This window comes from Varanus komodoensis, unplaced genomic scaffold (assembly GCF_004798865.1).
Source record: "Varanus komodoensis strain SLA01 unplaced genomic scaffold, ASM479886v1 scaffold74, whole genome shotgun sequence".
Classification (NCBI taxonomy): Eukaryota; Metazoa; Chordata; class Lepidosauria; order Squamata; family Varanidae; genus Varanus; species Varanus komodoensis.
The window spans coordinates 3021717-3162653 of NW_025336401.1; the positions used below are offsets into that span (position 1 = coordinate 3021717).

Here is a 140937-nt window from a genome sequence, read left to right on the forward strand (position 1 = left end):
CCTTTTAACAAGTGAAACTTGGCAAGAACATAAAAACGGGTGACACAAGAACATAAGAAGTGAAACTTACAAGAACATAACTGCAGGCAAGGCGGCATTTATTGGAGAGCCCTGAGTGTGCACTTGCAAAAGACTGACAGTAATTGCAAAGAATTACAAAGACATTCACGCAATTTTGTGTGACTAATTTTTTTTTCAGGGGTGGCAAACAAGCAACTGTCCCCCCAACGTTTTGGTGTCAGTGGAGGAGCAGTCCCCATGGAAGGAGGTGGCATGGGTGAAATTGCTAAAGCAGTTGGTTTGGTTAGCTTCTCTTGCGAAGTGTCTCTGTATTGAATCTCAGCAGCCCACGATAAAATGGCTCTCCTGGGTTGGGACAAGACAACCCATCGTGGGTTCATGAGCCCACGGTCCGCAAGGCTGGCATGTCTCCAGGATTCCGCTCCGCTGTGGAAAGCCCAGGGCTAGGAAATCTGCCGCTGCTGGCTGCCCAAGCTGAGTTGCCACCTTGCCTGTCTTTGTGCCTCCAGCTTTCTGCCATTGCTGGCACAAATTCTTTTTTAAAACGATAAACCTATGAGAATTGTGAAGTGTGTGTTAATGAGACACAACCCGAGTCGCAAAACTTAGGTCTCCAATTAATACTGAAAAGTCCTTTAAAGAGAAGTTGCTTAAAGGCCCTTCGGCTTGTGGTGGACTTGGAACAGGTGAGGAAGTTGAGGTGGGGCTGTGCAGAGCATTCCATTCTTCGTGGGTTGGGTGCTGGCTTTTATTGATAACAAAGAGAACTTTTGGGCTATTCTTGGTAACCAATGGGACGTGTGTGTTTTCATTTTGTATACACTTTGACACAGACCTGGGACAGAGGAGCATCTGTCTGCATGACCTGTGTTTAAAAATCCGTGGATTCAGTGTGTAAAATAAGCCTATCTGAGAGCACATCTTGAATTTATTGCATTGATATATAAACTAACAAGAAGGGCATGGACTTGATGTAATGTGCCATTAAACACTGGGCAGAAAACAGCTTTTTGAGGGCACATTACCTTGAGCATCTTCTTGGGAATAAGTGCTTCAGGCGTGCATTTGTACAAGTGATACAAAAACACTGAACTTTTGGGGGGTAAAAAACCAGTGATCTTTAAGCCTCCAAAGCCTCACTAAGAAAACTGTCTTTGCAACAAATCTATGAATTAAAGAGTTATTCGTCTGTTTGGGGAGTCTTGCTTTTTCCTAAGAAAGTCACTAAATGATACAGTGAAAAGCTGTTACGGCATCATGGTGTGAGCTGTGAAGTGGGAAACTTCTGGTTCGAATCTTTGCAGCCAGAAACACAGTGGATGGCCAGAGCTACTGTGGAGTCATGCTGGTATTAAGCAAACCTGGGTTCAAATCACCATGTTTTCTGCAGATGTATATGAGCAAGATAGTTAATGGAGATAAAGTTGGGAGGCGGAAGGGTGGAGTATGGATGCAGTGTCTCCATGCCTGCAATGCTGATACAGTAATACTGGCCTCTCTACCTTGCAGTGTTGTTGCAAAGATCGCTGAGATAATGTGTGTGAATTAGGTATATGATGGAGGTGGGGAAGCTGGAAAACGAGAGGAAAGGAAGGTTCTCTTGTGAAATGTAGGTCAGCTGTCTTGTAATGTGGCTAACAGCACAGAATCCGAGTAGGAGGGGCTTTATTTTTTGAGCCACCTTCTAAACCTTCCTTGGCTCTTCTTGTTTCTCTTGCCCAGTGACTGTGCTCGCCATCTTCCATGAGCTCCAGGTCGATGTTGAACTCTATGCCCTCCTTTTTGGGGAAAGCGTCCTCAACGACGCCATTGCCATCGTTCTGTCCTCGTAAGTGAGCTGCCTTTCCTCCCAGCCCTGCCCAGGAACCCCTTAAATCCGGATCTAGCCAGAAACATCCAGTCCATACATGCCTGTGCCAGGAGGGAGCCTGGGAAAATAACCCATTTGCACAAGGCCATCCGTGGCAGGTTCTGAGTCAGGGAACCTTCCTGGCCTGCAGCAAATTGTCCTGAGAATCCTCACCTACCTTCCGCCTGCCCCACTCACTATGTAAGTCGCCATTTGCTCTTAATAAGTGGCGGGGAGCCACCCACCACCGGATGAGGAGCAGGGAATATGCCCCCCGGTGGACTGAGGGGCGAGTCAGTGCCGCCCTAACACCCTGTAGCAGGATGCAGCGCACGGTGGGCAGTCCTGGTGGAAGCCGCCCACCACTAAAGCCAAGAAATCAGGGCATGCCGCTTTGCCGGTCGCATTGCTGTACCCGGAGGACTCCGCGCATGCCTGTCTGGTCTGTGGTCCCATCCCTCCTTGTGGGGGCAGGTTTAGCACATGCAGGGCCATGCATGCTGACATGCTTAGCAGGCTTATTACAAAATGTGTTTCCCCAGATCCATTGTAGCTTACCAGCCAGCAGGAGACAACAGTCACACCTTTGACGTCACAGCCATGTTCAAATCCATTGGGATATTCCTGGGGATATTTAGTGGCTCATTCGCCATGGGAGCTGCGACGGGAGTCGTCACTGCTTTGATATCCTTGATGTGGCATTTAGCATGTTCTGTGTCCCTGGAAGCGTTGAACCTTGCCACTTTTACTTCCTGCAAGAGGAAGAAATCTTCGTGGTAAGGAATGGTTCGACGCACCACACAAGTTTTGAAGCTGCCCTTGAAAACCTTTTATAAAGTGCAGCAGCAAAAACTGATGTTTAAAGCGAGAGTGCAAGACTCGGTATTTGATTGACTAAAATGTCTGTATGTTCTTTCCAACAACAAAGCAGAGCTCAAAGCAGTTTAGAACGATAACAAAGCATCACAAACTGGCAACATTTTCTATCATTTGGCCTGTATTACCATAAAATCAGAAGCCCAGTATCAATAATGAAGGCATAAATAATTCAAGTAAAGAGATAAACCGGTCCAAAGATAATCCAAAAACAGCGTGTCACAACAATCAATAACATTTAATAAGCCTCAAAGCAGCAGTGCAACAATTGGGCAAATCTCAAAGCAAAAGTATTAAGCTGAGTTTCTGCAACCTGCTATAAAGAGTTTAGTTTGCCAGGTTTTCCTTTGCTTCATAGAGAAAGATGTCCTTGCAGTTTGAAAGATCATAATAATTGATGTGAGGAATTACTCATTTCGTTTTCTTTTTGGCTAAATGTTTTGATTCACATTGGAGTCTGCCTGTTTTCTTTCTTAACCATCCTGCCACGTTACCAAATTCACCAAACTCCGTGAGTTCCAACTGCTGGAAACTGGTCTATTTTTTTTGATGTCGTGGAGTACTTTTCTGCTGGCTGAAGCATGTGGTTTTACAGGTAGGCTGCATTATTTGTTGTTTAATCAACTTATATCCCCCAATTAACTTATCCAAGGACTCTCCATAGTGCCTCTGACTGTGTGTGTTGTACTTTGTGATGTTACATGGAATGTAGCATTTACTGACTACTTCAAGCCCTCAGTTTGGGTTTAGTGTGGGTGGCTGTTGAAACATGGATTATCATATAGTCTGATTCCAGCCAAGTTAACAAACCATGATGGACAACCAACCAGTAACAACCCATGAACAAACCATGGCTTGTTAGTGCAGCTGGGTTCAGACGACCTCATAACTCAACAATTCAACCACCTATGGTTCAACAACAGCCCACACTCAACCTTTGAGTGTGTTGTATGAACCCAGTTGGTGTGCTTGTGCGGACTAAGGGACCAAGGCCCAAAAATGGCTGATCAGTTTGAATCCATATGTGAGATGGAACCTTATATCTCACTGGTATCTTTAGGTTGCCACGCTGCAATGCTGGGTAGCCACCAAACAGCACGTAGTTGCCAGCGCAGTGGCAGATAGGTGTGAGTTACCAACACTATTTTTATGCATTTATTTTTTTAAATCCTAATGTCAGCTTTAGTGGTCTGTTGCCTCCCTTTTGCCTGCTTGCTGATACCCATTCCAATTCTATATGATGAAGAGTTCTGTGTAACTGAAAAGCTTGCATGTTTCAGTGTGGTTCTACATGTTGTTTGTAGAGAAACAGGCTGGGAGATTGCCTGAAACCTGTAGCTGGGTGTTGGGGTCTGCATGCCAGGGTTGTTTATTATTAGTATCATCAGTATCTTTCCCTTTTCCCAGGTGTCGTAGCAGTGTTGTTCTGTGGGATCACGCAAGCTCACTATACCTACAACAACTTATCTGTAGAATCTCAGCACAGAACCAAACAGGTGAGTTTTCTGTTCAGAAAGTTTACGTGTGACAACTTCGCCCTTCCCCAGGAGCCTCAAACAACCTTTTGCTTTGAGGAGGTCTGGCTAGTATTTTATCTCTGCAGTCACCATTTTCATGGATCCTTCAAAATACCAAGCACCCCAATTCTCAGGTGCATCAAGTAGATTTGTGCTTTTATTTTGCTGGAATCAGGGCAGAGGGGCTTAAAAATCCTTGCTTTATAAGATCTTTTAAAAAATGTATTTTAAAAACTTACCTGATCTATTATAATGTGAGTTATTGATTATTTTAAAAATTTGGTGATATCAGCTATGTGTTTGGTATTTCCAGAACGTGATGCACCAGTAACTGCAAACCAACTTTTTTCCCTGTTTGTGCTGGGAGAAATTCTGTGCCCACTTGTATTGTTTACGGACATATTTGGCAATTCCTGGAGAATTTGTAACAACTGTCAGAAACATCACTTTTTCCCTTTCCATCTGTTTTCCCTTACAGCTGTTTGAGCTGCTTAATTTCTTGGCTGAAAACTTCATCTTCTCCTACATGGGTCTTACACTGTTCACCTTCCAGAACCATGTATTCAATCTGACGTTTGTGGTGGGGGCTTTTGTATCCTTTGGCGCTGGCTCATGAGAGGAAGCCGTGCAACGCAGTCCTTTGATGCCGGTGGAAAAACAGCCTTAGCTATAAAAGATTCTTGCCTGTGCTCTTTGGGAGGACAGGTTGGAACAGCGGGGAAGAGATGAGGGACTTGAGTCTGAGAGAGACCCTGCATCCCGGTAGCAAGTCATTTCCCCTGAAGAAAGGGATTATTTCTTTTAGGGCTGCCGTGTCCTGCACAGTGAGGAAAGGTCTCTCAGTGTGGGGGCTGAGCCTGAATGTACGCACAGTTCCTTAAAAGTCTTCTTCGATTCTTTAGGGATTTTCACAACTAAGAATCCCAAGGAAAGCACAAGTATTTCTAAAATTGCTTCCCACCCACCTGTGTGCCAAGTATTAATGCTTGATGTACTACAGCAAGTCTTGCAAGCCGTTTGTGGCGTATGAAGGGCCCCAGTGCGCTGTTGAAAATGCTGGGAAGGAAATCTGGGGGAGAGCTGTGCAGGGTTGTTGTGTCACCTGTTTGGTCACCTGTTGAAGATGCTCCCCCCCCCCATTCGACCAGACACAATTTACTAGCCTAATCCAATTTAAAAAAAATAGTTATACCATTTTATTCTTTTAAAAATTATTATTCACAGCTTGAGAAACTGGTCAGTAGAGAGGAGGGTATGAACCTTGCAAATGAGTGGTGCAGTGGTTAAGAGTGTGGGACCGGGACTCAGGCGCCCTGGGTTCTAGTCCCCGCTCAGCCATGGAGCCAACTGGGTGTCTTTTGGCCAGTCGCAGACTCTCAGTCCAGCCTACCTCACAGGGTTGTTGTGGGGATAAGGTTAAGAGCAGCAGGAGAAGAATATAATGACAAAAGTGGGATATAAATCTAATAAATAAACAACAGAGCAGCTGTTTTGCTGCAGAATGGGGATAATGAAATTGTTAGTCTAGGATGTTCTAAATATGCTTCATTCTGCCATCCTACGTTTTGTGACTGGGATCAGTAAGACTTCCCCTCAACTGCACAAATATAGCTGCAGCTGCTGGGTGTCAGATCCTGATTCATGCGCATCTGTGGCAAGAGATAAAAGTCCTCAATGTCCCCTGATCCAGCTGGCGGTGTTCCTGGGCAGAGCTGCAAACATTTACCCGCTCTCTTTCCTGCTTAATTTGGGGAGAAGAAACAAGATTGGGACAAATTTTCAACACATGATGATGTTTGCTGGTGAGTAAGCATCAGCTGGTGCATCTCATGCTCAGCCTTCATGAAGGCTTTTCATAAGCACTTGCTACTTTCCTGGGAATGAAATGCAGCTGCATGAACGAAGGGACCCTGGCTGCGCGGGTGCTCTGTCAAGCGAACCTAAGACGCCTCAAGGACTTGAAGGCGGGGCAAGCGTGCCGGCCATTTAAGGATGACTGACAGAGTGTGTGTGAAACGTGCCAACGCTTTAAACTCTGTATCAGGGCCAAGTATTAATAACTGAAGTGATAAAATTAGCATTTGACCCTGTTTGGGGATTTCCCAGGTACTCTTGCAGTAAGTGCCTGTGGCGTTACAGGGCATGGGTTGCTCTTCAGCAGGTAGGGTATTTTAAACAGTCTGAGCGGTGCTGCCACAAATGGCAGAGCAGATGTGAGCACCTCTTAGAGAGAGGCCTCACCGGGTAGGGCTCGGTGGCCAGCCCGCACCTGCTGCAGGGGCAGAAACACAGCCTAGTCTGGCCTGATGCTGTCCTCTTTGGTCACATGGATCATGTCCCCAGGCTTCCGCCACTGAGGGCACAGGCTGGTGGCTGCCAGTTAGGCCGGGGTTCAGTGGCAGCACAGAGGGGAGGATGGAAGCCCTGCTGGGATTTGAGGAGGCCGGTGGCTCTGCAGCCCCTTCCCCTCGCTGTGCCTGCGCTTTCCCGTCCCTGATTGGACGGTTGGCTGCAGTTCTGCAAGTTCGGAGGGTCCTGGCAACTACCTCAGGTGGCTTGTTCACTGTTTGCTTTGTGGAATCAAATATGTGCCTGGGACAGAACATGTCTCCGTAATTTGTTGGTTTTGCCAGTGGCATCTGCCTACGTATGGTGTTTATACAAACGGGCAACTAGGACATGAAGCATGAAGGGGCATGACTGCCTCTCCAGGGCTGACTCCTACATTGCACAGGTTTGAGGACGGCGGCTTTATGCTGTGAAAGCTCCAGCCCCACAGCATTTGCTAGTCCTTAAGGTGCCACAAGATTCTCTGTTGTATTTGCGGCAGGTCTGTCCCTCTGCAGGTGCAACCTTGAAGAGTTGCTTCCAGTCCACAAACCTCCATGTGGCAAAATGCATGTGCAACAAGGCCGTTTTCAAAGTAGTTTGTAATATCATCTGGGAATGAAGGGCAGGGTGGTGTTGCCACATCGGAAGGAACAGAAAGAACACACACCGCTTGGGTCTTGTGCGTCCCGATCGAGTGAGTGGTTAAAGCGTGGTTCCCCTTCAGAACTCTCACTTCTCCAAGGTTTTCATTGCAGTTCACGCATCAAAAAGGTGCACAGAAATGTTTCTGCTATGGGCAACTGTGTAAAAAATGCGTACATACATGCATGAAAATAACTTACACAAATACATTATTTTATTTATTTATTTTATTTAAAACTTTTCTATACCATCCCATCACAGATGTCTCGGGATGGTTTTACAGCAACATTAATAGAATAAAAATAGAAGAAAAAGTAAGAGGCACAGCATCCAGTGCTCAGTGTAAAATCACAAATTAAAACAATTTAACAATTAAAATATTGGGCGAATAAAAAGGTTTTCACCTTTACAGTACATTATAGAACACAGGTGAAATTGCCGGCAAAGAGGCATATAGGAGAAATGAGAATGCATGCAGACCTTCGTATTGACATTAATGAAGTGCAGACAGACAGGGAAAGAGGATGGAGCACACTTAAAGATGGGGAATGGGACAGGCAGAAAGGAGCCGTCACTGGCGGATTCATGCACGTCCTGAGCTGTTGAGAGAACTGAAGTAGAACTTGGCCGGGACCACGAGCACAGGCCAGTGTTCCCACATGCCTTTCTCCCCAGGCCTTCGAGGAGCCATGGCCTTTGCCCTGGCCATTCGGGACACGGCCACCTACGCGCGGCAGATGATGTTCAGCACCACGCTTCTGATCGTGTTTTTCACCGTCTGGGTGTTCGGCGGAGGCACCACTGCCATGCTCTCGTGCCTGCACATCAGGTGGGTGAGGCAGTCTCCCTCTTCTTCATTCCGGAAGTGCGGTGTGCCGTGTGTCGCTCTGCAGGTGGGAAAGGAGGTCGCACCCGCGCCTGTGGGGTCCTCAGCAGCGCTGTTGCTGCTGCAAGCCACTTCCAAGAGCCACAGCCCTCCCTCAGTGACCACCTGTCCTTGGGGGATCCCTTCTGGGCTCCCCCTCTCCTGTGCTGCGCCTCTTTCCCCCACTCAGCGGTTGGCACTGACTGATGAGGTTCAGCGCCAGAAGCACTAGCAGAGGTCAGGATGCTTCTCCAGATGTTCTCAGCTGCAGCCTCCAAGGGGCAGGAAACAGGGTTGTGGAGGTTGTTCCACAGAGCTGTCAGCCCTTTTTATTTGCTTGTTAACGCTTTTCTATACTGTCCTCTACCAAAGGGTCTCAGGACGGTCTTACAGTTTACAGGCTTTTAGACCAGGTTCCAGGCTTTAAATCTTAAAACCGCACCACCAGTGGCAGGCTGGGCCCCAGTAAGTCCGCTGGGATGGTCGCCATGTACGAGAGTCCCTACAGGCGGGCTAGAAAGCGAAGCAGAGGAGCCCAATCTTCTTCCTCTACTCTTGCATTTGTGTCCGTTCATGACTGCGAAACGCACGGCACTTTTTTGGAGAAGGGCGATAATGCACGATCTGGCCAGGACGTCCTCTGCTGGTGAGATGCAGCCGCTTTGCCACTGGGGGTCACCTCAGCCGTATGCCTGGAGGACTGGAATAAAAACAGCAGCTGAACAGAATGAGGACTGGAGAAACTTAAACATGCTCGGTTTGAATCCCATATGCATTGACCTGGAGATCCGTCCTGTCCGTGCCAGGAGAACCAAACTGCATCCACTTCCAAGGGGGATGTCAGAATTTCCTTTCCGGTTTTCCTTTTTACGTGGAAGGTCAGCCCCCGTGTAAGCAAACGCACACACACATGCACACACACGTGCAATATTAGTGTGATACTTTGCTTGTGGTTTCCCCCCAGCTGCAAATTGGGCAGTGGAGGGAGAGGCTGAGATCCACAAGGCAGCTTGAATAAAAATTGATATGTGCTTTTGTCTGCAGGGTTGGTGTGGATGCCGACCAGGAGAACGTGGTAGGTCTCACCATTTTTCTTCTTCACTTGTGTGTTCTCTGTCCCTCTGCCTCACACGCACACACCCCTCTCCAGCCTTGGCATGGCATCCCCACACTTTTGTCAGTAAATTTAATCACTGCTTAATTTCTTACCCCTCTGCAGGCCTGGCACTGGAGAGGACTTACCTCATCTTGCATCTTGTAATGTTGCCGCTGCCCTGAGGCCGTGCATTGAGCCCCGTGGTTATGGAGGGACCTAAACACTGCCATGCATGCCCCTCCTGGTGTGCCAAAAATGGGGGCAAGCCAGCCCTCAGCAGGCCTCGGGGGTCTGGTGGATTGCCCCTGTGCCTCTGTTATCAGGTTGGAAAACTAAAACTAAATTGGGACGTCTTGGCCTCTAAAGCAGCCTTACTCAGCCTAGGGCCCTCTGGCAAAAGCAGACCAGAGGACAGCCCTCTGTTCCAAGTGAGGGTGAGCGGATCACCCTCTGCCCTCTGCTCTGTTCAGCTGAAGTGTTTCATGGCCTGAGACGAGAGGGGAACTGGCCCGTGTCACATTCAATTTCTATTTGCTGTTCATTAGGACAGAACTCAGCATCGACCTCAAGGGAGGGTGGCAAAACTCCAAGACTTCCACCCCGTGGCTGCTTCACGCACGTGCCGTGGTGTCTGCATTTCTCCTCTGGATATATGACTTCCTGCTGGCTGCTTTTGTCACCTGCTAGGTGCTAATTAAAAGCAGTTATGCATTCGTGTGCATGCTGCATTTTCAAAACTGAAATTTAAAGGCTTGCTAAAAAGAAAGGAAAGCATGGCAAAGATGAAAGCTTTCTCTTTTGAAAAGGAGCTGTGCATGTCATCGGAAAAATGAGCAATCCTTGCAACTTAATATTGAAGCAGATGCCACTGATGCCGGGCTTTGCCGCCAGCCCAATGCCTGGCAAACTGAGGCGAAAGCAAACAGAACAGTCATTGCGTTTTGTTCATTTCTTTCAGGGTGTGCCGGAAAATGAAAGGAGAAGCACCAAAGCTGAGAGTGCGTGGCTGTTTCGGCTGTGGTACAACTTCGACCACAAGTATCCTTAATGACATGCCTTCCGGCTGGCTGCCCTTGGCATGTCTGAGATTCCCGGCCCCTGGCCTGTGTGCCAGGCGCGTTTCAGCTGTGTTCCTTCTTGGTGGCCGGATTGCATTCTGCTTCCCAGATGCCTCTGCCGTTCAGCTGTGGATTCCTGTCTCTCTTGCCACCAGAGACACGCACAAGGAGCCGAGAAGTACAGTGATATGTGCCTTGTATTTGCGGTTGCTCAGGGGAACAGCCTGTTATTCCAGCTTCCTGGAAGCAGATGTATTCTCCAAGAGTACCATTTGCCACCCTGGCCAGTTTTCTCTCAGGAGGTCTGGCTGTGGAATAAAACTGACCCTTAGCAGTAGATATTTCAGAGCGGTAGAGCGAAAGCTGATAGAGAAACATTTTATTCAAGGGCAAAATCATCTTTTCCTCCTCCACCATGCCAGGAACTTTTGGAAAAGAAATTCCTTAAAGTGAGCGCAGGCAAAATGGCTTGCCATGCTTCATGGAAGTGTTTTTGCCACGCTGGTATGGGCCCGGTAAAAGTAGGGGCCTAGGAATCTGCCTCGCCTGGGATCACATCACGGCCGGCGTAGTGTTGGCTGCCAGTGTCTGGTGGGGACAACCCTGGTCAGAGTTTCAGACTGAATGTTTCCGAGCCCTGCTTGACGCCTGCACCCGGGACCTTCCGCACGCAGCGTGCCAGAGCCTGTGAGACTCCCGACTTGCTTCGCTCCCCCCAGACTCCTGTTTCCGTGGGCTTTTTGTTTGCAATATGCTGTCTGCCTGCCCACAGATTTAATAGAACATTTTTTTGCCTTGTTGCTAGTTTTTTAGTGTTCCTCTTATATGCGCGTTTGTTACTGCTTTCAGAATGCTTCCGTGATATTTTTATGACTCCATCGCATGCTTTTGTGTCAGGTTGGGTAAAGGTGGGATGGTGTAACTCAGTGACCTGCAAAAGCAGGGGGTTGCACCCATGGCCTTCACGGCCCCTTCCAACTCTACTCTTCTATGATTCCAGGTTGCATACCATTCCATTGGAAGAATGCAGTGTAAGCATTTTACTGTCCACAGATTTAACCAAAGGTCTGGGGCTTCTGTAAAAGCTCTGCTCAGAAAGTTTCATTCCTTAGCAAGCACCTCCCCCAGCTACCTGAAGCCTCTCCTAACTCACAGCGGCCCTCCTCTCACGACCACCCTCCCAAGCTGCTGTGGGCCCATCGCAAGGTGCTTGACAAGCCCCCAGGCGTACGAGGTGAGTGCCGCCCACTGTGGCAGTGGCCCCCCCAGCCCCCCTCGCAGCAACCCACTGTGAGTCGGTTGTCACGAGACCAGCCCACAGAGCTCCTTTCGGGGTCCCCAGGAGCCGCCAAGCCTGTGCCTCCCAGGAGCTGCTTGCTTCCCCACACCTTTCTCTGCTCCTTCTTGCCACTGTTTTTCTGAGGGGTGCTTTCTGCAGCCTTTGCTCACTGGTGCCACCCCCATAGCGGGATGGTCTTCTGGGTTTGGAGGACCAGCCAACCCACCATGGGTGGAACAAGCCCTACTACAGACCATGGTTTTTCAGCATGACTTGTTGACCAAACAAAGCAAAGAAACCACCCTGCCTGGGTTCAGACAACGCAACTATCAAGCTTGCTGACCCTGGTGGATTGTTGTCTCATGCTAATTATGTTTTTGCAGCTACTGAGGTTGGTCTTGAAAAGCTCTTGCAGTTAATTGAGGGGCTGAATCTCTTTAAACCAAGGGCCGGATTCTGTTTCTGAGAAGCTCTTGGGGGCTCATTCAAGTTCCAGGCAGGGCTGCAGACAAACACAATAGAGGTAGAATACCAGCAGATCTGCTGGGAGAGGTCATCTGGAGGTTTGGGAAGTCCGGAATCTTAGTGGGAAGTCCATCTGTCCAACTGGGGAATTTTCAACCTGTCCTGGATAGGGTTTGCAGCCTTAGAGAGCTCCTAGATCCCAAGCTGTTCCTCATGTCTTGAATTGCCCCTTTGTTTTATATTTTTACATTTTTATTATGCACTGTTTCAATTGAATTGTTTTATCTGTGGTTGCATAATGCATTATGTGTTACATAATGTATGTATGGCTAAGGGGGACAGTATACAAGTGTCATGAATAAATATGTATTCCAGCCTGCAGCCCTTACCACCGGTAGCGATGCCTCCCGGGAAGGGTTTCAAGCTTTTCAAATGGGAGCGCTGAATAGGCACCGGGAAGCACCTACTGCAGGCGGCCTGGTTGAAGATTCAGGGGTGACCTTCCAAATCGCACTGCGAGGTTGGAGCTGAACCGGCTGCTCTGTACCAGGACTGGAGGAACTACTCCTTTGGCTTTCCAGATCAGGGGTGGCTTTCAGTTGAAAGAGAACTCCTTACCAGGACCTAGTCAGTTGTATAACCGGTTGCTAAGTCACTTCCAAGAACGTCGGGACGACCTGGCTGGTTTGGTCAAAACTCTGTTTGATCTAGTCTTCTGTTTCCAACAGGGGTCAGTCAAGCTATCGTGCGAGGCTGATATGATGGGGATGGCCATGTCCCTGTTGATTATCCCCAGCATCTGATACTGCTTGTGGACAAGGAATCTCCATTTAGTGGTAGCTAAGAACTGAGAGATCAATTCTCCATGGATGTTTTATATTCCCTAGGATTCCCCAGCCTCCAGATTATTCCTTCAGTCCTGCTGTGCCTGGCCTTGCAGTCAGGAAACACCTGAGGGTGCCAGGTTGAGGAGGGCTAGTGGACAATAATTTTGTTAGCATTGTGTGTCCTTAAATCCTATGCATCTTTGCAAAAACTTGCAAACAAGGCCTTTAGGTCCACTTTGCAGGCGTGGGCATGACAGGGAAGAGAGCTGGTCTTGATGAAGACCACTTGGCGACTTTGTGGTGCTGGAACCTAGGCATCCTGGCCCAGATCTCACGGGACACGGAAAGTCTTGGACCAGTGATGCCACAAATTGCGCCTCGCTGCTTGGTCCTCTGGAGGAACTGCTGACATCTTTTCCGTGTACTCGTGAATCAGTAAAATGGCTCTTCCTTTCTCTTCAGAATCAGGAGCAGCTGAACGACGACGATTCAGACCTTATTCTGAACGATGGAGACATCATTTTGACGTATGGAGATTCCACCGTGAACACGGATTCTTTGACATCTGGTGCCTCCAGAAGGGTGGCAGGAAATGGTTCTGAGGACGCCTTGGACCAAGAACTTGGCTTTGGAGACCATGAACTTGTCATACGGGGTACGCGCCTCGTTCTCCCCATGGATGACTCAGAACCTCCCTCAAATGTCGTGGACAATGCCCGACATGGTCCAGCATAAGATCCGTAGCTTGATTTGGCCGATCGTCAAAATTCAATCCAGTCCACATATGATCATGAAGAAAAATGTACTACCTACAACAAAAACCTACTGCATGTCTCAGAATGTCTAAGCTGTATAAATATTTATTTATTTATATGGTGTCAGGAGAATATAACTATCTGTACGAGACAATTTGTAGAGAGCAAGCTCTTAATTGCATCTGTTTAAAAACAAGACACAAACTCATGGATTGCACTGCATAGCAGTGGAACTGTTGAGAACAAATTCTGCTATGCTGAGGAGTGCGGGAGGAGAAGAGAAAGGAATGGCAGGAAACAATGGCTTTTCTGTTGGTTTTGATAGGTCGGCAGAAAAGAGGGAGAGGAGAAGATGGGTTACTTTCCTATGTCTGTTCCAGCTTTAGCTAGCCCATCATTCAGCTGCCCAAGAGGGCGCCTGTAGAACGTGACTAGTTTAGAATCTTGAAGTTTTAGTTTGAAGCACATCCATAAAATTTGATATTAGAGATCTGGACAAAATTAATCTCCTGGTCTCTGATTTTGCTTTAGGCTTCCCAAGCAGCCGTCTTCACTTAGGATGGGTTGCTAAGATGCTTTCATGGAAATGCAGTGCTTAAATCCAGTCGTCACTTGGCTAATTGTTGGTGGTTTGTTGGCATTTGCCATTTGCAACTCCATTTGCATGGAAAGGTCACATTATAAGCCAGAGGTGATTCTTACAAAGTCACTTCCTTTGAATTTGTATGTACTTTGAGGGTGAGTTTGTTTGGTTTTGATTTCTCATGCCTTAGTCAGGTTTTGTGTTATGGTGCAGTCAAAGCCGGTAGAGTTTGCTTTCTCATATAGAGGATTAAACAGTGTTTTTAGACAGGCCGGGAGAATATGAAGAGGTTTCTGGGCTCCTCTTTAGCTTCTAGTTGAGCTTCTGTACCTTTCTGGTACGTAAATTTTTCTTCTGGCAGCATAGCTGCTAAGAAGACCAGTTGAAGTTAATTGTTGGGTGCAGTTCCATGCTACATCAGGGAGTCCACACAGTGTGAAGTGTTCATGCAGAGTTTTGAGACTCTGTGCAGGTTTTAAAAGAGACATTTTAGAATATTAGGTGGTACTGAAAGGGAGTTGTCTGTCCGTCCATCTTGTATAGTTGCACTTTTGTTTGGTAACTTCTTCGCATGCTTTGTGTGTCTATAAAGAAAGAAGAAACCTTTGGGTTTTGTTCTGGCATCTGTTTACAGTTAAATGAGAAATATTTTGTACCCTTTTGCCATGGTTTCTTGACTTATTTTTGCCCAAGGACGAGCACTGAACAATTTGCTGATTGTACACCCAGTGTATTCACCTTGACTTTGCAGTGGGGATCTTCGTTTGATGGTGCAGTGGGTGGTTTGGAGAAGCAAAGAATTCTGATTGTTATGTTTTCTTCAGAGAAAACAGATGCTGTTCGAAACCTTTCCATGTACAGTTCTTACTTTCCTTTCAAAGTAATCATTCATAGATTTTCTCACAGTTCCTGTAGGGCTGTTATTAATGCAACCCAATGCTTTGGTCCCCCTAGAGGATGGAGAAGCCCAGACTGGATTGGTGGAACATCATCTTTAGGAAAGATTGAAGGGACCTCAGTGATCGTCTTTCAGATTTTGGGGTTGTTCATCATTACTTTTCCAGGGGGAAATTTCAACCCAGAATGTGTGCTTGGCCTGTACACAGATTGGGTGGCCATGGATCTGTGTCTCAAATAAATGAGCTCTTGTCCAGTTCACTTGCTATTTTCTCCATTTGGCAGGAGTTTACATCTTGCTCCAAGGTCAGGTTTCTCCTTAGAAAATAGAAAGCGAACAGACCTAGCACTTTTCACCTTTGCAAGAATAGGGCCATCACTTCATTTAGGGCTTTTGTCAGAGAATGATTGTCCCAGCCTTTCCTGCACTTAGTGGGATTAGAGAAACACGGGGAGGTGTAATATATACGTAACAGCCAAGAGAAGAAATCACGTTTCCTTTTTCTTTAAAAGGTCTTATGTTTTCAGGTCAAAATTACATGCCTTAAGTATACTTCAGTGCAATTTTCTGGGACCACAAGATCATAGGCTCCTTCCTCCTAAGAATTCAGGATTCCGGCCAAGGGTGGCTGGTTTGCGAGCGCCCTCCCATTGAAGGGGAATCCCTCAAGAACAACCCCAGATGGTCTGTTTTACTTGGGAGAAGCAGGGCTGCCAGTGCATCCAGGAAACGTCAGCTTCTTTTGTTGTGGTTGCGGTTGTTGCAGGATTATTTTCTTTTTAGTACCATTGTGTCTTTTGTTTTTCCTGCTATGCAGGAATTCCATGGAGTGCGTATGTGCGTATGTGTGTTTTATATGATGTCTGTATCTTAATGTCAGATGTTAGAACAATAATAATAATTATAAGAATAATAATAGGAAAATATTTACGAAGGTTTTTACACCATTTGTGTACATTTGATTTCTCTTGTTTAAAGCTTTTCCAAACAAGAAAGAATGATGCCCCTCCTTCCTGTTTTCTTTTTTCTTTACATGTTGTGCAACCTGATGGCTGGTAGCCAGGGTTGCAAAAGGTCCCCACCCCATCCCGGGGAGTGCCATCAGGTGACAAGTCCCATCCCCCCATTGATGGAAGCTTGCTTATTCTGCGAAGGGGTGTGGCACCAGGTGCGATGATGGTTGGGCCTCGCTCATGCAAGTTTTTCTGTCCCCGACAGGTGGGAGCAGCAGCTCCTGGGCTCCCACTGGCCTCCCGCCCTTCTCAGAGCAGAAGCTAGAAGGACCCAGGATGGGGCCACATCCCATTCCTGACTTTTCTTGGCATGTTGCCCATCATGGATCAAAGTTGCCCAGGTGCATCTAGTACAGTGTTGAGTTGCAGGTTGCTGTCTGAGGAAGGGGAGGCTGAGGAGTGTTCACCAGGCCAAGGATGCCCTCGTTTCATCAGGGCACAAAAGTGTCCCTGGTGGTTCCTGCCTTTGTTTCCAGGGCAAAGCTCAGTGGCCCTCGTGAGGTGCAAATGTCACCTGCTGGCTATTGTGCAGCTCTTGGGGATGAAAATTCCCTGTACAAGGAGCAGCATCCTCATGCTAGGAATAGCTTTGTGCCTACAAAAGGCAGGCAGGCAGGCAGGCAGGCGTGTCCCTAGAATGCAAAAGAGTAGTCAGTCATATTGTTCCTTCAGAGGCATTTCCCCACATGATGGCAGTTGAATGTACGGCATTCCCCTCGGAGCATTCCTCGCCCTGGCCCAGAATCTGAGCAAATCCGCACTGCGTCTGTCACTGAATTCTGAAAAACAGTTCTGGACTTGCGCTCGGAACCTTCTCGGTTCACTCCCGACCTGCTCCTTTCTACAGACTGAGCAGCTGTGCGTAACCAAAATCCTGCCGCTCAGTGGACCCTCTTCTTGCACAGTTGTACCCGCCCCGCGTCTGCTGTGGCACATTGCAGTCGACATGCGGTTGTTATTCCGACCTCTGATGCCAAGCGTTGTTCTAACTGCTTATTGAATTCATATTCTGTTTGTCAGGGTGGTTGTTTTGATCTTACACTTTAATGCATGTGAATAACAAAGGAAGATTTTTAACATGGGAACTAACATCTAACAATCACCCAAGACTCATCCCTGCTTTGCCAGAAATAACTAACTAGGAATTGTTTACTAATTGCTTCGATGTTACGGAAGAGCATCTGCTGTGCTTCATTTCTCCAAAGGGTCTTTTACACCCACGGTTCTTAATGACCTCAAATGCAAGGGTGGAAATTTATTACCTCCCAAGTCTGGGCATAGGCCCTGAAAGATTGAGTCTGTATATGAGTTATAGACTTGATAAAAGTTCAGGAGAACTCTTCCCTTGAAATACTCTGCTCCGTAAATAGAGCAGCCAACTTTTTCTGCACCAAATGGCACTGCAGGTCAAGTTCTGGTTCACTCTACTTAACCGTTGGAATTGTCTGTTTTTATGGTATTAACTGCTGTAGTTGTGATGTTATTGTAATTATATACTTAAGCATAATTGCACCTTTTTTGGTTTCTGATGACTAAATCTTTTATTGTTACATGCACTGTGAAAAAAAAAGAATCATGGGCCTATAAAAACAAGTTTGTTTCTTTGAATTTTGTGTGTCTTTGTGTTTCTTTAATTGGCAAGAAAACGTGTGTTTCAAAATCATTTCAGGGTGCAATCCAGGGAGGGAGATGAGGTGTGACCAGGATCCATCAGATCTCAGCCGTTCTCAGTACCCTAAACCCCGTCTCCGGGGCTGCACTTAAACTGCATGGAAGCGGCCAGTTCTGAGCTTTTCCACATGTGCAGCTGAGTCCTTCACATTGCAGCTGTTAATGGCACAGGAACTTTGCTAGAGCAGCCTTGGGGAGGCCGTGCAAATTCACACGGTTTGCTAGAAGCATGCTTTTGGCTCTCGCACCACGGCTCGGCTTGGCGCATGGCTGTTTGAACCGTGCGTTTGAACGCGGGTTCCCAGGCGTCTCTTGTGGGACTGGGCATGGCACTGACCCTTTGTTACTCAGCGTACAGGGCCTGTGGCTATGCACACCCTTGCCTCTTGAAAAAGCGTCCAACACTCACGTGCAAAAAGAGTTTCCTGGCCTGCTGGCAGAGCAGACGTGGTGAGCTGTATTGTCTGTCACTCTCCATCCAAGTGTTTCTCCCATTGCGAGGAGCCCAACGTGGCTTCTGTGGGCCACCTCTGCTCCATTGGCTTTTCATATCAGCCAGTCTAAGCAGCAGTGGTTAGGCCGAAGTCACCCAGGGAGCTTCATGGTTGATGGGGGACTAGAACCTGGATTTCTCCAGCCCCAGTCTAAGTCTAACCACTCTACCTCACAGCCTGTCAATGCTGGCTGTGGAGAAGGAGGCCTATCTCTTCCTTGCTCGGGTTCTGTGCCAGGTTCTGAGCAGAAACAACTCACCTGCTTGTTTGCATGCAATTCTTGGCCACTTCTGACTATTTAAAAAGCTTCTATCAGGCCCTTTCCCACCAGCCACACGCAAATCCGCTCACAAGAGACGTGTCTTAAAAATCAGCGGCATATCAAAAGTGTTCGTTTAAATGTACCGTGTAAAATACACAGGAAAACAGTTTAGCAAGTGCATAAGGGGATCGGTTCAATGCACATCCAACAAGAAATCCACCGAAAGCCTTTCAAACAGCCACATTTAGGCCCCCAATGGAATATCATGCTGGGTGGGGGCGAAGCTCTCTTGGGGGCGCCGTTCCATACAGAGGCTGTCACTGCCGCAAATCTTTTGTTCACATAGTTGGACTAGTCCTTAGGGCAGTGAGAACACCGGGATTAGAGAAACAGCTGCCTGGGTTAAGTAATCCCACCCTGTGAAGGATCCATGTCTGGCGGTTCTGAAACCGTTTCCGGTCGGGGGTCGTTCTCCCCCAAGAGCTACTGTGGCCCACAGATCCAGACTGGACCTCGGAACAAGGGCTCTAGCAGGGCCCACCGCACAAGAGTGAAAGCAGCTCTCCAGATGTTTTGGGCTTTCCGCTTCCAGCCTTCCTGGTCCCTAGCCTTGCTGGCAAGGGCTTCTGGGAGTTGAAGTTCAGAATCCCTGCAGATCCACCTTCTGTCCACCCCAGCATAAACGAGGAATGGCTTGATGGGACTCTGAAAACAAATGCAGCATTGTTGTTGTTGTTGTTTTAATAAAGGTGGAGTGTGTGCATCCCAGTTCTGAAAGGCTGCCAGCCTCTGCTGCTTCTAATAATCAGAGCCAAAGCACTTCTATGGATCAGGCCTTTTCCTTCCGTAAGGAGAGCTTTTAAATTCTTGGCCAAATATTTAGACAGACACATCTATAAACAAGAGTTTTTGTCTCCAGCCACGCTTTTTCCAAGAAATTCCAAACCAGTTTCTCCACTCGATGCCGTCAGAGGTGCCAAGCTGTTTTGCAAAATGGGCAGCTGCTGCCGCCAATTAGAAGTCTCCATATATGGTCACAGTCTCCTAACTTGGTCTAGTCCACCAAAAAGCAGTGTGCCGTGCTCACTTTTAAGGTGATGCGTGTGGATTTCTGCCACTTCCCCTTTTGCCTCAGTGCCTGGGAATGCAGAGAGCAAAATGCTATAGCTCATGCGTCAGCTTTCTGTCGGCTGGACATGCTGGCTTTGTTGGTGGCAGCAGCCCATCTCCCGCCTGCCCCTGCAGAGCCTCAAGCAGTGAGAAGCTGTAGCCCAGGCCAAAAGCAGCTCTTGGATCTATAAGCATCTCCAGGAAGCCGTGGGGAGGCCAGAGTTGCACCCAGAGCAGTTCTTTCCTTTCCGTCCTCTCCCTGGATCCGCCGTTCACTGAGCTTTAATTTGTGTAGCAAGACTGGGCAACCTTCCAGATGTTTTGGACAACCATGTCCCATAATTGCTTTCTGTTGGCTGTGCTGGCCGAGCTGATGGGTGGCTTAGTCTGAAACATCTGGAGGGGACCAGGTGGCAGGCCTTTGGTGGCGAGCATGGCCAGTGTTGTTCGTGGTCTGTTCTTTCAGCTTGGACTCTGTTCTGGGGAAGCATGTTCCGTTTCTTGATCCCCACCAGGAGAATGCTGGCCGCGGGACATAAGAAGTCCGCAAGCCAGCCACCCGTCTGTGTGCCTTTCCAGCGTCTGGGTCTGAAGCACTGACACTGTGCCTCCTGGTTGCCCCGCAAGTGCCTGCAGGAGCAGGAGCAGCAGCACACCTGTAGGGACCTGCAGCATTTGAACCTTGCAGTCCTGAGGCTCAGCTGGGAGCAAGGGCAGGGCCCATAAAAGGACTCCTGTGCTGCTCAGGTTTGCCGGAGCCTGGTGGGTCTCTATGGCAGCTACTGTGTGCTTCTGATCCTGGTTCCCCTTGACTTGCACCTGCTCTTGCATCTGGCCTGAGGTTGCCAGGTTGCTGACCCTCACCTGCCTTTGATTCTGGATCTGCCATGCCTCCTTGGCACCTCATCCTTGTTAGCTCCTGAGCCCTGGACTTCCCATGCCTTGTTGGTATCGGATCCTAGTCTAATCCTGGCCATCTTTTCTTCTGGTCCAGTTGTGCCTTACCTGTATCTGACTCTGGTTTGCACCTTGGCCTCCACCATCCCTGGTGCTCCAGCTGCAGGTACCTGCTGCCTGTGTCCTGGACCTGAAATAGAAAGAATTCTATTGGGAGAATTGATCCTTCGGGCGTCAGTGATGGAGACACTCCACCGCCGGTGGCAGAACACTCAGCTTAGGACCGAGAGTTTCTCATTTTGCTCCTGGCCTCTCAAGTCTCAAACAGAACTTGAGCTGCCAGACTCCTGGAGAACAGAGTTCAGCACTGGAGTTCCACATCGAAAAGACCTTCGCCTGCCTCATTTTAGATGGCAGCATGAAAGATCTTCCTGTAAAGCAGGAGTGGAGACCTCACGCAGTCCTCTTGGACTCCAGCTTCCAGCATCCCCAGTGACTGGCCTGCTGGTTCTGACTGATGGGAGCTGGAGACCATCAACTTCCCATCCCTGGCATAAGGGCAAATTAAGTGCAGGAGAAGACGTTCCTGTGATTTTCCACATTCCGGTCTGTGGGGCTTTTAAAAGGGCTTGGAAAATGACTGGGAGCCAGCAGGGTCCTTTGGGCATTGGTGAGATCTTCTCCAGGGTGTGGACCTCAGCCCCGTCCCTGCATTTGGGAGGCATCAAAGTTTTCGGGCAGCCCCAAAGACAAGATGTTGCCATCCTCCAGGCATATTGGAGCACTGTGGACTGAGAGGGGGACTCATCCATGCCTCCCCTTTCTCTCACTGCCCTTCCCTTCCTTCGCTTCTTTGCACCCATCTCGGTCTTTCTCAGCATGTGTTCAGCCAGCGAGCGACTCCGTGGGCCCTTCTGACCTTTCTTGTGTGGGTGCAGCATGACAATCAACAATCGCGAGTGGGAAAGTGCAGGGACGGGCTTGGCGGAAAAGGTGACTTTGCACGGTCCCTCTTTTTAACTGCACTGCCATAAAAACTTGAGCATTTCCTTGCCTTCATTCCTCCAGGGAGCTGACTTAAGGCAGGGCTGGGCAAAAGGTAGATCCCCCTTCCCAGATCAGGCAAGCTTTCCTGAGCCAAATAGGAGCCACTGAAAAGCTTTCCTAGCCCCCGGGCACTGGCCAAGGGCCCCTCCTCTTCACTACCTCAAGTTGCCACTGCTCCTTGCTCTGGCCCAGACAGCAGAAGGACCGGGAGGGAGGACTGGGGAGCCAGCCGATGGGCGGAGAAAGCGACCAGGAGCAAATTCAGCCAGTGTTTGTGGCAGGGAGAGAGCAGGTGCCCTGAGGGAGGGGAACCGGGCAGTTTGCCACTAACAGCCCGAAAAACCTGGACCTGGCATGGCAAGCGACTGCAGAAGAACCGGACGCGAGAGGATAGCCAGGAGGGTGTGTCTGTTTCTTGCCTGGAAGGACCACCGAGTTTTGTTCTGGCACTAATCACAAATCCCTGGCCTGGGCAGATGCTTAATTCTTAGCATGAATTTATCGGTTAATTCTACTCCCATCCTGCTTTTCTGCCTGCCAAGGATGCTAAGGTGGCTCACGACCCCCGCTCCTCTCCATTTTTTCCACACAACAACCCTGTATGTGTTTTAGGTTAGGTTAGGCTGTGGGTTAGGCTGAAAGTCAGGGCTGGGCCACAGTTTTGCTTGTTTGAGTGGTGGACCTCTGGTAACTGAGGAAGGAAGCAAGGAAGGAAGGAAGGAAGCAAGATCAGCAACCCTGAAGTCTCCCAGCGCTTAATCTAAAGCACCTACTGGGTTAGCTGTCAGGGCTGGCGAATGCTCGGTTATTGCTCTCTGATCCTGTTCTAAGCCCAGCAGCTCTGCGTGGTTTTTTTTTTTGGAGGGGGGGCTGAAAAGAGGTGAGGTCAATCAGGGACCGAATTACTCCACTCAGACTTCATGCAAACTCTTATAAGGTAGCTTCCTACGTTCTTCAGACGGATGGAGTCAGATCCCCTCGGCGAACTGTGCCTTTGCCAGTTTTAAAGGGCTGGCTCCTAGCAAATGCCACACATTTAGCAAAGAAGGCAGGACGTGAGTCCATCTGGAAGAAAAACTGGTTAGAGGCAAGCGACATCCAGCAGGGTGCTCAGACTGCTTTGTTGCAGCAAAAACAATGACCGCTATTATGCCACCTTAAAAGCCAACACACTGAGGATGGTTCTAGTCCAGCGGAGGTCACAGCACAAGAAGCAGCCTGCTTGTGCTCTGGGTCTGCCAGAGTCTTTGTTCGGTGAGCGCATCAACCGTTTGCCCCAATGGTTTGGTGTCGGGTCTGCAAGCAAGCACGCAGGTTCCCGGGTGCTGCTCTCACTCTGGGCACGGCTTCAGCTGCTGCGGTGCCTGCCCCGCAGCTTTCCCAAGGCCCCTTGTGAAGAAAGGAGTGGTTCCCAGGACGAAGGAAGGAAGGAAGGAAGGAAGGAAGGAAGGAAGGAAGGAAGGAAGGAAGGAGCTGCCCTCTGGCTGGGAAGGGAAAGACCGGGACCGGGACGGGACCTCCGTGCCCTGGAACTGCCCTGCCCCCTCCTGCTTTGCCCCCTGCTGTGCCTACGAGAGATCAGACGGTGTGATTATCCCTGCCTGTGACTGATAGAGTGTGACGTGTGCTGTGGAAGCAGCACAGTTGTGTCCAGTGTGAACTTTGCTTTGGGAGCGCTGATGGTTCTCGTGGAAGCGACACTTCTTAGCACTGGGCCCTTGCGAGAAAGTTTCAAGGTGAAAATCGTCACTTTCTTCTGCACTCATGTGGCAGAAAATCAACTTTCACCCTCCCTCCCTTTTCAACATTTCCAAATAAAGCCTTTTCCCTCGCAAGCTGCTTCTTCAGTGACTAATGCAGTGGGATTCACTCCTGAGGCCCTGTGCTTATACTCTGCTCTTGTTTGGATAACAGGCCAGCTTTTCATTTGTCTTCATTTTCATTATGCCTGCCAGGAACGAATATACACAATATTAAAAAGTCACTATATTTCTCTCTGGGCGGCAGCAACAGCAGGACCCAACACCCTCGCAGCAGATGCAAAGTGATACAACATTCCCCAAAGCCAACAGATTCCTGTCTGGAATTCACATAACCATTAAAAATGGGCGGGGGAGTTACTTTGCTCACACATCTGTTGCTAGGAAAACATTTTGATGCGTAATGAAAAGCCCGTGCTCTTCTGAGAGGTTATAATCATAGGGCAGTCGTTCCCAACCAGGTGCCCTCCACATGCTTTGGATCAACTCCCATCAGCCCCAGCCAGCACAGCCAGTGGTCAGGAACATGGGGGCTGTAGTCCCACGCATCTGGAAGGCACCAGTCTGGGGAAGGCTGCCTTGTGTACTTCCAGATGCCCATATTGCACTGTTTGTGCGCAGAATGTTAACAGGAGGTGCAGGAGTCGGAAACACTCCGGTTTCTCCAGCGGCCTTTTTCTCTTTCCAGAGGGGAAAAAGTTACAACAAAGCAACCCTCGGCTCACACTTCTCTGAGGCATGCATCTTCTGAATTAATCTTGGAGTGATGTTCCACTCTTATGCCCACTAAGGTTTGGCTGCAAAAAGGCAGGGCCACAGATTGGGGGTGCTGTCAGTGCTTTGCACAGAGCGGGCCCCAAGTTTGGTTCCCGGAGACTGCATCAGGAGTCATGGAAAGGAGCAGGGGGTGGGGGTCCTTGGTCCCTCTTGGAGAGAGAGCAGACTGTGCGGACAGACAGGTGGGCAGCCTGCCGTGCAGGTGTGTTCCTTGGGCTGGCAGTGGCTACCAGTCCTGGAGGCGGCAGAGGCAGGGGGCATGAGCCCCTGGACACATGGCCCTGGGTGCAGCAGCGAGGCAGGCCTGCCGCCCTTGTGCTGAGCTCCGGGGCTGAGGACTCAGCCCGTCCCTTCTTGCCCCTCGGCTCCAAAACACCAGGCAGTCCTCTTGCAATGCAGAGCTTTACTGCCATTTGTAGCTGCAAGACCAAGTACCTCTAGCAGTCCTCTAGGGAGCTCGAAGATAAACCTCTGCTCATGCAACAAGTGTGGAACCCAAACTGGGAACTTCTCCCCAGAATCCGTGGAGTCCACGCTCAGGGTGACTCCTGCAAGCAACTGGGTAACTTGTCTCACCTGAGGCCTCATAATGGAGCCAGGGACTGGGGAAGGCACTGGATCTCCCTGCTCCCGACTGGTCTCTTCCAAAACATCCCCACCCTCCTTGTCAGCCTGGAAAGCTGTGCGAAGCTGCCGTGCTCTCGCTGAGTTTCCAACACGCCCGTTGCCATTTTCAAGGTTCTCGTCTTCATAATCTGGGATGTGATGGAGGATTGGGAACTAGGAATGGGCGCCTAGTTCCTGCACTACAAACTGGCTGCCACAGCGGGAAACAGGCAGTTGGTCCACTTGCCGTGGTCCTGCTGCAGTGGAGGCTGAGGAAGGTGCCCAGGCATGACTTGGGTGCCCCCGAGAGGAGAAGCGACTCCAGAGGGCTTTTCCTGCACTTCTGCTGCAACGTGGGCACTTGGCAGGGGCCCAACCGCCCCTCCGTCCGCCTGACACCGTCTTGCTCGCACCGTAAAAGGCAGGCGGGTGAGGGAGAAGGTTGCCAGCAGCAACTGCAAGGCCTCAAAGATCTGCCCTCTCTCACATTCAGTGGAGGGGACCCCCCCGCCCCATTCAAACATTCAGCGGCTCCCTCACCCAGCACTAAAAATTCCTTCTTGCTCATGTCATTTCCCTCTTGTGCACTTATCTAAATTGTATATAAGCCGGGAGTAGATTATTTTGAATCGTGACAATGGAAAAAACAGAGCGAGTGCAGGCGAGACCCGAGAAGCTGAGGTCCCTGGATGTGTTTTCGGGAGGTGTTTGCTGACACTTGGAGAGGGGACCCAGGCCTCCTCCTGCCCCGTTTGCAGCTCCTTTTAGGGGGCCAAAACTAGGACCGTGAGCTTTCCTGCTTTTCCTGTCACCTCCCTCCCGTCTGAGGGGGACTGGGGTTTAGATTTCCTAGTGAGGAGGAGTGTTTCTGGAATGGTTCCTGGGGAAACTGCTCCATGGAAAGTCAGAGGGCAGCAGGTTTTTTCCCATTAATATTCCATCTGTACCTGGGGTAGTTAATTATTTGCCAAAGGTGGCAAGCAGCAAACAGTTAAAGCAACATTTGTAAAACAGGCACAAGGCGTGGAACAGGTGCCAGCTGCAAATCCTGCCTGAGCCCAGTAAGACCCTGATGCATCCGGGCAAAGCCACGGCCCACTCCTCTTGCGTCCGCCGTCGGCCCAGGGCCAGCAAGATGCCTCTGCAGGAGCCTGGGAGCAGGGCGTGGGCGAGACTGCCCCCTGCGCCAGCGCTCGGCCTGTTCAGAGCTGTGGATGGCCTCTCTCCAGGGTGGGTGTGCTTCCAACCATCATGGCTAAAAGGACTGTCCGAATATCCCCCTGCAGCAAACCAGTTCTAGAAGTGGGGAACTGTTTTGTCTCCAGAGCTGCATCCCTTGGGGTAACCCATCAGAGGTGACAAGCTCCCCCCTTCTCTCTCTCTCTCTCTGTCACCCTTTCTTTGCCACTGCCCATTTTCCTGCCACCTTCCTCTTCCTCTCTGTCTCTGTCTCTCCTGCCACTTCCCCTCTTCTCCCCCTTGCCCTGCAGGTTGCCAGGGAGCCGACAAAGCCCTCTTTCCAGATGCTTGAGACGGTTTCTAGTGGAAGGCCCCAGCCATTGGCCCCAGCTCCCCATCCCTGGTCCAGCCTGCCTTCCACAGGGAGGCACCTGATGCTTAGTCTCCCAAGCATGGCTTGAAGGCAGGAGCCATTTGGAGGTGAACGGCTTCCCATTCCCAACTCGGAGGCCCCACTGAGTTCTCTAATGAATAGCGGTTGTCTCTTTAATTAGCAAAGGCATCAGAAAAGGCAGTAGTTTTGATACCACACCGTAAGATGTCATCCCCAAGAGAACCTTCCTGGGAAAGCTGCAGCAGGGAAGTTCTTGCTTCCAAGAAGACCCGGCATGCAGCGCGCGCGCGCGCGCGCGCACACACACACACACACACACACACAGCAAGTGGCAACATACTGTACATGTGCTGTAAGCATCCCTGTGTGTCTTGAAAGAACCCTGTCTCCTAGGAATGCTCCAGTGTGTGGACACTATGCATGGCCAGGGTGGGGAGGGTATTTGACCTGGGGAGGGGGGACTTCCTGCAGAAAGATCCACTGGGGGGCATCAAATAGGGTAGCACATCCAGCTAATCCCCGGAAAAAAGATACAAGAGAGATCAGTGGGTGCCCCGTGCCTTTGTTTCAGCCCAAGGACAGCAGGATAATGGTGCCCATGGCCTCCCAGGGATTTGAAGCATTCAGGGCTTCAGCCCCCTAAGACTGCCTCTGGGAGGCTGAGTCCAAATCGGAGTGCCACCACAGAGAAGCCCCTGTCTGCAGTCACCATCTGCCTCAAGTTCTTGTGGTGGGAGCCCCGAACCAAGCTCTTGATGGCCACCCGAGTGGCTGGGCCAGCTTATTGTCCGGGAGGAAGCTGTGTTAACCACAGCCTCCCTTAGTGTCCTGCCTCTGGCTTTGGCTTTCTCCCTGCTTGGCGGAGATTTGGTAGGCAAAACTTTTCTGTGCCAGGTAGAAAAGCTTCACCTACTTAGTTTCTGTGTGTTAAAGAAAGAGAAGGGCAAACAAACAAACAAACAAAATTTAAGCCAGCAGCACCGCATTGCCAGGAAATCATTTTAGTGAAGTGCATGAAATATCTGCGGGGAGGACCTGCATGAACTCTGTATGTGATCCAAAGTATTCCTCCTTCCTGTATTAAAAAATCCTGGAGTTAAGCCACCCTCTGAAAACGTAGCTGTACAATTCAGCGGATTTCTTGGTGTCCCCACCGCCCTTCCACAGAACGCTCTGCAGGGTGACTCACGAAAAAGAGGAAAAGGGAAAAGTCTGGGCTGCACCCCCTGAAGCCTGGCAATTCTTTCACCATCTTTTTGGAGGCTGCAAAAAGAGGGGCCCGTGTCTTCCACCATCTGGTTGTCCACAGGGATTAACCTCTTGGGAAATCTGGCACTTCTCCATCCGGCAGCAGCGTCCTGCCTAGGAGGGACCTCGCGGGCTTGCCTCTTTCCTCCTCCCCTGCCTCCAGCCCCAGCACTCTGCCGAGCCGCAGCCCTTCTGCTTCAGCTCTTGGCTACTCCCCGGCTGCCTTGTAAACAGTGTCAGCAGCTGCCTTGGATCTTTTCTGGGTATCCTGGTGGCCGGTCAGAGGATCTTCCTGCGTGAGTATGTCTCTTTCCTCTCCTGCATCTGCAGCATCTCTCCAAGGGACATCTTTCGGCGAGAGAATCTGGGGTATTCGGTGGCTTGCAACTTCGGTGTGGGGGAAAGAACATTTTACAGGGCTGGTGCTGGTCCTCGCAGCTGCAGCTGAAGTAGGAATGGCATCAGGGAGTGAGGCTGGAGCAGCAGAACAATCGTTCTTTCCCCAACTTTATAATTTTTGGAGGGTCTTGGTTTCTCATACTTTTCCTTTCCAACTAGTCACTAACTTAACACAGACGTATTCTAGCAAGAGGCCTTGGTGCTGAGTGTGAGTTGCTGGCAAATGGATTTGCAACTTCTCTTTCACTTTCTTGTTTGCATTTCCTCCTCGTGAAAGCTGAAATTGCTCTGCGGGGGGATGGCAAGCGTGGCACAAGCTCCCGCGGGGCTGGATAGCCTGGTGCTTCGCCTGGGGTGGTTCTGCTCTTTCAACTCGGCCCAGCATGCATGGGTTGGTCTCTGCTTTGAACTCTTGAACTGGATGAGGCTTGTCTCCCAGCAGCAATGGCTGTCTTTTGTTCCTGTCTAATTCGAAGCAAATCAGCATGAAAAAGGCTCCAGCCCAATGTCTGTTATTTTCCTTGAGCATCTTGCAAAGAGCATTCTGTGAATCACTTGGTACCCGCTTCCCTCTCAGCTTTCTAAACCTCGCTTTTCCATTACCCGGTTATGTGTTACTCTTGCCATAACAATTTCAGCTTGAGTGTCAACCTGGTCAAGAGGTCCTTGCGGTTTATGGGGCCATACAACCGGCGAGCAGCGGCCGCGTTTACCGACGTGCGCCCTTATGTTACATATTGCCAAGGAGCTTCAGTTGTGAGCTGCCAAGCCCCCCAGTCGAATTGTGTCGCTTGTGCCACGAACATGCCCCTCTCTAGCTCAGGGCACCTTCCCCCACCACCCGCAGCCTCCATAGCAGGGAAGGGAAAACGGCCGAATCTGACTTGACCAGGAGACGCAAAATTAGGATCTCTGCTTTTTTTTAAAAATGTACAGCAGCGAGAGTGGGTGCGCTGGTTGTTCTTGGGGTCTCTTGCTTGTGGTAGTTTGTAGACCTCCAAGGTCTCCCCCGTTCTTTCCAGGCATTTGTGGTTTCTTTGTAAAGGAAGGAAAGTGTAGTATTCTCGGAAAATACAGCACAGCTCCGCTATGCCTCTGTGGGAGCTGCATCACCGAAGATATAGAAAGATAGAGTAAGGAAAACAAAACAAAACAAAACAACAACACCCAAAGGAGAAAACACATAAGGAAGTTAATCTTAATTGTGCAAAGAATCCAGAAGAAGCAGCAGCCTTGGTGAAGTGGCAGGGTAAATGTTTAACCTGGAGAAGCCCTGGATGCATGGATGATTGGCAGTAGACCGGCAAGTGTTTCTAATTCTTAACAGTTTAACAATAGCAGGTGCAATAGAGTCTCTTCTGTAGCCTTGCACTAACTGCTGAGCCTCAGTCTTCCTCACTTGTAAAATGGGTGTATGAATCAGCTGCTTTGACCCCATTTCTATGGACCTCTTTGAAAGTTTTGTGCTGGAATTCCTGATCTATAGTAACTTAGGGGTGGGTTGGAATTTGTATATAGAGTGTGTCATGGTCTCCACTTCCCCTGCCCAGCAATCTGCACCTGGACCATGGGGTCTGATTGGGGAAAAAACAGGCCCCACCAGCCTAAAAGCTGCCCGTCTCTGGTGTAGCAGAGACAGTACGGGAAGAGGGTCAAACGGGGTGGTCACTGGTGGCAAAGGAGAAATGTTTCTTCCCGCCACAAAGAGCTGGAACTCTCTCCGGCGAGGCCTGCCAACGGCTCCCTGGGGGGCGCAGTCCTATGGCCGCCTGGCATGGTCCGGGGGCCACAGAATTCCTCGGGGTCCCTGCTGTGTGTGCCACTGATCTTGGAGCAGAGGCTGCAGGCCAAGCCCCCCCCCCCCGCCAAGGAACAGAGCCAGCTGCCCTCTGCAGGGTGGGCAAAAACAAGCATGCCCAGGGTGGGGAGCAGAGAGGTGGGGGCCATGGGCTCACAGGGGTCCTCTCTGCTCCCGCAGCCCTTGAGCTCAGCAGCAGGTGGAGCCACCTTGCTGGAAGGCAGGGCGCAGAGGGTGGCAGCAGCCAGCACCCCTGACTGTTCTCTCTGATGCTCTGAGGATGGAAGCATAGGACATGACCCTTCAAATCCACGGCACAGGGCAGCCGTCGACGGCTCAAGTGCAGCCTCCGTGTTCCACAGCAGCCGTGCCCTTCTAATGGGCCCGTCCTTGCCAGGGGCAGGCAACACTGGCTGGACTGCCTCCGCCACCCCACATGCCCAGTGGGAACAGGATGGCTGTGTTTGCACGTACCATTAAACAAGGTTTATGTTGACCACGGTTTGTTGCTTTAGCCATTATTGTCCTGCAGGCATGCAAACAGGCTTGTTTTCCTTATTTCTGGATTGTTTCTCTCCCTCCCACTTCGCCCACCTTTGGTACACACTCAGTTTCAGGTCAGACAGCAGCACAAACAAGCTTGGAATGAGCCAAGCTTCTGTGCTCAGGCATCACCAACTCATGACTTGGTCAGCCCGCAACAAGCCATGGGTTCTGTTCGTGCCCTGTAGCTGGTTAATAAGCCATGGATTGTTCACAGAGATGGGTTCAGACATAATTCCAATCCAAATTTCAACAAGCCATACCTTGTGTTAGCATAACATGCAGACCAGGTCTCTGCTAGTCTTACTGGATGTTAAATTCAGCAAGGAGGCATTTATGTTCTTTTTAAAGCAACGCTTTCAACAGAAAGCCCTCCTTTTTATACATCAACATTTCCTGTTCTTTCCTTCTTTCTCTCTCTGCCCCTCACTCTCTTTTGTGCAAGCCCATGTAAGATGTGAAAGGACCCTTTGGAAATCGACACAGTGACTTTTTAATGTGCTAAATTAACTATTTTCATTTATTAAAAATTAGGGAACTGCAACCGTATGTTAAAAAATGGTCTGCTATTAGTTCTGTTTATTTCGCTTTCTGTTTGGAGAGGAATGAGTAGACATGGCACAGAAAATGGTGCTTTTTTTCCGAGAGGAGGAAAAACCCCACTCAGATAGTTTAGGCATGATTTGGACAAACCACCTGAATGTAAATAGTGGCGTTTCGGCTGATGTAACCAAATATGGCCTGAAAGAGTCTGGGGTTGGGCCTGGAAGAAAAGTAAATTCTGTTTAGCGGGGTTGGTACTCCTGGAGATGAAAAACTTTCTGTTAAATTTCATCCCTAGAAAAATGCAATGCAGTGTAGTAGTGAAAACGTCGGACTGGGGCTCAGGTGATGTGGGTTGTAGTCCCCACTCAGCTACAAAAGCACTGGGTGATTTTAAGCCCATTGATGGCTTTGAGCCTAACCTACCTTGCAGGGCTGTTGTTGCAAGGATAAAATGTGGGGGAGAACCTCGTGAACTGCCCTGGGTTCCTTGCAAGAGGAAGAAAGGCAGACTGTAAATGCACTGCTAGAATAATTATAAAATGTGTGTGTAAGAATTGCTATACAAACCAAGTGTTGTCGGACTGAGAGTGCAGTCTTGTGTGTCTTTACTCAGAAGTAAGCCCCACTGAGTTCAATGGCACTGCATGCTAAGTATGTGTGTAGATAGTTGCAGCCCATTGAACTCAATAGGACTTGCCTCTGACTAAACATACAGAGTGCTTTACAGGTTTTGAGTCATGGTCACAGGAACAGGGCAGATGATGAAGAAATAATGGGAACATAGTCAAAAAGATTGCAAGAGATCTGCAGAGGGGACTTAATACAGCAAATGTCAGTGATTACAGGATATTGACATGACATTCAGGAAGACACAGGTCTTGGGTGTGGGTTTGAACATGCAAATGAGAGTGATTGCAATGCTGCTAGAAAAACTAATCTGGCAGCTTTTATCAGCTTTGCTGCAGTTAGCAGAACAATAGACATGGATTAACTTTCCTTGGGAGCCCCTTTCTCCAAAGGCTTTTGCAACCAAATGTAGCAACCACCTCAGGCAGTAAAGTGCTCCAGCCTTGACAATGCGATGCAGCCGCCAAAAGGGCAAATGCTATTTGGGGATGCATTAACAGAAGTATTACTTCTAAATCATGAGACACAGTAATTTTCCTATTCTCCTCACTAGTCAAGACCTCACCTGGAATAATGTGTCCAAGATTTAAGAATGACACAGAAATATTAGAGAAGGTCCAGAGGAGGGCAACAAAAATGATCCAGGGTTTGGAAACACTGCCCTGTGAGGAGAGACTGGGAGAACTGGGCATGTTCATCCTGGAGAAGAGAAGGCTGCAGGGGGACATGGTATCCCTCTATAACAGGGGGTCCTCAAACTTTTCCACCTGGGGGCCAGCTGAAAGCTGCCGATACTGGACACGTTGCCGATGTGCCAGGGCAGGGGCGGGCGTGTGGGCGCGCACCCTGAGGTGGAGCACAAGGCAAGATGAGGTGAGGTGGGGGCAGGCGCGCACAGTGAGAGGAAGCGAGGTGTAGGCGGGGGTGGGCATGCTCCGCGAGGTGGGCGCATGAGGCAGTGGCTTGCTTGCTTGGAGACCGTTTTCTCTGAGTGAGCAAACCGCTGCTTCCTTGTGCACAGGATGAGGGGGGTGGCAGCGTGCGCGTACGTATGCACAGGCGTGCGCACGGCCGGTCCAAATGGGCATGGCGGCTGGATCCGGCCCCCAGGCCATAGTTTGAGGACACATGCTCTATAAAAACCTGAAAGGCTGTCACAAAGAGGAAAGTCAACATAGAAACAGAGCAAGTCAGAATGGGCCTCCTGGGTCATATAGTCTGATCCTCGGCTCCAGCCGGATCTGCTCACGACATGCCAAGATCTCTTCTGGCTGATGCCAGAGTGTAGGACATGGAATAATCAGCTCAAGTTGCAACAACCCAGGTTCAGGCTGGGCATCAGGAAACGCTTCCTCACGGTCAGAGCAACACGGCAGTGGAACCAGCTGCCTGGAGAGGTGGGGGGCGCTCCCGCACTGGAGTGAAACTGGACAGCCCTGAGTGGGATAGTGTGCACTGGTGTCCTGCAACAGCAGGGGGTTGGACTCGATGGCCTTCGTGGCCCCTTCCAACTCTTCTATGATTCTTAAAGGAACAGGTCACTGACAGCATTTCAGGGAATCAAAGGACATCTGGCTTGGAATTCTGGTTCTTTCTGGGCAAAAGGAGAAGGGATACTGCGGTTCTGATTGTATGTCACAAAGACACGTATAAGCAACCTTCTCTATACAGATCTATCTGGGTTTTCCCAATACCTGCTTGGCTTTTATCCCTCCCTGATTCTAAGGGGTTCAGGAATGTTTACAGCAGACCCCATCTGGCTTTCGCAATGACCATGTGAGGCTGGCTGGAAAGAGAGATAAGAGGGACGGGATTCTGTCCCTTTCGGTTTCTTCTGCCTTTTCATTATCCCAGACTTAAATTCATCTCATCATGTTTCTATATTAGTTTTGTGGTTTTTAAAAAATGTCTGCACAAAAATGCCAGCTACGAGTAAGTCGAACAACGAATTAAAACAGAACATTAAATGAATGGAAAATCCCCATCAAGGGTCTTGTAACCCACCCTACCAGGTTACTGTAAGAGTAAAGGGTGTGAGGAACCGTGTGGACCACCCTGAGTTCTCTGTTCATGGGTTCACATTCCCAAAAGACAGGACACACAAGGAAAAGGGGATGGGAAGGGAAGAGGAAAACGCAGGCATTCGGCTGAGCTGCTGGAATAGCTATGCTGGTTCTCCCATCTCTGTAGAGCCTGCAGGTACTTCCCATGGGGCAAATTGCAGCTCTGGCAGAGAGGGCAGCGAGGACTGGGAAAACGACAGGGGGGAAGTGCCCCCCAGGCCATACTCCTATGCAGTGCTGCAGCCTCAGTCCTAATCCTGTATCTCCCCCGCCCCTCCCCGGTGGCTGCATTTGCCATGTTTTGGTTTTGGAAGAGACCACACTTTTCTTGACATTAACCTCCAGCTCTCCACCCAGCTTTATATAGGTGGAAAGAACGAGGTTTGTTTTAGTTAGTTCTCGCCAGCCTGGTGCGTTTGGATGACAGCTCCCATTGTCCCCCACCAGTATGCCCTGGACCCCGGAGCCCAGCACATCCAATGCAAGTGGCTGCGGGAAGTCCGGTGCCAGGGCGAGGCACAACACGGAGGGCGGCTTCCGCCCCGAGTCACCTTCAGGCGTGGGAAGCAGCTCCGCTTGGCTGGCCTCTTGCTGATCCTCGCCTTGCCTTCACTTCTGCCTGTTCCAGCTGCGTTCTCTGCCGTCTGCAGTGGAGAAAGGGAAATGGAGGCTTCCTCCTCGTCCGGCAGCAGGCAGGCAGGCGTGCCCAAATCTAACTTTTCCTGGCAGCTGGAGGTGTTCAAAAAGACGATCTGTCTCTTGTGTGACCGGAGCCATATAAAAACTAGGATCTTTGGAGAACGTGTGCATGCACTGTTTCCCCTTCTGCTCAGCATTGCGTGTGGGTTAGGCTTTGGCCCAGTAGACTTTTGCTCTGCCTGGTCATGCCCAAGCGCAAGAGCAAACACGGTTGTGCCCCTGGCAAGGGTCCACACCACGGTGCGCTGCCCTTCCTTCTCACAGTGGCAGGCTGCTTGTTCCCTTGCCTTGGCGGCCTTCTCTACATGAGGGGTTTAACCCGCTGCAGAATGGGGGCTGCTTCTTCCGGTTTTTTGTTGCAAGAGAGAAGTGCATCTGTATGACATACCTGACTGGCCGGCACTGGGCAGCAGCTGGCTCGTCCCATCCCAAACACACACACAGCAAGAGAGAACCTACAGCACAGTTACAAAATAACAGAGAATGTCACTGGCCAGAGATTGTACAATCTCCTGCCCAAAAGCCTGCGCCTCAGCTCCCAGGTAGACTTGCCCTGCAGGTGTGTGCAGCGATCACACGGATTTGAATGTGCCAGCCAGGAATCCCGGCAGGAATTTCAGCCCAATAAGCAGCTGTTCCGCTGCCTGGCCATACTGGGCAGAAAAGGGGGCTCCGCAGTGCTCCTGAGGTCGATTGCCGTTGTCTTGATGGCGGCCTCGATGGGAGCCGCAATAGGGATGCCCAGGCGCAGTCGGGAACGACCCCCTTCGCCTTGAACCCCAGCAGTTTATTGAAAGATCTCCCAGGCCCCCCGCAGCTGCTCACGACAGCATGCGACCGGGCCGGGTTCCCACCCCCAACTCCACGCTTTTGGAACACACACAGAGTGTTTCATAGGTTCCGAGCCACGTGGGCCCAGCAGCCGGGCAGGTCATGAGGACGGTCACAGTCAGAAGAAGGAGAGAGGCTGCAGAGGGGGCATTTGATTGCAGGAGATTAACATTAGGGCCACTGAGGCACAGGGATTCCTGCGGGTCTTGGCATGCGGATGAGGGAGATTAGCCAGGCAGCCTTATCAGCTCTTAGCAATCAGCAAAGCAACAGCCCTGGCAGCCCCAAGGCAAACTATCAGTTCCCAGTCTTAAGCTAACAGCAAATGCCAAACAGTAACCTGGCTTGGTGCTTTCTGAGAAAGGGGTGCAGATTTGATTGGATAACACAAAGGCACATATACACAACCCTTTTCTGCCAGGATTTATCTGAATTTTCCCAACAATTAAGCCCTTGCTGTGCTTAATTGGACCTAACACGCCACGGTCTGGACCCGTGGGTCCAACACATCTCCCACACGTTTCCTCCCCCCTGGAGCACGTGCTTCTCTTCCTTTGCATAGATCCTGCTCACCAAACACAAGATGCCACAGGGCAGGTTTACCCCTTTTGGCGAGGTTTCAGTTTTGGCTCACTGCCATTTAGGAGCAGCCTCCCCTTGCTCTGAAAACAAAGCAAGCAACCAGCCCAAGAGAACGAGCAAAAGGGACTGGAAGGTGTGGGAAAGCTGGTGAGGTGAACAGGCCCGGAAAAACCGTATGGAGGGGGGTTGCCCAGAGGGGCTTGTGTTGCCAGGGCACACAACAGGCAAGTGGGGGAAGGCAGGCTGGTGGAAAAGCGTCTGCGGAGCAAAGGCAGCCTGTGGCCTTAGTGGGAAGAAGATGGGCTTGTGCAGCACGGAGGCAGGCTGTCCAGAGACACACACAAACCTGCACCCCGCACAGCCTTCCCCACCTCTTCCGCAGAATCTGGGCTGCCGAAGCCCTGCCTTGTGGTTTCTGAGCCACCGCTTGCTTGCGTGCTGCTCCCCATCGCTCCTTCCGGGACGTCCAGAGTCAAGGAATAAATCCGTTCTAAACAAATGAGTCACTATCGTTATTATTTTTGGGGGCAGGTGGGGCGACTGCCAAGTGCTAATTTAAACCACAAATCCATCCCATGTGTGATTGAGTTAACCAGCAGCCCGATAACGAGAAAGACAACTGGCTGGCAGCGAGGGCTGCCACGTGATCTCACGATGCTCCTGAAAGTGTGCCGGATGTTGAGCTGGAGTTTTTACTCTTCGCGGGGACCGGCTTTGGAAAAGACTGAGGTGCCTCCACTTGTTGCGACTCTTTCCCAATGCAAGAGCTGGCAAAGACAGCGGCGTCCCTCCCCCCTCCAGCCCAGAAGTGTTTTGGCATGCATGGAAGCAAAGTTTTTAACAGATAAAATCTAGGATTCTTTAGTCACCCAAACAAAAAGGATGCCAGAAGAGCAAATACCGATGTATCAACTGAACGGAATGGAAGTCTTTTAAGGGGAACCAAACAGACTTGTGAAGTGGAAGTTTTCTGGAGTTTGCTTTTCTAGTTAAAAGCATATTTACAAACCATTATTTTAACATAAAATGTTTAGGGAAACTAGTGGGGCTTTGTTATTGTGTGTGTGTGTGTGTGGAGCATGAAATTAAAATACTGGAGTTTAAAAAAAGAAACTATGGATTTAGGATGCCTCTTTGGACCCTGTTACTCTGCTGAATCCACTCCATGTGAATGAAAACGGAGGCTGGCTTTCTCAAAAGCCTAATCAAAAGCAAACCTTTTTGTGAAATGCCAAGTCCCATGTACGAACCTTGTTTCCCTGCAAACTAACTTTTCCTTGTGATTTTTGTTCAGTTTCCAGCTGGCCTTGAGATTCGTGTTCTGCCCTGAAAGTGGTATTAAATTTCCTGCACATACCCTGAGTCGTGCAAGGTAAGTTTCTCTGGGTGAGTTTGCACATCTGGCAACCCACCCTGCCAAGAGTGGGGTTCGGTGCCAAGGTGGAAAGAACCCTTCCCTACAGCAGCATGGCCAGATAAAGATCAGAATCAGGTTATCCCCAGAACACACCCCACGAGGGTCCGTCTGGGCCAGTGTTCTGCTCACATGGTGAAGGCTGTGCAGAGCTCCTGAATAAACAAACATGGAAAACACACATTTTTGCATGACCTTTACACGTGCTGATTTATAAGTCCACTCCATAGTTAGAAATGATGCCTACATTTTAAATAGCAATGCAATGCACTTCTCCATAGTGTGACCCAGCACTGTTCAGGAGATAGCTACTGATTGAAGTTGATGGGTAACTGGCTTCAAGGTCCCTGCTTTCCCTTCTTAACTGTTCTTCATCTTTAAACCCAGCTTGGACGGGGCAGCCCTTCATAGAGAAGGCACCTTCACACTGAGGACTGCCCTCTGGCAGCCCTTCAGGTGTCCATCGTGTCATTTTCATCAGCAGGCCCCTCCTCTTGGAAGCCTGGTATGAGCGCGGAATCCAGTTGGCCATTGCTAGGCAACCCACTATGCGCCCTAGCAACGGCAACATCTCTTCCTCTCCATCACTAAGAAGTAACCCCTCAGGGAGAGGCTGGAGAACGGAGGCATCTGCTCGCCCAGATGAATGGTGAAGATGCAAGTGAAAGCACTGAGGATGAAGGCAAATTTCAGGGGGATAGTCGTGGATAAGTGTCTTCAGATGAAATATGGGGCCTCCGAAAATGGCGTGGCTATTAATTGACTTGCTCTGTCCAGTAGATACTTGTGTGTTCTTCTGACCCACCCTCCTGCAGACACACTCAAAACACAGAGGTTTAATTCATCATAAAATTAATTAGGAATTAGGAACCCAAAACTAGGGCAACTGACTTTCCCTGTATATTTTGATAAACTACCATATAAGGGGAAGTTGTATAAGGGCTCTCCACTGGCATGGTGAACCAGGACTGCACGTTCATGGTTGGACGAGTGGCATGCAAACTGTGCATGGGGACCTTTTGAAAGGCCTCTGTCCCTGGCATCCAGCCCTGTTTCTGCCCCGGCTGCATAGAAGGCCAGCCAAAGGAGTGCATTAAATATAAAATGTGATTTATTGCAGAACCATTCACTGCGTCAAGCTGCCATATTCCATGGTACACAAATAAAGCAACAGCAACTACTATCAACATAACTGTTTTGATTTGATATTAAATTAAATACTTTTAATTTGATATTAAATATTTTAATTTGATATTTAAAAGCTGGGCTTGGCCTTCAGTAAAACCTGATGCCATAATGACTTTGCCCTCATTTTCCAACTCATCCCTTCTCAGAAGTATCACTCTCATATTTGCCCTTCTGGAGATGAAGCAGCTCCTGTACCTATTTGAATAATTTCTTATTTATATATCTGGCCCCCTCCCACCCCGTTGGAAAAGCGACCCTAAAAGAACTGTTCCGGAGCTCATAAGACGGGTGATGAGTCTTTGCCAAATGCTGGGCATCTGTGAAGAGACAGACCCTTTGCCTAAAGCTTCCAGCCAATGGGGACTGCAAATAATGCATTTACAGTGGGGGCGAGGGGTTCGTCCTATAATCAGCTGCACTAATGTATATTAACTCTGCAAAGGATTCTTTAATGTTTGTTGTGAGACTGCTCTTTGGAGTTCATCTCCCCAGAGTTGTTTGGAGACTCCTAATTTTGTAAATATCAGACAAGCAGAAATTTGGCCTGGAAATTCTCCCTGGAAAACCTCCCTTCAGGTTCCAGGGAATGGTGGATGCTATATATTTTGGGCTATATATTTTACTGGTATTCTATCCAAATGCAAATCTCGGCCTCTCTGACGTACAGATTCTGCTTGCACAGACCTCTGGGCTGACCTATCTCGCTGTGCAGTTTGCACAAAATTTCATCGATGGGCTGCTTTTTTTCTTTTTGTCACAAGAGAAGGATGAATTATACTAACTAGAGACTCACCGCTCTATTTTGAGTAGCACTAATGTTAGGACGGGCAAACATTTGATCTCATGTCCCCCTTCTGTGTGTGCTGAGTTGCCATCCAAACACCATGGAAATTAAGCCCCTGGGCTGGGTGAGTGACAAAGAGATTAAGGTACTCCTTCAAGCTGGAATGACATTTTTTCATGCCCTGGGGGCAGAGCTGCTGGATTAAGACCTGACACTTATTTTAGGATACCATTTGCTTGTGTATGATGCCGAAGATGCCAGCTCTCATCCAGACTATTGGCAGGGGAACCTTTGCACTTAATCCTTTCCACAGGATCTCGCAGTTCAGGGTTTTTGCAAAGCTTTGCAGCTTTGCAGATCTTTGTAAAGAATGGCAGGTGTGTTGTGACAATTGGCAGGAGCACCACCAAGGTATTCTTGCTAGTCAATTCCCTGGGGCCAAAAAAAGTCAGGGAGGCAAACATTGTTCCCTCCCTTGTTGTCTGATATCCATACAGACAGCTGGTTTTCTCCAAGGGCCAAAGGTTGGCCAATTTACTTCCTTGTGTATTGCAGAACTTGTGCATTGCAAACTGAAGAGGTCCAGTGCAGGAGATGAAACATGGAGACTCAGCACTGAGCTTAGAATTCCCTTTAGTCTTACTTCCATTGCTACCTGTAAGAATTTAATTCAAAGCCACCTTTCTGAGAGCAAACTCTATTCATGCCTCTTTGTTATATAAATATTGGACTTTACACTCAGCTGGCATGCATAATTTTCTTTTTACTTCTTCACTGTCCTCTGAACATTTTTGATGACGTCCTTTTGTTTTCCTTTAATAATTTTCCCTGACAAAGATGTTCAATGCAAATGCCAGTGTTGGCAAACAAACCTAAGGTCCCGTGGAGCCCTGCAAAAGGTTCAGGAACTCTGCTGCAAACTGAACCTGCCAGTCCTCTTTGCTGAACTGGCTTTGTGTTTATTTTCGGTTTAATTGCAGCATTTCCAAGGAACTCGACCTTTTCAACCATCTGGTGGGGTAGAGTAGGCCAACAGGTGGGGCATTTTGCATGATGCATTTTTGTGTGTGCTGGGGATCCCTCACTCAGGGAAGTGTGTGGGTCCTGAACATACCCTGTCCTCCCAGGGACTCTCCCATATTCTCCGGCCATTGCTGTGGCTTCGTTTTGGAGTGCGGATAATGCAGTATTTTGCTGGATGACTCTATCATTGGCTGCCAAAGCCCCTTGAAAAGCTTGAATCCTGCTCTGCACCAGAGTGCCATCTTGTGTTGTGCAGTGGAATTTAGAGGAACATAAGGGAAGGCAGAGAGAGGAGTCCCCCACCAGGGGTGGGGGGAGTCTTGTGCAAAAGGCTTTCTTCCTGCAATAAAATGGAAGAGGTAGTCTTGGAGAGGCCCAGGTAAAGGAGGCTGTGAAGAATCCCCTGGTCGCTTGGTGGATGTCATCACTAAGCGGAGATTTGGAAGGATACGGAGAAAGGATAGAGCGAGTGAAGCACATGGTCTCCTTATGGTCTTCTGTAGGTTGGAGTGTACATTCGGGGGCTTTCCCCAGGGCCCAATGGAAAGATTCTAGTTTCTTCTGCACATGTCACCTCCTGCCCACCACGAACCCTGTAACCCACGACTCTGCTTGGCTTTCGCTAACTCCACCTGTTGCTGAAATTAAGCGTCACCAAGTACTTGTTGAGAGGTGCTTGGCAGAGAGATTTTGGTGGGCAGGCCAGAAACGAGGAGCATCAAACAGGAGGAGCTTTGACTCTCCCAGTTGCCTTTTCCTCCTCCAGAGTCTCTGTTTTGCTTGCCTTCATATTGATTTGGGCCAAAGCTGGAATGCTCCAGGGGGAAGCAGGCATGGGAAACACTGGTGGGGACTAAACCATGCACGGGGGCATTTCCAAGTTCTTTTGGTTGGTTGCTCTGTCCCTGGTCTCCTTGCCCAGTACTCCCGTGTCCACCTCTCCCTCTTTTGCCTCGGGCCCCGGCCAAGCCCTTCCCAGTGGTATTTTGGCACTGGGAAGCGAGCTGTTCACCCGGCTTGCTGCAGGCACTTGCTCATGATGGCTGGTCCTCAAGGGGCCATGACTTGGACTGAGCCAGAAGGGGTGGCTGCCTTGTTTCCTACATTGCTTGTATGGGAGTTCCAGACTGAAAACATATGCCTGGGGCTGGGTGACGCCCAGAAGAACTCGGGGGCATAAGGCAAGCTGGTGCAGGCCACTGGTCCAGTCGGTAAAACCTGGGCTGAATTCCCCAGATGCTACCTTGAAGCTTATTCCCACTTTTTCCATGTCGGTTGGCTAGATTTGCTTTCTTCTCATGCAAAAACCAGTGCGTATTTTTTTCAAATGTATGCATCAGTTGTACACATCTTTAAGATGTATGCACTTTCTACCATTGATTAAAGCATATTTGTGCACATTTCATGCACATTTGTCCAATGTACGCATACCATTGAATGCATTTGTTGGGCTCTGTGAACCAGGCTGCAAGTTCAGGAATACATGTGGATGCAGACTGGGGCCAAATTGGGTTCAGTCCACAAGGTACAAACTGGGTTTTCTTGGTCAAAAACCAACTGAACCAAATTTCTCATGCATCCTTAGGCATGCCTGGGGATGTTCAAACTGTAGCCCAACATATCTGGAGACCTCAGCCTGGGAAAGGCTGAGCTAACCTGTTACTTAATGCAACGAACATTCTGCCCAGGGTTTCCCAAGAACTTCTCCCTGCTTTTGAGTGATTCACTCCTGTAAAGTTTACTGAGTCCATGAGAAGAATCCCTGTCCTGAGGAGCTTGCAAGCTGACAGAGGGGCAAATGTTTGCACCCAGCTTTTTATCCCAGGGGAAGCTCAAATAACAACAGTGTACATTTCGGGAGGATGTACATGGAGGATTCATGAAACGTAGAATTATATCCATGTTGGCTTACCGATCCTTGAACCAGGCTGCTTGCTGTGGAAGGAATTTCGATGCAGCCCGAATGTGAAATATTACTCCAAATATACAGAGCGGATGCCCTTCTCACTCCGTGTTTACCGCTGCCGAGTTTCTCTGTTTGGCCACAATGACTAACGGCTCATCCATGCCTGGCCGTGTTTGAAGGCGGTGAGTGACGGGGGAAACATGAGCAGTCCACCCGCCCCCTCCTTTTTATGGCAAGATTGTTTAGGCTGAGAAAGTGCTTAGGAAAACCCGCATTTGCTCAAGGAGGACATCCTATGTCCTGAGGGAAAACAAGTCACCTGTGAGCAAAAGAAGCAGTGAAGGAAAGATGTGAACTGAAGCAGGTTTATCCATCTTTTCCCCACCCAGGTGCTTGCCTGATGGCCATGTTGATGGGGGATGACGGGAGTTGTAGTCCAACGCATCTGGAAAGCACTGGGTTGGTTTAATTCATTCAGTAGATTGATCCATTAAAGCACTGGTTCTCATTCCTGAGGCGCCCCACAAGCTTCTTGTTTCTCCAGTGGGTCAGGCTGCATGGGTGAAGGAGCTCCTGGGAAAGATGGCTTGCATGGCCAGTAACTTCAGGGGTCTGTTGGCTGAGGTTTGAGGCATGCCGGGAGGCAGCAACTGCAGCAGCATCCCAAACCAGGGATTGCCAGTTCAGTTGCAGCTTGGTTTGCAAACCAGCTTTCAATCCTGGTTTCAGATCCTGGTTTGGCAGCTACTTGCAAACCATGGTTTGTCAGATGGCTGCTTCACACATTGTAACAAACCATGTTATGGCATTCGTGTACAAATAGTGGCCATTTTATCAGAATTTCTCGCAACAAAATTTCTCTCCTATTAAATGTGAATGTCTAAGGTAATCAACTGATGATTTAGTGGCATGTTTGCTTCTAGGTAGGTAGGAATTTATATTCTGTCCATTTGCATTATTTGCAACTGTAAGTAAGAAAAATTGAACAAGTATTGAGAAGCAAATATCAGTGGAAGGTGTAAAGTAAAGTAAGCAAAGCAATTCCTGGAAGTTTTAGTGAAGGATATATTTTAGTCAAGGTTTTCTGTTCAATAAGGCCCAATTACCATACTTAATATCTATTTTAATATTTATACTGTTCACAATGTTGAAATTGTGTTGTGTGCACTCTCACGAAATGGCAGCCTGGCTGGTTCTGGAACACTCATTTTCTGGAAGGCAAAGTGGTGAGATAACAGGAGGGTACCTGGCCCAAGAATCGGAAAGTACAAGGAGGGGCTTCAAGCTGAGCTCCAAAACTGCTCTGTTGAGCTCCAAGAAAGATGGTGGAACTTTGCCTGGTGTCGTACCAGCCTCCCAATTATTTTTTTAAATACATACAATAAAAGTCATTAGGGCCTGGGGGTGCCAGCAGGGATCAGGTTGGAGGTCCAGGCCTTTGGCCACTTGGGGCACAAAGTGTCTCTAACTCTTGCTGCCCTGAGGCTGGGCTTCAGCGTCTCCTCCTGAGATGGAGGCATCCGCATCTCCCTTGTAAAACCAGCCAGCACTCCGGGCAGCTTCCCTCTTGGGAGTGCAGCAGAAATGAGGGATAAGCTGGGACGAGGCCTCCGCCCCACCTGCTCCAGCGGCAGGGTGCCTCGTCTTTTTCCTCGGCTAAACCCCTTGCGCTCCTAAGGGGCTGAGCACAAACTGTGTTTCTAGTCCAGGCTGGTTTGTGCTCCAGTGGGAAGGCTCAAGTTCCTCGAAAGGCTGCCCAGTATTTGGACAGATTTGGAGGCTGAAGTAGTTGTCCAGGTATTTATATGTGGTTGGTGATGCATTCCCTCTGTCCTATTCTTCTCCCCTGAGATCACCTAAAATGGTAAGATGCTTTGAGCAGGATTAGGTCCATGAGTCCTGGGGAAGGGGGGTGGGCATCTGTGGGTAGCCCTCCCCCGTATTAATAGCCTCCCTTAACTATATGCTGGTGATCAAAGAGGGACGTGGTCGTGTCAGCAGAGCTCTCTTGGTTGTGAATTTGCTCCTGCAAGATGGCTTACCACCGGCACTCAGGTAAACAGGCGCAAGGGACTGCAGTTGGGGACGATGGACAGAGAAGGCTTTGCAGTTTTATGCAATGCAGGTTTTTTGCAATGTTTCTCCAGCAGGTTTTTTTTTTAAATCATGCAAAGGGTTCTTTATTTAATGCACCCTTAAGAGATCATTGAAAGCTTCTCAGCCAGGTACTGAACCTTTAGAGAGGCTGTGTGAGCAATGCTTTCAGAAGGAGCTACTTATGACTAGTGATTTGTTGATTGCTTTTGGAAGATTGTTTATCACCCCCCCCACAGAGTTTTCTTTTTTATTAGTATGTAAGAATGCTTATCTTATGTAATTATGTATTGCATTTCTGACATGCTCCAGAAGCACTTGAATAACCCTTACAGAAGCCCTTCAAGGCTGCCTGGGGAAATAGTACTGACCTGTGTTGCTCTCCTGATATTACGGTGCCCATTTCACAGATTTGGGAAACTGCGGTTGTGTCTGTGTGTGTGTGTGTGTGTGTGTGTGTGTGTGTGTGTGTGTGTGAGAGAGAGAGAGAGAGAGAGAGAGAGAGAGAGAGAGAGAGAGAGAGAGAGGAATTTGGTGAAGGCGACTGGATGGGTTTGCAGCTGAGCTGATTTGAACGGGGGGGGGGGTCACCTCTTGGTTCTACCTCTCCCCCCTGCATTTGCAGAGTCCATTACAGCCCCCACTGTGGGAGAGACACTTTTCCATCACAACAAAGGCCCGGTTTGTCCGTTGATGGATGCATCACTGGTTCTGAACCCCTGAAGGAATTCAGCACTTTCTGTGCAGGTTGGTAGGAAAATATTCAGGATTACGATTTAGTGCAGTGATCTGCACACTTAAGGTGCAACCCAGAGCAGATTTAGCCAGAAAAAGCCCATGATTCCCAGGACTGCCTGCCAGGTCATGCTATGCATTGTGAGCCTTTTCCTGTCTTAGGTTGCATGCCTTGCCGGGTATAAAACTCTGTGCACCCTTTACCTTTCCGCTTAGGTGGCAGATTGCATTTCCTGGCTTCTCTCCTTCCTCTCCTCTCAGACAGGCAAACCTAAAATTAAATCAGCGTGGAAATACAGGAGGACAATTGAGGATTACTTGAGCATATAATCAAATCAACATTTCTTTGGAAGCCCAGAGTGGAAAGCCAACCCGCTGCCCCCGTGGGAGTGGGAGGGGAAAGCATTGCCATGGACAGGAGGAAGGCTGGAGTTCTGCGACCGTCTCCTGGCCGCAGCTTGGGCAAATGGGGGCTGTCTGCAGCCAGTGTAAATTAAGGCCATCATTTATGGAAATTGAGAATATTTGCATGTTGCACGCCTAGGCCAACGGAAAGTCCTCCTGGGCCACAAGCTCCCAAGTTCTGCGAGCTCACTAAGCCGGAGCTCTCAGCCTTAAGGAGCAGAAGTTTGTTTGTATTCTGTTCTCACAGTTTCTTTTTTCAGAGTTACGTCTCATGTGCTTCTTCACTTGTGCAGAATCACCCCACCCACCCAACCACACAGCGCTGTGGTCCAAGGATTCAGGCTGTAGTCCGGCATGTAAAACATTCCTCGGATCTCTTGGGGCTACGATCCCTTGTGGTTCTGGAACAAAGCCCGGCCATCCGCTCTCTGGGGATGCGGCATGCCTGCAGCTCTCTTGCGCTGTGTGTAAACAGAGGCCTGTGCTTGTGTTGCCAGTTGTCGGTTCTCATCAAGCTGAAGCCTGGCTGGGTCCATTCAGAAGGATCGTCATCTTTGGGCAAGGGATGTTGAGGGAAGGCCCAGAGCACTGTTCCAAGGCCACGGGTGGGACCCAAGCAGTCGAGGAGGCGCAGCCCAGCACGTGCTCATTCACCTGGGCTGGGAGTCTTTAAAAGGCCCTTTCTCCTGAAGATGCCGTTTTGGTCAAACAGAGAGGAGGGCATTCGATCTGAGGGGGGAAACCTCAGGCAAAAAGATCCAAGGAGGGTGCTGCACTTGGGGGCATTATAGTAAGTGCCCCAGATAGGTTAGGGCGGGGGGCAAGCAGGTGGCCTCCCAGAAGTCTGGGGCTCCAAATGGCAAGTTTGGAGCACCGGCCCTGGTTAGGCACCACCTAACTCCACTTCTGTTGGGGCGCCCCTCTCTCCAGCACCCGTTTTCTGGCAAGGCGGGCTGTGCGAGTTGCAGCCTTGGTTGTGGGGCAGAAAGGCTTGTGTGCTGTTTGTGTTCTTCGCATCCAAGCACCCAGCAGCTGCTTGCGCTTGGAGATGTTTGCTGTTGTATGTACCTCTGGAGCATTCACGGCACTGGCTATGCGGCGAAGGAAGGTCTTAGGGCGTAAGAAGCTGGCTTCTGCCAAGCCAACCAGCAGCTTTCCTAAATTCTACCTGGAAATACTTTGGATCAAACTTGGGATAACACCCCCTCGCTAACAAAGGCCATAGTAAATAATATATAATAGTTAATAAGATGATGATGATGATGTTGTTTAGGAATGTTTTTATAGTATTGATTTGATTGACACGCTGCCTTCCACAAGGAATTGATGCTCAAAGTTCCTGACAACCAAAAACTTAAATAGCAACTTAGTTAAAATGAACATAAGCCAACATGTTACAAATGAAAGTTAAAAAAACACAGAAGCAAAGTGAGTGTGAAGGGGTCTTCCGGGCCATCTAGTCTGACCCCAGCTCCAGCTGGCTATGCTTGTGTAATCCCCAACAAGTGGACGTCCAGTCTTTGCTTGAACACCCTCCCCTGCAAGCCCATTCCACACCCTCGGGCCCTAACCTTCCGGATGTAAGTCCTGGCATTCCGTGATGAAGGAATAAAAGTGGCACCGGACTCAACAGACTGGGTTGCATGCTGCAAGCCAGCCTGAGTAACCCCCTTGCCTGCTGGTGGCAGGACTGTGGGGAGGGTGCCAACCTGGTCGCCTCTCAGCAGGGAGCTGCATGGCCTGGGGGCAGCCACAGAGAAGGCCCTGTCTCACTTTCCCAGCAATCATGACCCAGTTAGCCCAGTGGGTTTGCTGCTTTGACTGGCATCCATTTTCCCAGTGTCTTCCCCAGTGCTTTTCCTGTTTTTTAATGGGGGATGCCAGGGCTTCTGCATGTTTTGGCCCTGCAGATTTTTCAGAATGTACCCTTGGCTGCACTGTGAATTTGGAGAAACTTGTCGTGATTTTAGGCTTCTAGTAACTTGGGCTGCATCTTCCATTGCTAGTTAGCGGGTGTTCAGTACTGGGAACATGCACAAATACGTCCGGGCTGGGAACCCTGCCAGCTCTAAATGGAACCCTGAATGTGGAGTAAGAGCTCTGTGTGAACAGACATGGATTCAGATCAGCTGCCTTTTAGAGTCTCTGCATGCATCTGGACTGCTGAGGACCAGAAAAATGCCCACCAGACACTTTTTAACCGATGTAGAAGTTCGTAGGGTGCAGTTCTTTCAATATGAGAAACAGTATATAAATTTACCTTTGACTTCTCTGTCCCCTGCCACCCCTTCTCTTGTTGTGGGTTTATCGCCTCTCCACAAACCTCTCCTGAGGTTAAAACACATCCTGTGCTCCAGTCCTCTGCTTATCAGTTTCGCCTCTTACATTTGTTGCATTCTGCAAACTGTTGCCATGATACCATATACTTTATATAGCAGGACCAAATTCCGAGTAAAGGGCGAGTGAGTCAGGAAAACAATGGGGTAATGTGTGTATATTTAGACTGGGCGGAGAGAACATTGCAGAAATGGGTTAGCAATTAGCACATTTGTTTTTCTTAGCTCTCCCTGGTCCGGCATGGATGTCTGCCTGCAGCAGCATTCCTTGCTAGATGCTCTGGGGTTTCGTTAGTGCGGCCCTATAATTTTGGCTGCTTCAGGCAGGCACGGTGATTGGCAAGCCGTGGGCCAGATCCGGCGCTCAGGACTGAAAGCTCCCTTATCTTAAAAAAGAAAAAGGGAATCAGCAGCAAAAAGTAGCTCCTGCTCTCAGAAGTGGTCCCCAGACCCTCCCATGACGGATGGATGGCGGGCGGGCGCCCAGACAAATGGGAGACAGGCGGAGGCCAACGAAGCTGGAGAGTCTGAAAGGAGGAGGGAGGTGGTGTCCTACGGGGAAAGCAATGCATTGCTACCGGAATGAACAACAGAAACAGCCCTTCCGCTCTGCTGTGGAATGTGGGCACATCCTGACTCCAGGAAGAGCCGAGATGTGTCTGCTTCCTCCAGACGCCCACTTGGTTGCGAGGCTGAGCCTGGGGCCATAGATTCTGGGGCCGAGAACCGACTTTGCTCCTTTGCAGAGGGCAACTGGGCAACGACGAGGTGGAGTCTCAGTTCTCCCTCTGGGGACATTCTGGTCTCCCCTGGCTCCACAGCCCATGAGCGACTTGAGCTGGGAAGGTGCTGCTTAGGTTCAGAGCTTCTGCAGGGAGATTTGGAATGTGCAGGACTGGAAGGGGAGTTGGGCGTCACTGAATCTTGTGCTCCGTCGCTGGGCCTGCAACGGCAGCCTCTTGGGCAGGCAGGAGGGTCTCCAAGCATTGCTGAGAAGCCTCTGGCGAAGAGGAGCCTGTGCCCTCCGGAGGCAGCCCGCTGAGGGTAGAACAGCTCCTGCCGCCCGGAGGCGTCTTCTGATATTTAGGTGGAACAGGCATCCTTGCAGTTTCCACCTGCCAATTCCAGCCCTGCTCCTGCGAGCAGCAGAGATTGTGCCTGCTCCATCTTCTTCTCCACAAGAGCCGTTCAGACACGCGAAGTGTGCTGCCGAGGCTTCCCTTAACCTCAGTCCCCCGCTTGGCAGTTCAGCCCCTGGTGAGCATGCCGAGGGTCCCAGGTCTGATTCCCGGCATCTCCAGAATTCCTGCCTGGAACCCTGGAGAGCTGCGGCCAGCCATGGCTGGGAAAATTGGGCTGGATGGGTGACGGAGCTCACTAGGGAACTGCTTGTTGTAATTTGCACGTGCTCTAAGCCTGGAAGGAATGTATTCTCTACGGCCAGCCGTATTTGTAAAAAGCAACTCATGGAGCGGGTTTTTGATTTCAGAGAAAAAACTCAGACAGAAAAGCTCATGGGCCATGAGCTTGCTCGCCCAGGGCAATCAGGTGCAACAAAGCCCCTCAGGCCCTATGCTTTTATGTGCCTCTGGTGGGGGGCAGACAAGGCCTCCGCAAGATTTGGGGATCCAGCCATACTGGGCCATCCCTTAACCACACCTCTGACTCTAACTCATGGTAGGGCAACTTCCTGCATTCCTGGTTTGCTTTTATCCAGTCCAAGCACCCAGCTCCCTTTCATACAAGATTTGGGTCTCCCACGTCAGCCTCCTCTGCAAAGGTGTAAAATGCAGCTCAGAAGTTTCTGGCTTCCACCTTGAATAGAATTGGCCCATTAAGCTCCTTTCTTTCATCAAGGCATGAGATCAGTGCTCTGTTTCTCTTTCTTACATGGTGCATTAAGCGCCATTGCCGGGTTGTCCCTCTGGGTTGGGCCTTAAAATTGAAGAGCATCACGTGATCTGAAGTAAGTGTCTTTGGATCCTGGACAATCAGCGGGCCTTAAAAACAGAGGAAATGGCTACAGACAAACAAACCCTTTGAGTTTACAAAGCAACACATAATTGGCCCTTTGGTGGCATTTTTTAGATATTTCAAGCCTGTTTACTTCTTTGGGAAAAGAGGACTCTTCACTGGATTTGATGCAGCTTGTCTTGGCCAGGGTAATCTTTCAACTTGGCTCCACAGCGCTAACCTTTGAAGTTGATGTCAACAATCATCTTGCAAAACATGAATGTTTGGGGTCTTTGATGTGCCCAAGTACATGGAGTCCGTGTGACTCCTGGATGCTTTTGCTGTAGCGTTTATTTTATGTTGCCTGTTCATTTATTTCCCAAGCCGCCCATGGTTTCCCGGTTCTTAGTCAGCACTTGAGGCAAATTCATACTCTTGTCAAGGTACTGCTCCAAACCAGCTGACTGTCAGAAAGGTGCAAGGCAGCTTGGGAATTTAGTGAGCCAAGCCGGAGATGCCACATTGCACCAAAGTTTCCCCGCCTCTCATGTGAGCACTTGGGGGATGGCAGGTGGCCAGGGGAACAGAAGCAAATGTCATCTGATTCCCATAGCCATGATGAAGGCACACTTTGAGTGAGTAAAAAATGCACACTGCACATGCTCAGAGTCTCTGCTGTAGGTTTCTTCAGAATCACAGAAGTGGCTGCATTTGAGCAAATGGAGAATGTAGGAGAATTTGTATTGCTCAGGGGTGAAGGGCAAAAGGGAATGTTGCTTGTGCACAGCTATCCAGACCTGGTTAACATCAGACCATGAATTTGGGGTCTAGAACTGTGTAACTACAGAGGTGGACCAGGAGATACCTGGGAAGATATTGTAAGGCCCCTGTTGCTTCACCGAATTTCTGAGAAAAGGAAGGCAAAGATGCTTGTCTTTCCCACGAGGTCGGAACAGGCATGTTCTAGGATGTCTTTTTCTGTCCCCGTGTCTGCCTTCCCACCTGTGCAACCTATTATTTATTTACAACTTTTGTAGACTGTCCCATTACCCAAGTCTTGGGACGGTTTAACAATACAAAATGTAAAAAACAAACACGCCCCCCCCCGCCCCACACAGTGTCCTAACATTTAGTTAATAATAAAACCCCAGTTAAAACAGTCAGGTCTTAAAACAGTAGGAAAATAAAATGGCTTCGGCCAGGTGCTGAAAAGAATAAAGGAACAGTGCCAGGTGAACCTCTCTGGGGAGCGAATTCTACAGTCGGGGCGCCACCACAGAGAAGGCCCTTCTCTGGGTAGTCACTCTCCTAAACTCCTTCAGGGAGGGCTCCTGGAGAAGGGCCTCTGCCCCAGATCTTAAGGGGCAGGCAGGCACATATAGAAGGAGGCACTCCTTCAGGTGACCCATACCGTGCCTTTTAACTTAGTGATGCCACAGGGCTGAGTGGCAAATAGTGACCAGTGCTGGATTTTAATTTGAGCTGGGCATCGGTGGCTCTTACTCAGTGCCATGTGAGCAGAACACTTGATTGGATGGTCCCCTTTACACTGCTAATGCTGACAAAAATTCCAGAGGGGGCAACAGCCCTGTCATGTTTCTGGCACTCATGAAGTTCCCTGCTCTCTGTTCCCTTATCATTCCTGGCACAGAGAGGAAAGAGATTTTTGGGTGCCACCTTGTACTGTCCAGCTTACTTGGGGTGGGGTGATGCTGCTTGTCTCTGAGGCTCTCATTGCCGACCGCTCCCCGGTGCGGTTGTTTGCAGGAGGCTAAGCCTGGTCCCGCGGTCCCACCCTAGCTGCACCCTGGCACCTTTTCGGAAAGGGCAGCCCGCTATTCATGATCATGCTCAAATTTAGCCGGGTGATGCCGGCCTAGCTATTTAATCTGCGTTTTGCATCTGTTGGTTTCCTGTGGGCCATGAAAGTTTCTTAGACCCCTTGCTCCTGCAAGGGGAAAAATGCCACCTAACTATTGCTTTCCTGAAGGCCAGGCTCCGTGTCAGTTTGCAGCACTGCACTTCGATGTTCCACGTGATACCGCGGCTCTGGCTAGACCTGTTGCCCCAGTCTGCCCAGAACTCCTTTAGGTGGACCAGAATGGACGCTGAAGCCTAAGATAAACCCCACCCTAAACCAAGCGAGGGAGCGAGCTGGCCTTCACCGAAGTAGCACCCAGTGGATAAAAATGAGCCCGAAAGTGTTTCGGAAGTGCCGTTTACTGAATGGAGCTAATAAAGCGATTATTTCCCCAAAACTAGTGAACTCGCAGATCTGCAGCTACATAGCGACTGCCTGAGCTCAGGCTTGGCAAGTGGTTGTGAGAAGAAGCTCTGGGCTGAGGCTGACTGAAAGCGAGCCCACGTCCTCGTGGCCTTCAACGGGCCGTCATGCGCCGGCGCCATAATTCCCTGCTTTGTTTTGCCCCCCTTTCCCCAAAGGGCCCAGCAGTTACACAGTGGGCACCATGTCGGAGCGCTTCGACTGCCACTACTGCCGTGATCCGCTTCACGGCAAGAAGTATGTGCAGAAGGAAGGCCGCCACTGCTGCGTCAAGTGCTTTGAGAAGTTCTGTGCCAACACCTGTGCAGAGTGCCGGAAGCCGATCGGGGCCGACTCCAAGGTAGGGGACGCTCAGCGCCTGTGTGAGAAACAGCTGGGGCTTGAGGGCCCGAGTGACAGTGATTTAGCAGTGTTCATGCTGTGCTAGGTGCTGTACAAGCCACGGCAGGGACTCAATACCTACGACTTGCAGGCAAATCTAGGAGGGTGGCAGGGCATGAACAAAGAGCAAACAGGCAAAGGAAGACATAGCATAATTGTTGAAGAAAATGCCTTTAGCAGATGACAGAAGGGAAGTCAGAGTAACATTTAATTGCTGGATGCATCTTTTGGCTGGGATATTCGTAAATTAATAAATGTACCCTGCTCACATGAGATCCCTCTGTAAGCACCTCAAGGGCAGTCACAAAGAGGGTGGTCAAGAGCTCCTCTTGCTGATGCCAGAGTGCGGGATGCGGAATAATCAGCTCAAGTTGCCACAACCCAGATCCAGGCTGGACATCAGGAAAGGCTTCCATACGGTCAGAGCAAAAGGAAGCTGCCTGGAGAGGTGGGGGCTCCCCCGCACTGGAGACATTCAGGAAGAAGCTGGGCAGCCTCTGCGTGGGATGGTGTGACCTGGTGTCCTGCAAGAGGAGTGGGGTGGACCCGGTGGGTGTGATGTTTTGGGTGTGATGGGGCATTAGATGTAATGGTGCCTCTTCCCTGGAGTGGCAGTGAAAACTGGATGGTGAGGGTTGTCCAGAGTGGTAACGCAGCACTGAAATGCAGCTCTGAAGAGCATTTTGAGCTGTCTCTAAAACCAGTGTGGGGCAAAGACCATCTTTAGCAGTTGCTCGACCCAGCCAGCAGTGTGTGTGATGAACAGAAGTAGATTGTGCCTCACGGCTTGCAGGTGCCACCTGATAGTTTGGGCTACAACTGCCAGCAGCCCCTAACCACTAGGACAGAAAGTTGGACTAGGGACCTGGGAGACCCTAGTTCTAGTCCTCACTGGGCCACGGAGCTCCCTGCGTGTCCTTGGGCCAGCCACTCGCTCTCATTGCAGGTGGCTGTTGTGAGGATAAAATGGAGCCATGTAAGCCACCTTAGCTTCCTCACCAGAGAAAGAAAGGTGGGATATAAATGCAGTGCAATAATATCAATATCAGTATCAATACACTAATAGCCAGTGGCTGACCTACAAGCTGCCTGCTTCCTTGAAGCATTGTGGTCTTTCCTTTCCTGGGCTCTGACCCTGCGGAGGTTGTGGACCGCGTGGCTCTGGCAAAGACCTTGCCGGGGAGGCAGAGCCAGGTCCAGGTCCTGCTTCTGCTGCCCCTCGGAAGGCCCTGCGGTCACGGCTGCTCTTCCCCCCCGCAGGAGCTGCACTTCAAGAACCGCTACTGGCATGAGAACTGCTTCCGGTGCTTCAAGTGCTACACCTCCCTGGTGAACGAGCCTTTCATGCTGAAGGAGAACAACAAGGTGTGGTGCAACAAGTGCACCGCTGCCGACGGGGCGCCGCACTGCAAGGGCTGCCTGAAGCCCATCGTGGCAGGTAGGGGCCTGGCGGGCCGCCCTCGCCCGCAGGGGGTGCTGTCTCCTGGGCACACTGGCAAGCGCTTGGCCTGGCAGCACATTTTCTCTTGCGATGCGGGCAAAACGTAGGGCTGGTTTCCATGTGCAGCAACACACGCACACAGATGGCCCAGTCCTCTGTGGACTGCGCCACTTCCGCATGCAGGTGGTGATGCTATGGATGGGGCTAGATATTTATATGCTCTCCGCATCAAGATCTCCCAACCTGTGTGAAGCCAGCATGTCAAGGAGAAAGGCTCTGGCAGGTTCGTCATCTTCAGTGTTCGCAACGTGCAAACCTACACGGACCCCTCTATCAAGACGCTGAGGTGGCCCAGTCCGAGGTGACCATACCACACGTTCCAGTTCTCCCAGATGCATCTTGCCACCTTGGTGTCTTCCAAAACAAATGGCTTCCAGGCCTGAGTGTGGGCCCCATCCCCTCCTCTTGTGTGTTTGCAGGTGATCAGAATGTGGAGTATAAGAAGACCATCTGGCACAAGGAGTGCTTCACCTGCAGCCAGTGCAAGCAGGTGATTGGCACAGCCAGCTTCTTTCCCAAGGGTGATGAGATCTACTGTGTCACCTGCCACGAGCATAAATTTGCCAAGACCTGCGTGAAGTGCAAGAATGTAAGTACTGCAGATGGTCGTGACTCTTCCAGTATCTTCCCATTAGAATAAAATGATGCTCTTAGGCTTTCTGTGCATCCAGAAAGGCAGATTGGTGCTCCGTTTCCCATTGTTCTCCTGCTCCGTATTAGCAATGATATCAGAGCTCATGCAGCTATAGCTAAACAGACCCATTTTACAGATGGGAAAATGATGGCCGCATTAGTTAGAACGTGGACCTGCCGGTCTTTCTAACCCCAACCCTTATTAACCAGATTACGTGCTGGCCCTGAAATGAGGTTTAAGTAGTGGAAACAAACCCTTCCTGGATGACCTGCAGGCCGTTTTGGGTGGGAGTCGTGTGTCCAGGAGTGCCGGAGTGCCGTGTTCTGACAGTTGGGCGACTCCTCTGTGCTAGGCGATCACCTCCGGAGGAGTGTCCTACCAGGATCAGCCCTACCACTCCGAGTGCTTCGTGTGCGCCACCTGCACGAAGAAGCTGGGAGGACAGCGCTTCACGGCCGTGGAGGATCAGTTCTACTGTGTGGATTGCTACAAGTCCTTCGTTGCCAAGAAGTGCAACGGCTGCAAGAACCCCATTACAGGTGGGCCGGCCAGATTGCACAAGGCAGCGCTTGGTGGGAGCAAGCGCCTGTCCCATCTGGCTCTGCCACACAGCGTATGGCATCCGGGCATCTGGATGTGCAGCCAGACAGCCTGGAAATATCCTCTGCTGGAAGGCACTGGCCCCGTCCAGAGAAGGCTTAGCCATGCCTACGAACTGTTTGAAATCTGTGGGACCAGTTCATTGACACGAACGAGCCCCATTTATTTCAAACAGGAGTTAAACAGGATTGACTTTTTTGTGTTAGCGATGGCTGTATTTCAGGTGGGCTGGGGCTGATAGGAGTTGGATTTACTGACATCTGGAAGGTCACTTTCTCCACTCTTGGCCTTTTTTCTGTCTTGAATCGACTGCCAATGACTCCATTCCCAGTAGCACTAGGGGGAAGGAGATACCCCTTCCACATCATGCTATAAATGTCGATGCTATTCCGGCTCATCATTTTGTTTTTCTACACTAAGCAGCCTTGAATTGCATCCATTGAAGGGGTGCAGATGCCACTGCATTAGGGCTGTGCATAGAAGGTACATCAAACGCCCCTCAATTGCACGTTGCAAGTGCTGCTGGCTGAGTTCATGGGGTTTGAATCTGGGCCTCCTCAAGTGGAGTCTACTGGGTTACAGCAGCGTTTCTACAGTTTCTAACACCCTGGAAAGGGTCTTGCTTTTGTAGCTTGGCTTAGATCGTAAGAGACAGGAGAAACGGCTGCTAACCAGCTCCGTGATCTCCTTGCCTTTTTCAATTCCCTTTTATCAACAGGCTTTGGCAAAGGCACCAATGTGGTCAGCCATGAAGGCCACTCCTGGCACGAATATTGCTTCAACTGCAAGAAGTGCTCAATTCCTCTGGCGAACAAGCCTTTTGTCTACCACGTCGAGCAAATTTATTGCCCGAGCTGCGCTAAGAAGCTGTAAGGGAGAGGACAGCAGACACCGGCTAGCCCCGTGCGATGGAGCAAATGTCGACCCTTGCGCTTGGATTCCAGCTGCCTGACTGTAGGATTTCGCATTTTAAGGTCTCACTCCCACTTGCTTTCTTAACAAACGTAAGGTCCTTTTCTCACTCTGTAAGTGATGTCAAAATAAAAGCCCATAGACATTTAGGGCACAGCTTTGCACATCCAAATATATCTACTGTCTATTCTGCACATTTTGATGATAACTGAGCACAGGTAAAAGCAAGCAGCTGATTAGGTTGCTGTCTCCTAGAAATGCAGTACAACAACGATGATTTCCCATGATTGCTTTTAATGGGAGCTCTCTGCTCTCCTTTTGTGGTGCTGTTCCCATGAACAAAACCTTGGGAACGAGTTAAGGCCTGCTTTAAGCATTCATCAGGAACACCATATTTTAAATCAAACTTTTAAGGAAAGCGATGCCATCTTTGATTCCCCTTTTTGTGACTGTCTTTTAGTTGCGAGAGCCCCCTTGTGGTACCCACCAAAATGTAAAACATTTCTTTCCAGATAAGTGCATGACTACCTGTGCGCCCGATTTTCAAACACTCCTGTTCCACCAAGGATGGAACAGTCTCTCCCCTTTCTAAGTTAGAATTGTCCTGCTTTTTCAGCAATGATCCCAGTTTTCCAGAAACAGCCCCTCCTTTCCAGCTGTTTACAGACACTGGGTTATGCCTACATAACTTCATTTTACAGTGTTTGCCTTGCAAATACATTCAACCGTCTTTTCCCATGGCTTTAAAAGAGCAGGTTTGTGTGTAGCTTCTGATCGTTGGGGGAGCAAGGGACAGGAGCAGCCCTGTGGTAGGCAAAGCACTGAAGACTCACTCAATGCAAGCAAACATTTTGTAGAGCAGAATGCCCAAAATTCCAGTGCAGCCTGGAATTGTATGTACATCTCTGATCTTACCAAGGAGCAATGTTACAGGGGATTAAAAAAAAAAAAAAAAAGGCCGTCTGACTTGTCTCCCCATGGTTTTTGATTTAAGGTTTGGATGCAAAGTAATCTATATACAGGTACTAGCAACATTACACTTGTTTTCTTAATCTGCTATTAAAGAAATACTGCAGCAAATGTATAATATATAGCTTCTTTTAATCTGTCTTTGAGGTCACTGCTGACCCTAGAATAAGCCACCCTTAAGTACATTTAGGAAACAACCATCATCCTTTGACTTTTTGGATTGCAGAAGCAGTTTGCTTGACTACTAGCTTTTATACTTCACTACTGAAATATGCTTTTAATGTAGAATTTCATCATTTTTGCACGTTTGCTTGTGAAGCCTGGGCATTAGAAAATGCCATATATGCAAATTGAATTAAGGGGGAGCATGGTTGTAAGTCCTATATGATATTACAAAAGCATTTTCTCTAATAAATAGGAAACCACTGCTTGTTTGCATTCAATATTGTGTTTTTATTGCGATACCTTTCCAACACCAGAGGCATTGACACTATTCATCATCCCTCAAAGTCTACCCATGCCTGGCTCATCTTAGTTATTTTCAACTGTTTCTGGAATCAGGACCGACCTTTAAGACACCATGACCCACTTCTATTTTTAACCATGTTCTGTGTTTGCCCCGCCTTGCTTTCACTGCTCCTCCCTACAAAGAGGTGGAGGGCTGCGTGACCCACTCACTGTTGACTTTGGCAATTCTCACCGCTGACAGGTGGGTTTTGATAGATACCAAGGAATGCACCCCCAGTGAATGAAAGCTTGCCTAGCCCTCGTTTGGGCTAGCAGAGGGGCTTCAGGGTCTCTTTGCATTCCCTTTAAAAATGATGCAGTTGTTCAGGCAACTTCTTAAAGCAGGGGAGACTGGGGGGTGGAGGGGAGGGTTTACCTAATAACCTATCACAGCCAGACAGCTTTCAGTTGCAAAGTTTATTTCACAGTGCATATGTATTTACATACAGTGGTAACAAAGCATCCAACAGGCATCAGTTTGCACAGAAAAATTATCAGCATCGTCATGCTTGTTAGAATGATTGTCTCTGCCAGAATGAGCGAGCGCTATTGTACAAAAATACATCGTTTGTTGAACTAAGGCACTACTCTAACTGTTCTAAACACCTGGAAACAGCAAGCACTCTGGGGAGCATGGAAGACGAGGACCACAATGAAAAGGGAAGCCGCTCGGTTTTCTAATGCAACCGGGATGGCAATGAACAGGGGAGGGATGCAGCACAAGTACCTACACTGGGGAGCTGATGTTGTCCATCCTTTCTGGATTGCACATCCATGATTTGTGGCCACTTGCCATAAGCCATGCTGGCTGAGGCGAGTGGGAGCTGTAGTCCAGGCCAGGTGGGGTGCATGGGGGAGAAGTGCTCTATATTAGAAAAAAATGGGGGGGGGGCAGCTGCAAGGACAAATTAACCGGGCTGCTGGCGGCTGCAGCCATCTCTTGAGAAAGCAATTCCTCCAAGACGGCCGTCAAGCTGTGAGCACAGGGCAAGGAACACAAGGCCACCACCCCAGCAGGGCAGAAGTGGTCTGTGCTCATTTCTTCATGCTGCACGAAGTCTGGGTAGCGGACTGGGACAATGAGGCTGCTCGGTGCAGACCATGCCTTCAGTGCAGAGGGCCGGGGCAAGCAGCACGACGAAGCCCGGGATGAACATGCGGAATAATGAGCATGGACAGAAAATAAACACACAACTTCATGGGTCTAATACTGGTTTTATGTACACAAAAATAATACTTACATATATGAAGAGCAACTTAAATACAGGTAATGTCTTTTTAGAAAACCATCTGAAACACACAACTAAGGACAACGGCGCAAGGGAAACAATCTGCCAGGGGCTGTCCCTGTGGCTGCCACTAGCTTCATCTGGAGTACACATGAGACCCGTAAAACAGAACGGAAGCTACATGGCAGCCCGGTGTGGTGGACTGGATGCAACTGGTTTCTATTTTCTCTAAGCTTTATCAAGACGTTGTCTAAGGCCATCCATCGAGAGGCTGAGATGACATAAAAGGGGCTAAGATGAAGAGGGGTGATGCACTCAGTTGGTCTCCCTCTAAAGCATGTGACCTTGGGAGCTGCTCAGCCATGCTGGCCTTCATTCCAGAACCTTTGAACATTTACTCTTAACCGGATCTTACCTCGTGCCTTCACACCACACTACACCTGTGTGCACAGGAGTTGTTGGGGGGGATTATCACAGTGGCCATACTCCCTATAACACACACACATCCACACCGCAATGCTGAGGGGGCGAGCTTCAGCACCGCCAGTCCCAATGGCCACCCCCCTGCACCCTGCTGCATTTAAGGGCAGCATTAAGATGGAGCAGTCTGGCATCGTGGGTCACCGTGTTTAACTCTCCACTTGTCTGGAGTGAGTGCTTGTTTTTAAGTGCTGGTAGGAGTCTCGCTTAATCTCAGTATTTTTTTTTTTTAAGTTAGGAACAACTGGACAAAAAAAATGAAGCCTGAAGAGGTGGGCTGCATTTTCCATTATTTAAGTTCATCTCTCTGTTGTGACGAGCATATGAATGAGGCTAATGCTAGTAACACATGACAAAGATGGGTTTGGTTTTAATGAGCATTAGATTATCACATTTTATTTTGCTTATTGTGCTCCAAAGTGTGTAGGAATAGTTGATTAAGTCTGTAGTACAAGCCTCAGTATTATCACACTAACAGCAAGATTAAAGACCCACAGGCAAATTTAGTGAACAGTTCATCAAAAGGAGAACAGGCATTATTTTAAAAAGGAAACCTTGTTAGAGATCCAGTAACAAAATCTGAGAAAGAAATAGCGTCTCCCTGAAAAGATTTCAAGGTGCTGAATCAGGCAGGGTAGGTGCTTTTGTTTTTTGCACAAAACTTGGAAGTGGACAAAAGGTTCACAAGCAGCTTTTTACTGTTTGTTTTGTTTTCAAAACAAGGCCTTCATTACTTGATGAAACCCTGCATTCCTAGAGCACCGTCAGGAGTGTTCTGGGCTTCTAGCGTTCACAGTTCTGCTCAGAAGTGAGAGAGAACTTCTTAGTCCCCTCCACACTAAGGGCTGGATGCATGGATTTAGTTTGAGGGCTCAGCACCAGTTTGGCAGGAGCGTTGGGGTGTGAGTGCCACACTGGGGAAAGGCTTCTGTGCAGGAAAATCTACATGGAACTAGTAGTGCACACAAGTCTATTTCATTCCATTCGGTGAACTGGGCATGCACGCTCCCCACAGAGAAACACGGGTGTGCAACACAGTCCTATGTAGGACTCTCTCACACATACGTAATCATAAGATTGCTGAGGGAGCAAGTCTACCCTAAGAGTGAGCTGAGTCACTCTCCACCAAGAAGGCCACTGCGCTCAAATCTTACAGTTCCCGCTAATGAAAAGGTTAATTCACTGAACAGTATGTGGAAAGGGGGGTGGGAGACATGCACTGTTTCTGGGTTGCAGCAAGATGCGGGGAGGGGTGGTGGTGTGACAACCCACCAATAATTCCCCTGCCCCCAATTTCCCTCCTATCTCAGGCCACCCTTCATTTCCCCAAGACTTTCATTTTTCTGTGAACCTTGTTCTGGAAAACAGAATTCAATGCAGCTCTGCCAAGTTTAAGCTGAGAGTATTTGGTTTGCTGGACACAGAAATGCTGTTAATTTTGCTTCCACTTGACGTGAGAGACAGCCGTCAAAGTGCATTACCTGAAGCAGCCTCTATTGGTTTGGTCAAGGAATTCATGGCACTTTCCTCCTCAAATGCCAGCTTGGGACTTGAGGGCACTGCAGCAGCATCGTTAAAGTTTTGGGCTGATAGATCAGCAGCAAGGCTATCTGAACTTCGCTTGCTTGACTTGGGGTGCAAGCCAAGGTCAATGATCTCTTCAAAATTCCATGCTGAAGATTTTCCATTCAGGTTAGAGATAAATCCAATGGGGTGATTGGCTTCATTAACATGCAAGATTTCAGAGTTCCCCATAAATGTTTCTTTTGCTGGAGGGCTGGAAAGAAAGCAGTAAAGAAAGTGTGTGCCCTGCACCTATTCTTAACTTTTCTTAATGCACTGAGGCAGTATTTCTGACATAACTAGTTGGACCTTTGCATTTCTTTCTCAGACTATTTGGGAACAAAATGTAACTATGTTATCCTTCACTTCCTTCAGCCAGTAGGGAGCCAAAAGGATTGTACAGTTATCCAAGAATCACTATTCTGAAAGGCACTGCACCTTTCCTTTAAAACTTTTAAAAGGCCAAATCTTCAAGACCTGCTGTATTGATGTCTTATTCCGCTTTGGGATAAGCAGGGTATTTCTCATTCTTTTTTAGATGCAGAACGACTCACAAATATTTCATGATGCTGACAGAATTCAAAGCTTGCTTCAAACTGCCGGTCGGCCCAGTTTGGCACAAGGAAACTGTTAAGCGCATTTCCCATTCAAGTAGTGCTAGGTTTGTCCCAAGCTTCTGTTCTGCAAAAGAAGACGCGGCGGCTCCCACTGACCAAATCCCAACGTTTATCCATGAACCGAGTGCAACCCAGTTTGGGAATGGCTTTGGCTGCAATTAATTTAGCCATTAAGCTTGTGCTGCTCTGCATACTTACAGCACATAATTCCTTTGACAGGCGTGTGCCAACTTATTATGTATGAAAGCTACAAGACTGGACACGCTCTGATAGCAATGATTAGCCATCATACTAAATGGGCCCTTGCACTCAGGGGCAGTGGACCTCTGGCCACCATACAGGTGCCTTTAAATCTTGCTTTTCAGGTACCCAGAGGCACCTGGAAGACTACTACGGGAAGCAGCATGCTGGGTTACATAGACCATTAATCTGACCCAACAGAACTCTCCCAATATCCAGGTATTTTGGACACATAGTACCTACCTGTCTTCTATTGTCTGAGCAAAACTGTTGTTGCTCTGATCAGCCTCCTCTTGCTCATTGCCATTCACAAAGACATCATCTGCCTCCATTTTTGACTCATCTTCTAATAAGTCAAAATTGCAAACCATCTTTGGACCATCTTCTAAGGAGCAGTCATCATACTTTGCCTTTTCTGTAATTAAGAAATAGAGCTGCTTGCTAAAATTGGAGATACCGGATTGGCAAAAAGGAGTATGACTATGAGGCACAAGATCGGAGGATTATGGAGAATTAATGCAAGCATATTCTGTACAGGTGGAAATCAAACAGGTGCTTAGTTTGCTTTCCATCAGTTAGTCTCCGACTTGACATAGCAAACTAGGGCCTCTGATCTTGCCAAGTCTTGGTGGGAATTATCTCTGCAGGAACTACTTGGGCTTCGGTACTTAACTGCTGGCCAAAGAGTTGCCTCTTACCAGGTTGATCTTGCTTTTCGAGACCCAGCTCCTCATCTTCTTCAGCACCTTCATCCTCGTCATTTGACTTGTCTTCATTCTGTATTGAAAGACGTGGAAGGAGTTAGTGGCAAGAAATGGGCAAACACCACATCAGCCACAGACTGTGATGGTTCCCTACCTCGGGGTGCCTCTCCGGTGGCAAGAAATGCTGTATCAGGAGTTGGAAGATGCTTACCTTGGCTTCATTCTGCTCTGCCTTCCGGGTCCTCTTCATTATTTCTTCAATTCTCTGTGTGAATGATGGTATTGTCACTTGGGTAGCACCAATATTCAGTTCTGGCTTTTTCACCCCCTGCTTCCGCCTTGTTTGCAGAAACCTGGTGTGGAACTGTGGGTGGCCTTCCCCACTGTGGGGGCTCCAGATGTACTGGGACTTGCAGACCAGTTCCCTGGAGGGCACCAACTTGAAGAAGACAGGCAGAGCTTAATTGGGGGGAGCTGGGTTTGAACCTCGGCTCAGCTTCAGGAGCAAACGGGAATGCCCTTGGCCATCCCTCCCCTAGCATACCTCACAAGGCCTTTGTAAGAATAAAACGGTGGAGGGCAACCAGGTATGTTTCTCTATCCTCCTTGGAGGAAATGCCAGAAAAACACGTAATAAATTAGATCAAACGGAGCAGAACTGTTAAAGGTTTCCTTTGGGATACAGCACAAAGAGAACAGTATATTTAAAAGAGCGCAAATCCTAGCCTCACAACCAGGGTTGTAGTCATGCAGTGGCATACTCCGTTTTTCCCCACAGCACCTTCAGGCCTTGTCTGGAATGGGAGGATGAGAACAGAGGGCGGGTACCTTTTTCCTTTCCATCCGTTCTTGCATGTTCTGCTGCATAATCCGCTCTCGCTCCTGCCGCTGCCTCTCAGCCTCTTCTAGAGCTTTCATTTCAGCCTCCTCTCGCTTAAACGAGAAAGAGAACCTTCCATCAGAAAGCCCTGGTGCCAAAATGAAAATGCCCACTGCAGGAGGGGCCTGCAACAAAGTTATTAAAGATCACATCCAACCATAGATATATTTATAACAAGTAACACTGCCTGCTGGGTCGATGTGTTAAAGGAGGAGCGTAACGTAAAAGTTCAACAGAAGACCGACCTAAAGGAGCGCAGAAGCACGGAGCAAGGAGCTCCCTGTCCGGAGCCTCCCTATCTGCTGGACTCTAGACAGGGAGCCAACTCTCATTGGCTGGCAATCATGGGAGCTGTCGTCCAGCAAGACCAGGACGCCCCAGTGTGGGAAAGGCTGCTGGTGCTGAATTAGAATCCAAAAGAAAGCCTTTGCAGATTGCTAGAATTCTTGGAATGCAGATTTTTAAAATATCTGGCTTCTCTGCATCCATTTCTCTAGTCTTGCCTGATTCAGAGACCAAACCTGTAACTGAAGCTCAGCCAGTTTCTCTTGTTCCTCCTGCTCCTTCCGAACTCGTTCCTTCGCTGCCAGTTTTTGCTGTTCTTCCTCTTCCGCTCTCCTTTCTTCTTCCAGTTCTTGGAGCGCTGCTTTCATCTGAGCCTGCTCCTCAAGAGCTCTCTTGGCCATTTCTTCTTTTCTGATTCTAAGGGTTCCAAATTAAAACACAACCACAAATCAGCTCCTTTCTTTTACACTCTGGCACTCAAGCATATTCAAGAAGAAAGTTCTCAGGTGCCAGTTACTTTATTTCCAGCGTGCAGTCATGTCCTTGCCATCAAATTAGATCAAAAGAAAGTAGGAAAACTCAAATCAAAGCCATAGGAGATTCTAAATTGTGCTAAAAATCCCTTCTTCGTGCTGTTGCTACTTTTAGGTGGCCAGATGGAATAAAACTATCCCTCTAAAGAAAGCAACAGTGGCTCCAGGCAGACTTTTCTTAAGAGGCTATTTCAAACTTGGGTACCACAAATGAAAGTTCCTCCCCTAGGGAAAAAACCCGCTGTATTTTTTTGTAGTATGCAGGCAGAGGGACCTGAAACAAAGAGAAGGTGAAGCTGTCAGGCAGCCTCTTCTGGAGGAAAGCAATTCACTTAGAGCCTTAATTAGCTTACTGCCCTTTTCTTGCTATGGCAAGGCAATGGATTTAAGTCCAACAGTAAAAAATTTAAGTTCAGCCCTTGCATCTCAGAGCCTCCTTATGCAGAATTGTCTGGGGCATGCTGGGAATTAGAGAACTTTTTCTGTCTAAAATTGCACAGGATGCACCTTTAATTATATAAGTACTGTGTGCCTGTTCTGAATCTACTGCTAGTTAATTACAGGCACAACCCCATGTGCATTTAGGCAAAAATAACATAAAAATAAAAAAAGCCTCCAACTCCCAGCATACCCCAGCCTAATGGAGGATTTTCTTCAGTTTGCACTAGCAAAGGATCATAGTGTACCCTTCCCACCTTATGAGAAGAAAGTTCTGAAACACATATGTGAGCTTAACTATATTATCAACCTTAAGAGAGACTGCCCCGATTGGTTTACCTTTCCTCTTCTTCTCTTTGAACTCTTTCTTGGCCTTCACGTTCTCGCTGCTCTCTTGCAAGACGCCGTTTCTCTGCCAAGATTTTTGCTGCTTCTTCAGCTGTTGTGGTCCCCGGAACAGTCTTGCTACTAGCATCTGGAAAAAGGGTTTTTGGAAGAATTAGCGGAAGACAGACAAGAGTATGTACTTCTTCATTCAACTCCTTTCAGCCACTGGAACCTGTACTCTTCTATTAGTCCAGATTTATACAATATGGGCTATATGGGAAATTCTTATGGTATAAGGGCTCCGTAACAGCTTGCCAGTTATGTTGGCCCAAATGTGTGTACTAGTGCATTTCAGGCACTGTCGAAACTCCAAGGTAGCATGCAATTATGTCCAGGTTCATGAAAAACTTTCCATATCCTCTGCAAAGTCAGTTCTTACTCTTACAAACAGGGACAACCTCATGGTGAGCTTGACAGTGATTGTGTTCTGATAATCCAACAACCCACACTCAAGGGGTGGTGTTGAAACATAGGTTATCATGCTGTTTGAAGCCACCTGTGCTAACAAGCCATGGCTTGCTAACCCTGGCTTTTTCACCATGAACAATGCTTGAAGAGAACTCATTGCTGTCGGGTTGTGAACTGTTGGTTCTTCTCCAACAGTTTGCACCCTCTCAGCTGTGTTCAGATAACATGAAAACCCATATTTCAACAAGAACCCACACTGAGCCCTTGCGTGTAGGTTACTGTGCTGTCTGAACCCCGGTCAGCATCAAAATTGAGCATCAAAGTAGTTGTGCTTTTAGTTCATAGTTCCTAACAATATTTTGCTTTCAAGACTCAAATTCAGTCACTCCTTTCTTATGGAATGGATTTCAGAATAAGAAATTCACAGAATAAATGCTGCAACTAAGGATACCCTGACAACTGCCATATTTGTGAAAATCAGAGGCAAATTGTTGCATTGCATGAAGCAGGATGTCGATTAGTTGCAGCCCACCAGGTCAGCATATTGTTTGACATGACACCACGCTGGACTAGAACAGCACAGCAGTCTCGGAGAAAGGATTCAGATCTAACACAAAATGCACATGAACTGATGCCACCAACTTGCACTGGACTTGTGTTCAGAAGTGAGCTAAACATCCATTTTTTAAACTATATATGCAAGCCAGATATATTAGAGCAACACTTGTAACAGTTTTCGGTCTGTCCTCTTCCTTGAAACTTCACTGCAAACATGGCATATACATATTGCAAACCTAATTTCTTTTTAATACCCCTTTAACCTGCTACTTTTGAGTAGTACATCTTGCAGTGTCAATGGTCTGGTATGGCATTCAAACCAAGCAACTCCATGGCATTAAAGACTCCACGAAGATGATTTTAGAAATATACAACACCTCATGTGAACAAAATTGCATTCTTCCCACAGAAAAAGGTCAAAACTCAAAAATGTACATGTGGAACAGCAAGAGTAATGGACTGGATTTTCAGAGGTGAGGCATAGTCTAGATGCACAACATTGCTCCGACAGCAATAGCACAAAAAAGTGTGTTTTCTGTAGTGACACACCTCAAAACAGTGCTGATGGTACCTCTAAGACTTAGAGTGCAAGGTCACAGGATGTGCCAAGACTTCAGGATGTTCAGTACTCACACATATCAACTCAGCGTGCAAAAACGGTGAAAGAGTTGGCATTTCACTCAGACACTTACTCTAATGTGATCACAGTGGTAATTGGATTTTGAAGAGAGTTAACACTGAATACAGCCTATCCAGCTCTGTTTGCTTATACGTGGAATTTAGAACAGCGAACTACTGTTACTTCAATTGTGCTATGAATTGACTTCTCTTGAAAGGTCATATATGTTAATAAGATTTACATTTCTCTGCTGCCACACCATGGGCATGGCAGAAGAAAGAAGTATGAATATTCTGAGAGGCAGAGCCTTTGAAACTGCTCTTTCTTAAATGAGAGATAGAATTCAGTTTTGCTTGGAGCAGTACCTGCGGCCATAATTTTGGTTTACCTGAGCAGCAGTTTTAGGTAGTCTATTCAAGCAAAAGCTTTGCTTTGTGCATCTTTTTTGTTGGCATTCTCATGAAAATGTGTGCTGAAAGCTAATTTTGTTTGTGTACTGCATCTTGAAAAAACCCCAGGCTGGGATGCTTCCCAGCCAATGCGTCTTCTGGACTTGGGTGGAAGACAGAGCGAGAGGCCAGAATCTGTTCAGGCAAAACCTTTCAAATATTCTTGCATTAGACAGTTTATCCTGTTACGACTGTCAGCCAAGGGTTTTCTGACCTCATCTGTCTCAGTCAGGAGGGACATCAGTCACATATCCCCTGCACCCATTACATTAATAGGCAAAATAAGATAACCTGAGCCAACTACCTCCAAAAGGTAGCATTTACCAACGCATAAATGCAAGTGGTGGGGTGTCTATGAATGCGGGTAACTATTAATGAGCAGGATTAAGCAGTGGTGCAAACCTTGCAGTGCCAGGTTTTAGGAAGGGAACTTTTCTGATTTAAACTTTTTGGGAGGAGGAAGAAAGGGGTTCTTATCTCTTGGAAATACTCCTTGACTTTGCATCACTTCTCTTTTTCACTACTTCAGTTCCTTGCACACTACAGTTGTCTCTGATACCCAAGAATACATGCATTGCTCTTCATTAAACTGCCCTTCCCATTCTTCGGGTATTTGAGGCAGTGAAGTAACTTGTTGCATTACTATGGAAGCCTGGGGCTTCTTGTCCTTCTTGGACTGATGGCCTATACAGATAATTAAAAAGGCACAAATAATGATCCTATACAAGGCATTAAACAATATGCAAGCTGAATTCCACTCATGCAGGGCTAACATTCAGATAACATTCAGGATTTTGCCTGAAACAAAGGAACACTACTGCAATTATCTTACTATTTAAGACACTTGGATGCAATCCAATGGAACACCCGCACCCTCCAAATTCAAAGAGCTGCAGGCATCCTATGCAGGGCAGGAGGAGCACATGGGTGAGGTTGCCTCTGGGCATCTCCTATGCTGCAAACCAGCTGATACTGGCAGTCTTCTCTGACATGCAGGTGCAGGAAGGGAGGCGGCTGAGGTGCCACCAGGACTGTACATCTTGGCCACATGCGCCTCCTCCTTTCCTCGCCCCTGAAGCATCTCTGAAACACCTGCTCCGAGGCTGTTTGGAGATACAGCCAGTGCGGTTCTTTCTGCGCTGGCTGCAAGGCATGAGAGGGTGTGCTGAGCATGGAGACCCAGCTGCCCGCCGCTGATTCTCCAGAAAAGCCTATGGCCCCCAGATACCCTGCACTGATGCATGGCTGCCCCTACTAAATAATGACAGTTCGCTATATTTGAAAAGATGTATTTATTGCCAAAGGCTTGAGACTTTTATTTAAATGAAAAAAGTGAGTCACACACTTTGAAAAAAAAAAAGATAATTTATGCTTTTCTTAAAATGCTCCAGCAATGCAGAGATTCAGGTCTATTAAGACCAGCCCTCCTATTAATACGAGAAACCAAGCATTCCCCTGTATGAGGGAGCTGCTGCGGCCTCTATTATCATCTCCCTTCTGCTCGCCTGGTGTGAAGCAGCCTGGCAAGTGGAGTACCTCATCAATAAACCAGGCAGCTTGCTCTCCAAAGAGATGCCAGGTGTAGACAGGTCCACGCATTTACTCTAACCTGGAAAGGAGGAGGCTGTGCACCTGAACTACTGCAGTTCTGCCTGCCTCCTCAGTAGGAATACCATGGGCCATCTTGCTGCAGGCGAGAGAGATAGCCAAGAGGGGACAGAGTGCTAAAGTGGCGCGAGAGATCGGCTAGGTGGGTGTTCAGCACTCTCAGCTCCTGGCTTATGTTGTCAACACTGCACCTCATGGCTTGGAAGGTGTGAAGCAACTTATCCAGGACAAAGGGATCTGCCATCATCGCCATGGGCTGATTATTTGACAGCCGTCCACTGTAAGAGAAATGAGACGCATGCACAGAGCCTGGGCCAGTCCTCTGAGGTGATGGAAAGCTAAAGCACCGGAGCGGGATGGCGCCTTGTCCGTCACCCTGCCTGGCAGCCTCCACAGGAAAGTTAGGTGGAAAGCTGCTCCTGGTTCCCCTCCCAGCATTCTGCAGACTAGGGCGAGATGGAGGCATGCTTGGGGAGGAAGCCCGGCCCAGGAGGTCAGTGTGGAAAGGGATAGGAGAGCCAGAGGGAGAGGAAGCACCCAGACGAGACATCGGATCATATCCGAAAAGTATCTTTCTTGCAACAGAGGAGGCTGGCTGAAAATCCTGAGAGCAGAAAGGTGAGGCAGCACAAGGCGAGGGGTTCAAGATGGAGGATGGCAGCTCAGGTAGAAATGTGGAGGATACCGGTGACTCTGTAAAGGAAAACATGCGGGACTGAAGCCACAGGCACGTATGTGCAGAATGCAACATGCTGTCAAATTCAGCTAGCCGCCATTTTAACACTGAGCATGCTCTACACTAGGGGTGGGCAGACTTCAGGTTCGCCACATCCAATCTGCTTCTTTACTTGAGCACTGCGTAGAGCCAAATGCAAAACAATGGGCTGAGTGAGCAGACATATGCTATGGATTTACAAGTGGATGTGCAGCCAAGAAATCTGCGATCAGTATCAGAACCAAGTTCACTAATCCTTTTGCACACAAATCCAGACTTGATTTTCCCCCAGTGTTCTTTTTCAGTGACCTGATTTTGGGGCAGGTACGTGTGGGATGCTAGGGTGGGGAGACTTTTTATTCGGGAGTCAAAAATCCTTGCTTATCTACTTGAACTTGTCTTGAGATCTAGCAGTAGGTCTGTCTACCTTCTGCCCACCCCCGTTCTACTCAAGATCTAAGATGCACTAACAGGTGAGTAACAGGAACATCTGTTGTGCCTTAGAGGGACTAGTCACATGCCAACCAGTTGAAAGTATTAACAGGGAAGCGACTTGCTTTGCCAGGCTTCCTCACATGCACTTTACATCTAATGTACTAACCAAGCAACCCACTTACCTGTGGCTGCGTGCTGAAAGATTCCTCCACCAGGTGCCTGGGTCAAAGCTCTTTTTCTGCTAAGGTTTCCCCTATGTCCTTCTCCAGAGAGAGAAGTGCGCAGGGCACTTCCTCTGAAATGTCTCTTTTCCGGAGATGACAAGAGGGTGTCCATCCTGCTCAGAGCGATAGAGGGTGTGCTCATTGTGTGCAGGGGCAAGGAGGGGAGATGATGGATGCATTCAACCTGCGACACCTTAGTTTTTTCCGTGGTAACTGAAAGGTTACTATTCACTCCCTGTGCAACTACACACACAGCAAAACTAGCATGCCTCTGAAACAGTCTCCTCCTTATCTCCAGTATTAATGAAACCATGCATTTATTTTTACAGAAGCATCTATCGGCACACTTCTACAGGTACCTGACATGGGAAACCAAAATTCCAACAAAATCTAACAAATGCAAACCTGTCAGTTCTTCTATCTTTTCAACACAATAAACTCTTTCTTTCTGGATGAACTATATTTTTTGTATACCAGTGTTTTTATTGCCAGAGGTTTGATAGGTCTCTTTGTCACTACACAATGTAATACATGTCTTGTAATGCAGCTATCTGGAACCAACTATTTCTGAGCTACCAAGTTTAGTGCTTGAAGAGTCGCTGGAAAAGTTTTTTCTAATACATATTTTAACCACCAATGGAATTTAGAGTTCAAAACTAATTTAATGACAATCAAGGCTGAAAATAAATATCAAAAGCCATAATTTTGTCCACTGCTCACACAAATACCTGAACAGGCAAGTCATATGAAGTCAAAGTATATTTATGTTTAATCAGTCACTCTGATGATGCATCAACCATTTTATGCATCAGCCATTATGCTTAATGTGAAAGTTATTAAGTATCTGTATTCATTTTTGTTTATAGACTGAAACTGACATTTGCTGATAAAATAAATGAAACCGTAATAGCATAATACATATTTAATGGCTTATCCAGGAGAATTCCCAGAAGTTCAACCATCACAACAGAAATCATCTCAAAAGTGCCTTGAGTACAGGTGCTGCTCACACATCAGCCAAGCCACCCTGGTTTGCAGAGACACCCTGTGGGCTGCCTGTAATACTCCAGTTGCACCCACCCCAATTAGGTAAAGCTTTGAGTTCATTATGACAGAAATGGGGAGGGAGGGAGGGTGACACTCACGCAGATCTCCTGTCAAGCAAGCTCTCTTACCTTCTTTGGTCTTTGCAGAGGCTGCTGCAGTTTCTCTCTCCGATGCAGCCCCAGGCTCCGGCCTTGCTGGGTCACCAGCCTTCTCCTTTGGTCGGCACTCCATCTCTGTTTTCTTTTTGGTAACGTTAAGGACATTCGGGGTGAGCGATGGGCGCTGTATTGGTGCTGGTTTAGAAACTGTAATAGGAGATGGTGGCCGTTGCCTTAAGACATTTGGTGAAGTTTGGCGAGGCTTTTGTCTGTCGAAAAAGGGGTGTCTATTAGGTCTGTGCTGCAAGACCGAAGCATGCAATGGACTATTTCTGGCTATACCCATCTTTTTAAGTTCCCCACAACAAAGAGATTGCAAGTGTGACTATATTCAGGTGAATGGCAGAGCTCACTTACCAGAATTATCTTTGCTCAGAACTAGCTGCGCTTTAGGTTTCATCAAATTACGGTATGGCAGCACTGAGTGGATTTTCCAGACAGAAAGGCTCACATTCCAATATTCCAATGCATACCCTCTCTTTTTGTTCTACCAGACCCCACCCATTGCAATCCAGCCAAAATTTCCATGTTAGCCCCTCCACTATCACATACTCACTGTTCCCAATTTAAAGTCTGTCCTATTGCCTCTCAACAGCCTCAACCTCTCCTAAATATGCTTCCTCTTTCCTCCCTGCTCCTAATTCTTTCCTTAAGGTACCCAAATGTTCTCTAATAACCTTAAGCGCCATTCAACAATAGGAGCCCAGGAGGTAAACCCATGCACACAATAGACTGGCTGTACGAAGGAAGTGGGAACTACCTCTCATTCAGTTCCCTGGCCAAGTTTTTTTTTTCTCCTTTGTAAGAGGGAGAAAGGGGAAGAGAAGTGACAGAAATCATTCCTCTGTCTGGGTTCAAGGCTAGCAACAGAGAAAACCTATTTTGAGTACAATTAAGAAACAGCAAAGATTTGGGCTGGATAAAAACCTTATTGCTGCTGGAGATGGAGGGCGTTTTCCCACGTGGGCGGGAGAGGGTGAGCGCCTGGGAGCCGACAATGATGGGGAAGGAGCACGTCGCCCTGCACAAGAAGGGGACTGCTTTGCGTTCTCGGATTTCTGGGAAAGAACACACACATGCTCATTAGGTCACAATTAAGGTATACAAGACCCCAGCAATAGAAGGCAGGTGGTCAGAACGTACAGTTGCACTGCAATCGTGGCTATGAAAAATGCATACATTCCTGACAAAAGCAACTGGATTAGCTTTGTCAAAATCTCTGTTTAAAAAGGAAGCCTGAGCTGTGGCAGCTGAGGAGAGGTGGTGATACACAAGCCGTCCCTTTCACGAACAAAGATCCTCACAGCTTTCCCTTGCAGATCCCCATCTGACACCTGGGGAATTAGAAGCAAAAAAGCAATCTGGCCATGGAGGGGGCTTCCTGTACCTCATGGGAGACTTGATCTAAGGCACCGATGAAGGAAGGCTGCACACTGGGGATGGTTGGAGTGGTGGACCTGTGCACCACAAAGAACATTGGAACACATACAGGTGAGCCAGTGATAGCGTCTCCAAAGTGCCACTTGGGCACTTTGAAAGGGCTGTCACTGGAAACAGCAAAAAGTGGCCTCCAGCAGGGAAAAGGGTAAGAAAAGCTACAGTGACTGAGCAAGTGGTCATGATCACAGTAGCAGTGGGAAAGGTTGTCCAACGCAGTCCTCAGTTTGACCCTCAAGCTGCTTCACAAAGGACTTTGGCTTATTCACAGGCTGGGCTGCCCTGTCATGCTAATTCACCCTATTATTTTTTAACAGGACTCATCTGTCTGGATCACAGCTGAGTCAACCAACCTGTGCAGATTCCAGAGAAACATTTTCTGATGAAGAGGTAGCCGGCTTCAATCTGTCGATGCTGCGACTGCGCATGGGCACTTTGGGAGCATGGACTGGGGAACTGATGGAACTGCTGGAAGCTGAACGAGGACAGAGGGGAGATTCTATAAAGTTAGGAATTTGACAAGACAAACCGATCACCAAGGGCGTGGTGTGGAAAAAGGGGAAAATGGGTGGGGAGAAAAGACAAAGAAAAGAAGGAAAGAAGAGACAGCATTTGTTAGGAATCAAACCAAAGAGCAACCTGGGAGGTTTACACTGCAAGGGATCATGGAGATGGCCACCACAAGAATAATAAGACCGTGAAAGAAGCAGGCTGCTAAAGCTAAAAATGAACTATTTCCCCTGCAAACCCTTTTCATCCTAGGATAAACATAAACAAAAAAAGGCAACATTTATGGCAAATTCTACAGGCATAATGAATGTACACTTTGGGTAATATAGCTTTTCTTCATATCTTTTATGAAAAAGATGCACTGCATGATGATGTCCAAGTATTGTAAGCCAGGAGGCAGGGGCTCTCCTTAATTTACTGAACTGGGCTTTTGTTCTGAAAGCTCTTGAGAAGAAAAATATTTTGAACATTTTATTAGGGCTGCTTTAAATATCTCTGTTGTGCATGGTTCAGGTGACTAAGAAACCACTGTGTGCAAATGCAAACATGTGTCATAATTGAACAAAGCAAAAACAACAGTGAGGAAATTCTGTCAAAAGAACTGATGGACCAATTGCCGGTGGGGTTTTGTTTAAAAAAATGGCACAGTAACCGAAGTTGGGATGCAATACAACAAGCAAAAAACATGACAGGAAGGGGGCTCCAGCTAAGAGTTTCCTATGGCACCAAAGCTATCTACCACCATGTAGGCATGGCAAGCTACATGGGTCTTACTAGCACGTATCAAAAATTCCATTCCTGGGTGATTTAACAAGGGTTAAATCCAGGCACAGGTTATGGAAAAAGCATAGTACTCTCATCTTTGATTGGCACTAATGTGTCTTGCCTGCAGCCTCCTGCAGTGTGAAGGCAACAGAGCAGGGGTTAAGAATGCTGGGCTGGGACTCAGGAGATCTGGGCTCTACTCCCCACTCAGCCCCAAAGCTCCCTGGGTGACCTCAGGCCAGGCACTGGCCCTCAGCCCAACCGCCACACAGGATGGTCCTTGTGCTGACAGATGGGAGGAGAACCTTGTGAGTCACCTTGGGTTCCTTGCAAGAGGAAGGAGGCGGTACACACATGCAGTGCAATAATATGATCAAGTCCAAGCATCTGGTGACATAAGAAATCTTAGAACCAAGCTGTGGAAAGAAGAGCTGGACTGTTTCTACAACACATTCTAACAGGTGCCCTGGGGTCAATGAGGGCAGGACCTGAAAGGTATGGACGCACTCTGTTTACCTTGGTTAGTATTACCAGTACCGTTGTGCACTTAGTGAAGTGGCCCACCCGGTAGTGCTGTCCCGAAGAGGGAACCCCTGCCTGTCGTGCTTGCGCTTCTACTGCAGGCCTGTTACCTGAGGGATCTTTGCCATCAGCCGACAGTGTGGCAGCACTTTTACTCCTAGCTAGGGAGGCCTGGGTGGGGGCCAGCAGGCGACTGATCACGTTACTGTCCAACGGGTTGAACTGGGAGCGACGAGCTGAATGATGAGAACAAACCAAAAAGGATACAAAATAAAGACCAAGAATGAAACAAGCAGCTTAGCAGAAGGAAGGAAGGACGGACGGATGGACGAAAGGAGAGCTGGGCCGTAACAAGCAATACCAGATTCATAAGGAAGGGCACTGGCATGGAGAGAGAGCATGGTACAAGCCACACAGCTTGCGCTGCACAAGTTCACAGAATGACCACCTGCTTATAGCAGAGAAAGCTCCATTTGAAAGCTCCCACTGCTCTGCATGACTGCAATGTTCTGGCCACTGTGCACATCACCTAAAGCAATTCTGTACTTGCACCAATAAGTCTGGTTATAAAGAGAAGACCACATTATTAGTGCAAGGCAAAAACAATGCAATCCCACCAATTTGCATTGTTTGGCTTTAGCAAGCAACATGCAGATAGAAAACATGAAAAATGCTGAGATGGCAGCTGGAATAGAGATTCCACGATAGCTTAGTGGCAGTTCTCTCCTAGAAATGCATGTCATTTAAGAGCAGTAAGTCATGTACATCAACACAGACCTTGCAATTTTAAGTGGTTAGTCAAAAGTCAAGTCTTTCTTGACAACACGGAAGTGATCAAATAAATTTTACACCAGATTCATGTAAAAACATAATGATGAATATTCTGACATGCTACAAACTGCTAAGAAGGGTGCCATTTTATTAGAAAGGTAGAAGTGTAAGAAACAGAGAGATGTGTATCTGCCAGTTTCATCCTACTAAAATCATGGTTTGATAAATGAAGCCACTTTGCCTTTAACAGAGCAGTAGAGAAAATGACATTGATGAACAGAACCTAATCCATCAGAAGGACTAGATTCGCTTAAATTAGAGGGATTACCATGTCATGGCATGATATACCTGTAAAGTTCTATGCATAGAGCAAGACTCTGGCATAGAAGAAATCAACAGATTTATACTGATTTAGACCCAAACGATTCTGTCACTAGTATGTTATTGAATTTCAAGGGCAGTATTGGATATTTCAACAAGCAAATCATTGCAATTTCTCTAAATATGAAAAAGAACCTTAGCCCAAATTTCTCTCTCTGCATATTACTTAGAAAGGGTACTGGAGGGAGTTAATAATTATCCACCTGTTTTTTCTTCATTGTGCACACTTTCTAATTCAGGAGAAGACTGGGGTTTACTGCTCATTCTATTCAAGGATGAGCTCCTCTTCTTTTCTGTTTCTCCTAGATATCAAACACAATGATTTATTTTCAAAATGTGCATACTTTGCCCAGATTATTTATTTACTATTTATACATGTATTCATAGACCACCTATAACTGCAGAGGCCTTCCTAGGTGGCTAAGGAAATTGTATGATAAGTCATACAATAATTGTATGATATTGTATGATATGTCATACAATTTCAGGGAGTTATCAGAAGCATCTTTAATTAGGAATATTTAATCAAGGCAACATTCCTTGCTTTAATACATTTCTTTTATTTTCCAGATGGAAGAAAACAGGTCAATTTAAATTACTAATTTAAAGAGTTTCCAACTTGATAAATTTTACTTCCTGAATATGAAGACCAATTTTGGGGTGCTATATCAAACAAAACATCTAAGAATAGCTAAACAGAAACATCTTGTCATGCAGTCTATAGGCCTCTTACACTAGAAAATGCATACTTGCCTAAGGGAACAAATATAAAACTAATTTGCTTGGCATCTCTACATGTTAAAGACACTGAGCAAAATCACTTATCTGATGTTTCCAGAACTTACAAAGCTTTAAACACCTCCTGTAAACGTACTTCTTTACACAAGCCTTCCTGGAGTTAAACTAGGCTATGACACATCTCTGCTTTATCTCTGTTGTAATAATTTTAATTAAATGAGTTCCAAAATTTGTTTGAATTGTTTTAAAACTATTAGATGAACCGTGTGCCACATAAGAGTCGCAGGATATTAAGCTGTGTGAAAGTTAAAAAAGCAAGAAAATGCAGTGTTTATAGGCTCTTTGCTTGATAAGGGATAAATATTCCTAGTTTGCACAATAATGCATTCTACAACCTGGTTCACACATAGCAACCCATCAATTAAAAAAACTGATCAGTTGTTGGAGGAGCATGGCCATGCTGCCTACAACAGACCTTCTTTAGCTTTCGCTGCATAGCCAATGACCAGCTCTTTTGCAGGTTGCTCAGTATGACATGTGAACCCAGCATGCCAGGTTGCTCAGGAACTGAAAAGGTTAGCCGCTAACTCAGCAACAAATCACACTGGGTGTGCCACAGGCAGCGTGCCTCACTTCCCTGGCAACTCATTGGCTTGCAAAGTTGTGGTTGTGTGTGAACAGCCCCATTTATTGATCTCCAGTGCAACCTCATGTATGTGTCTACCCGGACCACAGTCCCACTTTCTTCAGTGGGCCTACTTCTAGGTATACGAGTGTAGGACTGCAGTCCTACTGTGTTATACCTAGAGAGCGCCAGTGTGGTATAGCGGTTCAGTGAGCAGGACTGGGATTCAGGTGCTTTGGGTTCTAATCCCCATTCAGTCATGGAGCCAAGTGGGTGACTTTGGGCCAGTCAGACTCTCAGCCCAACCTACCTCAAAGGGTTGTTGTTGTGGGGATAAGACTGAGAGGAGGAGGAGGAGGAGGCTGTAAACTGCCTAGAGAACCTCTGGGCTATGCGACAGCATAGGAGTTAAATAAATATTCTTGACCTCAGCTGTCACATTTTTGCCCCTCTGGTTTGCATGCAGAAATGCAGACTAACTAAACAAGTTTGGGAGGGTTTATTGTTGCAAAGGTTATTTTTTTTTCTGTTAAACTCTCACAGAGCATTGAAAAATGGACAGTTGGTTTTGGGGGATTGAATATATAGGCTGCATTTGTTTAAAATTCCCTTAGCAACTTTGCTTACTTTATTTTACTTTGCTCTGTTTATTTTAGGTTGTTCTGTTTTATATTCTTTTTATGTATTGATATACGTTAAGAAAATAAAAAAATCAAAAAATAAACAAGTTAGGGAGGGGGAATGAATTCAGTTTTAAAATACTGTAGACTTTAATATGTATGTTTAAATTACATGCAGGAATCATTTAAACCAGATTGTTTTTAAGGAATGCTCAATGCACCTGAGTTTTTTCCAATAAAATACAGTTGAAATAAAAACAGTTTTTTAAAAAGTTATTTTAAAATCCACCCCATAGAGTTGGTTCACAGCTGACAAATGTGCAAACATTGGGGCTCTGGGCACAATCCTTCTGCATGAGCCACCGCACTGAAATCTTCATGCAGAGTTCCTGTTCATCTCAATGCAGCCTGTGAAGACAAACATGGGTGGATTGTGTCCTATATGTAGCCATGAGCAGGTACCCTGAACAGCTTAAAATTCTTGTAATGAAAACCCGAGTTTATGGGGAAAAAAGTTTTCATTAGCAATATTCCCAATTTTCTGGTGTTCTGAAAAATTGTGTTTGCTGCACCTTTCTGCTCCACCTGTAAACCTTTGGCCACCGGCTGCTCAGAATTCAGAGGAACTTTGTTACTCAGTCTGTTTAATGAAGCACTTCTTTTAGCTGAGCCTGAAAGGAAAAATGCATGCCTTGATCAGCTGCCACAGAGCAACATGTGCATCAGTCAAAGCTGGTTCTTAAGATTTAACTTGACCAAAATAAAATAATCATTGTGCTCAATATGAATTACAGTCCATACGAAATTGCATGTGGATGAAAATGGGGGGGGGCACATTCCCAATTAATCAAGAGAGAAGATTTCAATTACAGCTGTGTAAATTACTTTCCACAATTGCACATTCACAAAGTGCACTTCTGCGTGAGCACCAGCACTACAGGCGGGCAATCTTTTCTTTTTTGCAAAGGCAGGCCTATGGCATGGCAATGGCCCCGTGAAACAGCACACACTTTCTGTGCACAGCAGCAGTGCACAGATGTTTGGCTCTGTGGCCACACGTGTGCACATGCTCAGAATGTATCTGATTGCTTGCTGATGTTCTGCAGCGAGAGGCGAAGGTACAGCTTTGGCATCTGAAAGGATGCATTTGATCTTATTTAAGGGGACAGTGGGCTGATTCTCACAGACAACAAATGATGTGGTACGCCTATGTCTGGGGTGGACCGCTTCAGACCACATGCGAGGGCTTACACAAGCATGAGCACAGAAGTTTTCAAGCACATGAGTTCCAAGCTGTAATCTGATATGCTAAAGCCCAGATGCAACCAAATCTGCTATTTGTGACAGCTAGACAAGGGCCAGGACATAGAAGGTTCATAAAATTGCAAGTCTGAAGCTGCCTTTCCATCTTTCTAATCCCAAAGGTGATTTCGCTGTAAAAAGTTGATGGAATCTGTCTCTTTAGAAAACACATTTTATGCATACATCATGGCACAATTCACATAATTATAAACATATTCATACCACTCCAATGTAACTGGGGAGCAGGAGGAGGAGGAGGAGGAAAGAACCACACCTTGTGTTCAAGGCATGATGAAATGCACAGCCCAACCCAAATAAGCAACAAGAACTCAGAAAAGATCACCACCGCTTTTCAGAAAGCTGCCTTATTTAGTTTTGAATTAAAGTGAAGCTGGTGCGATTGAAGGCATGCAAATCCTGAGGAGTTAGTACAAAAGGGTATACAGTAAAATCATGAATCAATGATTTTGCTTTCTGAATTTCAGAACCAGATGGAGGGGCTGTGAAACATTTACCGTGACTCTTCTGTCCTAACAGCAGCCACTGAGTTGGAGATGAGCACAGTCCACTGGATTAACAAAATGGGTAAAATACATTTAAGACCGGACATCACAGAGGAGCTATAAAGGAAGGATCGCACTTCTTTGCAAACGCAAGCTTACCCTTGCTGGGAGAATTAAGAAGTGCTGCTGAAGACGAAAGGCGCTTACTGATGACCGTTTCAGCTTGTTTGAGGTTTGCTGCAGATGGAGAACGCTTGCTAGCTGAAAACAAAATTTCAATTTTAGCATTTGCCTTTCTTTCCAGCTACTCTAATTTTTATTGTATTTGTGCAATGTTTACACGTGTCCACAGCACCCTGAGTGCTGTAATTACAGTGGAAGGAGAGCACGTATATTTACTTAATAATGAACAAATGCTTCCTTAGAGTTCTTCCTGAAAGTTTCAGTGTTATGTTCAAAATGTTATTCTTTGACACTGTAGACTGAACATTTAACATGTGGGGGATATGGAAAATATCGGACAAATATCTGAACATGAATTACTTTGCAGTTAGCATCTAAGGACGCAATCCAAGGCAGGTTTAGAAGGAATAAAGGCCTACAGCTCTCAGCACTCTCTAGTCAGCATAAGATTTTTTTTTGCTGTCTGAACAGGTTTAGGATTGCACTCTGAAATGCTACACTACTTCCAGCTTACAATATTTTTCTGATGTTGCACTGGCAGCCCAATATCAAACCTGATCTTCTTTTGTTCAAGTATCGAAACAGCCACTCAAGGATTTCAATACATATCCTAAAGGAAGTTTACAAAACAGCTGTGATGCAAGTACTCTCTTTTTTATAGGGTGGTAATCTGAAGTTGCAGTTAGGCAACGGCCGTGATGGGTGGAAAGTATGCAGTGGCAGTGCGAACAGATCTTGATGGTCTTCCAGCCGAGATTGCTGAAAAGTGTTTCATGTAGGAATGCTCTTGAAAAGAGCTTGTACACCTGGTACAAAATATTCTTCCTATAATGTTTAAAATTGTTTTAAATACTCTGTTGACACCTGTTCTGGACAAGCTCAAGGCAAAAAAAATATTTTCCCCATCAGCTGTATGGTAAGGAAGAGTAAGTGACTGTCCCTTACCTTGTCACCCTCCAAACCATCATCCACTGGGTGAAAATTCAGACACATGAATAGAGGAGCTTTAGATTTTGAAAGCTTCTTTCCCCGTCCTGGAAGATACTGACCCTGGCATGGTCTCAAATGTAATACCACCTGAATATCAAGAGGGTGTGCACAGAACACCTACATCTATGAAAGCATCTTTTAGTCAGAAGAAAATAGCTTGGCGTGCTGCAGGCACCGCAAAGCAATGAAAAAGAAATGTGAAATTCTGCACAATCTGACTGTTAACGCACATCACTGGCACTGTGAAAGTGCCAACAAAGCTGTCAACGCAGTAAAGATAGCCACACAGACCAGGCAGCTAAAAGGGCTTCCCAATGGACCATATTTGCTATAGAACCGTCCTCTAAAGGTAGCAAGTGCAAAGTTTTGTCATACAGCAGGTTTAGATGACAGACTGGACAAGCTGGCCACGAGGACTGCTGCAGGCCGCCCCACCAGTGTGTTCACCCATGTAGTGAAAGGAGAACAAACTGGAGATGGACAGAAGCAGCAAATCAAGCACCGCACCACCTTTAAAAAAACGCTTTTGAGCTTCCACAGCACAACTGAGGAAGCATTATGTGGATTCTTTTTGATATTAAAAAGGAACTGCTTCCACTTCTGAGGAACCTGCATGTACCTCATTTTAAATCTCTTGAGTTCATTCTGAAAAGGATGCTGGACTAGAAAGCATTCTAGGAGTACCCTCTGGAATTGGCATGTTTTAGGCAGGGCAAGGCAAAATGTCCTAAAAGGGACCAGTTACTTCTGTTGACATCCCTTGGTCCGCAGCCCTGGTAAAACTGCAGGAAACAGCTCACAGGAGTGCCAGCCTTTGGAGCTGATATGAAGCAAGGTTATAGAGAAGAGTCAGAACACAGTAATTTTCCAGGGACTGTACATAATGCATGAATCATGTGGAAGGTCTATGCCAGCATTAGTAGCCTTGCAGTATATTGGCCATGCAGATTATTGGCAAACACATCATTCAGGCATGAGAAAGATAAATAAGAAAAGTATCTCACTGGAGTACAAGGAGAAGGCTAATATTCTTGGCAACGTGACTGCCAGGAATGGGAGAACTGCTATTGCATCTAAAAGGAAGTTTTTATGGCATCTGCCATAAATTTTCCTTGGTTTTTCTTTTAGAGCAAAATTATATTGCCTGCTGTTTGTTCCATTCATGCAACAAAGGGTATGACTAAAAACTAATGCTTCTCCCAGTGATGTGTGAGAGTAGACATACCAAACAAAGCACTCTGTGCTAATCTGACAGTCAAAAGTACTGGAGTTATCAAGAAACCTATCAATAAGCAAGAGCACTGCTCAACCGATTCCAGTTCTTAAGATCATGCTGAGCGATAGACTCCAGTTCACCCACAACTCTGTGGTCTGCATTCCCTGGGTGTCTGCAGAATATTTGTTGACACTGTCTACAATACAGGCAAGCCTGAAAGACATCAATGTTTAAGGAACTCACAGAGAGTTAATGACAAAATGTTGTATGATTTAAAGATATGATACAGCTTTCCCAAACACACTTCTAGCCATATTGGGTAGTACAGTTCACACATACTGGGCAACTCCACATGACATGGAAGCCCTGTGGGAATATGCCATGCAAATGTGGGCTGCTTGAGGAACCACCACAATTAGCCTGACAAAAGATCAGGCTTGCCGTGGGTTAGTCTTCCTTTCCTTTCCCTTTCCCTTCCCTTCCCTCCCATCTTCCAGTCAGTAGCCCTGGTCCTGCATGGCAGACTTGTCTCCTGCTCTCTGCTCTGATTGTGAAACAATTTTTATTTATGGCCGGTTCTTTCCCTGGTGCTTCAGGTATCCACTGTACCCACTCTACCAGTGCTGATGCAGCTCTCTAGAGCAACCACTGCCAGCTTGTTACCCTTTCTTCTTTCCTGGAGCAGGGGGTGGAAGAAAGGTATACAATGGAGAGCATTTTTCTGATCCTTTGCAGGTACGCATTTATCCCCACCTGAAATGCAGAGTCTTGTTTGGCCAATGTGGAGTCCTGACAACTGTTATAATAATCACCCATTCCATCTCATCTCATCTCATCTCATCTCATCTCATCTCATCTCATCTCATAAGGGGACTTAGAAAGGCCTTAAGAATAAAATAGCATGCAAAGAATTGGCTAGCTGAAAGGAGCATAGCTTTGTACAGACATCGAAGCAATGCAGTTCCGTACAAGGACAACACTGTTTAGATCCAACTAGCAAAAATGCCAGTACAGGTGGGTTAGTTAAAATAAGAGCAGGCAGGCAGATAAATCCTACTGGACCCACCTTCAGCTGTGGTTGGTGGCTCTGTGGAAGGAATGTATAGGAACTAAAATCACAGTGATAAAAATATGACAGAATTCAGAAGAAATGCATTAAGGAACAAGGAGTAATGAATGCTTAGTTTTATACATCACTGACAACTGGGAGTCAGTCAACTGTTCTGTTCTTGTTTTTAAGGAAATGCTTCTCATGCATGCTGTGCTATGTATTCACATCAGAATGACCGACCAATATTGCAGCCTGTATTCATCCAAACAAACCTTTCGGTCACAAATTGATCAAGATATAGATAAGGGGCTCAATCGGATGGTTGCTAATCAACCATCTCTGCTCCTTGCATAGCAGCAAGTGAGCAAGGCCCAAAACAAACAGAAAGGGGGCAGGTCAATGGAGATTTCTTATGTAAGCTTCACTGCTCTGCCCTGCCCAGAAACAAACATTTCCATTGGTTTTGAGTCACTGCAGGGATTCTAGGTAGAAACAGGAGTTTGTGCTGCAAAATCAGCAGGCCAGACTGGGCCAGGTGCAGATGGTCACCACTGGACACTGCCTTGTGTAAAAACATGAATATAGGCAGTCCCTGGATTACGAACGTCTGTGTTACACACTACCTATACTTATGAACAAACTGCCATAAAGCCTATTAATTTAGAAAATTACTGTGGAAAATCTTCACCACTGTAGAGAAAGAGAGGAAGCAAAAGGGGAGAGGAGGAGGCCTCCAGAGCAGGCCTTCTTGCCCTGCCTACCTGGAGAGATAAATCCCTTGGCATTTCCTTGGTGCAAAGAGGAACTGCTGGTGAGTTGGGGTGGGGGGGTGCAAAGATATTTTGCCAATCCAGGTGAGGCAGTGGCTATACTGAACCGGTGCCTGGGCGAGGTAATGGGCTGGATGAGGGCCAATAAACTGAAGCTCAATCCAGACAAGATGGAGGTCCTGTTGGTGGGTGGTTTGGGCTTCGGGGTGGGGGACTTGGGCCTTGTCCTAAATGGGGTTGCACTCCCTCTGAGGGACAGGGTTCACAGCTTGGGAATGCTCCTTGACCCTGAGCTGTCGTTAGAAGCTCAGGTGACGGTGGTGGCGAGGAGCGCCTTCCTTCAGCTCTGGCTGATCCATCAACTGCGTCCCTATCTGGAGAAGAACTGCCTGGTGACAGTGACCCACGCGTTGGTAACTTCCCAACTAGATTTCTGTAACGTGCTCTACGTGGGGCTACCCTTGAAGACGGTCTGGATACTTCAGATGGTGCAAAACAGAGCTGCCAGGTTGCTGACAGGGAATAGACATTGTTCGCATATAACCCCAATTCTCTGTCAGCTTCACTGGTTCCCTATTGAAGTCCGGGCCCAATTCAAGGTGTTGGTTATGACCTATAAAGCCCTTAACGGCTTGGGACCTGGTTATCTAAAGGAACGTCTGTGTCCATATATGCCTGCCCGCCCCCTACAATCGGCAGCGGATGCCCTTCTCCAGGAACCCTCTGTGAAGGATATTAGGAGGGTGAGTACCCGGAGGAGGGCCTTTTCTGCGGTGGCGCCCCACCTATGGAATGCACTCCCCAGAGAAGTCCGCCTGGCGCCGTCATTATTTGCTTTTCGGCGCCAGGTGAAGACCTTTTTATTTAAAAGTTATTTTAACTGTTAATTTATTATGATTGTATTTATAGATTTTAATATATAGCAGAGATGGTACCAGTTTTTAAATTATTGATTGTATTTTATGTATGTTGTGAGCCGCCCCGAGGCTTTGTTGCGATGGGGGCGGCATAGAAATGCTTTAAATAAATAAATAAATAAATAAATATTGGTTTTGCCACTTTTGCAGGGTTGAATGTGAATCTGACTTACAAATTTGACTTAAAGACCAATTTCTGTTTTCTCAGGAATGCAACTCATTTGTAACCTGGGGGTTGCCTGTAGACACTGAACTATTTTTGTTGTTGTTAGCTGCGAAGTCGTGTCCGACCCATCGCAACCCCATGGACAACATTCTTCCAGGCCCTCCTGTCCTCCACCATCCCCCGGAGTCCACCCAAGCTCACACCAACTGCTTCAGTGACTCCATCCAGTCACCTCATCCTCTGCCGTCCCCTTCTTCTTTTGCCATCAAACCGAACTATTTATCTTTAAATAGTTTGCCAGATTGCAAATACAGGTTCACTTTCCAAACATCTGAAGCTGCCTTTAAGGGATCTGCCCACTGTCTCATGCAGGCCAGGTCAGTCTACTCTGACATGCAGGTCGTCATTCGAGGCAAGCAGAGAAGACACCCACCTGACTTTCCATCAGAATCCGTTACAGAGCCACCCCATGACCACCTCTTCTGCCTGGTTTCCAGCCGCTGGCTCCGCTCCAAGGTGCGATGCACTACTGCTTCATAACGCTCCTATTAAACAAATCTCTAGAATTAGGTGGCAGTAACTGATAGCTGCTAAACATAAAAGTAGTACAGAATCCTTTTTATAAGGAGTTTACTCTTAACAATAAAAGACCCATTTTTACTTTAGGTAACTAATCAGAATTCAAGGGACAACATGCAAAGACTGGTCACAATCTTGTTAATAAACAGCATTAGCCCAAATTTGCATTCATTCAGCTATTGTGTGGCTTGAGGCCTGATGGATTAGCAAATTTATTCCTGTGGTTTTGTGTAACTTCTGGTCCTGGCAACAAGTGCTCTTCCTCTTAAAACACAGAGAGGATGAGAATTGTACGTATACACATTTAGGATTTTTAAAATTTAAAATGCCAAGTTAAGAAATATTCAGAACCACTAAACAGCATTTTGAACAGAGTCTATAGCGCATCAAACCCTAAGACTCCTATGCAAAAATAGGAAAAATTGGAAGTGGTAACAGAATTTGAAGCAAGTCCCCGTACACAATGGTATATCGCACTCTGTGGAATCAGGGATTTTCAGTGGACACTACCAGATACAAGATTTAGATACTGCCATAAGAAACTGTCTAATTATCCACAGGAGACAACTTTTCTCTCAAACAGCTGCCAAATTCTCTCTTTGGTATACTGTCCATACCGAAGACCCAGGATTCACATCTCAGTCAGAATATGGAAGCTTACTACACAATCCTATGGTCCTGGAAAAACATCCCAGAGATAGAGGATTATTTTTTTATTTTATTTTATTTTGGGAATTTCTATGCCTCCCCATTCGCCGAAGCCTCAGGGCAGCTCACAAACATAAATGAATAACATTCTATAAAGCAATATAATTTAACAGTATAAATTAAGTCACCCTGGCCAAAGAATAAAATAAATAAATAATATTAACAATTAAAATAACGTTTGAATAAAAAGGTCTTTGCTGGGCGCCGAAAAACAAATAACGACGGTGCCAGGCGGACCTCTCTGGGGAGCACATTCCATGGATTGGGCACCACCGCAGAGAAAGCCCTCCTCCGAGAACTTACTCTCCTAATTTCCTTCAGGGAGGGTTCCCGGAGAAGGGCCTCTCCCGCTGATCTCAAGGGGCAGACGGGCATTTTTGGAATGTCCTCCTCCCTACACTGCAGATACTCCTATGATTTCAGGAGAGGGACTTCGAAAGCAGCCCTACAGCTCAACAGCAACCTTTAAAAATAAATGAGCTGGCTCCACTGAGTGACACCTCTCATTTGCAACAGCACTAAATGCAAGTACCTTCTCTTCCTCAATCTTCTGCTTTCTCTTTTCCTCTACGGCTGCTCTTCTTTGCTGCTCTTTCAGCTTCTGTTCCCTCAGCTTCCTCTGCTTCTCTTCCATTTGTTTTTCATATTGGAGCTTTGCCTTTTTTTCCTTTTCCAGTATTTGTGTTTCTTTGGCAGCTGTGTATTTTAACAACATTACAGAAGTGTACAGACATCATCAACTTTCACAGAGGTTAGTATCCAATGTAATTGCTACTTCAAGTATACCCACTGAAACAAATGCTTAAGTTATTCTACATAGGACTAACACTGGATTCTACCAAGTGTCCTGGTTCACACAATCACCACAGTCCACTGCAGCTTATTTCTGGTGAGTGCTGGAGGACTTTTGCATAGTCCCCAGAGAGCTTTTTGGCAATTGGGTGGTATAGACACGAATGAGTAAATGAATGAATGACTAAGTAATAGTCAGGTCATGGCAGGCGTTGGTTTTAACATGAACCCAGTGAGTGTGGGTTGTTGGCATTGTTAACAAATGACAACAACCATAAAACAGCCTATGGATTGTGGGTTATTGTTAATCTTGCCAACAACCCATGTTCACTAGGTTCATATGACATGCCAAGCCACATTTTCAGCTTGAATATGCAATAAGGCCACCTGCACATGCACCAAATTAACTAACTCATCATGGCTTGGAGAGACATGGTAATCTGCCTTTTACATCAAATAAACGGAAAGTATATTGTTCTGGCTTCTGCAAGGCAAGACACGGCAAGCAAAGCACACACATACACACAAAACCCAAGTTCACAAGAGATCTAAACCTGCTCACTCAGCTATAATTTGTCCTCCCCAATTTCTGGCAACTGCTAGAGGTCAAAGAAAAGCCCAAAGCAGCAGCAAAGAGAATCAAATGTCTCGGTTTATACTAATACACACCTCCTCTGAATTCAAATCAAAACCACATAGTCAGTGCTCTAGTTTAACTGGAGAGCCAAGCCCCGGGGAGAAAGTAATACAAAGAAACTGCAGTAGACATTCCTTAGAGCAGCCTTCCCCAACACGGTGTGTCCAGATGTTTTGGATTTCAATGCCCATGAGCTCCAGACAACACAGCTAATAGTCAGGAATCCTAGGAGCTATCGTCCAAAACATCCAGAAGGCACCAAGTTGGGCAAGACTGCCTGAGAGGTTACCAGAAGATTTTTCTCCTAGCCTCACAAAGTCACTCTTCTCTCCTTTGAGGAATGGAGACTCAAGTCTTTATGGTGAGTTTTCATGAACAAGTGCACCCTGAGTGACAGTGACTGCGAGGAAGCCAGTGCATTCAGTACCCTGCTGTTCTAAACACCAGGATTTGCCATCTATTTATCATCTGCCTCTTGAATATGGAGGTAATGGAACTGTCATGGTTTCACTTTTAGTTCCTGCATGTGAGGAATCAACTGCACAACAAGCCCAAGATCAATGAAAAACAAACCAAATTTCAAATTCAAAATTTCAAAGGGTGCAAAACATGTTCCTATTTACAAGAAACCAAGTGCTTTTTAAAACTTCCTTTGTAGCATTTTAGGGACTGCCACGCAAGTGCAGTGAAGGGTTTAACCAGAAAAGCATCATTTGGATACTGACAAAACTTTGTTGCTGAATTGTGGGAGTCTGTACCGTGGCAACCCTAGAAAAGCGCTGTGCAAAGAACAATGTTCCTGCTGCATGATTATTCAAAGCTCTGCCAAACCCAGGTCTGCCTTCTGCTGCCACAGTGATGAAGAAACAAGAGGGAAGGGGATTATGAAAACATACAGGGGAAAGTGACATAGAACATAAAACATGATAAGCATGATGCTAATGGGCAGCTTTTAAACAAAGCTAATAAATAAAATAACTCCATCTATCCCTAGCTGCAACCACACACATTATTAAAACACAATGAGGACCTTAATAGGCACTTAATTAGATTCCACCATACCATGTTGCTTCTCTCGCTCTTCTCTACGTTCCCTTGCTAGTCTTTGCCTCTCTTCTGATTTCATGATAGAGCCATCTATCACTGTAAATAATAGGACATCCAAACTATTTACAAATTGAAGACTTTCAAAGAAACAAATAACCATTACTTGTGTTACATTTTTATACATTTCATTTCCACCCTCATGTGCAAGGGTTGATGTTTATTTGTAATATGGGAATAGCACTTTTTCAACCTTATATAAGACTTCCTCTGTTGGTAGTTACATCTGTATGAAAAGTACATACACTGGCGCGGCCAATTCCCATGTCACAAGTGTGTGCTTTCACTAGCTTGAGAAGACTAAAGCTTATTTAACTTCTGAAAGAGAACAAAATGAAACCCCTTGAGAATGAAAATATGCAATTAAACTTCATTAGCCAAACAAGTTGACTATATTTTCACCCGAAAGAAATAGCAATAGGATGGATTCTAAGCTGAAGAAGTGCAAAAAGAGGAGAGCAATGTAAATTCCATATTAGAATCAAAGATTTTACCTGGCTTAGTTGAGGATTTTACACTTATTGGAGATTGGACTGGAACAGGACTAACACCACTTTGGTTTCTTCTTTCTTCCGCTAATGCTTGGGCAGCAGCAACTGTAAGAAAAGTACCCCAAACACAGTGAAAACTAAAAACCATAATGCAAGTCATGTGCCAGTACTTAAAGCTACATGCTTCATGGAAAGCATGCTAATATCACACTATGCAAACCTGTGCTTAACAGACACCCCTCCCAAAACAAATAGCTCAGAGAGCGCAAACGTTTCTCTCAGGGGCCTGAAAACTATCCCTCCTGGTGCTTGTGGGTCCTTCTATTTGGACCAGTTCCTGCTCATCAGAATTAAGGCTGTAGTTAGCATGGTTTTTGCATTTTGCTATATTTTAAGGAAAATCATGCCTAGCCATTGTGACTCCATGCAGGCCAGTTTCCATCGTCTGGGATATTTTCATAGCTGGAATGAGCTAAAGCTGGCAGAGAAGCCATTGTTTGTCTGTTGGTTCCACTTGAAAAAGATCAAAATGCTCAGAAGCTTAGCCAAGGCAGCCTAAGCAAAGGCTTGAGGACCTCAAAATTGGTTCACTTAAAAAACATTGGCAATCTTACAGTGTAACACTTGGTCATATACCTTTACCTGCTCCCTTTTCACTGACCCATACATCCTGGCAATCACAGCTATAGTACAGCAAATTCAGAGCCTATTTTCCTCCCCTTCACTCCTCAGCTTTCACCCTTTGGTTGTCATCCTCCCAGTCCTCAATGTTCAGATTCAAAGTCATGTGGCTTACTAACTTCTCACTTGCTCATTTTCCATCAACAAATGTTTCTCTATCCCTGCTAACTTCAAGAAAGGTAGTTTCCTTCCTATTCAACCTTGCAATGACCTTCTGAAGTATACAGGCAGCTGATACTCAATTTGTTAATGAGGCAAATATGGCTTCATGAAAGTAGTTGTAGCTTCCTATCTGTTCCCTTGACATTTCAGCTTTGACATTGTGCGATACATTAACTCATTCCTTGTCCTCATATTAATGACTTATCAGAGACACTAGGTTTTCAAAAGTTCCTGATAAGACTTTTGAAATAAACAGATACCTTTGATTTCCACTATTTTAACATGTCCACCCTTTCTGGTAAAACCCAATTATGTGAGGCAATCTAGTTAATACATACATTTCCAAAACAACTATACTTATTACTCTTGAGGAAACAAAAGCCTAGGAATGTAAAACATAAGCAAGATGTAAACATCAAAGCATAATAAAACATATTTAGATGAACAGTGATTTCAAAGGTAAAGTTGTCATTTCACCAGCTGACCGAAAGAGAATAGTTCATCGTTCAATGGATAAACTCTGCAAAGAAGACAAGGCAGCCAGCTTCCCTGCTGCTGATTTTAGCCTTCCCTCTAATTGAACACTACAGAATGCAAGGGGGGAAGGAGGAACATTTCTTCTCTCCATGACAACTTGCTCTGTCCTGGAAATAATCCTCCTAAGGCTGTACCCAATAACAATCACCTCAAAGTGCTTAATCCCGTCTGAAGTCAATGATAAATGCTGGTTGTAACAGTCATTCAGTACTCCAAATGGTCACCTGCAGCTGTCACCTTGCCTTGAATTAATTCCTGGGTGAGCTCTGGGCAAAGGTTTTCCTCAGTCCTACCTAGAAACAGCACTGTGGCTTCTCTGTGACTCAATATAATTATTTTAGCAGGTGGGGAAAAATATTTCTACTGTGCCATCACTCCCCTATTTTCTGAACTCTTAACACCAACTATTTCAGTTCTACTAGGACACGCAGTGCATTAAACACTGTGATTTTCTCTTGTGCATTGCAGAATGGACCAAAAAAAAAATCAATTCTCAAACAAAGCAGTTAATTGTGCACAAGAACTATTCAGATCTTCACTATGGAAAGTTCACCTTTGTTTCCAGTAAAAAGGCACACATGAAAAACAGTTATTGCTCAAAAAGATATCAGATTGAATATTCAAACTCTATTTGAAAACAAAACTATCATGTTAAGGGATACAGACCATGTCCTCCTTCATAAAGGTACAAACATTGGTGGCTGAAAGCCTTTCATTCAGAATCTATGCCATTCTGGAAATGTACTTAGAGAGCAACATAAATCATTGCAAAAACAAGTTTCACATCCTAAAAATTAATCTCAGGTTTGGTTACTGGCACTAGAAAGCCTATTAGAAAGTACTTCTTATTTAATTCTTGCTTGGCAGTGCCATTGGGACCTGGTTACCTGAAGGAGCGCTTACATCCATATATGCCCGACCGCCCCTTGAGATCTGCGGGAGAGTCCCTTCTCCAGGAACCCTCCGTGAAAGAAATTAGGAGGGTAGGTACTCGGAGGAAGGCTTTCTCTGCAGTGGCGCCCAATCTATGGAATATGCTCCCCAGAGAGGTCCGCCTGGCGCCGTCGTTATTTGTTTTTCGGCGCCAGGTGAAGACCTTTTTATTTAAACATCATTTTAATTGTTAACAATATTTACTTATTTATCTGGCCAGGGCGACTTCTTTTCTTTTCTTTTATAACTTTTCTAACTCCTTTTATATCGTTTATATTTTTATTTATTTTATATTATTAATTTTATAATGTTATTTTTGTATTATATTGTATTTTATTGTGTTGTAAGCCGCCCCGAGGCTTCGGCAAGGGGTGGCATAGAAATGTTCTAATAATAATAATAATAATAATAATAATAATTTGTAAATCAAGATTTAAGAGGGGGATAAAACAGTTAAAAGTAGGGATGCAAGAAGCTGGAGAAGCGCTCAAAGAAAAAAATCCACAAATTTTATCTGTTTGCGTGCTGGGGGGAGGGGAGAGACATCCTTGAGATCACAGGCTCTTTTATATGCTCCTATTCCTAGGGGCTAATATGTAAATCCCCGATAAGGCAGGAGTCAGAGGGAAGTGATAAAAAAAGTTAACAAAAGAGAAATGGGACTCTAGATCTTCAGCACAGGCAAGGACAACAGGTTCCCTAGATAAGAGACCACTGCTGTGTCTTCCACAATTTATCCAGCCAGATCTGCTCGACTTCTCAGCTGTGAGCTCTCAAGGCCAGACTTCCCAGCAAAGAGAGATACTTGGTAAGCAAGGCAGACAGACTAAAACATTCTCATGTTCAAGTCTACTGAATGTAGCCCTGCTATATCATGACAACGAGGCAGAATACTTAGCTTAAAGCCAAAATCTAGATGGGAGTGATGTACTGATGTATGTGCTCAGGATGTCATCTTTCTCCCATCCATTAATCACCACATTTTAGTCAATCAGTTGCAAATCACATAATTTAAATCAGCATAAAATGTTGACCAAGTTAATGTACAAATAAGGCAGAATGCATTAGTGAAACTACAAATTCTTTAAAAACACAGTCAAAGCTTGCCAGTGGTATATACAATGCCAAGCATATTTCTCATGGGGCAAACACTTCATATTTTTGTATCCAAAAACTGCAGAAAAAGGTGCAATAAATAAATATTATTAAAATATTTCTACAATGCTTCTTTGTAACAAAATACCTTGCAAGAATGATAAAAAATCTGAAATTAGCAGACCCAAACAATAAAACAAATATAATTATTTAAAACATTGAGACAGGGAAGATCAGTAAAACCAAGGGGAAAAATCATTAAGCAACAACAAGAAATCAGTGCAACTACTAGAAGTTTGAGGAAAGAAAAAATCTGGAAATGATGTTTCCCTAATCATCTCAAAATGGTAAGAGCTGGCATGTCCTTTAAGCACTGAGAAACATACTCAGCGAGCTGGTATTTTTTATTTATTTTATTTATTTTTTATTTATTTTTATTTATATCCTGCCTTTTTCCCACAAAGGGCTCAAGGCAGCTTACATCATCCATCTTATCCCCACAACAGCAACCCTGTGAGGCAGGTTGGGCTGAGAGTCTGTGACTGGCCCAAAGTCACCCAGTTGGCTCCATGGCTGAGCGGGGACTAGAACCCAGATCGTCTGAGTCCCAGTCCCGTGCTCTTGTCACTGCAATTGCCTCATCATTTCAGGAAAGCTCATATTGATGGAAAAAAACTTTTTTAAAATGAAGCGCCACTGTTTGTGGCTTCTTTTGCTGTACCTATTCCTTTCTGCTTGCATGCATACCCACTTCCATCATGGAAATATTACAGGATCGTATGGCCTTTGTTTTTTCTGCCCAAGATAAAGCTTTAACAGGGAAGGCAGAAAGCAATGAAGTAGTGGTTACTGTTGGACACCCTAATGCTCACTTTTGGTGAGCTGAAGCAGAGCTCCTGGAGCGCAAGAGAGTCCTGCCAGAAGACAGAACGTTTAGTAATATAGACCTCAGATTCATTTTTTGTAAACATGTAGGCAGGAAAGCAGGATAAAAAGACATGCATGGATGATTTGCATAAATCTATGCTTCAAAGTCCCTTCCAGATTGGACTGATTACAGAGAATAGTAAGTTGAGGACACCACCAACCCACAACAGGCATGGAGGGAAAGGGTATATTGCCCTCAGCCAGCAAAGTAAGAATTCAGGGGAAATTTAGAGGTGTGGTTGACACTTAGCATAAAAACAGCTTGGGACAAGCCCCACCTTCTAGAACTTCTTGGCCAGAGGACACATTATGCAGGTGTAATATCCTACTCCTAATGGTTGGCTAAATGTAAGATTCAGGATGCATCACAAGACAGTAGATGTTCTACAGAGTGCTTACTGTATTAATAAGAAAGAACACTTCAAGAATTGCATAATTCACTTAATTTTGAATATTCCTGTCCCTTTTGCTACACTGTCCAAAAACTAATTCACAGGTGATTAAACTTTTTTTTTTAGTTTAAATCCCAGGGAAGAAAATAAATGCTAAAGAGTTGGGGAGCTGCTTGTAACTCACTAGCAAATACTTTAGATGCAAAAGCTCCCAGTTCCAATCCCCCATATTTCCAGTTCAAGCTGAGAAAGATTCCTGTTCAAAATCTTGGAGAACTGCTGCCCATCAGTGTACAAATATTTCATGAATTTCATGAGCCAACGATCTGATTTCTACAAGATAGCTTCTTATAGTCCCCCCTCCATTTTGGTATCACCACCCAAATCTTCCTTGGTACATAAAACTGATATTTATAAGGTGCAGTAATATCTGTAAGTGAAACAAAAATACCCTCAACCAACAGCCAAAGAAATAGAAATTCTTTACTATCTACATCTATACCAACATCCAGTTGTTCTATGTAGAAATGGCATTTATATTTTGCTACTGGCCATACCTACTATATAATATTTAAAAGTGGAAAGAACTGCTATCTGCATAGAGCATGGAAGGGAATTCAAATACCGTTATGGATAAAAGTGCAAGCATTTCTCAGCCTGCATGGGAGTTGTAGGTCTGTCTTCTGCATAAATGGACACAGGATTACACTGCAACTGTCCCTAGCAGGTACCATCACACAACTTGAGAAAGTCTTCCAAATTTCAAATCAGTTTGTAAACATTGTGCATAAACATGTATTGGATTCTGTTTGCATAGTATTTTTTCAGTCCATCAACTCTGCTCTAATTGACACCACTCACAAATGAAAGCCCCATCGTGCTAACTACGCTACTAGCGAACAGTTATGAGCTCCACTCACTACTTTGCCTAGAGGGGGACAATTAATTAAGTGCAGTTAGAAGAAAGAAAGCAAATGAGTCAGGTTGCAGTTGCTTAGAGTTCCTTTGTGGAGGAGCACTGTACTGAAAAATATCTAAACACAACATGAAAATCATCACTGGAAAACAACCGTTCTGAAAACAGAGCACACAAACATCAAGAAAAACTGTTGTACAAGGCTTCATTAAAAGCCCCTCCTCCTGTAGCTATTGTCATTCTCCCAATAATCATTGATATTATACCATACATACATCTATGTTTTATAGAATAGTGAAGATGTATTTTTACTACCTGGAATATATCAGACAATTCTGAAAACGCATGTTTTTTATCTAATCAACCAGAAACTACACTGTTGATTTCTTTGTGCAAAATATGCAGCATTTGTAACAGAGCTTAAATGTACCATGAACATTAAACATGTACCATGCTAACATTAAACATGTAAAATCCCACTATTTTCACTTGACTATATCTCAGTAAGCACTACCTTAAAATGCAGTGGAAATGTAGAGACATTAATATAAGACTTAGTCCCTAATTTTACTCCTCTAATACACAAACTGATTACAGGTCTAACTACTGCCATCAGTCCACCTGCTCTGAGACTTCAGCATAAAAGTTCTGGACAGAACTCCTCAAAGTTCTGCCCTGCAGTGCAGCATTCCTTTACGTTACTCTGAGAGCACTGTGCTAAAACAGTATAGAAATGCCTTAAATAAACAGCCTACTAAGGAACAAAACTTCTCAGACGATTCTCAATTTACATATCCCCTCGTTAATTTCCAGTGGGCATTTTAAAGGAATATTAAAATCAATGTAATAATACATGAATGAGTAGTTTACTATCTTGGGTGTAATGCATATACCCTATGTTAAGAGAGATGTTTAGCTTTTCCTGCTTCTGTCATCCTGCGTACCTCACTGTGTTTAGAAATCATGTCCTTCTCATATTTCTTTGTTTTACTTCCTCGCCTTCAGGATAGGGAAGTGGGCTAGTTTCCTCTCTCCTTCTCTCATGAGAGGAAAGTTTCTTCCCTCCTGGTGAAAGCTTGTGTTGTCCTTAAGTTTGCAGGCATACCATTGTTGAAGAGAGCAGGTTCCCTGCCCCCATTGACAATAGAGCCTAGCACTGCGAATCACAACAAACTCCAGTCACACTCTGAAATCATAACTTAAGTCTTTCTCTGGAGATACAATAATGCCTTTATTATGCGGCATGCATGTGGAAAACACATTGCTGTCCCTTTTTAACCCCTGGTCTTCCTTTCTTTTCATGAGCAAGTTTTCATTACTGCTCCTATCAACCATCTCACTATTGTGCCTCTGCTCTTTTGTCGGTGCCACCACTCAGAGTACCATCATCTCATAAGATTCACAGTTTTCCCCAGCAGCAAGGGGCGGCATAGAAATGCTACAATAATAATAATAATAATAATAATAATAATAATAATAATATACTGATTTCTTGAAGATCCAATAGCTATGCTAAACATAACAATTTAATAGTTCTCTTCCAAAGTAAATTACTTCTCTTCCAAAGAAATGGGCATTTGGCTGAGTATTATTTTTCAACCTGGGAATCCATCATTATAGGTCAATTCAGTGGATTAGCAAGAAGGGTTGGCACTGCCAGGTACCAATTTAACCAGGAGACCAACACAGGTGAATTAGATGCAATGATGACCTGCAATGGAAAAAACTGGACATCAAAAGATCAGAGGAGGAAATATACAAACTCTTCTCTGCTGCATCACTGACTCCAACAAGAAGTTAACAAAAACCTAAACAGTGTCTTGGCACTCACAGAAACCGAAGAAAGCTGCGGGTGCTGGGTGTGGGCCAGAAAGGTGGTGCCGGTGGCATGTGTGGGCTGGTGTGGGGGCGGCATGTGTGGGCATGCGCATGCAGCAAGGGGAGGCGAGGTGCGGGCAGGCACGCACCGTGAGGTGGGCGCACGAGGCAGCGGCTTGCTTGCTTGGAGAGCGTTTTCTCTGAGCGAGCAAACCGCTGCCTCCCCACATGCGGGGTGAGGTGGGTGGAGGCGTGTGTGTGCGTGGGTGTGTGACGGGTCCAAATGGGCACGGCGGCTCAGATCTGGCCCCTGGGCTGTAGTTTGAGGACCCATGCTCTAGGATTTCAACTAACTTTACCTGCCTCATCTGAGGATGCCAAAGACTGAACCTGGGACCCTCTGCATGCAAAGCATGTGCTCTATCATCTGCCCCAGTGTATGGGGGGGTGTTTTAAGTGCCAGTTAACATACAGGTTCACACTGAATCAGAGTGGCTACCCCACTGTTTTTTTTCAAAGGACAACCCAAGAAGGACCCATGCAGCAGTATCTGTAAGGGCTGGCAGGAAGCATTGTATTTCCTATTCTCCCATTCGCATTAGAAAACACATGATCCTTGAGGGTTTTCTGCAGACTCTGCTGGCTTCTAAACATTTACTCCATCTGAATCCCACCTATCTTGCTATATCTGGTGGCTCCACAGCAGGAGGATCAGCTCTTTTTTGTGACTTCATGGCTACAGACAGGAACTGGCCTGCTTAGCATATTCCAATGTCACATTTACCTCACGGGATTTTAAGTAGTCATACAAGAAAATGAAATTCCAGAGATAGCAGTTCAAGTGACATTTGAAACTTGTTTGCGGTACCACTGTACCTCTATAAGAAGTACATGAGTGTTAAGTGCCTGGTAAGGAGTGCTGTGTGTTAGTAATTTTTGTGGACTTGTTTTCAGGAAAGATTCCCTTGTATGCTTCAAAAGCTGATTTTCCCCTCTCCTGCATATGGCTGTATCATCCCTTAATCTGCTGTTTAAGGCAAAATAAATGGGTAGGATCCTTGTCAGTTCTGCTGCTGCTGACAGAATGGGGTACCTCAGCTGCAGAAAAGAACGGTGCAGCTATCAACTCCATTGTGTTGCTCATGGCAGGGGGACATGTAGGCAGTGACTGGTACTAAAGTCATTCACATACTCTAAGGGCACACCAGATGGTTCACAGGAACATTTTTTATCAGCCATCATTCCCAGTGCAGCCAGTTGCAGTTTGGCTGTGGAACTGCAGGAAAAATAACAGAGAAAATCATAGAATAGTAGAGTTGGAAGGGGCTACCAAGGTCATTACTCTGAGGGAAAGTGGAGGACAGGAGAGCCTGGAGGAATGTTGTCCATGGGGTTGTGATGGGTTGGGCATGTCTTTGTGACTAAACAACAACAACAACGTCATTGTCCTAACTTCCTGCTATTGCAGGCCACCAATTTACACCACCCACCACCATCCCAGATGATGATGAGGATACTATTTCAATCAGAATTTTTTTAATAGCACTTCTTTGCTTTAAAAAAATAAGGAAAAGGAAGTCATGGTAACCCTTCACCTTCAGTCCCCAAAGAGGACTGCTTCCTAGATCTCACTGGTTGATTCACGATTATATACCCTATTTGCTAAGAAAGGGATGGAAAGAATTAGCCTCTCTAAATGTTGGACTGCAACTCCCATCAGCCCTAGCCAGTACATCCAATAGCGAAGCATGATGGCAGTTGCAGTCCAATAACATTTCGAGCATCCCATGCCTGTCCTAAAAGCAAGCAGTTGACAACAGGCTTACCTGATTACATTCTGCAATATTTGATTATGCTTTGGTTACTTGGGAATGAATGTTTAAACTGAGCACCTGTATCTGAAAGAAGTGTTTGCTCTAATCCATACATTCTGTTACAGTGGATCAAATCAAATATGTTTGAACTATTCCGACACCCATTAAACTAAACAGTGTGGATCTTACATGTGCACAGAAGTAACCACAAGTGATTGCAAGTAGTTCAGATCATAAAAACCGGACTTAGACATGTGCATGAATTTTTTAAAATAAAAGACATCACTGGGCCTCCTAATTGGATTGGAGCTCTGGGGGACAAGCAGAGTTCAACCCTCCCCCTTTCACACACACCACAGCTCAGATCCTAAAATCACTCCCACTCCATGCCATGTAATTTCCTGTAATATTTTTTTAAAGCCAGGAGTTCTACTCACAGATATCCTGCACCATGTGTAAATTTGCTTAGAATCTCTTAAGACAAATATACCATCAAATAGACCAGTGGCCAACATCCCGTTTTTGGGCAAGGTGTTGGAGCAGGTGGTGGTGGAACAACTTCAAGCACTCTTGGATGAGACTGATTATCTGGACCCATTTCAGTCCGGCTTCAGACCCGGGTATGGTACTGAATCTGCCTTGGTCGCCCTGTATGATGACCTGTGCAAGGAGAGAGACAGGGGGAGTGCGTCCTTGTTGGTCCTCCTGGACCTCAGCGGCTTTCGATACCATCAACCATGGTATCCCTCTGGATAGGCTAGCGGGATTGGGAATTGGAGGCACTGCTTTGCAGTAGTTCCGCTCCTATCTCAATGGCAGATTCCAGAAGGTGATGCTGGGGGACTATGGCTCTGCGCCATGGCAGTTATGCCATGGAGTACCGCAGGGATCCATTTTGTCCCCTATTTAACATCTACATGAAACTGCTGGGAGAGGTCATTAGGAGGTGTGGGCTGCAGAATCATCAGTACACTGATGATACCCAGCTCTACCTCACATTTTCTACCAATCCAGGTAAGGCGGTGGCTGTACTGAACTGGTGCCTGGCTGAGGCAATGGGCTGGATGAGGGCCAATAAACTGAAGCTCAAGCCAGAAAAGACGGAGGTCTTGTTGGTAGGTGGATCGGGTTTTGGGGAAGGGGACCGTGACCTTGTCCTGAATGGGATTGCACTCCCTCTTAGGGACAAGATCCGCAGCTTGGGAGTACTCCTCGACCCAGAGCTGTCCCTGGAAGCTCAGGTGACTGTGGTGGCGAGGAGCGCTTTCCTTCAGCTTCGGCTAATCCATCAGCTGTGTCCCTACCTGAAGAAAGACTGCCTAGCAACAGTGATACACGCGTTGGTAACTTCCCGACTAGACTTCTGTAACACGCTCTATGTGGGGCTACCCTTGAAGACGGTCCGGATACTTCAATTGGTTCAAAATAGAGCTGTCAGGCTGCTGACAGGGACTGGGCGTTATGTTCACATGACTCCAGTCTTCCGTCAGCTTCACTGGCTCCCCACTGAAGTCCGGGCCCAATTCACGGTGTTGGTTATTACCTATAAAGCCCTTAATGGCTTGGGTCCTGGTTACCTAAAGGAGTGCTTACGTCCATATGTGCCCGCCCACCCCTTGAGATCAGTGGGAGAGGCCCTTCTCTGGGAACTCTGGGTGAAGGATATTAGGAGGGTAAGTACCCGGAGGAGGGCTTTCTCTGTGGTGGCGCCCAATCTATGGAATGTGCTCCCCAGAGAGGTCTGCCTGGCGCCGTCGTTATTTGTTTTTCAGCGCCAGGCCAAGACCTTTTTATTTAAACATCATTTTAATTGTTAATATTATTTAGTGATTTTACATCTTTGGCCAGGATGTCTCCAATTATATCATATTGTTTTATATTGTTAGTATGTTATTTATTGTTGTGAGCCGCCCCAAGGCTTTGGCGAATGGGGCGGAATAGAAGCTTCCTAAATAATAAATAATAATAATCTTCTTTGACAAAAGACAGGAAGAATCACCATAATTTTCTGTATCACCATGTATTTTAACACTAGATGCAGAAAGTACAGTGCTGAATTTAAGCTGACATGGATAAAAATCACAGTTTAAGCAGAGATATCATCTATGAAATTAAGCTTCCTTTCTGTAAAATAAAATGAAGCACCTTCATACCACTAAGGGGGAACACAAATGTAAAGCAATATTGACAAATCATCTATTATTATGATGATGATTAACTGCTGCAGCCTCTTCTTTTATGAGCAACCTGATCAGAAAGCCTATGCCGAAGGACCTTGTTTCTCACAAGCAAAATAATAGCTGTTCCCTGATGCTGTAACCTCTGATCCCGGAGGAACACATTGCCAGCAGGACAAGTAGTTCCTGAAAGCCTCATCCTCTGTGAATTTTGTCTGATCTCCATTTAAAACCATTTAAAATGAGTGGCCATTGCCTTATCTTAGGGCAGTAAAAACAACAAAAAGCACAGTTAGCTGGATATCTTTTGGCCCAAATACAGTAGCGGATTTGTCATGCACCACTGTGAGATGACACATGAACAAAATAAAATCTGAGCTAAAAGATGCCAGCAAACCACTGGAAAGCCCAGCCTGTCAAGAAATCTTAAAAGCAGCCACACAAAAATGCTCAGAGGCATTAATATCCATAGTATTCCACACCTCTAAACACAATAGGCAGGGTCTTTAAAAAATAAATAAGACAATAACTAAGTTTTTGCATAATGCTGCAGTTTTCTACGGAAATCAAGCCTTGGAGAGAGGAAGCAACAGAGAGATCTGCAGAGCGGTGGTTATGAGGGGTTAGAGGGAAGAGAGAAATGTGTATAGCTATTCAATTAGCCTCTAACTGCAGCAGAAAAGAAAATTGGCAGGGAGCTCTACCTACCGCTTCAGGTTTGAAATAAGGGGACAAGAGATGGCAGCAGCGGGAAGGGGAAGCTTAAAAAGTGCGGACCCAAATACTACTATTACAGGGAATGAGAAAGAAAAAGATTTGGAGAGAACTAAAATTAGGGGAGCACATGAGATAGGAAAGGCAATAAAATAGGGGAAGTGACCATGCTGGAGTTGGAGAGGTGATGTCTAGACAGAATTCAGGAGGGAGTTTCTGAAATAAGGCTCCTAAAAAACGGGGAGTACTGTTCTGCACATACGCATGCATGCAGTTAGCAATGTGCTTGCAATATGAAAGGGAGCAACCTTTGGTGGATGCAACAGAAGAGAGGAAGGACAAATATAAATACAATAGAAATACAAATAAATATAAGGGCTAAGCAAACAGATCATGAAAGCTGGTGTGGGGGGCACTTAAGCCAGGAGAAATGTGCGAGTTAATAGGGTGGGGGAATAAAGTAGGCCCTGCAATTCATTTAAGAGGGAGAGTGGCGAGTGTACACGTGTATAAAACCAAAGTTGATGAAATACTCCAGAGCACAAAAACAGAGGAAAATGGGGGCGGGGTGGTGGAAGAAGGCAAGCTAGAAAACGGAATGAATTTAACGAGTAACCTCACGCCTTTCTGCGCGTGAAGACATGGGCAGCGAAAGGCAAAGTGGAATGAAGCGAGGAAAATGAAGAGCCCCCCAAAACAGAGAGTCGGGGAGGTTCCGGGGGAGGGGGAGTCGGAGCAGGAGGACTCGATACAGGACAATGACAGCACGGGCGCAGAGGGAAGCCCCCGCGGAGATCCGAAGGGATGGGGCAGGAATCGAGGCGGGAGAGCGCCCGGCGTGGGGGGCCGCGGGAAAGACCCCGGGGGGGCAGGGGCAGGACGTCCCTGGCTGTGCCCCGCGCGGGGGTGACGTGACAGAAAACGGTCCGTGGGCGCCTCACGCGCTGGCCCGGCCCGGCCGCTCACCCATCTGCTCCCGCAGCCCCTTCAGGGACGACGGCGGCGGGGGCGGCGGCGCGGCTCCGGTGCCCTCCGCCATCTTCGCCCGCGCGTGTGTGAGGGAAGGGGGTCCCGCTCGCTCGCTCGCTCGCTCCGTGCCCTCGCCGTCGTCCTCCTCCTTCTCCTCTGCCGGAGCCGGAGTCAATCCGATTTCCCTCACGCGCGTAGCGAGACACGGCCGCTTCGGGCGGGACTGAGCGGTCGGGGCGCACTGCGCACGCGCCCGGCCGAGCCGGCCTCGCCTGCCTCCCGCGCCCGCGCGCCGGCAGCGTGCGCGCGCACCCGTCCTTCTTCCTGCAGCGGCGCCGACGCCTCAAGAGGGCCGCGGGACAAAACTGACGAGAGCGTTCCTCCGCGCATGCGCAAACCGGAACACTCGGCGCTCTACCCCGCCCTCCCTTTCAAACGCTGCCTCCTGTGGAAGCGAGCGGGAAGAGGCGGAGCGTGGGTTCCGTCTGCGCACGCGCAGGGCTTCCTGCCCGTTCCCCCCCCCCTCCACGCGGCCGTGGAAGTGAGCCTGGTCAGGGCTTGGCGCCCAGCTAGGGTGGCTTTTGACCGTGGCTGGTTTGTTGCATTGGCCGAGCCCAGTCGTGGTATGTCCGTGTGGGGCGCTTGATCTTTGGAGATCACAGTGAGAAAGAATGGCCTGGTCTATGGTCACCTGTGCCACTGGCCTGTTGCTGGAACCCAGGATCATGGCTTCCAGGGTACAGCCATGAAAGTACCACAGAGTTCCCTGGAAAGAGTGGCAACTGCAGAAGCTACTCCAGCGATCAAGCCTCTATGGTGTGGAGTAGTGAAGAAACAGGCAATATGGGCAGAAATTAATGCACCTTGGGATTGGATGTCAGGTGCAGGGGCTGGTGGGATACATGTCAATGGCAGAATGGCTGGGGAGGATAGAAACCATAGTAATACAGGGACTACTTGACTGTCTGCAAATATGTGGAGTTGCTTGTCTTGTTGTGTGATTCCCCCCCCCCCCCCCCCAGCAATAGTGTGGCTGCTGAAAACCACTGCTTCAGAGTGCTTTCCTTGCTGGCTGTCCACAGTTTTAATATTATTTTCATTGTCGTTGCTGTTATTTTAACTGTCTAATTATTTTAGGGTTTGCCACTCTGGAATCTGTGTAGAGTGGTAGCCAAATGCAATAAAACAACCAACCAACCAGCAAATGGAAATTTTAAAGATTGCACAGAATTTAACCAAAAATTTGCATGGAATACATATGGGCTGAGACCAAAATAAAATAAAAGTTTTTAAAAAGCCTGCTAGACTGCCTTCATTTAAAACTGGGAAGGGTGTGACCAGAGGAATTTCTCAGTGCCACAGCTGAAAAGGCCCTGCTTTTCCTAGCCTTTTTACCCAAGGGATGAGGAAGGTCTCAGAAATGCAAGCTGGATAGACTCATATAGGACAAAGTGGCATGGAATGCACCGTGCTGTTATAAATGGTAAGCCACCTTGAGAGCATATAAATGAAAGTATAAACAAGTAAATACAATTCTATGCACAAAGAAAGAATTTGTGGTGGCAGCAAGCATAATATAGGAAGTTGCCACACAGTAGTGCAGCTCAGTATAATCTCTGTGCTGATTTGCAGCAGTTCTCAAAATCTACCTGGAGATGCAAGGAACCGAATCCAAACCTTTTCCATGTGCAGCATATGCTCCATCATCGGTTTCATATGCACATCGTTATTGAGACCGACCCGAGCATGCCCTTTTGTGTCCTCATCTGAGGGCAAAGCCCACAGAATTTTGTGCCACTGGCAGCCAAGCAGAGCTCCATGTGTGTGGAAGAGAACTGTCTTCTTAGAGGAACCTGGCATATGAGGAAAGGACAAAAATGTCACTGGATCCCGCGTGGCCACTCATGGTGTCTCTCAGCCATCAGTAGGCCCACGAATGGAGGCGTGAATCCGTCAGGAGTCCGTGTCAGTCATAATGCCAATTTCACCTGCTGCTTCGATCATGCTGCCATTGGCTGGGGCATGAACCCAAGTCTTGGCTCTCCCCGAGATTGCCCCTTTCCACCTTCTTAGATGTCTGGCCCAAATTGACAGGAGACCCCAGCGGCTGCTTGAGGGGGCAGTATTTTAAGTAGTGCCAATGAAATGGCATGTAAGCCCAGGTCCCTGTGCAATGTCCTGCAGGACACTGAGATGCACATCTGCAACGGTGAACGCATGCTCCGTGACTTGGCAAAGTATTCTGGGACACACGTCTATGTGGTGTCATACATCGCCTTGAAGCAGCAAATGTGTAAACCAGACTTTTCCAGCTGTTCGTGATTATCTTTTTCTTGCTTATTATCATCCCATTGTTTCGTGCAAAACAAGCAATAAACAGCAATGGCTGTTATGATTTCATTCATTCATTCATTCATTCATTCATTCCATCTATTGTTGTTATCAACATTCCAGTTGGAAACAGTCAATTGACATCATTTCTTTTTCTTAACACAGGAGGCAATTCTTAAGCTTTAAATAATAAATTTATTAAAACAACTGTGCCTTTAGGTGATGATATATTGGAAACATGCAGGGAGTGGGGGAGAAGCGTGCCAAAAAGGTGACACGTGGCAGTTGAACATTAATACAGTAACCAACAGCAGATATGTTCATAATGGTTCAAAAGTCAAAGAAAATATTTTAAAAGAATTTTGGAACAATGTCTGAATGTTTATACATTTTGCAGACAATTGTTCCAAATAGCAGCTATTCTTAAAACATGTGGAGACATCAGGAAACCCTCAGGAATTCAGGATAATACTGCATATGGTTTGATGATACATTGATTCACCAAATAGAATGATTCAGTAAATGTACCCAAGCAAAAGTGTAATTTGCATGAATTAATTATGCATTCACAACGACTCCAATTTTGTTGTAAGACTGTGGGTGAATATGTTCAATTCTATCTGTATCTTGCACTGTTTTTGAGGCAAAATCCTTTTGTGAGAAAGTGTCCCTGGCAGCAAAAACAAATGTAATTGTGAAAGAAAGAGAAAATAAACTTCTTGTATGAGCAAAGAGTCTACTGAATATGTAGACTGATACCTAATGATCTACAATCCCATTTTAAGCATGCTATGGAATTTCTAATTCAACCTTGATTTTAGAGCTGCGTATTTCCTTGATTAATGATTGAAGTGAGGGGGCGATTTGTTTTCAAATCTCATCACTCTCTTAACTGCATAAAGCATATCCTTAGACACTCACACTCTGTTTCCATTCTTCTGGCATTATGTCCTCTAAGTGTGCTCTTGCTACCACCATGCAATCACAACCAAATTGGGCATCATTTCAATGCGGGAAGAGATGTCATGAAGATTAGGAAAAAGAAGGCAATCAACTGCAATCTTGTTAGAGTTTGATGAAATTATGCATTGAAATAGTGGCACTTCATATATCTACTATCTCTGCAGTATGAACGTTACAAAGATTTTTAGGTTTGTATTGAAAAAGGATGCTTTATTTGCAGGTAAGAGAGCTGTTCTTTTAAAAACCCACTCCACAAACTTGGTTCATTGAGGACAGGATGAAATTTCCAGAGCTGTTCCAATCCAGGGTACAGGTTACAGTCGATTGCCAAATAAAAGATTCTGCATCCTAAAGCCCTTTACACACTAATCCTAATATTCCCAGTTAAGGAATTCCTTCCTCAGAATGCATGGTTGTTCCCACATGGTTGAGTTTTAGGTGATAATTAAAAACAGGTCTGTTCACCCTAATTTGGGGGCGCTTATAGCTTGAGATTATATGTGTTGGTGGTTTTAATAATCATATATAGATGCACTCCCCTGGGCTCCCCTGAGAGAAAGGAGACTATGTTAAATAAACATTGGAATTTCCAACCAACCAACCAACCAGTGGGGAAATAGCTTCTTACTGTTTTGATGCCTTTCACAGCAGTTTAACATGGTGTGGTCACTGAGTGATGTTTTCTCAGCTCATATCTGGGAATATTAGGCTAAAGGCACAGGTTTTAAATTTTGGGAAGCTTATTTTTATTCAGAAGTCACCCCCCCACCCCAGGTTGCAATCCTCAGGCAGAAAAAAGTCCCCCCAGCATTTCCCGTGGCCTTAACCTCAGAAGGGCTTAAACCCAGGAAGTGAACCCAGAGTGCTGCAAAGCAGCAGATGTTTTGGCAACAGGCACGTGTGGTGATGAGAAATCCCTGTTGCGAGGTCTGTCTCCCCGTAGATCTGACCTTGTCTTCCTATAAAATATGCAGTCTTTCCTCCCAGGCAGCAGCTGAAGTGAGCAGCAGGCTCTGAAGTCAACAGGGGCTTTGTGGGGACCTCTCCCGGTGGCTGGACTGTAGCTGCGCTGTGTTCTGCTACAGAAAGATGGCACATCACTAAAAGGTTCCAGTGTTGGCTTTGTTTTCGCTGCAGAAAAGGGCCCTTTGTCAGCTTGCCTTGCAGCATGATCCTCCCCTCTGCTGGCAAATAGGACCCCTTGTATTCTACTCCAATGTGCCACGAGCGAGGATTGGAGCAATGGCTTCAGAGAGAATGCAGGCGCTCGCTTTGCTGGCGGCTTTCCCCCACCCGGCTCCGATTCCATCTCCCACTTGAGCACATGCATTAGATAGACTGCCTGTTGCAGGACTTGCTTGGTGCTTGCATGGCCTCTCCTTTCCCACCAGTCCAGCAGCGGAAGTGACCAGTTCATTTGCTCTGATGATCATCTGCAGCAGCAGAGTGGTGAAAGGCACGTGCTCATCATGGCAGCCTCCTCCTCCTCCTCACATTGCATTGAAGCCCACCTCTTTTCCCTCTTCGCATGGCCCCACGTTATCCTCACAACAACAGTCCTGGGAGGTGGGCTAGGCTGAGAGGGAGTGACTGGCCCAAACTCACCCAGTGAGCTTCATAGCCCAAGAGTGGCTAGAACCTGGAAGATGGGCTTCATTGCCGCTTTGCTACGTAGGTGTGCCAATTGTACTGGGAGACTGAGTGAAGGGGAGAGGGGGAGCCTGAAGCGTTTGTGTGAGCTCTGCATGCAGAAGGTTGCTGGTTCACTTCCGGGCTTCTGCTTTTCCAAAAGGGCCGCATCCACAAAAGCTGAGTTGTTAAGGCATCAGAATACATGTAGTGGGTTTGGCTGCAGCCATCTAACTTGACTGACTTGGGCAGAAGTTCCTGGAGGTGCATGGAGCAGGATGCCAGATTTGCTTCCGACGGGGATGCTGGGACAGGGCTCTTTCCGGCAGCTCCGTCAGGCCGATGCAGTGGGCTCACGTCTGGCGTCGGACCAAAGCTGTTCACAGGCCTTTTACATTTTTAAAGAGGCATCAATAAAGATTATTATTATTATTATTATTATTATTATTATTATTATTATAGCATTTCTATGCCGCCCCTTGCCGAAACCTCGGGCGGCTTACAACATGATAAAATACATTGAAATACAATAGTACATAATAAATTACCATTAAATATAAAAATACAAAAAATACATTGATTTACAAATACAAAATTAAAATTATCAGTATAAAATAAAAATATAGGAGGAGAAAGAGAAGGAAGAAGAAGTTGCCCAGGCCAGATCATATGTTTTAACAATTGAAATGATGTTTAAATAAAAAGGTCTTTACCTGGCGCCGAAAAACCAGTAACGACGGTGCCAGGCGGACCTCTTTGGGGAGTGAATTCCATAGGTTGGGTGCCACCGCAGAGAAAGCCCTCCTCCAGGTACTTACTCTCCTAATTTCTTTCATGGAGGGTTCCCGGAGAAGGGACTCTCCCGCAGATCTCAAAGGGCGGTCGGGCATATACGGACGTAAGCGCTCGTTCAGGTAGCCAGGACCCAAGCCGTTTAGGGCTTTGTAGGTCATCACCAACACCTTGAATTGGGCCCGGGCTTCAATGGGAAGCCAGTGAAGCTGATGGAGGACTGGAGTCCTGTGAGCATAACGCCCCGTCCCCGTCAGCAACCTGGCAGCTCTATTTTGCACCAATTGAAGTGTTCGGACTGTCTTCAGGGGAAGCCCCACGTAAAGCGCGTTACAGAAGTCTAGGCGGGAAGTCACCAGCGCGTGTGTCACCGTCGCCAGGCAGTCGTACTCCAGGTAGGGGCGCAGCTGATTAATCAGCCGAAGCTGAAGGAAGGCGTTCCTCGCTACCGCTGTCACCTGAGCTTCCAAAGAAAGCTCCGGGTCGAGGAGTACTCCTAAGCTGCGGACCTTATCCCTAAGAGGGAGTGTTGCACCATTCAGGACCAGGTCAAATCCACCCTCTCCGAAACCCGATCCGCCAACCAACAGGACCTCCGTCTTGTCTGGGTTGAGTTTCAGTTTACTGGCCCTCATCCATTCCCTTACCTCGGCCAAGCACCGGTTCAGCACAGCCACTGCCTCACCTGGATTAGTGGAGAATGAGAGGTAAAGCTGGGTATCATCAGCGTCTGTAACGAGGGGCCCAGAACTGAGCACAACACTCCAGTTGCGGGTGCACCAGAGTAGTATAGAGCAGTAGTAATACCTCTCTCGATCGAGAAGCCACACTTCTGGCTATGCAACCAAGGGTGGCGCTCGCCCTCTTGGCCACCCATCACACTGCTGACCCATGTTCAGCCTGCAGTCAGCCAGCACCCTGAGGTCCCTTTCACAAGTGCTGTTCTCCAGCCACTTGTCCCCTAACCTGTACTTATGACACCTATTCTTATGCCCCAAGTGCAAGACCGAGCACTTATCCGCATTGAACGCCATCCTGTTGTCTCCTGCCCACTTCCATGGTCTGTCCAGATCCTTTTGGATCTGAAGTACCTGCTCCTCAGTTGTGGCCACTGCTCCAGTTTTAGTGTCGTCTGCGAATTTGATCAGCAGACTGTTCACCCCTTCTTCCATGTTGTTAATGAAAAGATTAAACAGAATCGGCCCCAGGACAGAGCCCTGGGGGACCCCGCTTGTCACTGGCCACCATCCCGATGATTCCCTGCTAATGGTTACCCTCTGCTTTCAGTCAGTCAACCATGCCCTAATGCACCAGACAGTGCTTTGGTGTATCCCAAAACTCCTCAGTTTCTCCACCAGGATATCATGGGGCACTTTGTCAAAGGCCTTGCTGAAATCCAGGTATACCACATCCACTGCATCCCCTCCATCTAGCCATCTCGAAACCTTGTCGTAGAATCCCACAAGGTTTGTCTGGCAGGACCTGTTTTTGTGGAAGCCATGTTGTGTGGCTGTCAGCCTCCCTTCCCTATCTAGCATCACTAGATCGCTCTCTATTATGAGCCTTTCCATTGTTTTTCCTACAATGAAGGTAAGGCTAACCGGTCTATAATTCCCCATGTCTTTTCTACTACCCTTTTTGAAAATTGGGACCACTGATGCCACCCTCCAGTCCTCTGGAACTTCACCCGTTCTCCATGAGGTCTCAAAAATGGAGGCCAGCGGGCGTGAGAGAACCCCTGCCAACTCTCTAAGTACTCTCGGGTGTAACCCGTCAGGGCCTGGCGCCTTTGTAATGTCCAATGCCCTGAGGAGCCCCTCGACTTCAAGTGGGGGGGTGACTCTAATCTGTGCCCCTAAGTCCCCGGCCTTATCTAATCTCCTATGCGGATCTCCCCCGTCCTGCTTTGGGGAGAACACAGAGGCAAAATAGTCATTTAACATCTGTGCCTGTTCCCTCATATCAGTCACTGGATCTCCTTCCTCCTTATTTAGTGGTCCCACCACTTGTCTCCCCTTCCTCTTCCTATTTACATGCTGAAAGAAGCCCTTTTTGTTGCTCTTGATATCCTTGGCAAGTCTCAGCTCATAATCAGCCTTAGCCTTGCGAAGAATCCTTCTGTAACGGGACTCTTCCTCCCGGTATACCCTTTTGTCTATTTGCCCCAATACCCATTTCCTAGGGAGGTTCCTCTTTCATCTAATCCCTCTAACCACCTCCTTTCGCTTCCATGGCACTCTCCTCCACCTCCCCACCTTACTGACTAGAGGTATCGTCAAGGCTTGCGCCTCCAAAACCTCCCTTTTGAGTGCCATCCACCCCTCCTCAACTCGCTTACCTTCCAGTAACCTATCCCAGGAGACTTTCCCCAGTCTGGCCTTCAGTTGGCCAAAGTTGGCCCTCTGGAAGTCCCAGCTTCTAGTGCTTGACCTGCTGCACGTCCCCAGTCCCCTGATCTCAAAGCAAAGGATGGAGTGATCACTCGCGCCCAGAGCTCCCCCGATCTGCACCCCATCTATCAGCTCCTCCCTATTGGTCAAGACCAAGTCAAGCATGTTTCCTCCCCCTTGTCGCCTCTCGGACCCTCTGTGTGAAAAACCCTCCCTCAATAGCTTCTAGGAAGCGACGTGACCTGGCTGTCACTGCCGAGTGAGTCTCCCAAGTAATATCCGGGAGATTGAAATCTCCCATAATTACTGTGTCTCTCCCCCGAGATATCCTTAGAATCTGGCCTGTCAGGACATCATCCAGGGTCTCAAGTTGACCTGGAGGGTGATAACATGTCAGGTCTCTTTCCCTGTCAAAACCCCTAAGTTTCACCCAGACTGCCTCTACCGAATCCCCATCTGTGCTGCATTCTGTCTCACTGCATCCTATCCCTTCCCTGACGTATAAAGCCACGCCCCCACCTCTCTTTCACTTCCTGTCCTTTCTAAAAAGGTGATACCCTTCTATGTTCACATTCCAGACTTGCCTTTCATCCCACCAAGTTTCTGTGATTCCCACCAGGTCATACCCTCCTATTCCCAGGAGTGCTTCAAGCTCTTCCTGCTTATTACCCATGCTCCTAGCACTGGTGTACATGCACCTCAACTCCTTCCCACCGCTTCCTTTCCTTGGAGTTCCCAGCCTCCTCCTTCCTCCCATCCTCCCTGATACCTGGCCCCTCTCTATAGGAGTCCTGTCAGTCCCTGCAGTACCTCTAAAACCCTGCTCTCAGAGCCCTGATCCTCTCCCCACACTTGTCCAGTGCAGACACGTTACTGGGGGGCCTGAACCCCCCCCCCCGGCTCAGTTTAAAGTCTTCCGGACGAAGCTCGCTAGAGCATCTCCAAGGGACCTTTTCCCCATCCTCGTGAGGTGTAACCCGTCCCTTGCCAGAAGTCCATTGGCAAGAAAATGAGTGCCGTGGTTGAGGATCCTGAAGAGTTCCTTCTGGCACCACACCCTAAGCCAGTCGTTCACCTTGGAGGCCCTCCTGTCCCTTCCTGGCCCAAATCCTTGAACAGGTAAGATTGCTGAGAAGGCCACTTGGGCCTTCAGCTCCCTGAGTTTCTTCCCCAAGGCCTCAAAGTCCCTGGTGGTCCCAACCACACCCTGCCACAAACATTGTTTGTGCCCACATGGATCACCAGGAGTGGCTGGTGACCCCCAGAGTGAACAAGATGCTCCACTCTGTCCTTCATGTGCCGGATGCATGTGCCCAGCAGGCAGCAAACCTCCCTTGTCTCCAGGTTGGGGCGGCACACCGCCGGCTCAGTGCCCCTCAGCAGGGAGTCCCCAACAACAATCACCCACCGCCGTACCTTCCCGGTGCTGGTGGGCAGCCATGCCCTGGCCCTCACCTCTCCCGCAGCGGCCCCCTTGCCACCTGACATCCCAGGCTGGGGGTCCTGCTGGTCCCCCGAGGCCTCATCAGCCCCAGCCTCCCCAAGTGGAGAGAACCCAGCTCCAGATTGGTGCCAGGAGAAGGAGGAGGCCGTGCTGGCCTCCTCCTCCTGTAGGTGACATGCCTCCATGTCTCCGCAGCTGCTCCTCCCGTGGCCTCTCCCTCAACCCTCTGTCCAGAGGGGGGCTGCTCCCGGGGGGCCTGGAGAGCTCTCTCGGCCCTCAGGCATCTCACCTCCTCTTCTAGCAGGGTCACCAACTTGCACCGAGGGCAAGTGTATCCCTGCCTCTCCTGGGGGAGAAGGGCGAACATGTCACAGCTCTCGCAGTGGACAGCAACACCCGTGACTCCCGCCAGGGCCATCTCCTGGCCTACCACCGGTATCCCTTCCGAGACCCTGCCTTGGTCCCTCGCCTTGTCTGTCCTGCAGTTCCTCTCACTTGCCCAGTTCTCCCAGACAAAAACCCACTCGCACACATACACAAGGATAAAATAAACTTAAATTTATAAAATAAACTTAAATTTAAATTGGAGGAAAAACAAAGCACAGCACAGCACCAAAAAACAAACAAACAAAAACCACAAACAAAAACAAAAACAAAAAAAAAGAAAGAAAGAAAGAAAGAAAGAAAGAAAGAAGGGAAAACAGCAAAAAAACCCCCAAAAACAAAAACCCCTCTGCATCCCAGGGAAGGGAGTCTCCAGACAGCCTGGGCTGCAGCCAAGGGACGCAGACAAGGGATGACGCCTTATGAGTCCCTCCGGCCGGTGGCCCCGCCCCCTGCTCCCTGCTGGCCCCTCCCACCTCTCTGGCCCCGCCCCCTCCTCTCCGCTGCTCCTGGCCTTCTGCTCCCCTGCCCAGCCCCTGCCTTGCCTTCGCCAGTCCCCTGGCCACTCAGCCTCTCTCCCAGCCTCTGCCTCTGCTGCTCTGCCAGGAGGTCAGAGCCAAAAGGGCGAGACTGAGGGAACTGGGTCTCTTCAGCCTGGAGAAGAGGAGACTCAGAGGGGATCTGTTGGCGACATGCAGGTATGTGAGGGGATGTCACACGGAGGTGGGTAGAGACCTGTTCTCCCCTGCAGAGGAAGGCGGGACGCACTCCAACGGAGCCAAGCTCAGGGAGCCAAGGTTCCATTTGGATGCCCGGAAGCACTTCCTGACAGTCGGGACCCCGAGGGTGTGGAATGGGCTCCCACGGGAGGTGGTTGAGGCCCCATCGGTGCGGGTGTTCAAGGATAGGCTGGACATGCACATGGTGGGCATGTTGTGAGCGGAGCCGGCTGGAGCCGGAGGTCAGACTAGATGGCCCGGGAGACCCTTCTGACTCGCTCTGTTTCTATGTTTCTATGTGTTCATGTTGGAGGTAAATACATGTTAGTGCATGTGCTTTTTTCTTCTCCTCAGTGCAATTTGTTATTTCTGGTTTTTACGGGACAATAACAAAACATGCAATGGATGTGCTGCGATTCCGTTGTTCCTCGTGGGGCCCTCCTGGCAACTCTGTGCGCATCTGCCATTGGTGGTCGCTAAGGACCAGGGCATAATTTGAGAAGGAAGCCACCACCCTTCGTCTTGGGATCTCTGTTTGATTTCAAGGAATCAGCCTTGCAACAGGAATGGTCATCGGGCTCCCTCTGGCCGGGCCGCCAGGGACGGGGTTTTGCCCATGGGCCCCCCAGCCTGGAGCTGGTCCTGCATGGCAGCAAAAGTAAGGTACTTCTGATGCCTTCTTCGATTCTCCATTCACCTGAGAATAAGTGGGGGGTGTGGATATAACAATCCACTCAGACAACTTTTGGAAGAAAAGCCCCGATGGAGCTGAGCAAAGGTCCTTCTTCTCCAGCATCCTTCTTTCTGTAGGATCCAGTGAAATGGCAAGCAGCAGGCGCATGTAAGAAGCTAGTCCTCGTAATGTCAGATTTCATTTCATCCCATCTGTATTACAGAGCAGATGGTGGTACCAGCCCTGTCTATGTCCTCAGTTTCTGAGATTCAGTGCTATACTGCAACTGTACATGGAGGTTCCATTTACATAGGATGGTTGAAAACCATATGGCTACCCACTATAGTTGTGTCTATGCCATTTAAATCGAAAAGCCCTGTGGGACTAGACTAAAGGTCTCCCTGCTACAGCATCTTTTCTTCTTGAAGTGGCTATGTCCAATCTGATGCCTCTGAGAAGTGTACAAACTCATGAAGAAAGATTTGTATTCATGTTCTTTTTGTCCCAGATTGTGACTAGCAGAGCAGAATCATGTGGGGCCATGCTTGAAGAACTCATGCAGTATTTATTATAACCTAATGACACCCAATTATTATAATTATTTCATTCCATTTACATCGCATCCTTTTTCCTCTTGTAGGATACCCAAGGTGACCGGCTTCCCCTCACAAGTTAACCTTCACAACAGCCCTGTAGAGTAGGCTAGGCCGAGAGTGGGTGGTCTTCCTGGCTGAGTGGGCACTTGGACCGGAGCTTCTGAGTGCCAGTCCAAGACTTTCAACTGCCAAGCTGCAGGATGTCAGAACAAGGAAGGAACATCATCGACAGGCATCGCGGTACCGGAGCAAAGGTCTCTAGCACCATCTAGTGGCGCAGAAGCAGTACTGCTCTTTCCCTGAGCTTTCCTGCAGCCGTCATCTGCAAGGACGGGCGACTTGTGACCCCCCACAAACGGTTTGGCCTATGTGGAGTCCCTTCCTAAACCCCGAAGCTTTTCTAGATGCTTGCAAAACTACCCACAGGGATTTCCTTTGCCCTGCCTCATCTTCGAGGTCATTTCACTGCTGCCCTTTAGAGGTAGCAAAACTAAAGAAGGGGTCTATACGTATTTGGAGCAACTCTCTGGAGAAGCCCCTGATGCTGGGAACGACTGAGACAAGAGGACAAGGGACGGCAGAGGGTGAGGGGGCTGGATGGGGTCGCTGGGGCGGTGGGTGTGGGCTTGGGTGGACTCCAAGGGCTGGTGGAGGATGGGAGAGCCTGGAGGAAGCCTGGCCGTGGGACTGCGATGGGACAGGCGCAACTTTGCGACTAAACAACAAAAAGGGTACATTTGGGGATGGTGGTTATTTGACATGCTAATTAAATTGGAGGGAAATCCTCTCCACATACCCAGAGATCACTGCAGTCCCGGCTCCCCCCCACCCTTTGGTCCTGCGAGTCTCATAGATATCAAGATTGCAACAGGTAGCCCAGTGTTACCTGTCTTTTTTCCCTGTGCTTTCTGAGAATGGATTTATGGCAATCTGGGTCCAATGAAATGGAATTTAGGGCACAATCTTATGCAGCCTTAGATATTAAAATGTCTGGTTCAATAAAAGAATCAGGATAAACAAACCTGGTGAAATCTTTGTAAGTTGGAATGGTTGGCTTTATCTGTATAAGTGCAAGCTAATGAACAAATAAAAAGAGTAAACATTGTGAATATACTGTGCTATAATTCCTAAACAAATACAAAGAAGCAACAGCAAACACATTTCAACCAAAAAGGTCTTCTTCATTGATCTAACATACCAAGGAATGCATGGCTGGGTGAAGAATGCTGGGAGGTATAGACTTCTTCTCTCTGGAGAAGCCCCTGATGCTGGGGACGATTGATGGCAAAAGGAGAAGGGAGGGCAGAGGGTGAGGGGGCTGGATGGGGTCGCTGGGGCGGTGGGTGTGGGCTTGGGTGGACTCTGAGGGATGGTGGAGGCCAGAAGCGCCTGGAGGAAGGCGCAACATGGGGTTGCGATGGGTCGGGAGTGACTAAACAACAACAAAAGATATGTGTTTATTACATATAATCTGCTTTTCAACCAAGTTATCAAAGTTGTTTACAATCAAATATATTCTAATTAATAAGCAAGTAATTTTAAAGCAGGCAATTCATTTCTGAGCCAGAATAAAATTGATCAATCAATGTTTTAAGAGCATGGAGGGAAAAATGTTGCTGAGAAAACTTCAAAGAGCGCATCAAGTAATCTTCTCTGGGCAGAGTACCCCAGAGCTGGGTGCAAACAGTGACCTTTGGATCTTTAATACTGCCTTCTTCCTCAGTTAAGTCTCAACGTCTCTGCTCCATTTCCCCTGCCAGGCACTCCAGGGACATATGCTACTAATCAGACCAAAGACCCTTAATAACCCATGTTGGAGTCCTGTTTATGGGCACATCGTGCTAAATTTGGGCTTCCTTTACCAGACAGAGAGCATCTGACTCTCTCGACTGATCTTAGGAGTCCCGGATGCAAGAATAAAAGCCAAACATATTATCTTCTCCTGAGAAACACGCACCAGTTTGAAACACATTTGCTTAAAAAACAACATCTTAATGTTTGTTTTCGGCAGAATAACAACAGACAAGGTACTCCCCTGCGTGTACATGGAACTGAAAATGCACAAAGGCGTGGGGCGAACAGCGACGAAGGAGCCTCGCGAGTCAGCCGAGTCAGCCACCGGGGCATTTTCCTCTCCTGCTTTATCGCTGTGGCACAAAGCCTTACAAGGTGAGAGAGAGGCCCTCCCTGAACGTCAGCAGAGCTTCCTGGAGTCTTTGTGTGTAATGCGTAATGCTACACAGGGGAACCAGCTGCCCATAAACTAACGGTGGCCAGCGACAACTCGCAGGCGGGATGTGACCCCTGCCGTCAGCCAAGATCTTCCCCTGGCTTTCATGGCGATCGTGCCAAAATTCTCAGTGGCAGCAGCAAGAAAACTACGGATCTTCCGTGGAGAACTGGCAGCAAACTGGTTCGAAATCCTGCAGTCAGCTCATTTCCAAGCTAAATTTGTCCAGCGTGCAATCTATAGCAGCTCCTTGCTGAAATTGTAGCCAAATCTACCACTTGCTGGAAGGCTCTGGCTGTGTCAAACTACATGGGGCGCTGATACCAGGTGGGGGGGGGGCTTGGTGCCCCCCAGACTTCCCAAGTTGCCCATGGCTGCTGCAGAACTTCTACATCATGTGGTCTCGTTCAGCTCCCCTGGATCAAACCACTCTTGCGTCGTACAACCAAACTACAACTTCTGGAGATCAGTCCTGTCTTGTGGATCACTGGAGACTGGGCAGCCAGGCAACGCAGCTGCTGGGAAACTTCAGATAAATTCTGGTAGAAACACGTTGCTTCTATGTGCCTTTGTGTTATAAAATCAAATCTATACCTCCTTCTCACAAAGCAGCCGGATTCCCAGCCAGGCTGCTGCTTCGTGTTGCCGTTGCCTTCAGAAGGTGGCATTCGTAGCAGGAGCATCAAGATCGGTGAGGAAACAGCTGTGCTCTCGCCAGCAGCAGAAAACCTGAAAGGACGTGTCCATTTGCTTCTGAGCGGCCCACCTGAACATCTAGTCCCGCAGAGGCCAGCGCCTGGAGTGTGGTTGTCGCACCAGGCTGCCTGAACGGTTCCTCCATCAGACACCTTTGCACGGTTAGACAGGCAGACCCGGCCGACCTGAGCGGTCGAGAATTTGCCAGGCTGAGCTGTCAATACAGCAATCAGTCATGTTTTCCTTGCTCTTATTACCAGTATTTCTGAGGCGTTTAGAACATGTCATACCTAAAGACATCAGGATGCTATTGCACTGGGATTACCTGGAAGCCTCACCCTCTGTATTGGTGTATGTGGCTAGCAGGTAATAGACGTGTCTGTGCATGGGCTGCGATTTGCAGTCGGTGGTGGAGAGCACGACCCGCTAGCTTGCTGTCGTAAGGAACTGCAGGGGGCCTGGGAGATCTTTCAATAAACTGCTGCGGTTCAAGGCGAAGGGGGTCCTTGTTGCGGCTGCCACCGAGGCTTTCCTGGCACAGCCAACCCTGTACTGGGCTCACTGGCTGAAGACCAGCACTGGCCTTTCTCCTGTCCAGGGGGTGGCCCTGCTGGTTCATCACATGCTGGCGGGTGCTGAGACACGGCGCACGCACGGCTCACAACACGGCAACAGCAGCGGGAGCCAGAGCTGTTTCGCACAGCCTTGAGGTGGCAGGGGTCTCGTGTAGGCCAGCTCTTACCAAACAAGACTGTGAACAAGAGAGTTAATCAATTATGGTAAAAAGGCTGTGCATTTCAGAGCAGAAGACCGAACACTTTTGCTGCACTATATATTACAAAATCCCAGGATTGAAACTGAACATTATGAACAATTGCCAGGAAAACAAATGATTGTCAGTGAAAATAATGCCAAGCTGGATGCCTGCCAACCCTTCTTCTCCATATCATCTTGAGACTCTGAGCAGCTATCTTAACCACGATGTCCAATCAGCCTTTCCCCCCATTCGGCTTCCTCTCCCCACACCTGCTTTTTGTGACCTGTTGCCTAATTAAAATACCGTGGGGGGATCTGGGATCTGCCTTCGTGGGGGATCTGCATGTGGAAAGCTCCGGAACTTTTAGCTCACCCCATTCAGGCCTGTGGGACAAGCAAAGGGCTGCTCAAAAGCAGGTGAACGCAAAGAGTTGAGTTGTCAGGTCCCTGTGCTCCGGTAAACGGTGGTGGGTTGAACTTTTCAATTTTCCTTAGTCCCCAGGATCTCAGGAATGGGTGGGAATGCTGGGGGCACTGAGACCTCTTAGAACAACACAAAGAAACCTCTGAGGGTTCCAGTGTCTTGGGAGAATTTTTTGAGAGCAGGTGTCTAGACAAAGTGACATGCCCCTCCCCAGTTGGGAACCTCCCTGGGTCAATTTTCATTAGGCATTTTAATTAGCCCCCCCCCCCCCCCAATATTAACCAGGTAGGCTTTTGAGTTTTGGAAATGCACACAACTTTACCTCCAGAATGGAGATTCCAGCTGCATTTCAAATAAAGAGAGGAACTAGTGAAACTGTTTGTGGTTGAGGTTTATTATTTTATTATACAACTGAGGAGCAGGTACTTCAGATCCAGAAGGCTCTGGACAGACCATGGAAGTGGGCAGGAGACAACAGGATGGCGTTCAATGTGGATAAGTGCAAGGTCTTGCACTTGGGGCATAGGAATAGCTGTCATAAGTACAGGTTAGGGGGCAAGTGGCTGGAGAGCAGCACTTGTGAAAGGGACCTCAGGGTGCTGGCTGACTGCAGGCTGAACATGAGACAGCAGTGTCATGCGGTGGTCAAGAGGGCGAACGACACCCGTGGTTGCATAGCCAGAAGTGTGGCTTCTCGATCGAGAGAGGTATTACTACCACTCTATACAACTCTGGTGCACCTGCAACTGGAGTATTGTGCTCAGTTTTGGCCCCTCATTACAGAAAGGATATAGCCAGGTTAGAGTCAGTGCAGCGCAGGGCCACAAGGTTGGTGGCTGGTTTGCAGGGGATGCTGTATGAGGCGACACTGAGGGAGCTGGGTCTCTTCAGCCTGGAGAAGAGGAGACTCAGAGGGGGTCTGTTGGTGACATACAGGTATGTGAGGGGGTGTCACATGGAGGTGACCTGTTCTCCCCTGCAGAGGAAGGCAGGACGTGCTCCAACGGAGCCAAGCTCAGGGAACCCAGGTTCCTTTTAGATGCCAGGAAGCACTTCCTGACAGTCGGGACCCTGAGGGTGTGGAATGGGCTTCCTCGGGAGGCGGTTGAGGCCCCATCGGTGAGGGTGTTCAAGGATAGGCTGGACGTCCACATGGTGCGCATGTTGTGAGCAGAGCCGGCTGGTGCCAGGGGTCAGACTAGATGGCTTGGGAGACCCCTTCTGATTCGCTCTGTTTCTATGTTTATTTTATTATTTTTGAGTGGGGATGAAACGTTGGCAGCTCCTCCAATGTGCCACTCAGGCACATCAAAGAGATCATGAAGCACAAGCACTGGTGGGGGAAAGGAAAAAGGCAAGGAGAGGAAACAGCCGTGCTGAGCTGGGGAGGTGTCCCATCACGCAGGGCTGCTCGGGCATCCGTGGGGCGGCTTGCGGAGGCGAGGGCTCACGCACGTACGACAGAGGTGGCGAGGATTTTGATTTGCCCCCTGCTGGGTGGCTTACTCACTGCTGCCCACAGCCTACCATGTGTGTGGGCATCCAGGATCAGAGGGACAGGAGGAATGAATCGTGCCTCACCGCAGAACATGGGTCCGCAGGGGGGCTCGCAGGAGAAGGTCCAAGCCAAAGCACCCCGAGGAAAGTGGACTGGGCCTGGCTGCAGTGCCAGCCCATTTTGGCTCCCTGCCCGTGGGGGTCATGCTTTGGGGTAACTGGATTCAGGGTGCCGGAGGGCTCGTCATGGGCCAAGCGGGGCAAGGAAGGCCATTTCTACAAATGGAGGTGATCTGGCCTAAACCCTCACTGGGGATCCTAAAAACTTGCACGTTACCTTGGTGAGTGCTGAGTTAGATTGTGGCAGTTTGCTGGCTTTTCCATCTTGGGCTCTGCCTTGTTGCTGCCAGTTCCAGGGCAAGGGAAGAAATGTGCCACCAGAAATAATACATGGATGCACGACCCGACTCTCCTAGCAATGGGATCTGGGGAATTCAGCTCCTGAGGTCACGTCACAGCAAGCATTGCTAGCCACTCATCAGCATTTCTCCAGGAAGGAAGTAGAGGACGGCAAAGAAATACTTGCAGAGAGGGATAGTTTCTACACCAAGTCTTAGGATCATTTGCTAATACCAAAAGATTTCCAGAAATAGTTCAGAAGGGGGGACTCTGTGTCAAGGTTCGCTTGGAGTCTCTGGGTGCCCGTTTCCCTGGCTGTGGCACTCGATAAGGCGAGAGAAACTGAATTCACCTGAGAAGCAAACAGGGAAACCTGCTGGCACTGGGATGGGGGTGATCTATCGGACGATTGCCATAGAGACCTGGGGTGCTGCTGTGTTTAGCTGCCTTCCCCTGAGCTTGAAAAGAGGTTTGGGTAGGAAGACTCAGCAAATCTAAAGTGGAAATAATTCTGCATGACCACAGGGGACCGTTAAGAACGGAAATGAGTCATGGTTTTGGTCTGTAAAGGAAGCTGTATATAAAAATAGAGGGAGGAGGGGGAAAGAGGCAGAGAGAGAGAGAGCAGGGAGGTGGGAGCCTGAAAGAGGCTGGTCCCTGAGACGGGAGATGCTCAGGCAAAAACGCCTCCCCTGAAACCTGCCAAGGAAGCCCAGCAAAGTATCTATTCCAATCGCAAAACAATTGCTTACCCAAGTGACTTGCAAGGACTGTGACTGATTATATTAAACCTGTTCCTTTGCTGAGAAGCAGCACTCTGCAAAATGCATTGGGATAATTCCTTTGCATCCCCTGGGGAACCAGCTCTTCTGTACCTTTCACAGCCCTCTTAAATTTCCAGGCAGGTGCCGCATTTATACTTGGCCAGCTGCACCAGAAGTTTGAGCATGTGAATCTCATGATCAGAAAGTGCAAGCCAAAATACGTGTGCATGTGTGCGTGTGAGAGAGAGAGAGAGAGAGAGAGAGAGAGAGAGAGAGAGAGAGAGAGAGAGAGAGAGAGAGGGAGAGAGAAAGGGTGTTTTAACAGCCTAGTAACTGTTAACAATGTGGGCCTAAGTATATAAATCCCAGGTATAAAACTCCCCAGCATTTCCCATGGTGGTTTGTCCGTGCCGTGGTCAATGGCAGGTGCCTCATTTCCGTGGGGCTCCATCATTCTCATGGTTTTGTCTTACTGCTCCCTGTGTGTTGGCATCTCCCAGTCAGCATCACGAAAGGCTGTGTGGTTTAGTGGCTAGAGAGGCATTTCCCAACTGGGCACCTGCCTGGCGTGTTGGAGTGGAACTTCAGTTGCAGCCAGTGCGTGGCTTAGCCAAGCAGAAATTCACTCCCGATAGCTCAGTCTCAGGAAGGAGCAAGAGGAAGAGGTGCAGAGGTGTCTGATGAAGAGTCTGGCACTGAGGAGGCCGACTTGATGAGGGAGGAGGCTCCCAAAACTTGGAGCTGGCAGTGCTGGAGGGCTCTGTGTTTTGACTCCTGTGAATCTACGGATGAGAATGAAAACAGAGGAATGCATTTTTGTTATGAATTGTACGTCTTGCAGATTCCAGGGCTGTTAAAGAGATCTGTTCCTGGCCAGCCCTACGGGTTATATCTTGTCATGCCCATGAGACCAATAAAGTAGCGCAGAGCTGAACGAAAGATGACATCTGTCTGGCCGGCAGTGACTCATCTTTTCCATATCAGGAGACCCTGAGAAGTCCGTGTGTTGGCGCCGCTCTGCTCGCACATGCGGAGTGTTTCCCTTGCTCCATTTCTCCGCCTGAGCCAGAGCCTTCATAGAAACATCTGCTTTATATAGACTTGTGTTTGCCATGCAACCCAGCACAGGGCTGACGGACAGATGCTACATCTTAAAAGCTGCCTGGGGTGTGTTCCAGATGAATTCAGTTGTGAATGATGGTGCAAACCCTTCAAGGCCACTGAATTCCCCTGTATTGTCTTCTAAGATTTCGACTGTGGCTATTCCAGAAAACAAACACTTGTGGCGGCGGCAGGGGATTTGTGTGTTTGCATTATTTGTGTGATGCAGGAGTTTAAAAAAACCCCTTCCAGACCTTTTCTGGCCCAAACCCCCAGCTGTGCATGGAATAAAATATTGTGTAATGTCATGGAAGCTTTCACTCTGTGATACGACAGTGACTCCCAGTGGATAAGTGGGCAAAAGCATGCATGATTGTTTTCCGCCCCACACTGCACAGAAGCCCCTTTGCTAACTAACAGTGCAGCTTGGGTGGAGTTAATTACTGCTTTGTCCGCTCAGAACATGTCTCTGAACGTCATGATCAATTACTGCTTTCATTCTCCACCGCTGTGGGCATGGCAAAGCTTTATTACAAAGCACCAGTTCATCACTGTGTGAGTCCTGGAATTCTAAGGGACAGCGGACTTGGGGGAAATCCTGAGTTTTGCAGAAATACAAGAAATCTTCAAGGGGGAAAAAACCCTAAAACGAGGGGAAATCTGAAAACAGTCCACGAAGATCAGGTTCTGGGATTTGTCATTGAGCTGTCCTGGGAATTCCCCAGTGCAAACTATAAGGAGAGAGAGAGAGAGAGAGAGTGTTGAACGTTTAAGATGAAGTTTTAAAATGGCCAATCACCCTCCAAGCCTCCTTTTCACCTGAAAGGAGACTCTGTATCTATCTATCTATCTATCTATCTATCTATCTATCTATCTATCTATCTATCTATCTATTTCATTTTTATACCGCCCAATAGCCAAAGCTCTCTGGGTGGTTAACCAAAGTTAAAAATAGCAAAAACAAGAAAGACGTAAAGCGACAAGTCAGCAAACGATGAGACCACAGAAATTGTAGTTGAACTGGCACAGAGATGTAGCAGCGATACAGGATAAAATGCGGTATTGAGAATGAAAGTGCAAAAGTTAACTATGTGCACATGTTGAAAACAGCAAAGAATTCAAGCACACCTTAAGGACTGGCCAGCTAATTCTGGCATAAGCTTCTATGAACACTGTTCATTTTGTAACCAGGTTAGGGTACAACCTGACAACCCCCCGGCACTGGTGTGCGGGTGGGGTGGGGGGTGTAATAGGATTATTTGAAAGCCCAGCTCCACGCTTCTGCAACCGTGGTGCTTTGACCTTCTTGCAGACAGCAGGGGAGCATCTGCTGCTCACTGACTCTCTGCGGTTGGAAATTGGTGTGCCGGGAGTAGGGAGGGGAAAGTCTGGGGCTGTCGCATAAGTCCCATCCAAACGGCTTCCGTGCCTTTTCCTCTCTCTCTGGGTTGCTTCATCTAGGCCGCTGTGCAGACTGTCCAGAGGAGGTGTAGGGTGATGTACGGGGCTTTGGAACTGCTGCTGCCATGCCCTTCTCCCGTAATGGATGCGCACCGGCCTCTGAGTTTGGAGGCCTGCATGCAGTATGCATGGAAGGCACTGGGTTGCTCCCCTATTTTGGCGCACACACGCATGGATGGGCCAGGCTAATCTGCTAATTTTGAGGGTTGCTTTCACGTGTGTTTTCCATTCCTTAGCGTACAATGTTTAGACAGAAACGAGGCCTTCACCTCCCAGCAATCCTGAGCCAGCCATAAGATCACACCCTTTAACACATTTTTGATCCTTTTCTTTGCAGTTTGGGATTTTCTGCATGAGACATGCATCATGCATTCATCATTCCCTACGCCCAGTTGCTTACATGGTCTTTGGATGACATTATGACTTGCCAGTTTTACTTCTATTTCCAACCAGCCCTTCTGGTTGGAATTTTTAGATGCAGGAAAATGGGGTATTTTAATGTTAAAAGCAAAAGAAAGTGTCATGAATTTGCAGTATGCCATTATACTGTTAATTTATATTGTTTTATTGAATTCTATTTATTTATGGTTGTGAGCCGCCCCGAGGCTTCGGCGAATGGGGGGGCATAGAAGTCCCCTAAATAAATAAATAAAAATAAATAAATAAATAAATAAATAAATAAATATACTACAGTGCCACCTAGAGGTTATGCAGTGGAAAAGCAGGAAGAGAAGCATTTAGGTGTAAGGCTTGCAGAATCTCAGTTCTGCAGGAAAGCCTAAAGTAGATTCAGTGGAATAACAGACAATTAACGGCCTTGAGTAGAAAAGCACTTTGTGGTTTGGAATGAGACAGAAATGTGGTTTGGAATGAGAGGTGAGCAGGTCTTTAGATGGTTGCTGGCAAGTCTGGAAAGTAGATTTATAAGCAAAGGGAGAGCCATTGCTCATTGGTTGGGCCCATGATTCCAGCCAGATTTAGTCGAAGGCTTTTCTAACATTTAGAGAACTAGCTAAATACATTTATTATATTTATATCCCACCTTCTCTTCTGTGAGGAATGAAGGGGGCTTCCATTTTCTTCCTTTGCTCTGTGTTACCCTCACAGCAACCCTGTGAAGTAGGTTAGAGGTGGGTCATGACCTTTTCCCCCCTGCAATGGAGGGCAGGACACGTTCCAATGAGCAAAGCTCAGGGATCCAAGATTTAGGGTGGATGCCAGGAAGCACTTCCTGACTGTTAGGATCCCTGGGGTATGGAATGGGCTTCCACGGGAGGTGGTTGAGGCCCCATCGGTGCGGGTGTTCAAGGACAGGCTGGACATGCACATGGCGGGCATGTCGTGAGTGGAGGTGGCTGGAGCCGGGGGTCGGACTAGATGGCCCCTTCTGGCTCCCTTTGTTTCTATGTTTCTGCATTAGGCTGAGAGGCAAGGACTGGCCCAGAAACACCCATAGTGAGCTCCATGGCTGAGTGGGGACTAGAACCCAGAGCTCCCAGTTCCACTCCAGCCCCCTCTCCACTACTCCACACTGGCCCTGACTGGCACTCCATGCAAATGCCAAGAGGATGACTCCTGTGTGATGACCATTTTGTGGCCATCACTCGTTTGATTGCTCAGCGTTCTGCCGGGGGCCGGCATCGGGGGCAAGCGTCCTTGGGCACTTGCTGAGACTCATGTCGCAGCAGCGAGTTTCCCACGGACTGCCACAGCTCCGAGTCCCACAGTTGCTGCCAGATGTTCAACAGCTGAGCTTCTCTGGTCCTGACAGAAGAAGAGCGCTGTGAAGGACGGGAACAGGGCCTGCCATTGGCTGCTCAGGGTGCTTTCCCGGTGGGATCCAGGCCCAGAGATGGAGTGGACATGAGTCCTGTTTTGCAGAGGAGCTCTTCTCTGCGAAGGAGTGTCCACTGCATGTACAAAGAGGATGAACCATCCAAGGGATGAGCCAAAGGGTCGTGAAATTGTTCATCAACAGTAGGGTCACCTGGTTCTGTTCTATAATGACAGATACTATACTTCTGATTAATTGAAGAATGCATTTCTGTGGTTAGGCTTTCCCTGACTTATAATCTTTCACAACACTGCCCTGTTTTTGGTCTTTTTGTTGCCATGAGTTTAAGGTATGTATTGATTTATACTCTTTGTGTACTGAGTTGCATGCGTTTTGATGTAAACCACTTGGAAATTCTGCGCTACTGAAACAGCGGAAAAACAAACAAATACTTTCAGCGTTGCAGCTGTGCAGGTACATTGGCATGTGGGACACTGAAAGCAAGACGAGTCCCATTTCGTCCCAGATTTGTGGTGCATAATTTAGGTCAGATTTGCTTGCAATTTCTTCTTTTTCATGCAGATAACTTATCAAGCACTGCCCAGAACCAGGAAGAAGCAATAAAATTCTGAGGCACCAATTGAAAGGTAATGTAAAAGGCATGGCAATAAATTTCAGGGAGAAGTGATATAAACACAGGCAGGCTGGCTTGACTTCTGGCAGTTCTTGCAGATTTCCTGAAACATTTTAGAGAAGCCCATCCGAAGACCAGGTGCTCTCCTTTATTAGATCCTGGGACGTGGAAAACATCTTGCGGCAGGTCTTGTCCTGGAATCGTGATGGAAGGCACGGAAGTGGAGTAGATCGAGCAAACTTGGATTATTCTCACTGCATCCTTGCCAGGTAAGGGCTTGTTTGCAGGTTTGTTTCGCAAAACATCTTGCAATGAGGTCACTTCAAATGAACAAACGAATGGACAAATTAAAAATGTGTTGGCTAAGGAGGAGCTCACACTGAACCCTGCCACTAAACTGGCACTGTGACGCCAGCAACTTAGGAAGCGGCCTCATGTTCCTTGGCATCTCCTGCTAGGGTTGACCGTGCTGGGCCTGATGTCCAGGGGCCAGCTGGGCAGAACGCAGTCTCCCATGTTGCAGGATGAGCTGGACCACTGGCCGAAGCTCTCTGGGGTTCCAGGCGGAAGGCTTCCCTGGCCCTGCTGGAGATGGGCCGGGCAGCACTCTGGAGCATGAGCTGAGAACTCTGTGGCCCCTACAAAGCCATGCAACGCTGGGAGAACTGCACCCAGCAATGCGTGCAGGAGGTGGCTTGCGGGTGGCCACCTAATGGGAGCAAACTGGAGACTGTAAAGCAAACCAGTTTGCTTATGCAAGTTCCATGGCCAAGCCTAGGTTTGCTGCAGAGTGAAACCAAAACAGGGTGAAGAAGGCAATGATCCTGGAGCTGAGTTTCTGGCGGATGACTAAACACCACTGCTGGTGCGGTAGCCTTCCGATACGGGCCCGATGCAATGCAAAGGCAGTGACAGGAACCACTGTTGACGAAGCGCTGGCTGCAGCCATGTGACTCTTCTGCTCTTACATGGATGGGGGCTGGCTGCAGGTTGTTGGGGGCTATGGAGCAGGACACCATCTGTGGGCCCCTTACGTGGGCAAGGTCTCCCTTCCCACTGCCCTTGTGCCCGTCCGCTTTGCTCTCCACCCTCTTGCTTGTCATTTCCAACAAGCAGGCGGAAGGATGAGTTTGCAGGCCAAGCGGGGACTAGAACCTGCTCTCCCAAGTCCCATTCCTGCACCCCGACCTTACACGGCACTGTTTCATCCTGCCTGATCAGGGACTTGGGAAGGTAGGCAGTGGCCCCATCCTGGTCCATTTAGCACCTGTTGACATGGATGGCCAGCAGTGTCTCTCCAGCGCTTCGTTTCCTCTGACCTGCCTGCAGATGGTGGGGATAAAACCGAAACCTTCTGCATGCAGAGCTGATGCTTCTCCACTGAATGTCCCCAGCAGGGATGTATGGTGGCCCAAGAGCAGAGAAGGCAGTCACAGGGGTGTTTAGATGCAGGCACAGACAGACTGTAATCTTTCATCGCCTCCCTTCTCCAGAAAGTACATCCCTCTGCTGTCTGGATCATGCTTCAGGGATGAGAGAACAAAAGGGGATCTCACCGCTCAAAATCCTTTATGGCCTGCTGGTTTATGTCAAAGCCTGGCTTCTCCTCTCAGGTATGAATCGTAAGGGCCACACCTGAGCCAAATCAGGGCATGCCCGCCTTTGTGTCTGCTTGCCTCTGAATCCAGGCGCATGCTCATCTCAGAGGCATGTTGGGATCAAGATGAACCAAGGCCCTTCAATCTGCTTTGCAGACGTGGGGCTAGGTGCCCAAAGCCAGACCGTGCTCCATATGTTACGAGAGGCATGCATGTGACACATGAGGTTCTGCACAAGCGCAAGGGGAAACGTGGGCCTTGGACTGTTGATGCTGCAAAATCCAGTAACTGGAGCACTTCAGCATCGGTTTCGGAAGGACAAAAAGGGCTTCCATGCCCACATCACAGAAAGCAAGGGGAAAGGCCGCACTGAGTGCTGACTTTGTGTGCAGAATCCCTGGGAGCAAACCCAGACATCTCCTCTGGGTCGGAACAAGTGCTTGCGAAGCTCCTCCTTGCCAGTGACCCTGCGGAAGCTCTGCCGGTCAGAGCAGAACACACTGGCATGGATGGACCCGTGGTTAGACCCAGTGTTTAGCTAGTAGGTCCAGGTATTTACGAGCGTGTGGGCCAAACCCAAATGACCAAGCAGGGCAGAGGTGGGAGATGTGGAGGTTTACCAAGGAGTGGAGAAGGCACACCAGGAAAAGTCTGTCTGTCTGGCGATCATCTGGTGAAAATGAACGTGGGGTCCTTAATGGGCTGCGTGGGGTGGCCAGGACCTGATGGTATGGAGGGCACTCATCCACGGGCTGACCAAAGTTGGAGATTACGTGACAGAGTGTAACCACCGCATTTCAGGACAGGGTAACTTGCTGCACTCCGGCAAGGACTGTGACTTGCTTTGTGCGTCCACAGTCCCAGGTTTGGTCGCTGGCATCTCAGACTAAAAAGTCAGGCAGAAGATGCGGGGGGGGGTGGGGGCGCTCTCTCCCAGATTGCTGGAGCAGATCTTGGGTGACAGCTGGACTAATGGTCTGACCCAGTACAATGTGATTGCCTGCATTCCAGAAATGCAAAATAGTTACACGGTAGCTGTACAGTATCTGTTTTGTCCATCTCCTTCCATTTTCCCCGTAAAGTCATTGCTAAAGAGGTTGTGGCACAGATGCTGAGATATGGAAACCCATCACATGACCAGTGACTCATGCCATGTCAGCCCTTGACCTTCAGAGGCTTCCATTCCTCATCAATGCGGCTGCTTGCAATGAATCATATGGGAATCACGCCCTTTCACATGCAGCAGGATTTAGGTGGAAAGGTAACACACCTCGCTGCCAGCCCCTCCTCCAGGGCACACCTCTTGGAATGAGTGGGGAAGGTCTCGATGTGCGTAAGCTTCTGTGTGAATTGCCAATAACTCAGCAAGATTTACAGTGTGACAGGTAAATATGGGCAGGGCTGTAATGGAGGAATTCAGGGAACTAGATTTGCGGAACCGCAACGGGTCCGGATGCTCAGCACTTCCCTTTTCAGAAGCAGGCAATCTTTCCGCACATCAGGTGGATCCTACCAGGGGAGATGTCTCCCAAGCTGGGGCCCTTCCGCTGTGTTGGCTAGCAATTCCCATCACTGGCCACGCTGGCTGGGAATGCTGGCAGGTGCAAGCCAACACATCTGGAAGGACTAAGATTTAGGAAAGCCATATCAGGGCAATGCAAGTCTGGTCAGCTGAATTCTGCCTTTCGAACTTACTTTCCATGTGTATTGCATGGTGAGGAACGGAAACCTTGAGACTAAGAGAACTGGGATTTTTCCTAGGATGGCTGGGTGTGTGTTCCATCATGGTCCTCCAAGACAAGGTGGAAGAGATGTCCAACAGTCAAAGGAGAAGCTGCCCTGAAGGTAACTAGTCCAGGAGTTGCTCCATCAGTAACTTGAGGGTTTGACTGCCTAAGCGTTGGCTTTCTGATATACAGGAAGGATCATGACCTTCACTGTGTTCAGCGCCATGGCTGCTCTTCTGACATGGGCTGCCTTCCCCCAGCAAGCAAGCACTGTTGTTTTACATTATTCATTTTGTCTGTTTATTAAAACGGTGATTATATTTAAACTTCTGCTCTTTTCAATTGCTTCTGGTGGCCACAGGCTGCCTAGTAAATCGATGGAATGAACCGTCCCTGTACCATTTCTTTTGTTACATGCTTATTCTCAACAGAAACGGCATCTCTGCAAGGGAAACAACTCTTTTTGTTGGGGCAAACAAATAAATATGTTTCCTTGGCTGTGCATCACATGCCTAGACTGTGCGCATTTACCGTCTGCATCGATCTCAACAAAACGGAAGAGAGCGTGGGCACGTGGGCAGCGTTTTCCTATGACACCCGCAGCAGTTCGGTGAACATCCGGGATGTGCAGCTGGCCCTCTCCGTCAACAAGTCTGTCCTGCAAATCTTCCTTCTGGGCACTCAGACTGACCTGGGAAGGGATTTCTCGCCCTATAGGATGCACCAGGTGTGCTGTGTGTGGGACAGCTCGGCTGGCCAGTTCGAGCTCTTCCACAACGGGAACCTGGCAAACAGCCTCAAGATCCATAACGCGAGCGGCAAGTGCCTGAAGCCCGGCGGGACCCTGGTGCTGGGACACCTGCACAAGAACCAGGATGGACACCTCGTCCTGCTCTCCTCTTTCATTGGCTTTCTGCACTATTTCCAAATGTGGGATCACGTGAGGACGTCGCAGCAGATGGCCAGCTGCGAGGAGGGCAATGTTGTCAGCTGGCAGGGCAACTGCTGGTCCCTGATCCACGTGAGGACCGAATCTGACCGGAATCAGCGTTGTGGTGAGTGTGTTGCAGAGCCCGGAGGCGTGTCTTGGGCCCTCTTTGGGGCTGAGGCCAAGTGCACATTCCAGGATGCTCCTGCGGGATCGCACCTAGTGCTGTGTGGCCCAAAGGGAAACAAAGAGCGCTGCAGGGGAGTACAGCCAGGGCAATATAAAAATGCCAATACATGTTTGCCTAAAGTTCTTACTTTACTGCCAGTGCCTGAGCCAAGAGGCCTTGGAGAGGCACTGCAGCCTTTGCAGATGGGGAAAAAAAGATCGAGCCATTCACAGAGAATCAGCAGTTGGGAGAAGGAACTGGAGGAAGGAGTGCAGCCACCAGAGGGCCTGGCGGAAGAACTCAGTGGGGCAGCATTTGTCTCAGGGTCTGGGGCCCCCCATTTCTGTGATCAGTTCTGTGCACAAGTCCCCACTGTAGACATTGTGGAACAACTGGGTAGAGGACACCCCTCTGAGGACATTTCCTTGGGAGGACATTCCCAGCCAAAATGTGCCTTCCACCCCCTTTTCTGTTTGCTAAACTATGACAAAGGCTGAGCTTTGTGAATCCTGCAGAATGACGGGCTGTAAAGTTTATGTGTCCATCCATTGTGTCATATATCTGCCAGAGCACATGAGAACTTTCGTGCATGCTGTACGTTCTTTTTCTTACTCTTGCAGTTCTTGTCAGCAATGGTTTATTTATGAACCCTGCAACAGGGATAAGGACAATGCAGGGATAAGATAATAGGGATAAGGACAATGCATTAGAAATGTCTTTGGTGGACAGACTTTCTTTTAAACTGAAGAGAATCCAAAGCCAAATTAGGTATGACTTTTGTATCTAACACCCAACATTCTTCCAAAAGACCCTAAAGGTAGGATTTTAATTGAAAAGTAATCCCCCATTAATGCTGATAGGGGAGGCTTCCTCTCAAGGCAAATTCCCCTCTAGAAGAAGGATTTTCTTCAGGATTTTAACAAGGTAGAAAGGGGGTAAATCCCTGCTTCCCTCACATTAGGTCTGACCCTGTTAATTATCAGCCCCTTTGCCCCTGGCCAACGCAGTTCTCATTTAGAAAACCCACACAAAGTTCCCTTTAATGCCTGGTCTACTTTGGCTCCAAATTATGTCAAATTTTGGAGGAGGAATGGCTCCAAGTGTGAAGGCCCCCCCCTGCCCCCCCCCAGGGCAGGCAGGCAAGCAGGCAGGCAGGCTACTCAGGTGCTGAATTTCACATGGGGCGCTTTTCTGTTTAAAGGCATACTCGATACAAGTGCTTTCTCCTTTGCTGTATTTATGTACTTTTCTCTTTGAAAGGAGCCGCTCCACCTCTCACCACTGAAGCACCAAACTCCACGGTTACAGGTACGCACTCTTTGGGAAGGGAGGATGAGGACTATCCAAGGCTGTTCCAGAAGTGTCCTAATTTTGTGAGAGTGCTATTCTTTGGCAGGAGTCAGAAAAAGTGGCACTACCTTTGCCAACCTGGTAACCTCCAGATGCACCAGATTACATCTCCTATCAGTCCCAGCCAACTTGGCCCCTGCATGAGCAGCCAATGACCATGACAGCCAGGGGTGATGAGAGGTGTAATCCAATGCATCCAGAAGGCATCAGGCTGGGGAGGATAAATGAAGCAGTAAAGGTAGGGAAGTTCTGCCTTCAAATCGCTCCTCATCACATTTGTTCACCGGGAACTGGCAAGATGTGAGGCAGGGGCCCTTCACTTGCAGTAGGGCGTTTTCCTTGCTCTGTGGCCAGATGCCCGGTGTAGAACAGGAGCACATGTTCCCTGCTTGGCGGTTCAGTTCTTCTGGCCTGCGTCCAGTGTATTGCTCCAATCTTCCTCATCTGAACGAACATAAAAGCCCCCATGAGTAGACCCAGAGCACACACTTGATCCCCAGAATTTACCTGGGTCAGAACGTTTTGAGATGGCACTGGCTGCTGCACGAGAAGCGCCACCCATGACTAACAGGGTTCCACAATGGCGTATGGAGACTTTGCACATTTGCCGTGGTTGCATATGATGCCCGCATGCACATTGCTAAAATACTTTAGCGCTATTCAGGTCAACCATGATGTTATTTACCCTCCGAAGAGCCAGTGACCAATGTTGTTTCGGTGTTCGCGGGGGGGGGGGGGGGGGGGAGAGTCGCGCCCTGCACATGAGTCACACCTAATGGCGAAAGTCCCCACATGAATACAGTCAAATGGAAAGTCTGCAAACGAAGCTGGCCCGGTAAAATCACCAGCGCTGTCAACAACAGCCAAGGTGAGCAGGGCCCTGTACATTCTCCCTCCTCTCCTTTACTGCAGTGACCTTCTATAACATCCGCATGAACTTTTCAGTGTCCTGCAAACCTCGAAAGACATTTGACTATTTTGATGTTGAAAAGCTCTCTACAAATTGGGCAAGTATCACTTACAGAGTATGTAGAGCAGATAAGAAAGAATATAAATGAACAGTTTTCAGGCTGTGTCCCAAGGAACTCTGAGATCGCTGAGAAAGGGCTCTGCAGAGTAGAACCTTTTTCTGCGCTTTCGTCAGTCACTTTTCTGCTAATGCATCGCAAGGCTCAAAAGCAGTTTTTGGTTGTGGGTATCCAAGTGCCTCCAGCCTGTATGTGGGGAGATTATTCCAAAGATGAGATGCTTTTCCTGCTTGGTGGGGGATGCTAGGAGTTGTAGTTAAAGACCTCTGGGAGGCAGAAGGTTCCACATTTGGCCCAGCCTTACTGCTGGGCAGAACGAAGCTGTTGTCTCAGGTGGCAGATACTGGAGGGGTGGTGCTGAGGTGTTGGAGAAGAGACCGCTGTGCCGTGCAGATCCTGGGGCAGTCCGTTGCCCCCCAGTGTAGGATTCTGTCCCTCTACAGTGTCTGAGAGAGGGGCATCTGCCGGTCCAGGGACCTTTGTGGAGCAGACAGGAGAGAAGGAACAATGTCTTGGTTGACCTCGTCATAATTGTTAAACAAACCCTTAAGCATGTTCACCCAGGAAGTTCAGTGTCGTGTTTAACTTTTTTCCTCTTCTATAGTTTAAGACAAAATTAAATAATTCCGAGTTTGTCCTAACAAACCATCACCTCAAGACAAATGCACAGTAAGTATTTGATTCATGTTTAAACATTTGGCTTGCTACTTCCTGCCCTTCAGATATCCTGTATCAGAACAGAGGTGGCTACCTGAAGCCGGCTAGTAAACAGGACCTGTTGGTTTAATTCACTGTTGCAAACTGCCCAGAAAACTTCAGCCAGTGGGTGATATAGAAATGAAATTAATTTACACACTTCTGACCCATTGATAATGTCAAGTGTGGACTGCTAGGCAAAATCCTCATCTAAAATCCAAGTGGATTACTGGAGAGCAATTTTTTCTGGATTTTGAGGTGATAAAGAAGGTTAAGTTGATCTTTGCTATGCATTTACTTTCTCTGCAAGTGTTATGAATGCTTTTCCCTTGTCCACTTTTTCTGCTCACATCTGGGGTATTCTACATTTTGCAGCTAATTTGGTCTTTCTCATCAAGTAATCGAGTTTCTCACTCAAGGCACCCCAGTGTGCCCCATCTCACACTTTGGGGTTTACTTTTGGAATTCCTATTGGGTACTCAAGGCAGTAGAGAACCCCAAAGAAATGATATTGAAATACAGTTGCCTTCCCTTAGTTTATCCCGGTGGGGAGCTATCTGTCCTTTACAGCGGGGCACATTCCTTTGGGGGGGGGGAGACCTTTTGGGAACCACATGTTGGGGGTGTGCAGGACCAGAAGCAAACATGGGTAGGTCACCCCCTTTCTCTCTCTCCATCTGCCACTACCTTTCCTCTCTTCCCTTCCTTTTGTGCACTCAGCAGGTGATGGAGAATGTAGGTGAAAGTGAGCAGGCGCTTTGAAGAAGGCTAATGAAATTAGGCCACAAATCACTTGCTAACAGGGCTAAGATGCCACAGCCTACAGTTCTATCCAGAGCCTGGTCTTTGCAACTTGCCAAATGCTCCCTCAAGGGTGTCTCCTCTCCCTGACATTAGGTCAACTAGATGTTGCTCTTTCTGCTTGTCATGACTATGAAACATTAGCTTCTCCCCTGTTTTTATTGCAGACTCAATGTCCTACAAAGTACAGAGGACATAAAACCCAGTGTATGTATTCTGTATACGATAACTTGTATTCTTCTATTTCCTTTGATGTAAAAAAATTGTTTAGTGTTTTATTTACCTTTTCCTTTATTTTGCATTTGTCTCATGCTTCTTAGAAATTAGTGTCATGGCTTTTTTCCTGCCTGCATTTTCTTCCTGAGGCAGAAGGAATTGCCATGGTAGCAGTGGAAAATGTACCATGGTAACTGGTCTTAGTTTTTGGTAAATACATCTTGCTTTTATGCAGTATACAGGGATGAATAAACACACCATCTCCTCATATTCTTGACTGCTTTTTCTCAGCACAAACCACTAAGCCCATCTTGAGCTGATTGCTGTTCAATTTATTTATTTACTGAAAATATTTCTTGGCCACCTTTCAGGGCAGAAGCCTTCCAGAAGCCATCTGCATCAAAAAATATGTAAAATTGGCATGATATTAAGTGTGTTTAAGATGCAACAAAACCAGTAAATACGTATTAAAAACAGCAATAAAACCAACAGGAAAGTCAGCATTAAACTGGCACCAATGGCCATCAAATTGGGGTGGAGGGGAGCCAGAGGAAAGGTCTTCTTAAAAGCTTCTGGTGATAGAATGGGGGACCCCTGATGGAAACTAATTTCAGAAGTGTGGGGCCAATGTCTTCTCCGGCATTATCTAACTGCTCTCACAGGTGGGCAAATGAGAAGGGCCCCTGTTAGTGATCTGGACTGCTTGAGCCAATTGTGAGCCGAAGGCAGCCGAAACAGTGCCAGGCTTCTATTCCATTCATGGCTCCTCTTGCATTGAGGCCAACTGGTCTATTCTTCTAAGGATGTGGAGAGCTGGCACCTGGATGGGGAACCACTGCTAGCACAAAATGCGGGGGAGCGGGGAGGAGGCCTAAACAGGCCTGTTGCTCAGCCCAAAACTGAACAAAAACCCAAACCAAGCAGCCAAACACCTAGCTGTGCCCTGGAAGTACTTCCAGCAAGGTTGGCCAGTCATTACATGCTTGTGAGTGGAACCTGAAGGTGGGCGTGTCGTGGAGGTAAAATGTTTAGCGTGACATGTACTGCAAGTGAAAATTCAAAGGCACCATTGGCCAGATTTTGCCATGGTGGGAGTGAGGAACCTGTGGCCCTCCTGGTATTGTTGGACTACACATCCCATCTTCCCAGGATCTGTTAAATCTGCTCTATCTGCCTTTTGTAGAGTTTGTGCCTCTTGTTCCAACACCGGCCCCTTAACAGAATTCAATTTTGTGCACAAGTGTTCCTGCAATGTGTACACATTTGGGCTTCTGGAAATACACAAATCAAATCTGCATATCCTCCCCCCAAAATGCATGGCAGGAAATGTGCATTTTGGTTAGTATTTTTAATTTTCCTAAGATTGAATTTGTGCAAAATTGCAGAAAGTTAAAAAAAGGGGTTGCAATCTGTGGAATCCACGGGTTGGACTTCACTGGCAACTGCTGGCAACATTTTCCGCAAGGAACGGAAGCGTGTCCAAATTTCTGATGCTTTCATGGCAATGTAATTATGAAACGTCTTTGGCTGCAGAATGTACTTTTTATTTTCCCAGGTATGTACAGTTTTTAAAACTGCTGGTTCCTTCCACCATATATCCCCTTTTCAGAGCTCTACTGTATCCAAGCGACAACCAGTTGCTTTAATTGCTCCAAGCATCCTTTTTCTTTGCGACAAAGTAAAACATCAAACAAGGCAATCATCAGAGCATGAAGTGTAGAAACGGAGAGTGATCTAAATAATGCGTGTGGCTAGGAAAATATGCTGTTAAAACGCCGAGACTGAAAGAGGGCAGTGCTGTTCAAAGCATTGGGAGTAGCACGCGTGCCAATCAGCTGCTATTCTTTCTTTCTAAACAGTCCTAATTGCGCCCATAATTGCATAAAACTCCAATCTACCCTTGCCAACGAGGGCTCACTTTGGTTAACTCGGTTTGCCTCTTTTTCTTTTCTGTGCTCCATCTTGTGAACAGAACATGGATGATGAAAAGCGTCTGCAAAGGTAGGGCTGCATTTTCCATAGGAGGGAACTCCATGCATGGGGCCTTTGGAGAAAGCTTTCTGCCAAGGCTCGTGTGCTGGGAATTCCTGCATCCTTGCCAGCACGTTGCCAAGGGCTCTGGGGGATTTCCGCAGGACCCTTGGAGCCCTGTGTGCTGAGGGCGGCGGCTGAGGCATGGTCCAGACGGTGCCAAGCATGGGCAGGAGGGTGTAACTGACTTGGTGCTCAGGGACAGCCCAGCAGGGCTGGCGCTCTGAACCTTTCCTTTGGGGCCCTAAATCTCAGGGAGGCCGTGAGTCCCCCAAACTGGGGTGGACCTCGGAAAGTCCATTTCCATTTGACCCGAATGAGAGCGCTCTCGTAGCCTGCTTTTTCTGTCTGCTCAGTCGGCACTTGTTTCAGCCTCCTGGAGCTTCAGTGGAAGTGAGATTCCATAAACTCCTACCCTAACCTGAAATGGTCCCATCGCCCCCCCCCCCCGTGCCACCTTGCGAAGGGGGAATGCTTTCCCTCCAGGCGGAATGCCAGCAGCCCAGGGTTCCTGCCGGCTGCCCGCTCCTCTGCCCAGCCTAGCCCTGTTTCTGGCCTCTGGACCTGCCCAGAGACCCCGATCTTACTACCCCTAACCTGAGGCTTAGTCCAGCCCTTACTGGAAATGTAAACCTTTCTCCCCGCAGAAAGTGCGCCTGAATGCAGCACTCGGCAGCCGTGCTCCTCCCGGCCCCTTCTGCTTCTGCTCTGTCCAGGCCAGCCCCTGCTGAAAAACCAGCTCTTGTGCCGCCACTTTTGTGGCCTGTTTTATGTTCCAGCTATTCTTCCAAGTCCATTGTCAAGGCCACATCCAGCCAAACTACAGAGGGGGCGGTGGGGAAGCTACAAGCCACCTTGCGTGGTGGGTATGCCGAAGACCCCCTGGCTATGATCGTGGAGGCGAAAGATGTGCACGTTGCTTTCTTTGGTAATGACACACGGCCTGCCCAGCCAGCCGCTCTCCTGGAGTGATGCAGATTCGGGGGCCACGGGGGGATGCAGCACATGCAGCACGGTTGGCAGCCGACATGGACACGCTGTGGGTACAGGGCTGGGGAAGGCAGCTCTAAGGCACCGAGAGAGGCATATGCAGTCCTGCCTCTCTTTCTTCCAACAGCCCTGCGAAGATGAACCATGGGCTGCTGTTGGGCTAAGCAAGGGGTATTTAATTCTTGCTTAATCCACAGTTACTGGGTTTGCAGGACACAACAAACCATGCTTGAGCACTGAATATGGAAATCCTGCCCAGTGCTCTGGCCACCGTGGTTTCAACAACCCATGATGGCTTGTTCTGATTGTAGGAAGCTGGTCAGGGACTGGCCCAAGAAGCCAGCATTGCGGCTGGGTAAGGGGCGTATGGGATCACTGAGGCAGAGGCCAGGTCCAGCTGCCACTGTAGCCCGCAAATTCAGCGCAGACTCAGGGCCCTGCTGTGCCTCCCAACTGTGATCCTGAGGGACCCCCCTCACCAGGGATGGGAGGCAGGGCTCACTACAACTCATGAGTAGACTGGGTGAGCTGTGATGCGGGCTTTCTGCCCGGCATCCTCTCAGTGGCAGCATACGATGGGAACCAAGCCCTGCGCACATCAGCTTCCCCAGGAGGAGGCTGATGCAAAGGTACCCTCCCCCGCCTCGCCACCACGGGCTCCAGATCTCCTCCTTGCGGTTGCTGCACTGCTCCTGATCCCAGGAGGAAGGGGATTCATGCTGAAGCGGAAACAGGGAAGCGGGGTGCCGCTTTGGGCCCATGATGGAGCTCGCATAGACACACCTGGCTGTGTATTATTGACAACAGGATGCTAAAGGTGCCGTTCTGATCCTGTAAGGCTCTTCTTGCTCTGAGATCCCCAGGTATGCTCCCAGGAGCAGGTCCGGTCGGAGCACAAAGGGACCTACCAGTGGCCGCGGATCGTTCCCACCAACACTGCTTACCAGCCTTGTGAGCGAAACACGGAGCAGGCCGCCAGCCGGGCCTGGTGAGTTCAGGCCCTTTCCTCTCTTTTATGAGCACATTTTTGACCTGCCTGGGGCTGGCACATCTCAAGCAGGGCTGGACACGTCCTTTGCCAGGGAAAGAGTCATTCACTGAAAAGGCTTCTGTATCACTCTTAACAAAACACCCAGGGCAGCTTAGAAAGCAACTGAACACACAGATAAACTATAGTAAGCAATTCTTTCTCTGTTGTTTTAAAGTCTGATTAATGTCACGACCGAGAAAGCGTACTGGAGGACACAAAATCTGACCGCCTGTCGGCTACTACAAGACCTACCAGACAGCATTACGGCACTTAAAAATATGACCATCACGGTAGGTAAGTGCCCTGGTGGGTTTTGTGCTTGTGATTCGGGGACACAATGAAAAAGCCTTGGCTTGGCCATGGTATGCACGAAAGGCCCTCTTTATGCTTCATGCCATGCAGCCTCCGCTTTCCTGCTGCAGGGAAGGTTTAAGCTGGGCTCCTCCAACCAGGAGAACTCCAGACGTGCTGGGTGGCGACCACAGTCATTCTCAGCCTGCAAGGGGGATGCAGACACAATGCCGAGAGCGCTGGAAGGGGCTCTCCGTGCATCCCAAGATCAGACGCCGCAGGCCAAGAGCAAAGCTCTCCTGTACCCTTGATCTCCCCCCTTCACCACCCTTCCCAGATGGCGCAGCGGTCCCACAGATCAGAGACTCGGGAGATCCCTGCTCTGGGGTGGGCAGTGGCTGGGTTGGTAGCTTGGCGCTAGGGGAAGCAACACCCTTGGGGTTGAGGGTGCTGGAGCCTTGGGGGAATCCAGCTGAGGGCCTTTTGTCTCTGGGCGTCCTAGCTCGGGCTTTGTCTTGGTTTGCCGCCATAGCAAATTTTGGCCATGCTGCCTTTGAATTCTCCCTTGAAGCGCATGTCACTCTAGCCATTTTATCTCTATTTCCTTCAGGCTGCCCTGTCTCTAGTGCAAATTACCTTCTCCAGGGCTCCTTTTGCAAAGGATACGCTGCCGGTTACCAGATAGATTGCCCATCAGCATCACAATTCAAAACAAAAAGAAGTGCATTGTTTTCTACTGCAACATTTTGTTGCAGTCTCAGTTGTTAACTTATAATGATCAGACAATGGACCAAGTTTGTTTGGGTTTTGGATTTTTTTTTTAATCTTTCATTTTAAAGGACGCTTGGAACATGTAAGTACTTTTGGGAAGAGGAAGTCATGGTTCGAGTTATAAAGACATGCATGCACACATGTGCCCATGGCTTCTTGGCCTCCATAGTTAACTAACATGGTTAACTAGCGTGTTACGTGTACACCTGAGCTATTATAGGGATAGAACTTCCATTTCACTTCTGCAAATTCCATGCTTGGCTGAGTCAGCAGGGTGAGCTGGACATATAGAAACATAGAAACAGAGCGAGTCAGAAGGGGTCTCCGGGGCCATCTAGTCTGACCCCCGGCTCCAGCCGGCTCCGCTCACGACATGTCCACCATGTGCACGTCCAGCCCATCCTTGAACCGATGGGGCCTCAACCGCCTCCCGAGGAAGCCCATTCCACACCCTCGGGGTCCCGACTGTCAGGAAGTGCTTCCTGGCATCCAAATGGAGCCTCGGTTCCCTGAGCTTGGCTCCATTGGAGCACGTCCTGCCTTCCTCTGCAGGGGAGAACAGGTCTCTCCCCACCTCCGTGTGACATCCCCTCACGTACCTGTCTGTCGCCAACAGATCCCCTTGGAGTCTCCTCTTCTCCAGGCTGAAGAGGCCCAGTTCCCTCAGTCTCGCCTCATACGGCTTCCCCTGCAAACCGGCCACCAACCTTGTGGTTGCACTGCGCTGCACTGACTCTAACCTGGCTATATCCTTCCTGCAATGAGGGGCCCAAAACATATAGGTGGGTTAGAAGGCACAGAGAGTATAGCTGATGATACATTCCAGACTGCAGGTGGGGAATGCCATATTACAGTGTTCCTTGTGTTAAAAACAGGCACTGCAGCTCTCTGCAAGCAGAAAACTAGGAAATAAAAGAGAAGGCTAGGCTAGAATCTTCCTGCCAGATATGCTGATCTTCTACCTGCGGAGAGATCTTCTGTTCAGCAGTGAAACCCGTTATCCAAAGAGCATATGTGGACTGGAATGAGTTTCTGGACACAGTTACGATCCTCTGAAATGTAAAAATTCAGTTTAGGGAAATCAAGCAGGATGTGCGTGTGTGTGTGCTCGTACGTGCAAACTGGCCCAACCTTTACAGACGAGGAAGGTCAGGGCTGCCATTTTTCATGTTTCAGCTGAAAAACATCCGCAGAAAACTTCTAAGAGACAGGCTAGTGGGCTTCTTTCCCAAGAAACGTGCCCATTCTCTGTTGCAGAAAATGCTGAAGATGTCGCAGATCACATTTTGGTTCTGTTGCATTCTTTGGGGCTGAGTAAAGAAGACATTGAGGTCCTTCTGGGGAAACTCACTGAGATCGCCAGCTGTGGGGAGATCAGCCTGACGCTTGCTCGAAAGGCTTTGCAAATCATAAACATCCTTATGACGGAAGGAGCCAATGTGCAGGAGCTGAAGATGGAGCGGAACAGGTACGGGAAGAGCTGGCAAGAGGAGCATTACTTTGTGCAGAAAGCAAGGCAGAGGGGCGATAGCCTGCCTGATGCAGGCATCATTGCCACAGAGGTAGCTTGAGGAGCCTCCCACAGCATAGGGGCTCCACATGCTCTTGGACTCCAGACTCCCACCATCCCTGACCATTGGCTTTGCTGGTCCAAAGGCCAGGTTTGTGTTCTGTCATGCAACTGGGATGGCCATGCTCTGAAGAAATGTCAGCATGACCTCATCATCATGGCTTCATACTTACTACTGAGCCCACACACTTGGACAGACCTGGGAATCTGCGTACACAAAGGCACAGCGAGAAAGGCTTGGTTTGCACATAATACTCACCCATGGATTATTTAATCCATGGTTTGTTGCTCTACTCAGGGTTCGTTTGAACAAGCTATGGTTTGTTTTCTCAGAACCTGGGTTGTTTGTTTTCCTCCCTC

At 47.8% G+C, this 140937-nt stretch overlaps 3 protein-coding genes across 14 annotated transcripts in view; 2 read left to right on the forward strand and 1 right to left on the reverse strand.

Annotated features, from left to right (window-relative positions):
- Positions 1-17683, forward strand: part of SLC9A6 (solute carrier family 9 member A6) — a 27635-nt gene extending 9952 nt beyond the window's left edge. The window contains exons 6-16 of the mRNA XM_044452784.1: positions 1744-1849; positions 2413-2554; positions 3236-3341; positions 4154-4242; positions 4742-4855; positions 5954-6065; positions 7912-8065; positions 9146-9176; positions 10156-10235; positions 11384-11489; positions 13289-17683. Of these exons, the coding sequence (XP_044308719.1) occupies positions 1744-1849; positions 2413-2554; positions 3236-3341; positions 4154-4242; positions 4742-4855; positions 5954-6065; positions 7912-8065; positions 9146-9176; positions 10156-10235; positions 11384-11489; positions 13289-13561 (1313 nt within the window). The 3' untranslated portion in view covers positions 13562-17683. The remainder of the gene's footprint in view (positions 1-1743; positions 1850-2412; positions 2555-3235; positions 3342-4153; positions 4243-4741; positions 4856-5953; positions 6066-7911; positions 8066-9145; positions 9177-10155; positions 10236-11383; positions 11490-13288) is intronic.
- Positions 17684-27654: 9971 nt separating this feature from the next.
- FHL1 (four and a half LIM domains 1) lies at positions 27655-57170 on the forward strand. 4 transcript variants are annotated; one of them, XM_044452657.1, is made up of 7 exons: positions 27655-27820; positions 36903-36980; positions 51889-52070; positions 53372-53549; positions 54032-54201; positions 54599-54785; positions 55565-57170. In XM_044452657.1, the coding sequence occupies exons 3-7, from the start codon at positions 51915-51917 to the stop codon at positions 55717-55719; spliced, it is 846 nt and encodes a 281-aa protein (XP_044308592.1). In that variant the 5' UTR covers positions 27655-27820; positions 36903-36980; positions 51889-51914; the 3' UTR covers positions 55720-57170. The 4 variants fall into 4 exon arrangements, with proteins under 4 accessions (XP_044308592.1, XP_044308591.1, XP_044308593.1 ...); XM_044452656.1 differs by having other exon boundaries at positions 27655-27816; XM_044452658.1 differs by having other exon boundaries at positions 27655-27816; positions 36910-36980.
- A 1263-nt stretch (positions 57171-58433) lies between these two features.
- On the reverse strand, positions 58434-101983 carry MAP7D3 (MAP7 domain containing 3). 9 transcript variants are annotated; one of them, XM_044452641.1, is made up of 20 exons: positions 101722-101967; positions 88593-88694; positions 88057-88137; positions 86098-86261; positions 84712-84823; positions 82441-82461; positions 79145-79246; positions 77753-77851; positions 75401-75499; positions 74156-74281; positions 72602-72747; positions 71739-71869; positions 70782-71020; positions 64543-64678; positions 63469-63649; positions 62896-63000; positions 62279-62332; positions 62062-62140; positions 61607-61778; positions 58434-60720 (listed from the first exon to the last, which is right to left on the reverse strand). In XM_044452641.1, the coding sequence occupies exons 1-20, from the start codon at positions 101792-101794 to the stop codon at positions 60411-60413; spliced, it is 2532 nt and encodes an 843-aa protein (XP_044308576.1). In that variant the 5' UTR covers positions 101795-101967; the 3' UTR covers positions 58434-60410. The 9 variants fall into 9 exon arrangements, with proteins under 9 accessions (XP_044308576.1, XP_044308578.1, XP_044308579.1 ...); XM_044452643.1 differs by having other exon boundaries at positions 72602-72723; positions 101722-101965; XM_044452644.1 differs by lacking the exon at positions 101722-101967 and adding an exon at positions 98355-98399.
- Positions 101984-140937: the final 38954 nt, after the last annotated feature.

Bases quoted from the DNA above. Each gene is read 5' to 3' on its own strand.
- FHL1 (XM_044452655.1), top strand. From the start codon at position 43,957: ATGGCTTACCACCGGCACTCAG. The intron at 43,979-51,888 runs GTAAACAGGCGC...CTTTCCCCAAAG, and splicing joins GGCTTACCACCGGCACTCAG to GGCCCAGCAGTTACACAGTG. The intron at 54,786-55,564 runs GTGGGCCGGCCA...TTTTATCAACAG, and splicing joins CTGCAAGAACCCCATTACAG to GCTTTGGCAAAGGCACCAAT.
- MAP7D3 (XM_044452641.1), bottom strand. From the start codon at position 101,794: ATGGCGGAGGGCACCGGAGCCGCGCCGCCGCCCCCGCCGCCGTCGTCC. The intron at 84,824-86,097 runs GTACTTGCATTT...TTTGTTTAATAG, and splicing joins AGAAGATTGAGGAAGAGAAG to GAGCGTTATGAAGCAGTAGT. The intron at 79,247-82,440 runs GTGGGTCCAGTA...TTTTGTTTTCAG, and splicing joins GCCACCAACCACAGCTGAAG to CTAGCAAGCGTTCTCCATCT.